At 46.7% G+C, this 122139-nt stretch overlaps 3 protein-coding genes and 1 pseudogene across 11 annotated transcripts; 2 read left to right on the top strand and 2 right to left on the bottom strand.

The window, feature by feature from the left end:
- The first annotated feature begins 21186 nt into the window (after nucleotides 1–21186).
- Nucleotides 21187–50420, top strand: SLC2A1 (solute carrier family 2 member 1). The gene is made up of 10 exons (XM_081225818.1): nucleotides 21187–21454; nucleotides 33123–33218; nucleotides 45033–45193; nucleotides 45348–45588; nucleotides 46252–46414; nucleotides 46501–46688; nucleotides 46916–47020; nucleotides 47452–47553; nucleotides 48754–48957; nucleotides 49324–50420. The coding sequence occupies exons 1-10, from the start codon at nucleotides 21437–21439 to the stop codon at nucleotides 49522–49524; spliced, it is 1479 nt and encodes a 492-aa protein (XP_081081944.1). The 5' UTR covers nucleotides 21187–21436; the 3' UTR covers nucleotides 49525–50420.
- Nucleotides 26138–106485, bottom strand: ZNF691 (zinc finger protein 691). Of its 8 annotated transcripts, none has more exons than XR_014015191.1 (6): nucleotides 106440–106485; nucleotides 100825–101958; nucleotides 100150–100227; nucleotides 71261–71320; nucleotides 54377–55346; nucleotides 26138–28663 (listed from the first exon to the last, which is right to left on the bottom strand). XR_014015191.1 is itself a non-coding variant. In XM_081225819.1 (2 exons), the coding sequence occupies exon 2, from the start codon at nucleotides 101947–101949 to the stop codon at nucleotides 101092–101094; it is 858 nt and encodes a 285-aa protein (XP_081081945.1). In that variant the 5' UTR covers nucleotides 101950–101958; nucleotides 106440–106485; the 3' UTR covers nucleotides 100465–101091. The 8 variants fall into 8 exon arrangements, 1 of the variants encoding a protein (XP_081081945.1); XR_014015192.1 differs by having other exon boundaries at nucleotides 26138–28686; XR_014015193.1 differs by lacking the exon at nucleotides 26138–28663 and adding an exon at nucleotides 41363–41873.
- On the top strand, nucleotides 55339–56562 carry LOC308612967 (protein BEX3-like; annotated as a pseudogene). The gene has a single exon. The product of its transcript is annotated as a protein BEX3-like (transcript).
- Nucleotides 106486–109978: 3493 nt separating the features above from the next.
- ERMAP (erythroblast membrane associated protein (Scianna blood group)) lies at nucleotides 109979–120739 on the bottom strand. Its single transcript, XM_081214819.1, has 8 exons — nucleotides 118699–120739; nucleotides 117841–118035; nucleotides 116945–116977; nucleotides 115874–115930; nucleotides 113253–113273; nucleotides 113134–113160; nucleotides 113000–113026; nucleotides 109979–110768 (listed from the first exon to the last, which is right to left on the bottom strand). Exons 1-8 carry the CDS (start codon nucleotides 118787–118789, stop codon nucleotides 110044–110046), a joined length of 1176 nt encoding a protein of 391 aa, XP_081070945.1. The 5' UTR covers nucleotides 118790–120739; the 3' UTR covers nucleotides 109979–110043.
- Nucleotides 120740–122139: the final 1400 nt, after the last annotated feature.

Genomic DNA, 122139 nt, shown 5'->3' on the forward strand with positions numbered 1-122139 from the left:
CACTGTATTATTTATCTCAGACATTGTAGTTTCCATCTCTAGAAGTTTTATTTGGATCTTTTTTAAAATTAAAAAAAAGTTTTTAATTTAAAATTAGAAGTGCCGCTTTTTTTTTTTTTTTTTTTTTTTTTTTTGCGGTACTGGGCCTCTCACTGCCGTGGCCCCTCCCATTGCAGAGCACAGGCTCCGGACGCGCAGGCTCAGCGGCCATGGCTCACGGGCCCAGCTGCTCCGCGGCATGTGGGATCTTCCTGAACCGGGGCATGAACCCGTGTACTGTACATCGGCAGGCGGACTCTCAACCACTGCGCCACCAGTGAAGCCCTTGTTTTTGTTTTTAAATTGATTATGTCTCTACATAGGCAACCTTTCTTCTGGTTAAACATATGAAATACATCTGTAATAACTATTTTAATGTTATTATCTATTAATTCTACCATCAGTGTTGCTTCTGGGTCAGTATCAATTGATTGATTATCTGTTCATTATGGATGGTGTTTTCCTGCTTCTTTGCATGCCTAGTAATTATCGATTGGATGCCAGAATCTTACCTTTTTGGGTTCTATATAGTTTTGTATTTCTATAAATAATCTTGAGTTTTGTTCTTGGAAGTAATTAAGTTACTTGGAAACAATTTCATCTTTTTGATAGGTGGGACCAGAAATGTGTTTTGTTAGGGTTACTTTTTCCCCAGTACTCAGCCAAGACCCTTCTTAGTACTCTAATTGATGTCCCTTGAATTATGAGACTTTCCACTCTAGTTATCAGGCTATGAGGAACAGGCTCTATTTCTCAGGCTTGTGTGAGCCCTGAGCACTATTCCCTCTTATCCTTTTGGGTGGGTCTCTCTGCAGCCTCAGATAATTTCTAGTTGATTAATACTCCGCTGAAGGGTGGAGGGGTACCTGCTGCAGATCTCCAGGGCCCTCACTCTTGCAGGCTCTCTCCCTACAAATTCTAGCCTCTCTGGCATTCCCCAGGTTCCCAGTTATGTCTCCTTAATTCAGGAGACTGTCAGGCTCTGCCTGAATTCCCCTACCCCTGTGCCATGGCCTGGCAACTTTCTTCAAGCAGTATGATCACTGTTTGTCATTGCCTGATGTGCAATGTCTTGAGTGCCATTTTGTGTGTGTGGGGGGGGCTCTTTTGTTGTTGTTATTTCAGATGGGAAGGTAAATCTAGTCTCTGTTACTCCATCTTAATCAGAAGCAGAAATTCCTGTCATCAGAGTTGGTACCGGAATTGGTCATGGTTGGCTCTGAGCTGCATCTAGGAGGTTTTTCCTCTCTTACACCATGTGGCACAGCTGGCCCCAGGGAAGGGCTGATCCTAGTGTGCTCTCAAGCTCTCAGGCACTGGGTGCCAACCAGAGCAGTAGCCAGGAAGAGGAGGTAACCAGTATGCCCCATGGGAAGTCGAGCTGGGGTATTTCATTATAACTTTGTCAACAAAATGATTCCGCACTGAGGTTCCAATGCCTTCCCCTCCTTCTGCCATCCCAGCTGGAGTCTCTGACAACTCTGACCTCTTCTCTGGTTACTGGCTAGGGCTGGAAGGGGTTGGCACCTGCAGCCTCCCAGCTGGCAACATTAACTACTACTTAGCAACAACAGTAAGAATTTCCTTTTTTAAAGCAACTGCCATTTTCCTGACCGTGGGCTACTTAGTAAGAACCTGAGGCTGGAGGATATAAAGAGACTCCCCTAAGGTCACATAGCTAGAAGGGGCAGAATCGCGGTTTAGCACTTACCTCCAGAGACCTGGTGTCTTGCCTGCCAGGAAAGAGCCTCCAATTTGGCCCGGGCTCCTGTGTCTAGTTCTGACTTGTGTCTGCCTCTGGGCCTGAAGCCCTATCTGGAACCTGCTTAGTTATGGGAGGTGACATGGGGGGAGATGGGTGGGACACACACTGGCTTTGTAATCAAACAGACCCAACTTCAAATCCTACTTTCTAATGGTGTGAACTTGAGGGAGTCACGTACTCTTGCTAAGCCACAGGGATCGCTACTACAAAATCAAATAATGGTATTACTTCACAGTATTGAGGTGAGGATTAAATGAGATATTTCTTAAAAGTACTTACTGGAGTTCCCTGGTAGTCTAGTGGTTAGGATTCAGTGCTTTCACTGCTGTGGCCCGGGTTCAATCCCTGGTCAGGGAACTGAGACCCTGCAAGCCAGGGGGCGTGGCCCCCCCAAAAAGTTTCCAGTCCAGCATGCAAAGAGCTTGGAAGTCATCGCTCCATACTAAAAACAAGTTAAAAAGCTGGATAAACTTTGAAAAATCAACAACTCTTCTTAGACTTGTCAGAGAAGTGAGGTCACAGGGCAAACCACTGCACTGAAAATTGGAGAGACAGACAGGTGAATGCAGGGATTCACAATCTGCCACAGTAGAAACCTATGTGTAGACACTTCCACAAAACTAGCACTGGATGGGAAAAGCTAAGCTGTCATTGAAGAACTGCTGAAGACTCCATGCAGACATGGAGAGTTTAAAAGCCCAGGTGGGGGCCCAAACACAGGGGGACCCCACATGTTTGTGAATTTTACCTCCGGAGCTCTGCCCCTCTGCTTCTGGCAAGGGCAAGGGAAAAGGAACATTCTGCTCTCCTTAACAAGACCTGCCCTCAGGAGAAACTATTTTACCAATGCCTAACCTATTGGAGTTTTATCAGAGCCTAACCTACATGGAAGGGCAATACCCAACTCCAGCCCCCTCCAGCCATCCTATCCTGTCCCACCTAAGGGGGGAAAACTGAGAAGCACTTATGAAGTTCACAGTCCAGGGGTGCAGGTTCTCTAAAAGACAGAGATCTAACCATAGGGCTACAGAATGCCTCTCATCCCCCTTACCTTTACCACCATATCACTAAAGGTCTATTTACTGGAGTGCCCTCTACCCAGTACATCATATCCGGCTTTCAGTAAATAATTACAAGGGATACTAAAAGGCAAACACAGTTTGAAGAGAAAGAGCAAGCATCAAAACCAGACTCAGACATGACAGGGATGTTGGAATTATCAGACTGGGAATTTAAAACAACTATGGTCAATAGATTAAGAGCTCTAATGGAAAAAGTAGACAGCATACAAGAACAGATGGGCAGGGAATTCCCTGGTGGTCCAGTGGTTAGGACTCCACACTCTCACTCTCCAGGGCCCAGGTTCAACCACTGGTTGGGAAACTAAGCTCCCAACAGCATGGCCAAAAAAAACCCAACCAGACGGGCAGTGTACACAGAGTTGGAATTCCTAAGAACAAAAAGCAATGCTAGAAATCAAAAACACTATAACAAAAATGAAGAATGCCTTTGATGGGTTCTTTAGTAGACCAGGCACAGCTGAGGAAAGAATCTCTGAGCTTGAGGATATTTCAATAGAAACTTTCAAAACTGAAAAGCAAAAAGAAAAGACTGGGGAAAAAATGGGACAGAATAGCCAAGAACTATGAGACAACTACAAAAGGTGTAACATACATGTACTGGGAATACCTGAAGGAGAAGAAGAGAAAGAAGCAGAAGCAATATGTGAAGGAATAATGACCGAGAATTTTCCCAAATTAAGGTCAGACACGAAACCACAGATCCAGGAAGCTCAGAGAACACCAAGCAGAATAACACCCCCCATCCACCCAAAAAACAATGACCCTGCACCTATTATGTTCAAACCACAGAAAATCAAAGATAAAGAAAAAACCTTGAAAGAAGCCAGAGGAAAACAACACCTCATCTGTAGGGGAGCAAAGATAAGAGTTACATCCAAATTCTCATCAGAAACCAGGCAGGCAAGAAGAGAATGAAGTGAAACTGAGTGCTGAGAGAGAAAAACCACAAACTAGAATCTGTATCCTGTGAAATTTCCTTCAAAGTGAAGGAGAAATAAAGACTTCCTTAGACAAACAAAAATTGAGAGACTTTGTTACCCATAGACCTGCCTTGCAAGAAATATTAAAAGAGCTTCAGAGAAAAGGAAAATGATGACAGGTCAGAAATTTGGGTCTGCATTAAAAAAGGAAGAGTATCAGAGAAGGAATAAGTAATAGTAAAATAATAATAAATTTAATTTTTTAAAATTGATCTTAACAGATGAAAGTTTCAAAATAATAACAGCAACAATGTGTCTGATGATGATAACATGTGTATATGAAATGAATGACGGCAATGATATAAGGGATGGGAAGGAAGAATTAGAAATATTTGTTATTATAAGGTACTTGCACTACTGTAAAGCAGAATAGTGTTATTTGAAAGTAGACCTGGATTAGTTGTAAATGTACATTGCAAACTCTAGGGCAACCACTAAGAATATTTTTTAAAATTATAATTGATATGCTAAGAAAGTAGAAAAAATGGAATCATATAAAATGTTTAACTGAAACAATAAAAGGAAGAAAAAGAGTGGAAGACAAAAATAGGAACAAAGAACAGGGCAATGAATAAAAAACTAACAAATATGGTAGATATTAATCCAACTATATCAATAGTCACTTTAACATCAATGGTCTAAATATACCAATTAAGAGACAGAGATTGTGAGAGCAGATCAAAAAACAAAACCTAACTATATGTTGCCTTCAAGAAACCCACTTCAAATATAAAGATACGTGTAGATTAAAAGTAAATGGATATGCTTCCCTGGTGGCACAGTGGTTAAGAATTCGCCTGCCAATGCAGGGGACACAGGTTCGAGCCCTGGTCCGGGAAGATCCCACATGCTGCAGAGCAACTAAGCCTATGCGCCACAACTACTAAGCCTGTGCTCTAGAGCCCGCGAGCCACAGCTACTGAAGCCTGTGCGCCTAGAGCCTGTGCTCCGCAACGAGAGGCCACAGCAATGAGAAGCCCACGCACCGCAACGAAGAGTAGCCCCCCGATCGCCACAGCTAGAGAAAGCCCGTGTGCAGCAACGAAGACCCAACGCACCCAAAAATAAAAAATAAATACATTAAAAAAAAAAGTAAATGGATAGAGGAAGATATTCTATGCTCACCCTAATCAAAAGTAAGCTCGAGCAGCTATATTGATTTCAGACAGAGCTAACTTTAGAGCAAGGAAAGTTATCAGGGATAAAGAGGGGCATTACATTGTGATAAAGGAGTCAACTCTCCAAGAAAACATAATAATCTTTAATGTGTACGCACCTAACAAAAGAGCATCAAAATACATGAGGCAAAAACTGATAGCACTGCAAAGAGGAATAGATGAATCCACTATTACAGCTGGAGATTTAATATCCCTCCATCAGAAATGGATGGATCCAGCAGGCAGAGAACCAGTAAGGACACAGTTGAACTCAATAGCACCATCAATCAGCTGGATATAATTGACATCTATCAACTACTTCAACCAACAAGAGAAGAATACACAGAATACACATTCTTCCCAAACTCACATGGAAAATTCACCAAGATAGACCACATCCTACCCCATAAAACATACCTTCACAAATTTAAAACAATAGAAGTCATACAAGATCTGCTCTCAGACCACAATGGGATTACACTAGCAATCAGTAACAGGAAGCTGGGCAGGAAGTCCCAAATTACTTGGGGATTAAACAACACACTTCTAAATAACACATGGGTCAAACAAGAAATCTTAAGAGAAATTTAAAAATATTTTGAAATAAATGAAAATACAACTTATCAATACATGGTAGCCATCACCATTATCCTCATTCTCTGGCTGCAGCCCTGCCCCAATCATAGCTGAGCTCACCATGATTATCACGCACTGGATCACTCAGGTCCCAGCTCTGGGGTCTAGCTAGTTTACTGCATCTTGGTCTTGCCAATTGTCATTGCTCTAAAAACTCGGCACATCTTGAGCTGGAGTCCACCTGTGTTATCACAGGTACAGAAGAAAGTTAATTAGGGACTTCCTTACTGCAAGCATTTCTACAGGCAGCTGATGTCGTAATCTAACAATGGAATGGGCCACCTGGTCAGAGAGTGAGAGCTGTGTTTCAGTAGAGACGTCCTAGCAGTCAGAACAGCTGCCAGCCATGCTGTTATAGAGGAGATGCCTGCACCGAATAAGGTGTGGACTCCAGGACCCTCTATGGTTCCTTCCAACTGCAAGATGTGGCGGATTCTAAAATTCTCCATGAGTCTCAGAATCTACAATCCTTAGGCTAGATTATGCCAAGATTCTTCTTCTAAGATTATTTGATTTTAAAGTTCTCTGAGTCTGGGGTTTCATAAGTGGTACTAAATGTGATGAGGTATACAAAAATTATTACCTAACACATGGCCCAGAAGTCCTTTTGGGAAGAGAAAGAATTACCTTTGTGGAGGAAATGATTTGATAAGGGTAGAGACCCCATAGAGAGCCTGGACTCCTGAGGAATGAACTGGAAGGGAGAGAGGGAGTGGGGTGGGGGGGAGATGTAAGGTGGGGAAAGGGAGCACATGACCCATCATACTCTCTAGATGCCAGCAGGCTGAGCTCCGTAAGATGTGTTCCTTCTCTGGAGCATTCCAAAACCTCTGTAAAGTCTACTCTCAGTATTGCTTGGGAGGAGTGATTTTGTTTTTTATATGAAATCCAAATAAAAGTGTGAGTTTTATCACATTCAAGTCAGTGTGGTTCAGGACAAAGCCAACATGGTTTGCTGGGGGAAGAGAGTACGGGGATTAGTGTGAACCCCCTGACATTTAGCAGGCTTCTCTGGAGAAAGTGGGGCCTCCCTGTGTGGTGGAGCAGGCATCTAGGGGTCAAACGGCATCTAGGGGACTCCATTCCTATCAAAGTCTATGTGGATGGCTCTCTCTAGAGGCATATAGTGCACGACCTGAGCAACTGAATGTGACAGCCCTGGCCTGAGGCATTAGAGGAAATTTCACCTCCATCTGAAGGAACAAGGAGACCCACCCAGCTAATATTCAGGCTCTACGTTTTCTTTAGGTTCTATTCTTAAGATTGTAAGATCCTAGGGTTCTATGACTCCAAGAATCTAAGAGTATAACAGTTTTATAATTCTAAGGCAACAACCACTACCACCACAGCCAATGCTACTGTGTTACCACATGCCAGGCACTGTGCCAGGCACTTTACCTGTATTATCTCAATTAATCCTCAAAATCTATGAGATACACATTATTCTCTCCATTTTGCAGATGTGGAAACTGAGGCACGGAGAGTTAAGTCATCAGTCCCAGATCACAAAGGCAGGACTGAAGCCAGGTATTCTGACCATGGAGGCTCCTTACCTGTGCCCTCTACTGCTGGCATTCCTTCAAGCATCTTTGTCCCTCACAACCCTTTTGCCTATGATCTGAGCGTTTTTCCAGCTTAGGCCCCAGAGATCTGGAAAACAGACCTGAGATCTGAGATGTGTTGAGTTGAGCTGGGTCCTGTTGAGTTGTGTTGTTATGTTACAATAGGTTGTGTTGTGTTTAGTGTGTTTGTCTGCCTCCATTGTACTTTGACAGGGCAAAGACTGGATCTGATTCAGTCCAGGGACTGGCACACTGTGGGTGCTTAGATAAATGCCTATAATACAAGTGACTAATTGGCCAAGCAGGCTCTAGGTAGTGAGCTCTTCCAGCCATACACCCTGAGATCATCACCCTGTGATTGTATCCTGAGGGGGGGCTGGCGAGGTGGGCACACTCCCAAAGGCACCTGAGCAGGTGAAGCCAAGCCAGAATTCATCCTCAAAGAACCTTGGAACTAGGAGTACGCCAGATCCGTGAAGACTTCGGGTCCCTAGGCCAGGAGTAGATGGTAACTGTAATCAAGATGAAGAGTCTGAGGAGAGCCTTATGTGAGGGGGCCAGGCATGGGCAGGAAGACAGCCCCAGGTGCCCCCATAGTCCATCTTCACAGGTAGCCAGAGAAGGGAGGTGGTCCAGGAAATAAAGGTGCTGGAGCATCCTATGCTGCTTTGACTTGTAGCTTCTTCTCCCTTCAGGACCAGGGCACCATCTGACAGCCAGCCTGGCTCATGGGAACTCTTCTCTAGGGCTGGACCTGGCCCTGACTCCTATGTGTGGACTGGGGTCCTGCTGTGGACACTCTTAAGTCTCTAGACACAACCCAGCTGCATCTGCTGACCTTGAGCCTGCTCAAGCCCAAAGCCCAGGAGCTCTTGGAGTTCCTGCCTGCCTCAGCCTCTCTTTGACCTCGAGCCCTGGAAATGCCCAGCTGCCCTGAGTGGGGCCAGCTCTGCAGCCCATCTGCCCCATGCCCACCTCAGTTCTTCCACCCAGAGGTGCTCCCGCCTGCTGAGCCACCTGCCCTTGCCTTGGCTGCTCCTCCCTGGACTATGTCCGGTCCTCTTCACTGGCTGCTCCGCCCGGCCTCTCCTTCTCTGGCCCATTCACCCAAATCAGCTTCCACACCACGTTCTGAGATGCAAATCTGACCGCGTCCCTCCCCCGCTCACAATCTTCCAATGGCTCCCCATTGCCTATGGCAGAAAGTTCTAGTCCCTTAGAGCCCTGCATTCAAGGCCCTTCATGGATGGCCCCTCTGAGCTCTCCAGCCTCCACTTCCTCTGTCCCTTGGCCCTTCCCGGTGCCGGAGTCATTGCAAACATCACTCCTTTACACGTGCCGTTCTCACTGCTTGGCATGCTCTCCTTAAGTTCCTGCTCATTCATCAAGGATCAGTCTTGCCTTCGTTCCTCCCTGGGTTTATAGCAGCCTGCGCACAGCTCCACGATGGCCATAATCACCTTGTATCAGTATTAGAGCTCTTTGTTTGTTTGTTTGTTTTTCTTTTTTGCGGTACGCGGGCCTCTCACTGTTGTGGCCTCTCCCATTGAGAGCTCTTTGACTGTGTTTGTTTCCCTACCCGGTGGGAGTTCCATGTGAGGCCCGATTGTGCCTGCAGCTTCATCCTCACTGTCTGGCACATGGTACCTACGTGCTGAACGAATGAGGGAAGAAATGAACGGATGGCAGTGAGTGACAGTGACAGTGACATCCGCAGCACCCACACTGGTGATGGTGAGGGTGGGGCTGAGGTGGGCAAGGGATGATGATGAAACAGAAGAACAGAACAAAAGCATGAAGCCACAAGGAGACGGCTCCAAGACAGAGGCAAGGAAGTTGCTGCAACACGGTTCTAACTCCATCTCTCTGCATGGGTCCATCCTGTACCGGAGCTGTGTGCTCTGAAATCCTGGGAATCCCTGTCATTTCCTCCTGTTTGTTATTGCTGCTGCCCCTGTGAGGAAATGCTCCGTGAGTTGCTCAGGCCTTACCCAAGGCTGTTGCCTTCTCTGTGGGCGGGGTTGAGGTGAGGGCTGCACAGATCACCCCCTCTCCTGAGCACCAGGACCCTCCTGGCAGGGGGTATCCCAGGGATGGTCTGGGAGTTGGGCAGGCAAGGCCTGAGCCACCTGGGACAGGAGACTGGGCCTGTGAGACGAGGGGAACCAGGAAGCCAAGGGGCCCGGAGGATGGACCACTGCTGCTGCTGTTTGAGCCCCCGGGTGGGTTTCCTGTCCCAGCTCTCTTGTGCTCAGCCACATTCCCAGTGCACTTCAAGCTAGCCAGCTGAGGGAGTCAGGACTGGTGGAAGGTTCTCTAGGGGGGCACAGAGTGTCCACTTCGTTCACCCTGTACCTCCATGATCCAGCACCATGCCTGGCAAATGGCAGGGTGGGGAACTAAAAAACTGTATTGAATGGATGGACAGATGGATGGATGGACAGATGGACAGATGGGCAGAGAGAAAGAAGGTTGTCCTTCCTGGAGCTAGAGGGCTATAGGGCAGTAGCATCTCTAGGGTCCATCCCTGGTGGCAAATGTGACCATCAGAGTGTGGACTTCCTTGGGGAGGGGTGGGAGGCTGGGGGTCAGAGTCAGGGGTCTCTTACACCCCCTTCCCATCTTCTCAAGCTCTCTGCTCAAATCTGGTATTCCAATAGGGCCCCTCCCTGCATAAAGACACCCTGTCCCCATACGTGGGTGGGCATCAGAATCTCCTGGGGCGCTTTAAACAGTATAGAGTCCTGGGTCCCAGCTGAGGCCTGCTACTTAGAATATCGCCAGGTGGGACCATGGATTCTGTGTTTGTTTTTTGTTTCGTTTTGTTTGGCCACGCCACCTGGCTTGCGGGATCTTAGTTCCCCGACCAGGAATAGAACCCCGGGGCCCTCAGCAGTGAAAGCGGGGAGTCCTAACCACTGGACCGCCAGGGAATTCCCGGACTCTGTGCTTTTTAAATGTCTCAGGTGATTCTGCCATGTAGACAGGCATAGGAACTCCCCACCTACTGGAGTGAGTTTAAACCCCCAGGCAAGGCGTTCTGCACCCAGCACCTACACCCTCCCCCAGGCAGCCTCATGCCTTGCCCCTCACCCCAGACACGAAGCCTAATGAAAAGGCTCCACATTCCCAGACATGCTCAGGCTCTCTCACCACCAAGCTTTCACTCAAGTTCATCTCTCTGCCTTTCCCCTCCTCCACCTGAGAACTTCTACACGTCCTTTCTTCGAGGCCCAGAAAATGCCACTTCTCCCAGGAAGCCTTCCACACCTATCGTCCAGCCAGGCAGAACTTTCATCTTCTTCCTGAGTCTCACAGCACCTCCTACCATTTACATCGTAGCACCTGTCACTCTGCCCCATAATTACAGTCGGCCCTCCAATCCACGGGCTCCAGATCCATGGCTCAACCAATAGCGGATCAAAAATATTCTGGGAAAAAAAATGGCAGAAAGTTCCAAAAAGCAAAATTTGAATTTGCCACATGTTAGCAACTATTTACATAGCATTTATATTGTTAGGTATTATAAGTAATCTAGAGATGATTTACAACATGTGGTAAGATGTGTGTAAGTCATATGCAAATACTATGCCAGTTTATATAAGGGACTTGAGCATCCTCCGATTTTGGTATCCACAGGGGTCCGGGAACCAATCCCCTGTGGATACCAAGGGGCGATGTATCTAATAATGCCTCTGCCAGACAGTTTGCATCAGCAGCCTTGTTTAAGCCTCCCAGGAAGCCTTTGAGGTAGATGATGATGATGATGATGATGATGATAGCAAAGACTGATTAGGTGAAAAGCTTGGAAGCCTACAAATGCTGCTAGACCCATAAATCTTCACAATAACTGGGTGAGGTAGGTACCATTATTATCAGGCCCATCTTACACATGAGGAAACTGAGGCCCAGAGAGGTGAATTCACTTGCCCTGGGTCACACTGATAAGTGGTAGAGCCAGGATCTAACTCAGGGAATGTTCCAGTCCTTTTACAGATAAGGACACTGACGCTCAGGGGAATATTTGCTCAAACACACCATTCTTATAAGCAGCACAATTATAATTTGCACCCAGGAGCCTTTGACCCAGAGCTCCATATTCCCACACGGCCCCAGTTTAAAACTTTTGCTAAGCAATCCCCAGACCATGCCCCATTCCTGGACTGTTCCAGGCTCCCTTCCTCTTCCCACAACCTCCCAGAGACCTGCCCTCTCCTCTTCCCAGACTGGCCTGCCCTCTGATCTCACTTCTACCCAGGCTGCCCCACCTTGAGTTCCCTGGAACACCCAGCCCTTGCAGAGGTCACAACTCAGCTGGCAGGCAAAGGTCCAGCCCAGCTGGCAAGCTTTTCCCTGCAACTTCCCCATCCGCATTCCAGACGGAGCAGGCTGAGGCAGTAGGGGGAGCAAGCCCCCTCCTCTCCCTGGGCCTCAGTTTCTCCATCTGTTAGGCAGACAATAGCAGGGTTGAAAGGAGGCTCTGGTGATCTTGGGGTAAAAGGCTTCGTAAACATTGGTGGGCCAGCCCTGACTGCCTCACTCCCGAGTCCTGGTTAGGAGGGTGGCATCCCCTGTCGACCTGGAATCCACCTCCGCCGGCTTGGCGGTTACCTGCCCTCCTAACATCCCCGCGCCCCTGCTAAAGAACAGGATCACAACCAAAGCATATACAGGGTGCTTCACAGAGTAATAGCTCCATAAGTAAATAGCAGCAGTTATTAAATGAAGGACCTTGCCTCCCTCTGTGGAGAGAGCAGACTAAAGCCGAAGTACGGCTGTGCAGTCGGGCACCTTTCTGGAGAACTCGATGGGAAACTTGGCTCTCCAAGGTCGGTCCCCAGCACAGCCATCCCACCCACTAAGCATGACTCTAACCATCCAGAGGGTGACGGCAGGTTGTAACTGCAGCTGTTTTGGACACACGTTGCACAACTCTTTCACATGCCCTTTTCTCCTCCAATCCTTTACAAAGCCTGTAAAAGGAGCTGGCGTGGGCTTTGGTTCCAGGCTGACCTGAGCTCATTTCCAGCTCTGCCACTTATTTGCTGCATGATCTTGGGAAAGTTATTTCTCTTCTCTGAGCCTCACTCTGCCTCATCTGCAAAGTGGGCACAATACTCCCAACCTTTGAGGGTGCTGTGAGAGTTACAAGGATCAGGCACAGAGGAAATACATAATAATCCTTATAGCTCTATTACTCCCATGTTCTAGATGAAGCAGTTGAGGCTCAGAAAAGCTCTATTGTTTGTTCCAAAGCTAGTGAGAAGCAGGGCTGACTCTGAGTCCAGGACACCTGCTTCCACACAGGAAGATGTCCCCCAGTTCATGAATTTGTGAGGCCAGGAGGTATGGCTCTGGATGCTCAAGGCCAAGGGCCGATCTCAGGGTCCTGCTTTATATGCCTCACCTTACAACCATCATTAGTCATAGCTGGCCAGGTTCCAGGCCTCAGCGTCAGGCCCTCTAGAGTGGGTCAGAGTGGAGAGGTTCAGAGTCAAGATGGGACTCTCAGCCACAAGGCCAGGCCTCTGGGAACCAATAAAAAGAACACCCAAGATAGAAGACTAGTGCCCCAGCACCTTCTATAAGCCACTTTCCAATACTGGGTACACAAGCTGGAATGCCAGCTGTTTGAGGGGAGGGCTCTAGAGCCAAGCAGTCAGGGCCCTCCCTCGATGACATGGCCCCCGCCTTCCAGCCTCAGCAGCAAACGTCTGTTGGGCTCCTGCCACATGCAGGGCACTCACTGTGCGAGAGGCATAGGTGCACACGACGTATAAATTTCCATGTGTGACTTTAGGCAAGTCATATCTGCCTCTCTAGGCCTCAGCCTTCTCATCCGTAAATGTGTTGAAAAGCACAATTCTAATGTCTTTCCAGCTCTCACACCTACAAGTCTAAGCTAGGGTCCCAGCCCCAGCATGCCAGGAAGAGGGCATATATAAAAAGCTCTAGCAGGGGCATTGGACTTTCCAAACACCTCCCTATCCACTGTCTCCTGTGAGCCTGCCAACAGCTCTGCAAGGCTGGACTCATTAGGCCAATCTTAGGGATGTGGAAATGGGAGAGGCAGAGAGGTTAAGCAACCTGCCTGAGGGTACACGGCTGTTGAATGGAAGAACTGAAACTTCAATCCAAGTCTGAGCCAACTGCCCACTGGGAGAAGGATCAAATTACCCTTGACATTGGTTATCACAGTTTTGTTGTTGTTGTTATCACAGTTTAAAGACAAGGACAGGGCTTCCCTGGTGGCACAGTGGTTGAGAGTCCGCCTGCCAATGCAGGCGATGCGGGTTCGTGCCCCGGTCCGCGATGATCCCACATGCCGCGGAGCGGCTGGGCCCCCGGCCCATGGCCGCTGAGCCTGCACGTCCAGAGCCTGTGCTCCGCAACAGGAGAGGCCACGACAGTGAGAGCCCCGCATACCGCAAAAAAAATAAATAAATAAAGAAAGAAAGACAAGGACTGTTTAAATGAGGCACCTAGAGTAGTCAAATTCAAAGAGACAGAAAGTCGAATGGTGGCTGCCAGGGGCTTGGGGACAGGGGGAGTGGAGAGTTATTGCTTAATGGGTAAGGACTCTCGGTTTGGAAATATGAAAAAGTTCCAGAAATGGATGGGGGTGATGGTTGCACAACAGTGTGAATATATGTAATGCCGCTGAACTACTATACACTTAAAAATGGTTAAAATGGTAAATTTCATGTTATGTGTATTTTATCACAATTTTTTAAAATGAGGACACTGAGGTCTAGCAGGATAAAGGTCTAACACTTATTATGACAAGGCTTCTCAACCCAAAGCTAGAAAGGTCTTGGAAGTCACCTGTTGCAACCCCCTCATTACGAAACTGAAGAGACTGAGGCTTAGAAAGGGACAGTGACTTGCCTGAAGTCACCCAGCAAACCGGTAACCGCCCAGAGTGGAGTAGAACCACTGCCTTCTGAGTCCGGGGATGTCCGCCTCCAGTGCTTTCCCTTTCTTAAGAGCTAAACTGCTGTGGGTTTGGGGCATTAATTTCAAGCCTCAGTGAGGAAGGGAGGGCTTCTCCAGGCTTTCAGTGTCTCACTTTCCATCTTCTAAAGGGTGAGTCAGCTCCGGTATAATGTGGTGAGTCAGCCGGCTCCTCCGTGATGAATGTACATGTGACTGCCAGGTGGCAACCAGGTGGGGCTGGGAGTGGGGGAAGTGGGCACAGCCAGATGCCGGCTGGGCCATGGCCGCTCACTCAGGAGGTGAGGTCTGTGCTTTCTTTTGGCTCCAAATTGCTGCATGGTGGTATCTGGAGGTTAAGAGGTCCACGTCTCACACCTTCCATTTGCTACCCAATTCCTCCTTTGGTGTGACCTCAAGCAAATGGCTTTAACCTTGGTGTGCCTCGGTCTCCTCACCTGTCCAATGGGCACATGAATAAATCTGATCTTGACCTCCGCACAAGGTGTGGGGAGGACCCAAGGAATGACACTGAGAAGGTGTTTTGCATGGTTAAAAAGTTGAACCAGCATAAACGGCATTGTTATTTCACTTCTCGGGAGAAATAAAGTTCTAAGAACAAAACAGAGCTCAGCCAGGCTATTTATTTGCCTTTCCCATCAGTCCTTGGACTTCTTAGGGTCTGAGAGTCTCTGGTCTCCTTGCTCTTCCCCAGGGCGCCAACCTTAATGGAGGGCGTACTGTGGACTAGGCCCAGGGACAAGCCACTGAACCCTCCCCAGAGCCCCACAAGGTCAAGATTATTCTGAGCCCCATTTTACAGAGAGAAAAGTGAGGCTCACAAAGAAGAAGCAACTCATTAAAGATGGCACCACCGGAAGGGTAGAGCTGGGCCCTAAAGCCAGACTTGCGGACTATTCCAGCACTGGTCCTCTCTGTGGGTTCAAGGAGGAAAGCTCCTGGGGTCTGCATCAGGTCCCCTGCTTCCAACAATACACGGAAATCGAAAGAGGTAGATCCCTGCCACCCTAAAGTAAATCAGGCTTTGAGAATGTGAAACACTGGAAAGAATAACAATAGTTACCATTTTTCAAGAATTTATTATATGCCAGTCACCTGACAGTCATCTTCTCACTTCATATTCTCACCAAATCTTTGAGGTAAGTACTGATATTATTCCCATTTTACAGTTGGGGAAATTGAGACTCAGAAAGGCTGAGCAATAAGCCCAAAGGCACACAGCTAGCAGATCTGCCTCCCCAGCCTGTATTCCACCCACTGTATATCACTGCCGGCCTCCTCACTCGTTCGTTCTTTGCTTCATTCATTTATTAAACATTTAGAGCCTCTTCTCTGTGCTATAAGTAACTAGCTGGACAGAGGGAAGACAGGGATGCCTGAGCCCCTACCCCAAGGAGGTCATTATCGGGAGAAAGATACAGCTCAAATAACTAATCTCAGCGGTAAAGAGCCAGGCCCTGGTGCACTGCTGGTGCTGGTGCTGGGCCAGGTGACTGAGCAGGTGCTACAGGTTAGAGTTTCTGTTTGTTTATTTTTTTTAATCAAGGTGCTAGAACTCATACCTACTACCTCTGTGATCTTAGGCAAATCACTTCACTTCCCTAAATCTCAGTTTTCTCTTTTAGAAAATGGAGAGAAAAAGACTCATCTCACTGAGGTCTTGTGGAGATTAAATTAACTGGAAGAAGCCAGGTACAATTTTGGGTGCTGGGGATGCTGGAAGAAGCAGACAGCAGTCATTCCCTTGGAACCACAGAAAGAATTTTTTTTAAGTAAAAAAATTTTTTTAATTGAAGCATAACATGCACACAGGGAAGTGTAAAAACTGTAATTGTCCAGCCCAATGAGTTTTCACAAACTGAACACACACATGTAACCAGCACTCTGATTACAAAACATCACCAGCAGGGGCAGGACTAGGACATGGCAAGTGAGACACTCACTTCCTGAGTAAAATTTAAGGGGGTACCGAAAAGCTCAGCCATCAAGATAAATAACGTTTTAATGCAATTTTTTTTTTTTTTTTTGCGGTACGCGGGCCTCTCACTGTTGTGGCCTCTCCCGTTGCGGAGCACAGGCTCCGGACGTGCAGGCTCAGCGGCCATGGCTCACGGGCCCAGCCGCTCTGCGGCACGTGGGATCTTCGTGGACCGGGGCACAAACCCGTGTCCCCCGCATCGGCAGGCGGACTCTCAACCACTGTGCCACCAGGGAAGCCCCAATGCAATATTTTTAAAAAATCAAAACTAATGCAAGAAAATCCATGATGACAAAATATTAAACTTTTAGATAAAGACAGGATTAGTAACAATGTTGTGTTGAGTCACATTAAAACTCAGGGCAAAAGGGAAATATCAGTAATATTGATCCTGCCTCACCTGCCTCACCCTAGTCCCAGCCCCGATTACCAGACCTCCTGAGGGTCATTCATCCCTCCAAGGGTAACTAATACCCAGACTTCTAATCCTATAAATAAGTTTTGCCTGTTTTTGAACTTTGCATACATGAAATCACACTCCTTTGCATATGGCTTCTTTCACGCAACATTGTGTCTGTGAGCTGTAGCCACGTTGTTGTGTGCCAGGGAAAGATGCTTAAACAAGGAAATGACCATGTGCTGGCTGGATGTTTGAGAGAGACCATGGAGGTGGCAGGTGGGAGGACGGATGAGCAGAGCTAGCACAGGACCAGTGGAACAGAGAGAAGGGGATGGAGTCCAGTGCTATTTTGGAAGGGCAGAGTCCACAGGATTGGCTGGATATTGGGGATGAGGGAGAGAGAGGAGTCAAGGAAGATGCCAGGACTCTGGCTTGGGCTATTTGGTGGATAGAGGAACCGTCTCTGCAGTGGGGACCAGGAGGGATGGGAGAGGATAATGAGTTTAGACTTAAACATGGTGAAGGCCAGGTACCTGTGGGGCATTCAGAGGGCTGTCCTGGAGGCAGCTGGACAGACAAGCCTGGTGCAGGAGAGAATGGGGGGAAGGAAGTGTTCCCTCAATATCCCCCAGCATCCGGCGAGCAGGTGGTGGCCCTGATGAGAGTGTGTGCAGAGGGACGGGGAGGGGCTTGTGAAAGGATAAAGGAGGGAAGCTGAAAAGTTCTCTGAGAGCAGGTGGTATGAACTGGTGCGCAAATCAGAATAAAAATATTAAACATACAAAACTGTCCTCCCTGGCCCATCAGGACTTCCAGGAGTCCAACACAGTGTGTACCTGCAGCCTGTAAGGATCGGGGTTGCAGAATATCCTGCGGATCAGGGGCTCTCCGGTCCCAGTCCCTGCCAGCCCCACTTGCATCAGCTGCAGCTGACTCAGCAAAGCCTTTTCTCCTGGCTGCCAGAGACACTTGCCTTTAAAGGCAAAAAAAAAAAAAAAAAAAAAGCGCCTTTCCCCGGGCAGCCCTTACTCACTCCAGACTCGGGAGCTGCTGCTACCACCCCCTACCCCCTCACCCCGCCCCGCCCCCAGCGCGCACAGCGAGCCCAGCGCGGCTGGGGACCTGGAGCGTGCGAGCGTGCGCGCAGACACGCACCAGGCCGCCGGCATCCGCCTGGCCACCTGGCACCGCCCCGCCGGTCCCAGGGAGCTCTTTTCCTCCGACTGGCTAGGGCTAGATCTGCTTGGAATCCAAAAGTCCGAGTTCCTTCCTGGGCTAAAGGCAGCCTCCAGCGAACAAAGCTGCCAGTGTGAGAGCAGCTTGGGGAGGTGGGCACTTGGTCCTTCCAAGCGGAGCCCAAGGGCTCCACCCCAGCCTCCTCACCCTCCCCTTTAAAGCCTCGGGGTAGGGAAGGCTTGAGAGTAGTCTGAGACTTCCTCAGGTCGTTCCCCGCTCAAAAACCCTCCATGGCTCCCCACTGCCCACTGAATAAAGCCCTAACTCCTATACCTGGTATTTGACCCCTCCTCAGCTTCTTCTCCAATCAAATTCCCCCTAACTTCATCTCTTCTTGCTCCCAATCCCCTGCACTCCCGCCTCAGGGGCTACTTAGCCTGGCTCTCTGGCTTAAGCTGCACCTCCATGAGCCCGCTCTGGGCATTTGCTTTCTCTTCCCAGGCATCCCAAACTTCCAGGCTCACTTCCTTAGGCTTTCTCTGGTGCTCCCTCTCTGGTTGCAGTTAAATTCGGTTGCCCAGGACTCAGCCATCCAAAAACTAAACTAGCCCACCTGTGAATCTAATATCTGATCAGTGTCAATAGCTTCTGATGAATTTACCTCTATACTGTACCCTCCAGGGATCACAAAGCTTTTACACAAAGAACATCTAGAAATGCAATTTCAAGCAGATAATGGGAGTCTGTTGGGGCAGGTATGATGGGGTAGGGCGAAGGTAAAACTGTTTTTCTAGCCACTCTGCTCTGTCTTCAAGTCCCACCCTGACCATAGGAAGGGGGTTTGATTGGACTTCTGACATCATGAATTAGTACTGTTTATTTGGATAAACTTTTATACACAATCCGTTTTCCTCTGGCCAAGTCAGGAGGGGACCGTTACACCCATTTTACAGATGTGAGTCTTGAGGCTCAGAAAAGAGAAAGGATTTGCTTGGTGATGTTTGACAAGTAAATAGCAGAGCTGGGACTCAGGAGTCCAAATCCAGGGCTCCATCATCAGTCTCTGAGTGTGGTCTAGAGATTCTTTCTCCCCTTCAGCAGTCACTCCCTGCCTGTCTACTGTCTTCACACATGTTCTTCCCCTTGCCAAGGATGGCCTTCCCTCTGACCCACCTGGTGAACTCATATTCAGCCTTCTAAACCCTGCTCAGCCTGCCCTCTCCCTTTCCTGAAGCTCTCTCCACTCCCTCTCCTTCCTCTGTGGTACAAGTTCTCTCCCATACACATTCTTAACCATGCACACCCAACTTGGTACTGTTGCTGTGCATCTCGCTGCTTCATCCTCTCCAGTTTGGGGGCTCCATAAGGCTAGCAACAGGCTTGCCTGCCTCTGTCCCTGGGGAAGTGGCCAGCACAGGGCTGGCCTGCAGAAGGAAAGGGAGCCTGATGGTGAGTGTGCCCCATGAGTTGGGTGGGGTGTACCCAGAGCTGGGAGGAGGCATACACAGTAGACTGGATGTGCTCAGAAACAGGGAGCGATGGAGAGACTTTGAGCAGGGACGTGGCAAAACCCAAAAGGTACTTAAGGGAACACTGGTGTTGGCAGGAAACAGGCAGACTAGCTGCTCATATGTTCATTCATTCCTGCCTTCTTCCTTCACTCCTTCACCCCTGTGTCTCAGCTACAGAAGCCATCCTCAAGATGCTCAGTCTGGAGGGAGACAGAAAAGACAGCAGCACACTAAGAAGCATCGAAGGGTAAAGGAGAGAACAAGCTCTTGGAGGACTCAGGGACACTTCCCGGAAGGTGCCCCATTCTAGGGGTGCTTTGTGTCATCAGAAGCATTTTGGCTTGGTGAGGTGGAGGTGGAGGGAGTCAGGCAGAAGAAACGATCTGAGCAAAGGTACAGATGTGGAAAGTGCTGGTGTGAGGGGTGAGGCTGAGCCTGTAAACTGCTGCCCTGAGGGCCTTGCTAGACAGGCTGGACCTTGCTGCCTCTATGGCAACGTGGGACATACAAACAGGAGAGGGTCAGCACTAGAGGACATGAGGCCAGAGGCACTGGAGGCCCTGCAGACAGAAGGAAGGGAAGGAGGATGAGATGGCACAGAAGGTGAAATCAACAGGACTTAGGGGCCCTTGGCACCAGAGGAGGAGAGAGGTGGCCCTAAGCTTTCCAGGCTGAGCAGCTGGGACACCAGAGAAATAGGAGCCATGGGCAGGGGTGTGCCCAGAAGGAGCAGGCCTTCCCTTCCAGGGCTTCTTGGTCAGCCAGGGTGCCCCCTCCCAAGGCCAGCACTGGACCCACAGCCCAGACAGAGGACTCCAGGGGTCATGGGGTCAGCTCAGGCTCCTCCTTCCCAACAGAAAGTAGCCCCTCCCTGGGCCCCTCCATAGGGAAAGGGACCCTCAAACTAACCTCAGGATTTTGTCCAGACCTTTGGACTGGGGGGTCTTTCCTTTCACTGTGTCTCAAGTAAGACACGGGTCTAGAAGAAGAAACGAGGTGAAATCAGATGAAATAAGGTGAAATAATACCACTACCACTAAAGGGGGACTTACCGCGAGTTAAGCATGTGCTGAGTATTTCATGAGCTTATCTGGACATTGTATCTCTCATGATAGCACATGAAGTTGGTAGTCATGTTCATTCCGTTTAACCCAGAAGAAAGCTGAGCCTCATAGGCCAGCACCTTGCCTAGGATCACTCGAGGGCTGGTCTACAGTGGAGCTGGTTCAAACCCAAGTTCTCCTATGTTCCTACCATTCATATTTTTCACACTTACCTGTCACCATAGAGTCACATGTACTGTCAGGAGTGGAGAAAGGCTTCACAAAGGGGGTGATATTAAAGTGCAAAGAAGAGGTGGGCATAGGTTTCCAGGCAGAGGGCCCAGCCTGTGCTAAAGCAAGGCTTGGCTTACAAACAGGAATGCGGGGATGGAGAGGGGAAGGGAGAAAATCGCGGAGCGAGACCTCCCGTAGTCTAACAAATACTTAAATACCACTTACCACGTAACAGAAGCTGTTCTAAACACTTTACAAATATTAACTCACTTAATCTTCATAACAAACCTATGAGGTGGTTCTATCATTACAGCTAGTTTCCCGAAGTTATCCGGTGGCGGAGTGAGGACTCCAGTCCTTGCTCTTAAGCGCTACCCTATGCCGCTCCTATTTTGTCTCACAGCCGGTACGACCTCCTCCATTTTGCTACAGGCCGCCGAGGCTCAGAGAGGTGCGCACACTTGCTGAGGGTCACACAGCGAGGGAACTCCCGGGACCCAGAGAGCAGGGGAGACCCTCAGCCACAGCGAGGTGCCCGCAGGGCGCCCTCCCGCCCCACTACCCCGGCCCTGGCCCCCTCCCAGCGGAGCCCCGCCCCGGACGTGCCCAAGTCCCCGCCCCCAAGGCTCTGCCCACCCCTCCTCCCCCGCGCACCCCAGCCGCCCCAGCCAATGGCTGGGGTCCTATAAACGCGAACGTCCCAGCGCTCAGAGGTAACCCCAGCGAGCGTTCAGATCGTGGGCCTTAGGTCCCAGGAGCTAGCTCGCTAGGGAGCGGGAGGCCAAGCGACCAGAGTCGGAGTCAGAGTCGTAGTCGGAGTCTCGGGACCGGAGCCGGAGCCTGATCCGCAGAGTGCAGCCCGCCCGCCCGTCGCCGCCCGCGCACCCGGCGCTGCCAGAGCCTCCGGCGCAGCGCGGCCATGGATCCCAGCAGCAAGGTGAGTCGCGCGCCCGCGGGCCCTCCCCGCCTGGAACAAAGGCGGAGACCCCCGGTCACCCCTCCGCCGGCCTAGGCCTCCCAGTGCCTCCCCGGCGGCCCGGACGCTCTGTGCGCCCGGGGCCGGCGGCGCGCCTCTCAGAGCCATGCTCGGCGCGGGCCTTGAGCGCAGCGCCCTGCCGCTGCCGGGGACGCGGGCGGGGATGGGGTCGGGATCTGGCGGGCGCGTGGGCGCCGCGTGCGTTGTTGGCGCCTGCAGTGAGCAGCTAGCTTCCTTCCGGGGGCGCCGCGCCGTCCACGCGGCCCGGGAGGGCCGGGGGACCCAGGGCCCGGGCGCGGCACGTCGCTCACGATCTCCTTCTCAGCGGCCCTGCTCCGACTTCTCCCGGGGCGGGGGAGGGGGCCCGAGCGCGGCGCCCATTGGCTGAGCCGGCCGAGCCCCCGGCCGGGCCCCGGCCCGGGCGCTTGGAGGAGGAGGGACCCGCCCCCGCTCGGCCGGCTCGGAACAGATGCTCCCTTTTCCTGGGCGCCACACTGGGCTCGCGGCCTGGTGTTGGGCGTTTTCCGCGGCCTCGCGCAGTCCCCGCGCCGGTCCTCCGGGGTTCCAAGGCGGAGGGCACTCTCTTAAGGCCCGGGCTCCAACCCCAGGTTGCCTGGCTACAGGGTTGAGGCGAAAAGCCTGACTTCCGAGGCCCTTCTTTCCGCGTAGTGCAGGCCCCAGAGCTTTTGCCAGGACCCGGGGAGATGTGCTCTGAGGTGGCACGTTTCCCTGCTCGGGCGGAGCTGATGGCAGGACGGAGAGAGTACCCCAGGGGCCTCCGCCGCGATCCCGGGGCGGCCGAGGGTCGGGAAGGGGCCCCTGGCTGGAGTGGAGTGGGAGTAGCGCGCTCCAGGGAGCTGAGGGACGCGGGACTGAATAGATGAAGACTCTTCCTTCCCCCGGGAGCAAACAACTGCCTAGATACGATCTCTTTTTTTCATTGTAAACGGGCTTGCCCTACAGGGGATCTTTGTGACTTTCCCAGAACGGTTCCTTTCCGACAAATATTTATTGGTCCCCACCTTGTGTGTTGTAGGGCATTGTTTCTTTCCTCCCTCCCTTCCTCTCCTTTCTATAGAATATTTTCGAGTGACTTTTTTCTTTGAAATTCGGCAGGGGAGGCACGAGGATGTCCGTTTTTCCACCTGGCATGGGGGGTTAGCACTGAACTCTGTACTGCCCTTCCTATGGGCTGTGGAGGTGTCCGGTGGAACTGAGCAAGGTCTTGGCTGGGCGGAGAGGTGCGTGACGGTGACGCCAGGCTGTACCCTCAGCGGGAAAAGGCTCCTTTATGCCTGATGAATTCAAACAACTTGCTTCACCACCCTGCCCTGGCCTGAAGGGAGACCCTGAGCCCAGAACACATTTCCTGACAGTCATAGGTGAGCCATTATGCTGGGATATAACAAAATAAAAATAAAATGAGAAGCTATTTTAGCTAGTGGTAAGAACGTTGCCACTGCAAAGCTTAAATATTTGCTGTGTTACCTCAGGGCTCTGGCAGGTCACTTAACCTCTCTGGGCCTCAGCTTCACTGTCTGTAAGAGAGGGAAAACTTTTTTCGCTCCCTCAAGGGTAAGAAGTGTCTGTTCAGCATGTGATGCAGGACCTGGATGTTCATCTGTTGAGTGGATAAGTGAATATTCTGAGAGAAGACAGAAAAGTGGAGGAGAAAGTCAACAGTCACTTGTAGTTCACTAGGCTCTGGGCTCAAATGCTTTTCAGTGTCACTGACCCTCCATATATAGCTCTGCTGGTTCAGGGGCCTAGAGCTCGGAGAAGGGAAGTAACTTACCTGAAGTCACACAACTAGTAAGTGGCTGAACTGGATTTGAACCCAGGCCAATCAGAAAGGGCTTTCTGTCTACACTATCCCTTTTCACCATAGACTTTCTTGAATTTTGAGCTGAGGGGAGAGGGTTTGCCTAACTTCAAGGGTGCCCATGTGCCAGCCAGTTCTGTAGCAGGTAGGTGTTTTTCATGCAGTACCCTCCAAACTTTTTTTGTTTTGTTTTGTTTTTGTTTGTTTGTTTTGTGGTACGCGGGCCTCTCACTGTTGTGGCTTCTCCCGTTGCGGAGGCTCCGGACGCGCAGGCTCAGCGGCCATGGCTCACGGGCCCAGCCGCTCCGCGGCATGTGGGATCTTCCCGGACCGGGACATGAACCCGTATCCCCCGCATCGGCAGGTGCACTCTCAACCACTGCGCCACCAGGGAAGCCCCCTCCAAACTTTTGATTGCCGGCTCCATCAATAAATAATTTTGGAGCACCTCCTTCCCAGTGGTTTATCTGTATTTATAAATTCATGTATGTGCACTGTTATAATAATAGATTATATGCCTACATAAAGTAGAAATTTCAAAAGACAAATACAGATAACAGTTATAGTAAAACATTTTTTTTTTTTTTTTTTTGCTAAACTTTCTATGGATCATCCTGTATACATTCTAGAAAAAAGCCCTTCCCTTTGGAGCTGCTGATTCGATCAGCAAGCCCAGCCCTTATGTGCAAGAGGTTAAACTGAGGCCTGGAGAAGTTATATCACTTGCCCAAGGCCTTAAAACCAGGTGTGTCTAGTTCTGAAGTTCCTTCGGCTATGTTCCTCCTCATCTCCTCAGTTGACTCAGCTGACATTCCTGCGTTCTGTCGTGCTCCTCTGCGGCTCATCGTGCTGAGTTTAACTGAGTAGGAAGTAGGGAGGAGACAGGTTGAAGACCCTCCTGTCCCAGCCAGCGCTTTGCTCATGCTCCGTCCTGGGCAGCAGATGAGGGTGAGCCCTGCCCCCAGATGTCTCACCCAGCCCTTTGTGAAGAACTCCCAATGAGTCCCTCCTGGCACCCCAGTCGTGCCCCAGGACTCTGCCACTCCGCCCTCCAGACAAAGGAGAAATGAGAAATCCGTGGGGTTCCTCAGCCCCTCAGTGGTACGGAAGAGCATAGGCTTTTGAAGTCCTGCATTTGTGGTTTTGAATTCCAGCTTAGCTCAGTTGCCACGTCTGCAGAATGATGTCATTTTCATCATTAGAGTGTCTGTATAAGAATTCGGAAATAAATGTGTCTGTCTGTCCCCATGGGTGCTCCATAAATATCCCTTGCTTCTCTGGATTCCCGTGATGCACTGCACCTACCTGGGCCCCAGGTGACCTGCTACCTGGGTTGCAGCCTCTGTCCAGGAGTCTGGCATTTGGGCAACATGAGCTTTTGGGGAGTCCCAGGATGCCCGGGCTGTATCGCTTGGTCGGGTAAATCATTAAAGTTCCCGCTGGCTAGTTCTCCAGTAGGGGTTTTGTCAGGAAGCTGGTTTGCAGAGTAGCCCATGGGTGAGAATGCCAGGCCCAGAGATGGGTCAACTGATGTGGCTGCCTTGCCTCCCCTGTGAGGGTGATAACAAGTCATGATGACATCACAGCCCAATGGAAAATGACTTTTCCAAGGTCACATACTAGCCTCCCACCACAAAACACCTGCCAGCCTTTCTAGGATGGCATAAGAGGATAAAAGAAAGTCCCCAGCAGGAAGGGACCTTCCAGTGCATGGCCCAGCCCTCTGTTTGACAAATAGGAAACTGAGGCCAGAGAAGGAAAGAGGCTTAGCCAAGATAAGGCTGTCACAAAAAATTTGAGATGTTCTTCAGTATTTTTTTTAAAAGACATGTTTTTTTCTGCACATCCCTGTCCTATGTGCCACCTTCCACTCACTCCAAATGAGCAGGAGTTCCCAGACTTTCCAGCCTCTTTCTGGGTGCAGTCTAATAGCTGGATTAGATATAATTTGACAACTGAAAGCCTTCTGTGGATGGAAACAAAACACATCCTCATAAAACTATGACTTTGGGGAAGTGGCCATCCTCAGAGCCTCAGTTTTCTTCCGTGTAAAATGGAGGTTCACTCCACATGGTAGTTGTGGCGAGACTGCCCAGTGCCCTCAAGCAGGGTGGTGGCTATTTTCAGTGGAATGACCCTTTGCACGTCCAGTTTGGGTGTACGGACATCGTAAACATCTCCGTGATGATCCTGTCCCATGCTGAGCCATTCCGGGACCAACCCTACCTGGCCTGGAGCTGGGTCAACCCCCAATCCCCTTGTAATCAGCTTGTGACTTCGAGGAGCTCAGCTTTCCCCAGTGCCTCCTGGTCACAGGATGTCAGGGCCTAGAGCTCTGCTCCAGCTGCAAGGGTACAGGCATCCAGTTCTCTCCCCCTGCCACCCTGGCTGGCAGAGCTGGGGAGGCCTGGGACAAAGGGGGACCGTGCAGCGTTGGCTTGGGACCTGCAACCTCCCCCCTCCCCCACCTCACTCCTGGGCAGAGAGGTGACAAAGCCACTCAGTTTGGTAACCTGCATCCCAGAATGGTAGAGGTTGAGAAGGCTCCTGGTTGGACCTATGGGCTCAGAGAGGCTGTGTCTAGGCCTGGTCGCTAAAACAAACCTCCAGTTGTTACCAGCCTCCTCCGTGGGAGGCATGGAGTGGAGCCTAAGGCTCTGCCATCCAGTCTCCAGGCCAGGGAGGGAGTAGCTCAATAGCTAATGCATAAACATTGGGGTTTTGCAGTAACGGAGCAGGGCTCCCAGACCTTGAACTCGTGCAGAATGAGGGCAGTGTTCACCCTTTCTAAGACTTCAGCACCACCACCTTGCTGGCTTTTGCTTCCCCAGGACCTTGGTACCCTGGAAGGGGAGAGAGCTATCGCCAGACCCCAACTTAACGAGCCTTTGGCTACTGAGGCCTCTGCTGGACAGGACATCTGCCCAGAGCGCCTAGCCCAGAGTTCACCCCCACTATTTTGGCACTGGGGAGTGAGGAGGAAAGGGCTCCACCAGAAACAGCTCTACCATTTGACCTCAGACCAGCCACAGCTCCTGTTGGAGCTAATTCCCTCAACTGTAACAGGGATTATACCTACCTCTCTAGGTCAGGTTGCAGGGTTTTTTTTAAAATTACAGAAGTACTGTAATGGAGCCAACTATAGAGAAGCATGCAAAGTAAGAGAGTAAACATCTTCTCCCAGTTGTAATGGTTTGGTGTTTACCCTCACAGACCTCTTTTTGTGCATGTGTATATGTGTGCCTATAAATGGAATTTAGTGTAATTGGATCACGCTTTCTACATAGTTCTGTGCAGTCCAGTGCAGCCCATCCTGTTCACCTACCAATACTTGCAGTGTTTCTCTCTGCAAATATAAGGAAGTGCCATTATACGAGTTCATTGTCTCTTCCTTCCTTACACAAAATGTACATTGTATACATTGTTTAGTACTTTGCTTTTTTACCTGGCACTCTTTTCATATCAAGTACATACAGATGTGTTGCATTCTTTCCAATAGGTGCATAATATTCCATTACAAAATGTCCCACCGTGATTAAGAATTAAGTGATTGTCCTCATCACTTTCTTTCTTCATACCACTCACCACCTGATGTATTTTAGGTATTTATTTTCTACCCTTCCACCCTACCCCCTGCTGCCAGCCCCCAGCTAAAATACCAAATTCCATATGAAGCAGGGGTTCGGTTGAGTTTATTGCTGAATCCCCATTGACTAGAATAGCGTTGGGAACATGCACTCAGGTATTGTCTTTCCTTAGTAATATAATTTCTTATTCTTAGGAAACCTCTCTTATGGAGAACAGGAGGTCTTAGGGGAAGAGGATTTTTCAAGGTCACGCAAGTGGGGTACTTAAACTTGTCTGCTGAGAGTGTTGGGGACCTTTACATATTCCCATGGTCTTATCAAATTAATCTTATCATAGTCAAATTGGTGCCCACCTCTCCACTGAATGGGTACCTCTCTGGGGTGTCAGCTTCTCCAGGTGCCCGGGTGCTGACTCAGGGAGTCATTTGTTTGCATTTAACACCTTTTTGGAAGATGATTTGGTTTTGCCTGGAAGGCTTTGAAAAGTCCTGTGCAGCTCGTGTGTTGGGTATGCACTTGGCAATTCAGAGCACCTGGGGCTTAAAGCAGAGATGGGCAAATTTTTTCTGTAATGGGCTAAACTGTAAGTAAATATCATCAGCTCTGTGGGCCATATGGTCTGCTGTTGTAGCACAAAGGCACCCATAAACAATATAGTCTTCACAAACAAGTATGGCTGTGTTCCAATCAAATGTTATTAATGGTAACAAATTTGAATTTTTTTGCCAAGCCACACGGCTCGTGGGGTCTTAGTTCCCCAACCAGGCATTGAACCTCAGGCCCACGGCAGTGAAAGCACTAAGTCCTAACCACTGGACTGCCAGGGAACTCCCCTGAAATTTGAATTTAATACAGTTTTCATGTATCACAATATATTAGTCTTCTTTTTTTTTTTTTTTCCCAGCCACTTAAAAATGTAAAACCCATTCTTAGCTGGCAGGCTGGATTTGGCCACAGACCACAGTTGACCAACCTGGGCTTAGAGCAAAATCTACCCAAGCAACCAAGAGGTTTCTGAGCCTTGGGCCTGGGCTGTCCTGGCTCAAACTGGGCAAGGCCCAGCGAGTTGCTGGAATGGAATTTGACCTACATAGGAAGGAAGGAGCAGATAGAAACCTTGCTTCCTTTGGGGACGAAGCAGGGGAGGACGTGAGCAGGAAGGGTTTGGCAGCAGAGACCCCTCAGTTTGAAGCTTCCAGCAGCCGAAGGCCTCCTGATCATCCGCCTTTTCCACTCTGAGTCTCACATTTTCTCATCCGTGAAGTGGGAGCCATCTTTCCCCCAGAGCCTGGTGATGGTGGTTAAATCAGGATGTGGATGCAGCCCCTGGCACGTTGCCTAGGGCCTGCCCGGTGCTGCTGGTGCTGATAAAAGCGGCAGCTCCCTCTCCTCTCTGCTTTTAAAGACTGATGAGCACCTTCTGCCTCCAGGGCCTCTGCGGGGTGCAGGGGAGGCTCAGCCATGCAGAAGTCCTGACATCACTGGAGGACTTGAAGAAGATGGCTGAGAGGAGTAAATGCCTGAGGTCACCTGAAGGTCAGCCTTCACATGGTTATTACTCTTCTTCTTGAAAAGACCTGACAGGCTGGAAGAGTTCAGAGGGTAAAACGCCTTGTCCAGGAATCCAAAGAACTCAAGTCCCAGAATTGGCTTTTGTTTGCTGAGTATCCTGGGCCCCTACCCTCTGACCTTAGGCTCCGCATCAATCTCATGAGGGTATTACAGCAATTCTGCAGTTTCTTGGGCTTCTTTTTTCATCTCCTAGAATTTTGTTCAAATGAAATCTTAGAAAATTAAATTTAAAAATAAATTAATTAATAAATAATAAAAAGGGAGCTGTCACGGATACCATAAACCCCTGCTCCACCCTGCTTAGAACTGGGGACCATGCAGTTACAAGGTCCTTGTCCCATGCTCCAGTGCACCCAGGGCTACTCAGGAGCTGTGGGAGGAGGAAAGGATGTGAGTGACATCTGGCTCATCCCTGCTCCAGGACCCTCCTCCCATTGGGAGTAACCTACCTCTGAATGGCGTGGCCACATGCCTTCCCTCAGCCAGTACTGACTGGGAGAGCCAGGAGCTGGAGTGCGTGCCAGGGAAAGGCCCGGCCCACGGACGCAGGTCGAAAGGCCACGCACGGTGCTTGGCAAGTTACATGACCTGGCTAGGCCACCCGGCATCCCCGTGTGTGGGAGGAGAGGTTCTGAAGCCAACACTTCATCAGTGGCTTCCTGGGAGAAGGAGAGCTCTAAGTGGGCCTCAGGACCCCCAGAATTGGGATGGGGTGGTGAGGGGTGAGGGCATGAGAGCCTCCTCGTGCAGGACCCTGAGCCCAAGCACTTGCTGAACTGAGAGGCCTGGGGCACCCCTAGGAGAATCAGGATTTGAACTCGGGTCAGAGGTCTTTCCTCCACAGCCCTGTGGGTTGGGGTGGGGGACTGGAGAGTTACTTTTAGGCTGTTTCCAGCTCTCAGGGCTGATGTTCCAGTACTCATCAGGGGTTTGCTACATGGTTGAGTTCAAATCTGTTAGGATGAACACTGTTCTCAGAGAACAGATACATGCAGAGCCAGCTTTGCCCAAAAAGCTAATTTCAGAAGTGACAGGTTTGCTTTGTATACATATTCAGCGCTGCACCCTACTCTGGGCACCCTAGGTACCATTCTTAAGGAGTTCCCAGTGTGGTGGGTGGACAGCAGATGGGTATTCCCAACTGCCTGGAGCAGAAGCTGGAGACTGTAGAGCACACAGCAAGGGCAAAGGCCTGGAACAGCACGGGATGTTCTAGGAGGTAGCCCCATCCCCAGGGGTGGTGATAGGGGGCCCTGGTCACAGATTCTGGACTCTCCCTTGCTCCTCCACCCCTATAAAAGGCTTCCACAGAAAGCCGTGAGCTGTGGGGCTCGTACCCCTTCTTTAAGGCATCACCAACGGGTCCATCAGCTTGGCACCTAAATATATACATGTTGAATCAATGGACTTCATCACCGCCTTTCAGTTCCAGCCACGGGACTGGTGGGGGCAGATGGTGCCATGGGGACTTCCCATTCCTCCTTGATTCAGCGAACACCTGTCGAGTGAACCCTGCCGGCTCCATGATGCAGAGCTTGACAGCAAGCCTTAAGGGAAGGCACTCTTATCCCCATTTCTTATGTGAAGAAACTGAGACCCAGAGTCAGGGCTACCACTTATCCCAACTCCAAGGTGAGGGAAGCAGCTCGATGCCTTTCAGCCTGGGTCTCCTGATTCCAAGTCCTGTCGTGAGCACGCTGGGTGCGGTGGGGGCGGTGGGGGCGAGAGGTGGTGGGTGCTGCTTGCCTACCCAGGAGCGGGGGCCATGCTCCTCCCCTGGATCTAGCATCCAGCTACACTGAGCACCCCGTTAGATCCGGCCTTGCAGAGCCCCCCCTTCTTCCCCCTGCACGTACTGTTCTGTCTACCTGGAATGCAGTCTTGCCACCGCTTCTCCACTTGGCAGACTCCCTGCATGTCCTTCACGGCCCAACTCCAGTGTCACCTCCCAGGAACCCACCTTTGATTGATTGTCCCAGGCAAAATTACAAGTCTGTCCCTGCAGGGCTCCCGCAGTGCCCCGGTTGAAGCTCAGACCACACTAGCCTCCCCTTCCCAATGGACCTGATGCCTCTTCCTTGATGTCAGGACCGGGGCCCGGGGCACGAGTCACTGAGCCTTTTAGTAGTTCTTGATGCAGCAGCCTGCCTGGGTGGATGTGGATATAACCCAGCCGGTGGGTAGGCAGGTTTTCTAAAGCAGAGTTTGACCTTGACCTGCCAAGTGGCAAAGTCCAGCAGAGGGCTTTGTCCTTGGCTCCCAGCAGCCCCCACTCTCAGAGGCACAGCTGCTCAGCAGGGCCCCAAGACTGACTTCAGAGGCCCAGAGACCCCTGGCACACCAGAGCCAGACTGGAGACAGGGCTGTAGTAATAGTACTGCCTCCCAGCAGAGCCCCTTCTGCGAGGGCATTCATGCAAGGGCACGATTTTTACCAGATCTGCATATCATATGTATCATTTTTCACTTCTATTTTTATTTAAATTGCTGTGTTCTAAATAATATGAAACCACAGGGCTTGTAAAAAATATTTTGAATAGGTGATACATTCATGTGGTTCAAAATTCAAAAGCGTACAAAGGGATATAAAATGGAAATTCTCCCTTCTACCCTGCCTCTGCCACCCAGATCCCCAAGGTACACTGTTACCTTTCTTGTGCATTCTTTTAAGGAAGTAGATGTGTATATTCTCCCCCATCCTAGCTTTTTTTTTTTTTTCCCCCACACAAAAGGTAGCATACAACACACTGTTCTGAAGATTTGCTTTTTACTTAATATAACTTGGGGAGTATGCCAAATCAGTACCTAAAGAGCTTTTTCTTTGTTAAGTACTCCATTATATAGCTATGCCACATTTTTTCAAATCATAGGTTTGCATTGCTAGTTTTATATTTATTTGAGTGTGTACTAGAAAAATATATACCTTGTATACCATTAGTATCAGACAATGGCCAACCTCAAGGCCAACCCTGAGCCGTGACACATGTGACTCACCAGGCAGAAAGTCCCCACATAGGGGTTCAACAGCCGCTGTCATGCCGTCCTTGTGACATCCTCTTACTTAATCCCAGTGGTCACCCAAGGAGTTGGGCTTTGCCGGGGCCCACCAGAGGAGGCCTGTCAGGTGCTCACCACCCACTCGGAACCAACAGCCTTGGGTCTGAAGGCTCCCTAAGGAGTTGAGAGGGAGGCTCTGAGGGGTGCTGGGCAGGGTGGGCCGTGACAGACAGGATTTACAGGGAGTGCAGCCTGCTGGGAGGAAAGCCCCAGCGTCTAGGATGAATGTCCAGAGTTTGGCCAGGAAGGAGCCTGTGGGAAGGAAGGATCCAGCTCTCCCTTGACAAGGAATGGGCTCTGAACTCCTGCTGGCTGAAACCTTCCTCTTAGCCTCTGACGTGAGAACCTTAGCTTTCGCAATCGTTGGCCTGACGGCTTCTAGAGAATGAAAAGACCATACTAGGAATGTGTCTGATTAACAGCTAAGCCCAGCGCTATCTGTGAGGATCTTGAAGTCAGGGCTGCTTCTGGGTTCCGGGGTCGGGGGAGACCAAGGCCATCGCCAAGCTGAGGTTCTCCCCTCCACAGGTAGGTGCGGCTCAGGATCTGTGCCTCCACCCCTCCCCTCCAGTGCCCAGCCCCGTGTGGTGCACCTGGTGAATGCCCGCCCGTCATTTCTTTGGCATCCCTCCCCCCGGGCCCCGTTCTTTTGGTCAGTTAAGGGCCTGCCTTAACTGTCATACATCTTGGCTTCTTCATTTTAAAAGCAAACGAAAGTCCTCTCCCTAGCAGGGCACCTTGCTCTCCCCGGGCCCTCCTGCCTGCTGGCCTCCTCCCTGCCTGCCGCCTCCGGCCCTTGGCTTCCAGGTGACAGAATCCCACTGCCCTTTTTCTCCCCCAGCCCTTTGCCCATTGGAAACACCTTGACCCAGCACTCTTACTCGCCTTGTGTCATGTACTTTTCCAAAGCACATTCCTGGCTGGTATGTCATCTGTGTCCCAACAACCCTGGGAAGCTCGTGGTCTGGGGATGGTTGTCCCGAGCTTCAGCCTGGCTCTCTGCAGACCCCTGAGTAAGCTGGAACTTGTCTCTGCCTCAGTATCTGCCCTGTGAATGGAGGCGAGGGTTTGCAGACAAGCAAACAGACGGTCCGGGAGGAGTGGGGAAGGGGACTCACCTGCTGGAATTCACAGAGCAAGGAGGCAGGTGGGCTGCAATTAGAAGCCAGCATCTTGGGCTCCAAATCCAGGGCACTTCGCCCATCCATGCCACTCCTCCCACGTAATTGGGTCCCCCTTGCCTTGGTTCCTGGGCCTCCCAGCCAGAGAGTCTGGAGCCACCTCAAGCCCAGGCATGGCTTCAACAGGGGAATGAGACCCCGGAGAATGCCAAGCCCTGGCTACAGAGAGGGGGAAGACCCTAATTACCCTCTCTCCCCAGGAACGAGTCTGGCCAGCCCAGTGTCTAGAAGTTGGCAGGGCTGGTTTGGGCACCTGAGGTTGGGAAGTGGCCAGGTTTCTTCAGAGAAGGGCTGGTGTGGTGCCAGGAGTCAGGCAAGCTATCTGAACGAGGGAACCTGCCAGCCCAGGCCCTGCCCTCTAGTAACCTGGGCCTGACGTGCCTCTAACAGTGTGGGGTTTTCTCTCCGCAGAAGCTGACAGGCCGCCTCATGCTGGCTGTGGGAGGGGCAGTGCTCGGCTCCCTGCAATTTGGCTACAACACTGGAGTCATCAATGCCCCCCAGAAGGTGAGTGCTGTGCCATCCTAGGCTTCTCGAGACCAGAGGGCTCTGCTGTGCACCCCTGCCCCCATCACACACACACGCACGCTCACCCTGCCTCTTGGACGTTGGAGTCATTTACATCAACTCACCATCTGCCTTACCAGCCAATATTCTGGCCCTGAACGGGTTAGAGACTCTTAGCTTTGGCCTTGGAATCTTGGGGCCCACAGATCCACGGGATCTTTATAAGTCACCTTGACCAACCTCCCACCCGACACAGACATTTGTAAAAATTGAAGCTGTGTTCGGTGTAGTGGTGCTGCATTCGTGCAGCCCTCTGGGGCTACAGAGGGCTTCCATGGTGCTTTTCTCACCTGCTCACACCGAGCCCTAAGGCAGGCAGGCAGCCGTGCCCACTCCTACCCTGTAGGTGCGGGCAATGGCCAGAACCTGCCCAGCATGACCAGCTAGTCAGGGATGGAGCTGGTATACGACACCAGTCTGCCTTGGCGCCCTCCCTACCAGGTGGTCCCCGAGCCCGTGCTCTCACCCATCCACATGCAGCACACTCCCTTGTAAGGGAGCCCGTTCTAGGCTGAAACTGTCTACCTCCCTGGAGGACCCGGGCCAGGCAAAGCAAAAACGGCGTCTTGCCCTAGGGAACTGGAGGGGTGCAAGTGTGCGCTTATTCCCTTCTCCCCACAGCACAACCCAGATCTGTCCTCACGTGCTCACTGGAGTGTCAGGACTGGGAGGCGCCCCAGTGAGGGCCTCCAGCGTAGCCAGCCCACTGCTCTGGGGAGGAGAGCAGAGGATGGGGGCGGGAAAGGAGACTGTAACGAGTCCCTTCTCTGCGCCAGGCCTGTTGTGTACATTCATTAGGTCGGGCGGTGATTTCCATTTTATACACCGGAAAACCGAGGCCCAGGGCAGGTGAAATGACCAATGGGCTCAAGGTCACATAGCTAGGGGATGGTGGAGTCAGAAGCCAAACTCTGTTGTTTACACAACCTCAGGCTGTCTTCTGGACCAGCCACATGGTCAGCTTAAAAGTCTGTACCTTCCCGGGCAGGACAAAATGAGAGTGGACCATCCTGTCAAGGCCACATTCATGGTCCAGACAGGTGAGGCCAGGAAGTGAGTGTGGCTGCTTCCCGAGGATTGGGGCCTGTTTGGGGGAGCTGGGCCTCCTCCAAATAGGCGGAGGGTGGCCATGGGGGCCACGCCCGATGCTGGGGAGCAGGTCCCCAGAGCGGCCAGGCCTGCTGAGTCATGCTCAGCTGCAGCGGACGTGACGGGGTTTTTCCAAGCTTGCGGGAAATGGCAACCGTGGGCCCATGCTTGAAACAGTTCCCAGCCCTGCTTTTGCTAAGTGCTCTGAGCAGATCTTGCCAAGCTGTGTGCCTCGGAGCTGGCTCCCTTTGGGAATCCTTACAGATGCAAAGTGTGTACAGTCTTAGAGAGAAGTTGAGTTCTCCACTTGATTGCACATCAGTAAGTGTCCCCTGACACTTACAGAATCTGACATCATTGGTCTGGGATGCTGTCTGGGCATCAAATTTTTAAAGCTCCCCAATTGATTCTAATGTGCAGTCAAAAGATGAGAAGCACTGGATTATGTGATCACAGTCAGGGGTGATCACTTGACTGTGATCACATAGTGAGTTATGCACAGTGACAGAACTAGGACTCTAAGAACAGGATAGAGGTGTTTTCCAGAAACAGAACAGGGTTGTGGTAAGCAGGGGCCCACAGGTGGGGATAAAATGCCCAGAGGAAAGAAAGTCTGTGTGTCACTAGGGTAAATGGGAGGAGGGAGAAGGATGGGAGGGCGACAAGGTAAGCCAGAAGCTGCCCACAAAGGGCTCTTGTGGTCGGTAGTTTCATCTGCAGAATCTTCAGCCACTGGCACAGCGAGAATGGGCACGTGGGCACCAATGCGTAGGCCGAGCTGGGGAGTGTGGACTTCAGAAGTCCACTGAAGAGGATAGACAGGATCAGATTTGCATTTTAGGAAAATGATTCAGGCATCTGGTGCAGTGGGATGGGTCTCAGAATGTGAAACTAGAGACAGGGAAATCGTGAGAAGGCTGTTGTTGTAATAGGGGTAGAAAAACCAACACCGAGTAGGAAGAATGGGCAGGAGGAGCTGGTCATCAGTTCAGCCTGAGGATGAGAGAGTGGGGTTTAAAACTGGCTTCTAGGTTTCTGGCTTGGGCGATGTGGGTCTGGGGGCAGAGCAGGGAGGTGCCGTGGGATATGCAGGAACTGAGGTTTGGTGACACAGCGGACAAGCACTTGGACACGGGTGTCTGTTTCTTTGGAGGGTAGTCAGTGGGAGAAGACCGATAGGTTGGTCACCAGTATCCATAGTGATAGAGAAGGATCTCCCAGAGGGACTGCAGAGTAAAAAGAGAAGTAAGGGTCAAGCCCTGGAGAGCACACCCACTGACGGAAGATCCTGGGAAGGAGGAGGAGAGCTGGTACCTCTACGCCAGGAGACGAGACCCTTCTGAGCCAGAGGAAGGATGGAAGCACCTGAGGATGAGCGTCCATGGCCATGTCCTTCGTCCCTAGAGCAGTGCCCGTCCATAGGAACAGGCACTCGGATGTGGACGGAGTGAAGGGATGCTATCCGGTGCTCCGGAGGCTGACCTGGGCAGATCAGCTCCATATTGCCGAAGGCAAAAGACCCTCCAGTGACCCTGCCGTGGCAAAGGCTGTCCAAGTGGAGTCCTGTGGGTAGAGACCTCCCTGCAGTGGGTTGAACAGGGAGAAGGGAGATGGGGGAAGAGCAGAGACAGCCCTTCCAAGGGACTCAGTAGAAAAGGAAGAAAGAAGGGTGGTCGCCAGAGGGGTTGTCTGGCTCAGGTTTTTTTTAATACGAAGACTTCTTTTTTTTTTTTTTTTTTTTTTGCGGTACGCGGGTCTCTCACTGTTGTGGCCTCTCCCGTTGCGGAGCACAGGCTCAGCAGCCATGGCTCACGGGCCCAGCCACTTCATGGCACGTGGGATCTTCCCGGACCGGGGCACGAACCCGTGTCCCCTGCATCGGCAGGCAGACTCTCAACCACTGCGCCACCAGGGAAGCCCAAAGACTTCATTTTTAAATGGCTTGTAAGGAATCAGCAGAGGAGGAGAGGGTGAAGATAAGGAGGGGGGTGGTCCTTCAGGAGGCCGGTGGTGGTGGAGCAGAGGCAAAGGGGTTGCATTTGGCCGGAAGGGACTAAGACACTTCCAAGGGTGCAGACGTGGACAAACCCAGAGTGATGTTCTCGAATTCTTGGGACTTCCCATCTAATCAGAAACAGGCGAAAGGTGAGAATTACAGCGGAAGATGGGCGGGGCAGTGGGCAGGGGGTCCGGGCAGCACAGAGGGCCCAGCGGTAAACATTTATAGGAGCATTTCCGAGCACCTGTCCAAAGGTCACTTGGGCAGCCGGCCTCTGAGGACCTAGGCGAGAGACCTGCGTGGCGTTTCCGGGGTGTGTCCTCAGGCACTCCTCCGCCTGTTTACTCTTGTACTTTACAGACACTTCTCATAAGCCTGGCCGTAGTTTTCCCAACCGGGAGCAAACGTGATAAACTTAACATGTGAAGAGGGGAGAGGACAACACTAGAGGAAGAGATGAAAGCGGGGCTCAGAGCCGACGGCCGTGCCTCGGGAAACACCAAAGCCATTGTCCTGGGACAGCCCAGTGATTGTGCCAACACCGTCACTCAACGTGGACTATGCCAGGCACTGCCCTAGATGGGGGGGAGAGAGAGAGCCGAGAACACAGCAGGCTCACCCTGGCACTCAGGGAGCTGCCTGACACATGGTCAGAGCCGGGCCCTGTCCCTGCCCTCCAAAGATTCAACCATCCAGAGTGCAGGGGCGGGGTGGGGAGGGGAGACCCCTTGGGAAAAGCCGCAGTATTATTATTATTTTTTTACATCTTTATTGGAGTATAATTGCTTTACAATGGTGTGTTAGTTTCTGCTTTATAACAAAGTGAATCAGCTATACATATACATATATCCCCATATCTCTTCCCTCTTGCGTCTCCCTCCCACCCTCCCTATCCTACCCCTCTAGGTGGTCACATAGCACCGAGCTGATCTCCCTGTGTTATGCGGCTGCTTCCCACTAGCTATCTGTTTTACGTTTGGTAGTGTATATATGTCCATGCCACTCTCTCACTTTGTCCCAGCTTACCCTTCCCCCTCCCCATATCCTCAAGTCGATTCTCTAGTAGGTCTGTGTCTTTATTCCCGTCTTACCCCTAGTTTCTTCATGACATTTTTTTTCTTAGATTCCGTATATATGTGTTAGCATACTGTATTTGTCTTTCTCTTTCTGACTTACTTCACTCTGTATGACAGACTTTAGGTCCATCCACCTCACTAAAAATAACTCAATTTCGTTTCCTTTTATGGCTGAGTAATATTCCATTGTATATACGTGCCACATCTTTTTTATCTATTCATCCGATGATGGACACTTAGGTTGTTTCCATCTCCTGGCTATTGTAAATAGAGCTGCAGTGAACATTTTGGTACATGACTAACGGAGGGCTTCTCGGTGCTATGGGAACGAAGAGAAAGGAATGACTAATGCTGGGGGTAGGGCTGATGGGAGAGACAGAAAGGGCTTCGTGAAGGAGTTAGCAGCTGTGCTAGACCTTGAGGGCAAATCGGGCCCCAGAGGGAAGGAGGGGCGGGTATCCCAGGCAATAGGAACGGCTTGTGCAGAGATGCGGTGGCATGAAGTGTTCCACTGATGGGGAATTGCTAACGGCCCGCGCTGAGCAGGCCGACCCCCCCTTGTCTGTCTAGAGGCACTTCCCTTAGGAAACTGCACTGTGCTGGCCAGGTTGGCCTACTTGCTAATGGAGACCTTGCCCCACTAGAGGTGAGGGTGCCAGTACTGCTGTTAATTACCAGAACCTTGGTCTCCTCCATAAAACAGGCCCCAAAGGGCTTCCTCTTGGAAGTGGTTAATTAATCATAACATTATCTTAAATGTTTACAAAGCACTTCCTAATAAGTAACCTCCTCACAGCAGCCCCACAAGGTGGGTGGGGCCGGGGTTATCTTCCCCTCATAAAGGAGGCACCGAGGCTGAGAGAGGTCACCTGGAGAGTGAGAGGCTGAGTTACAGATGGACGCCAGGCCTCATGCCTGATGACGACATCCCTGCCAGGCCTCCGGCCTCTGCAGGGGAGGAGGGGAGCCCAGCCACACAGAGAGCAGATAAATGAGCAAGGGCATCCTGACCATCATACTGAGTGGAGAGAACTACCTCTCCCCTCCCCAAATGGCTGAGCTGCCAACAGAGGTGACTAAAGGCCATTGAGGAACCATGAGTTCCTGGCCAAGGGACAGTGTCAGGCATGTCTGAGGCATCCTCAGAAACCAGACCACTTGGGCTGGAAGGGGCCTGACAGTCCGCAGGCTCAACGTTCCTTGTTTGCCAAAGGAAGAACTTGGTCTAGAGAGCAGGCAAGGTCTGCCCAGGACGACCTGCTTGGTGAGTGAAAGTACTGGAGGCAAGACGGGCTTCCCAGCCCAGGCTCCAGGCAGCCTCTCCTTATCTCTGCCTAGATCCAAAGAGCTCTGGGCCCCCTCTCCCCTTCGCCCATCTCCGCTTATACGGACTCTCACAGCTTACAGCTCACTTGTCACGTGCCAGGCATTGTTCCAAATGCATTAGAAACAATAATTCAATTGTCCCATATAATATAACCCCACTAGGGAGACACTATAATCCCTGTTTTATAAGAAACTAGGGCACAGAGATGTTAAGCAATTAAACCAAGGACACACAGCTAGTAAGTGGCAGAGCTGGGATTTAAATCCAGGGAGTCTGGCTCCAGCCCGTGCCCTTGACCACCACAGAAGAAATGGCAGTTACATTTACAGGCACCGAAACCCCCTTTTACATGCCAACAACTGCTACCCTGCTGCTCTCTCCTGCTCTTAGTTCAAGCTGAGTCACGCACAGACATCCCAGTTTCCCACACACAGTTGCACAGCCTCTTACACCACGACACCCTGCCACAGCTCCGTCATCTCTTAAGCCCCTCCGGTTCATGGCCTGCTTATCAATTAGTGACAATGCTTTCTACCTCCAGCCCTGTGCTGGGACCCAGATGAACCAGACTGTCCCTCTGTTGGAGTTTAGTCTAGAGGGAGCACACAGTGCCTCATAGTTAGCTGTCTGGGGCAGTGATGGAAACACGGACAGGCTGGTGTAAGCAGACAAGGGGGAGGGAGAGGATGCCTGGCCCATAGAGGAGGGTTTTTTTCAACACCATAGACATTTGTGGCCAGATCGTTCTTTGGCATTATGGAGGCTGTCCCATGCATTGTAGGATGTTGAGCAGCATCCCTGGCCTCTACCACTGCCAGTGTAACAACCAAAAATGTCTCCAGACATTGTGGGGGGAGCAAATTGCCCGTTTGGGAACCACTGCAGTAATGAAGAGGAGGTTATGAAGGCTCTCCAGAGGAGGAATGGCGCGTTCTCTGGAAAGTGACCAACAGCTCACCAGGCAGAAGGCGAAGCAGCAGCAAAGCAAAGGTGCAGAGGTGGGGGGTGCCCAGGCAGCGTGGGGGCGTTGCCATGTGGGGTGGGAAGAGACACTTCATCCTGAGGGTGGTGGGGAGACGAGAAAAGCTGTGAGCAGGGGAAATGAAGATCCTTCTGTTTGCAGGGGAGACCCCAGAGGCCAGGGACTAGTGAGGAGGTCAGAGCAAAGGCTTGGAGAGAAGCCCTATCAAGGCTCTTCCAGAAAAGCAGCCAAAGCAGCCAGGGTGGTCCGATCATCTGCTCTGGGGTTGGGGCCCAGCTTCTAGCTCCATCTGGCTGCCTGGGCCTCTTCACCAGGCCCCAGGGAGAGGCCCTGAGGAACCCAGAAGTTATCTGTCCAGCCCCACCTGTAGCATCTGTCTCCGGAACTCCCAGCTGACCCTGGGGCGTGGCTGAGTTGCTATGGAGACATACCACCTGGGCTGAGGGGCGGGGGCAGCCCCAGCTGTGGGGGAGGGGTGTGTAGGGAACAGGAAATAGGGGTCAAAGCCAGGCTGAGGGGCTGAACTGGACAAGCTGGCCCTTTCTTCCTCCCGACTGGATCTCAAAGCTTGGGCGGCTGTTTAACCCCTTCATCCCCACAGTATATCTAAGAGAGAGAAGAAAGGGCTGAGAGAGAGCTGATTCCCTCTCAGGATCTAGAACAGGGGGCCCCAACCCCCGGGCCAGGGACCGGTACCGGGCCGCACAGCAGGAGGTGAGCGGCGGGCGGGTGGGTCAGCCGCTCCCCACCGCACGCGTTACCGCCTGAATCACGCCCACCGCCACCCCCGGTCCGTGGAAAAACCGTCTTCCATGAAACCTGCCCCTGGTGCCAAAAAGGTTGGGGACCGCTGATCAAGGAGACCAGGCCTCTCCAGGGAAGACGTGGAGAGCAGCCAGAAATTCCAAAACATATACCCCTTCTCTTGGCAGTGGTCTGGAATTCTAGAACACGGCTTGGCAGGGGGACCAAATCCAGCTAGCAGCCTGTTTTTGTATGGCCTATGAGCCAAGAATGGGTTTTACGTGTTTAAAAGGTTGGGGGGGGAGGGAGGGAAGGGAAGAAAAATAAGCAACAGAGGCCATATGTCGTCAGCAGACTCTAATATTTTCTATCTAGCCTTTTAAATAAATTGTTTATATCAATCCCTGATCCAAACTTTGACTTGTATGCTCCCTGCTGACAGGGGACTCATTATCTGTAACATGGGTAATCTCATCCTCTGAAGCCTAGAAAGCTCTTCTTTCCCTTGAGCTGAAGTCTGTGCCCTGGGGCTCTGCAGACCTGCTGGGTCCCTCGGCCTGGGGCAGCCAGCAAGGTCTGAAGATCGAGCTTTACTGCCCAAGGCAAGCCTCTAGTTCCTTCAGGTTCTTTCTTGTACTATAAATTCCTAGGTTAATGCTTTGTCTTGCAGTAATTTAAAAATGGAACTCTGTCTTTAATGTTCCTCTCAAGAAGATGGCTTCTCTCCTTGAGAGAACAGTGACACAAGGAACAGCTTACTCCATGTGCCAGGCAGTGGGCTCCGCCTCACACCCACAGCCTCACTACAGACGCTGCCCTGACACAGAGGAAGTCAGAACTTCCGCTCTAGACAGGCAGACGTGTGGTCCTTCAGCCACAGTTACCCAGGCAGGGAAGGGAGGGGGGATGACAGACATGACACAAGCCTCTCCCCACCCTCACCCCCAGGAGAACTGCTGGGATGAGGAATAGCTCTTTACTGGAAACCATTCAGTCCAAGGGATGGCAGCTGCCCAGGGCCATCCTGCTTCTCCATGCTGGCCCCTACAGTGTCGCCAAGTGAGCCTCTGCCCTCTAGGTTCAATGAGGGGATGCTTGGACAAAGAGCTCTAATAGCCCCTCGACTTCCAACAGGCTGATGCCATGGCTGACCAGGGCCTGCCCTTTCTCCCCAGCACGCGTGCACTCACACCGACCCTTGGCAGGGAGAGGGGTTGGGAATGGGCTGGGAAGGGAACAGAGACAAACGGAGGGCTGAGCCTGGTCCACTTAATGTCCAGGGCTCGACTGCCAAGTCAGGGAATAATGGGAATCGGAATCTGGCTTCGGTGGATGGGAGGAGTCAGGAGCAGAATCCAGGTGAGAGCCAGGGCAGGTGCTGCGTGAGTAGAGAGGAGGACCGATTAGGAGGTAGAATTTTATGGACAGGACCTGGTGAGTGACTGCATGTGGGGCAGGGGCAGGATCAAGGGTAGCTCCCAGGCTTGTAACCAGAGTGTGAGGAAAGAGCATTCAGAAGCAGCATGTGTGAGGCCTCGCCTCAGACGTGAGCCGGGGCTGAGGAGGCCGCCGGGAAGCTCGCTGTGGAGACCGGGCCTGTGGGATCCTGTTAAGGGAGGAGAGCAGTAGGGAGGCTCTTCTTCCATGACGGGCACCCAGCCACTGCTGGATGATGCTTAAGGCAGCGGCTGGGTGCAAGAGGTGACCCCAGAACTTCTCCCCACGCAGGGTTCTCCTGTTCTCCAGGGACCCACCGCCTTTCCTGGGCCAAGGGCCAGCTTCACCCCCCACACAGGGCATGGACCCGAGGGGAGAGGACAGAGAGCCCACACACTGCCCGCAGGAAAGGAAAACCACACTTAGCTTCTGCCCACAAATCTCAAGCACCAGATCAAGAGGCAGGAACCCAGTGGGCAACCTCGGCTTGGCCAAGAAGTGCTGCTGGGGGGTGAAGAGGATGAGCCTGGGGCCAAGGTGGACACTGCTGGCTGCTCACCGTCCCTCAACCCCATAAAGTGGTCTAAGCAGCAAGGGGCTCAGGAGCCATCAAGGAGCTAGCCGTGGCCAGGGTTTGGCCCCTCTGACTTGTTACCACATGCAGGAGACTTAACTGGGGAGGCTCTGGTAACACCTCACTTACACAGGGTTCCTCAACATCTCCAGCCAGATCCCAAGGAGAGGGTTAAAGACCTCAGCTTCACACCCTTAAACCCATTTAGGTAGTAAGCACTTACTGCCTAAATACTACACGTATTGGCTCTGCATACAATTCAGACAAGTTCCATTAGCCGACTTGGCAAATTTTAAAACGAGATGTGGAGAGTTCTGTGAGACAAGCATCTGAAACACAGGGGTCAGGGGGTGAGCCTGAGAACTACAGCACGCAAAAATTAAGTGTCATCTGGGGCAAACACCTCTCCTTGCCCCTGTAGAGAGCCCCAAGGACATCAGTGCCCCGGAGCCTGCTTGTAGGTCTGGTTGCTCAGGGCGGCAGAGTGTGAGGGACAGGAGGGAGAAAGATTTCCAGCCAGATGATGGGCCCTCCAAGGGGTGAGGGCCATCTATCTGGGCAGGTCCCTTATCCAGGACAGCTTGCTCTCTGCAGAGCCTGATAAGTGGAGCATCACTGTTCCCAACCAGTCCTCCTCTGGGGTTGGTTTTGTCCCTTGAAGAACACAAGCACTTTGTGTTTGTTTTGTTGAAACCTGCCTTCTCTGCCCCTGGCAGAAGCAAGGGCTGCTAGGAGGGAAGCCTAAGGCCCTTTCATTGCTCCTCCATCCACTTGCTAGGCACCCCTGCACCAGCTCTGGGACAGGCCCTGGGGTGAATCCACTGGGGTCCCTGCCCTCAGGGAGGACAGACTCTTGGGACCCTCTGAGCCGGATCTCAGAAGGTTTCTGCGTGGGAAGGCAGGTGGGCCCTCCAGGAGGAGTAACCGTGGAAGTGGGGGAAAGGGTGCATAGGGCAAAGGTAGAGATGCTGGGAGGTGGGGAGGTGGGGAGGTGGGACTGATGTCTGGCAGGAGCCTTGACTTTGAATTATGGCACGCAGGCTCTGTTAGCCTTTGTCAGTGACCTGCACTGCCCTTGGGTCAGTACCGGAACGTGGTGGGGTCCCTCAGCTCAGTGGTGGTACCAAGCACCGTGTGAGCACTGCCAAGGGTGTTTCATTAACTCCCCGCAACACTATGAAGTGGATCTTGCTAATGTCATTCGAGATGAAATCATTTGCCCTCGGTCACACTGGAGATGAGTGGTAGAGCTGGGTCTGAACTTGGTTGCATCCAGGTTCCTCACCCCTGAGCTGTCCAGCTTCCCTGGGACAGACAAGTAGATAACTCAGTGGGCATTCCTGGGACTGCGGGCCTTGGCTCCCCCTTTGGCAGTTGTGGCTACCCACAGCCTCCTCTTCTGCCAGACCCCTGGAGCTTGGGAGGGTTACGGAGGGCCAAGAGCTGTGCCAGTGGAGATCGTACTGTATGAGAGGCTGCATATTGCCTGGTGCACACAAACTTGCAGTGGGGAGGGGTGCCAGATGGGTTGGGCTCGCATGGAGTTGAGTTTGAGCTGCAAGTGGGGAGGGGAAGAGGGGCATGCAGGTTCGTGACTGGCTGAAGTCGGGACTATTCAGATTACGTGAGCGCGAGTGTGTGATGGCATGTGTACACAGGAGGCTGTTTCTGGGTACGGTGGGCCTGTGGCTGCGCATGTGGCTGGGTGGGTCTGGCTTGTCCCGAGGCACTGGGCATGTATCTGTGTCGCCTGAGAGGAGGGGTGAGTGTGAGCAAGCAGAACCAGTGCTGCCCGCCTGCCACATTCCTGGGCCTGGGCCAGCCAGGCCCTCCCTTTGGTGGGGGCAGGGCTAGCGGGAGGCCTGTTCTAGGACAGGTGTCTCCAGTTCCTGGAACTGCTTCCTAGTCTGTAGCTTTCCCTGTACCGCCCAACTGGGCACCTGGGAGAGGGGACGAGGCCATGGGTCCTTCAGAGGGGAACTCCCAGGCCAGCCAGGAGGGGCTGGGCCTGGGGGATAGAAAGTGGCAGCGTGGGTCTCACAAGCATTTGTGTGCAAGTTGCTCACACCAGGCCTGCGTGCAAAGTGAGCCTGCCCTTCCCTTCCTCGAAGGGCCTCTGTCCAGCTGTATTTCCTCCCCAGCAAGGGGGATTGGGGAGGGGCATGCGGGAAGAAGCACTCTGTCTCTGAGCCTCTCTCTGCTATGCCTGAACTTCCACCACTGTTCACTTGCCATCATCCCCAGAAAGTCCTGTTGAGCGCGTGAAACTACAGGGCACTGGAAACCACCCCTGGGGGAGGTATGAGAGCCGGCACCACTCTCCCTCGGTGGTGTGGGTGGCTGAGGCCCACAAGAGGGGCGGCACCCGGCGTAAGAAAGCAGCGAGTTTGGGGCTGGGCCTGGTGCTGGGCCCCTGGGCCCCCTCTAGCATCCCGTGACAAAATGGTCCTCTTTGAGGCGGGGAGTGCAAGGGAGAAGGATGACTGGGTCCTGGCCTCGCCCACCAGGCTGCTTCTGCTCCTGCAGGTGATTGAGGAGTTCTACAACCAGACGTGGATCCACCGCTATGGGGAGCGCATCTCGGCCGCCACACTGACCACGCTCTGGTCCCTCTCTGTGGCCATCTTCTCCGTGGGGGGCATGATTGGCTCTTTCTCTGTGGGCCTTTTCGTTAACCGTTTTGGCCGGTGAGCAGAAGGGGTCCTGGCCCTGCCCAGGGAGTGGGAGGTGGGGGGCCTTCCCTGGCTGTCCTAGGGTCTACCTATGACCCAGCCCCTGGGGCCTCCAGGGGTGTCCAGGGACCTGCCTGACCTGTGACCTCCTCCCCGTCCTGCCCCCCAGGCGGAATTCAATGCTGATGGTGAACCTGCTGACCTTCGTGTCTGCTGTGCTCATGGGCTTCTCAAAACTGGGCAAGTCCTTTGAGATGCTGATCCTGGGTCGCTTCGTCATTGGTGTATACTGCGGCCTGACCACTGGCTTTGTGCCCATGTACGTGGGGGAGGTGTCCCCCACAGACCTTCGTGGGGCCCTGGGTACCCTGCACCAGCTGGGCATCGTCGTCGGCATCCTCATCGCCCAGGTAAGCCCCCACCCATGGCTCCAGTGCCTCAGGTGTGTGTCCAGATTCAACTCCTCACCTGGCCTTCCACAGCCCTGTAAAGGGCAGCCTCGTAGACACATCCTAGGCACAGGCCCCGAGCACAACACTGCTCACCATTCTCCCGGGGGCCCCCGGTGGGAGAGCAGGTCCAGATGCCTTGACCCTTCTCATCCCAGCCCACTCAGCCTTGCGTCCTTTCTTCTCACCGTGGGGATCCAACCACAGGGCAGCCCACTGGTTCCTCAACACGCCGGCTCCCTCACACCTACCTCCACGCCTTGACGCCTGTATATATATATATATGCACTCCCCTCTCTCAAGGCTCTCCCTGCCCCATCCCTAAATCGTCCTGTGGCAAAGTAGCAGCCCCCATCCCCCTGCCACACGTCTGTGGCCCTGCCATCTTATCCCCCACTAACGCCGTGAGGTAGGTCCTACTTCCCCCTTGTCACAGATGAGGAAACTGAGGTTCAGAGAAGTTGAGCCTCACGTTAGTGGCAGAACGAGACTGAGAACTGCAGCCCTCTCTCTAAAGCAGCAGCTGCCACAAAGCAGGCGAAGAAGGCCCCCGGGTGGATTGGGGCCGCGAGTGGGCCCAGGGCAAGGTGCTCACAGCCGCTGCTCGGGCCCTGCCTCCCCCAGGTGTTTGGCCTGGACTCCATCATGGGCAATCAGGAGCTGTGGCCACTGCTGCTGAGCGTCATCTTCATCCCAGCCCTGCTGCAGTGCATCCTGCTGCCCTTCTGCCCTGAGAGCCCCCGCTTCCTGCTCATCAACCGCAACGAGGAGAACCGGGCCAAGAGCGGTACGGCGGGCCCTGCCCCTCCCCGCCCCCGGCCCCGGCCTCCTCCCTGCTCTGAGCCACCCCCGCCTTCCCTCCGGCCCCCCCAGTGCTGAAGAAGCTGCGCGGGACCTCGGATGTGACCCGCGACCTGCAGGAGATGAAGGAGGAGAGCCGGCAGATGATGCGGGAGAAGAAGGTCACCATCCTGGAGCTGTTCCGCTCGGCCGCCTACCGTCAGCCCATCCTCATTGCCGTGGTGCTGCAGCTGTCCCAGCAGCTGTCTGGCATCAATGCTGTGAGTGCCCTCACCCACGCTTTCCTGTGGCCCCAGCCAAACCCTGTGGTCAAGTGTGTGCTGTGGACAGGTCCCACACTTAAAACAACAGACGAGCCCCTGCCAGAGGAGCAGCTGTCCTTTAGAACCAGAACCCATGAGGGCACTGGTGCAGTGTCCCCTTCATTCTTTACTGACCGTGTGCCCTGCCCCCACTGGCTGAGCCCCGCCACTTCTGTGTCCCGTAGGTTTTCTATTACTCCACAAGCATCTTTGAGAAGGCGGGGGTGCAGCAGCCTGTGTATGCCACCATCGGCTCCGGCATCGTCAACACAGCCTTCACTGTCGTGTCGGTGAGTCTTTTAAATCGTTGCCCACAGCCAGTCGGCAGCTGGGGTCCAGCCTGGGGCCTCAGGGCCTCATGACCAGACAGCAGCCTTTACTGCGAGCCAGGCACGCATCACGGGCTCCCTAAGTGCTCTCTCATTTCATCTTTGACAACTTGTCAAGTTCATTACTCTATCAAACAGCTGATGACACTGACGCTCAGAGAAGTGCAATGGCTGGCCCAAGGCCACAGCCAGAATGCTCAGCTGTCTGGCTCTCGGGGGCCAGCTCTCATTCCCTCAGATCCTATGTAGTCCCCGAGCTGAGCCCCAGGGAGGAGGCATCCATCTCTGCAGTGCCACGTGGCTTTCCCAGCACTGGGGGCCACCCTCCTGGAGGAAGGGGTATGTTCAGAGGGGCACCAGGCAGGCTGCACTGACATCCTCTCTGCCCACAGCTGTTCGTGGTGGAACGAGCTGGCCGGCGGACCCTGCACCTCATAGGCCTGGCCGGTATGGCAGGCTGTGCGGTGCTCATGACCATCGCGCTGGCGCTGCTGGTGAGTTGCCTCGCTCTGGGGGCAAGGCGGCAGGTCGGGGGAGCTCACGTGGGCATCAGACCCTGAAGTGCCTGTCTCAGGCCCAGGCTGGCGAGCAGCACTGGAGGCCAGGTTGGGGGGGTGCTGCCCTCGCCCTGGTTCTGCACCCCTCACAGTCCCAGGCTTGGGCCTGACCTTCTGCCTCTTTAGGCTGGCTCCTTCCATCCCCCTCCCATCCTGTCTTCAACCGGCTCCTCGCTGCTTGGTGCTTTCTCACCACCGCACCTCCAGCCCCAGACTTCAAGTTCCCTCTCTCCAGGAGCTACTTTGCCCGATACTAAATTTTTCAAAGTCTTCGTCTGCATCTTCAATTCATCTTCAGAACAGCCCTAGAAAGTAATGCCCTCCTCACCACAGAGGCATGGAAACATGCCTCATCTCACTCAGTCCTCACGACGTACAGGTGTGGTTCAGTCAATATTCCCATTTCTCAGGTGAGGAAACCTCCCCCAGTGAGGTTAGTAATGTAGCAGATAAAGGACGAAGCCAGGAATCAACCTCAGGTCAGCTGGCCCCAAGCCTGTGACTGTAATCTCTGTGATAATCCTGTCCCAGGCACTTCACACACAACACTTGATTGTCCAACAACTGGGCAAGGAAAGCACCAGTACACTCATTTTACAGCCGAACCAAGGCTTACGGAGTGCGGTGATGGCCGAGAGGCCTGGCAATACCGTAGGCAATGAGCAGCGGATCTGGGATCTGGAACAAAGCCCATGTAACTCTTCTACTGCAGCGTCCTCGAGAATGATGATACGTAAAACCACATGCCTGCTCTGTGCCAGTCCTGAGTAGGGCACCTTACAAGCCTTCTAACACCCAGCCCCAGGAGTGTTCCTCCACATCCTCCTACTGTAAGCAGACTGCTCCACAGCCAGAGCTGTGGGTCGTCAGGGACCTCTTCTTAGGACCTTCCACATGCAACTACATGACCATTCTGGGAGGGCAGACCATGCAGGACTTATACTGTTTTGTTCAGATGAGGAATCCGAGACCCGGCACAGGGTACCTAAGTCACACGGCAAATCCAGGATCAACCCTGGCCTCCTGCCTTCCAGCCTAGAGCTCTTAGGCCTGCCCTGGGCTGCCTTTGCAGTTTGTTTCTTCTGAGGATCCAGCACAGCCCAATCTAACTTTTCTCCCCTCTCTCATCCTCAACAGGAGCAGCTGCCCTGGATGTCCTACCTGAGCATCGTGGCCATCTTTGGCTTCGTGGCCTTCTTCGAAGTGGGCCCCGGCCCCATCCCATGGTTCATTGTGGCTGAACTCTTCAGCCAGGGCCCTCGCCCAGCTGCCATTGCTGTCGCTGGCTTCTCCAACTGGACCTCAAATTTCATTGTGGGCATGTGCTTCCAGTATGTGGAGGTGAGAACTCCCAGAGTCCCCACACTCAGCATTTCTCTCCTGCATGCAGGACCCCATAGTACTGTGCAAAATGCTGTCCCTGCCGTTTTTACGGGAATCATGCTGGGGAGGAAACAGGCTCAGAAGCCCAAGTCACACAGGGTTCTTTCCTTACCTTTGAATTTTCTGTTCTGCTCTGCTGTGGGAACCTGCTCCTATCACATGCCAGGTGCCGCAGAGTCTAATATTAACATCCCAGTGCTCCTGGGTTGTAGGTGGGTGTTCCCTTTTCCAGATCAAAGGCCCAGAGGTAAAGTGACTTATCCAAGGTCCTACGGCCCGATGTAGGGTCAGGTCTCCAACCGAGTGTTTCTGTGTATCTTTCAGCAACTGTGTGGTCCCTATGTCTTCATCATCTTCACCGTGCTCCTGGTTCTGTTCTTCATCTTCACCTACTTCAAAGTTCCCGAGACGAAAGGCAGGACCTTCGATGAGATTGCGTCCGGCTTCCGGCAGGGGGGTGCGAGCCAAAGTGACAAGACACCCGAGGAGCTGTTCCACCCCCTGGGAGCTGATTCACAAGTGTGAGGTGCCCCACACCACCAGCCCGGTCTGCTCCCAGCAGCCCAAGGATCTCTCGGAGCACAGGCAGCTGGATGAGACTTTCAAACTGACAAGATCTCAGCAGAGCTGGGCCTGGGGCTCCTTCCTTCAGCCAGTAGTGATGTCCAGAAGAATATTCAGGACTTTTAATGGCTCCAGGATTTTAACAAAAGACTGTTGCTCAGATCTATTCAGACAAGCAACAGGTTTTATAATTTTTTTATTACTGATTTTGTTATTATTTTTTTATCAGCCAGAGTCTCCTTTATCCACATCCCTGGCTTCAACCTGAATGGCTCAATGCCTAAGGGTGGGGACCAAGCCCTGCCTAGACACTTGCCTTCTTTGCCAAGCTAATCTGTAGGGCCGGACCTATGACCCAAGGACACACTAATTGAACTATGAACCATGAGTCTTCTACCCCAAGAGGTGGCTCTGGCCACTCCTGTGGGCCTAGGTCTCCCCACCTAGGGATCAGGCTCCAGGATCAGGCTCCATTAGGATTCGCCCATTCCTGTCTCTTCCTACCCAACCACTCAAATTAATCTTCCCTTGCCTGAGACCAGTTGGGAGCACTGGAGTACAGGGAGGAGAGGGGAAGGGCCAGATTGGGCTGCCAGGTGCTAGTCTCCTTTGCACTGAGGGCCAGACGATCACCAAGAGAGGAGGGCCATGGGAAACTGAGAACTCACTATTCAAGAAGACGTGAACACTCCTGCCCTGCTGTGTATAGTTGGAAGATATTTATATATATTTTTTGGTTGTCAATATTAAATACAGACACTAAGTTATAGTATATCTGGACAAACCAACTTGTAAATACACCACCTTACTCCCTCTGTATCTTACCTAAGCAGATATAAATGGCTGGTTTTTAGAAACATGGTTCTGAAATGCACATGGGTTGAGGGTAGGCAGATTTGGATGGGAATGGGAAAGAAGCAACTATTAGAGCGGCTTCAGACTTTTTGACTCCAAGATTCAGTCACTTCCAAGCACCTTTGATCAACACCCTCTACTGCTTAAAAATCTGTTTGATCTCTATTACCTAGAGAAAATCTAAAAATCTTGGCATTCGAGGCATTCCCATTTTCCTTCACGTATGATAGCTGGTATTCAAAAAAATGATAGCTATGTGCTGACCTTGATGCTCAGGCCTTGATATGCATTATCTTGAATGTGAGGTAGGTACTATCTCTGTACATTTGACCGGCTCAAAGAGGTTAATGTGCCTGAAGTCTCACAGCAAATATGCTAAAACCCCTGCTTTTAACAATTATACCGCAGGAATTCCCTGGCGGTCCAGTGGTTAGGACTCGGTGCTTTCACTGTGGTGGCCCAGGTTCAGTCCCTGGTCAGGGAACTAAGATCCCGCAAGCCACGTGGCCAAAAAAAAAAAAAAAATTATACTGCACCCCCCCCACCCTATACCCCACTCCTCCCCCCAAGCCCCCAGCCCCTCCAAAGCAAAATGAACCACGTTCACTGCATGGGCAGAGCGAGCTGTCAAGCTGCCTTCTCCCATCTGTTTAATTCAGAATGCCCCCTCTGATCCAGCTTATAGGCTACTGCACACCCTCTAAAGACTTCTAACCCCCTTCTCCCAATCCCTGAATTTCAAGAGCACTTCATTTGTTCCTTTCCTGTGGCACTGTATCTTTATCACATGTCTTTTATCACCACCTTTATCACAAGTTCCTATTTCCCCCACTAGTCTCAATTTCATGGAAAGAAGTCAGTTTGGGTCATCTGGGTCTTCAGTACTAAATACAGTGCTTGGCACAGAGCAGGCACTCAGAAAACAGTTGAAATAAAAGCACCAAGGATATTTGTCCCTAGAGGCTCAGCTGACAAAATCGGGGGTGGGGTGGGGTGGATATGCCTGTCGAAGCCTTCATAACTGCACACAGGTTAAACTATGAAATCTGCTTGCCATGAAGCGGAATTATACGGAGAGGGTGAGAAGGGAAAACGGGTACATCGTAATTGGCAGCGCCTGTGTATTATCATTAGGTACAGAGAATCTGAGGAGTTAGCCATCCCCATCTCACATATCAGGAGTGAGGCTCGGAGAAGGGTAGTGCCTTGCCTGAGCCTGGGGGCAGGGTGGTTAACCGATGAAGGGCTGGGACCAGGTGCGATGGAGGAGGCCTTATCACATGGCCCCAGCAGGCTTCTGTTGAAAGGAGTTAGCTCTTTAAGCTTCGCAGGGGCTCCGAGAGGGGTAATGCAAAGAGGAGTCAGGGGCCCAGGGTGCCAGGTGCGCACTCAGGGCTCTTAAAATCCTGTGGTGGCACTCTGGCTGCTGCTCCCACCGGATGGAAGGAAACGGACTAGGGGTGGGGTTGGGGCGGAAGGGGCACGCTAGAGGCCAGAGCTTAAGGATGCAAAGCAGATGGCGCCTGAGGCCCCAAAGCGGGGCGGAGCCCGGAAGTATCCCGGCCCCACCCCAGCCCAGGGCTCCACACCCTGGTCTGAAAATGCCCGAGAACCCACTCCCGGGTTCCCGCCCCTCACAGGGCTTGCACCAACGTGCCGGGGGCCACCATTTCCCAAACTGCTAGGTGCACGCAGGCGCCGGAAGACCCGGCCCACCCCAGCCTGGGCCCACAATGCTCCGGGAGGCACAGCTTCCGGTCCCTTGACGCCTTTTCTCTAGGGACTGCAGTCCATCGCGGGTGTAGAAGATTTGGGGCCGGGGCGATCTTCCAGCTCCCCCAGACCGTAACAGCGGTGCTCCAGGGCCCCCTCAGCAGTCGCGCACCCACCTGGTTAGCCTCCTTTGCTGACTGGCGGGAGAGGCGGGGCTACGCGGTTTCTCCACCATCAGAACCGCAGTGTTGGGCTGGTGAGGGGCGGGCCCCAGGCTCCCACCAATCACAGCCTGTCTGCCCTGGGCGGCGGTCCAGGAGCCTCTGAGGGACACTAAGCATGTCTGTCTTGTGGGAAGTGCGTTTGCTCCAGGAGCTGGCGACCGTGGCTGGGTTAGCGCTTTCATCCTAGGGAATGTAGCTCACCTGGGACACCTTATCGCGCATAAGGTGACGTCTACGGTTTGTGACGAAAAGGGGTAAACAGGTAACGGGGCTGCTCCCAGACTCCCTTCTTTTCCAGTGCTTAGCTCACTGACAGTTTTGTGAGATCCTTTGCATATCTTGGGCTCAAAAGTCTCCTCTCCCTGGAAACCTGCATCAGGTTCCCCCGCTGGACCCCACACTGTCCTGTATTTCCTCCATCAAAGCCCTCTCCACACTGTACAGTTGACTGTTATTCCACCAGTGGGGAGGCAACTGCTAACTCATTCCTTTGTCGCCAGTTCCCACCACAGACTGATCAGGATTGTTGAGTGAATTTAGACCTAAAGAAGTTCCACGATCTGAGCTCTTCCACTGCAGTTTTAGGGAGAAAATCCAACAATTCAGGAAGTGTTCTTAATAATGGGGAGAGAATATTCATTCTCTTCTGTGAAAACTACATTTTAATGCCCTCTTTCTCATTCTATGATTTTTACTTCTTAAGTCGCCTACAAATCTGACCCCTTCTGTCCACTGCAATTGCTGACCCTAGTTCAGACCACTCATCATCTCTCTGGGGATCACTGCAGCACCTCCTCACTGTTCTCTCTGCTTCCTGTCTCTTTCCCCTCATTCTCCACACTGCAATCTTGGTAATCTTTCTAAAAGGCAAGTCTAGTCATGTTTCTCTTCTACTTAAACATGGGTTTCCTGGGTCCCCATTTCCCTCAGGATAATGTCCAGCGTTCTTAGCCTGGAAATTCAAGGCCATTTGCAATCAGTTTCTAGCTCTCAGATGCAGCCTCCCCTCTCACCCCTGCCCCCCACCCCACCGCAACCATCCTCCAGGCATTGATCACCCTGTCCTCTGACCTCCACATACTCCTTCCCCTGTGGGTCTTTGGGGTTCCCTCCGCACAGGCTGTTCTCCCAACTACTCTTGTGTTCCACCAGGTGACCATACCCCATCACAGCCCAAGGAGTTGGCTGAGGAAGCTCCTACTTGGGGGCTGGCTCACCTGTTTCTTGGGACATTGCTGCCAACTAGTGGCTGTTGTGTGAATGTTTAGGTCAGGGCTGGTTTTAACCTCAACCTTTCATGGGTTCAGAGAGAATTGACTGCTTTGGCGATAACCCTTCACTGGGACTATTACAATAAATCCATTTGGTAATCCCATCCCCAGCACCCCAGAATGACTTCCTAAAGCAGTGTCTGAGCACATTACTCTACAGCTTAATGCTCCCCACCGTCTCATGGTAAAGTCCAAATTCCATAACCAAGCAGTCAAGATCTTTCACATTTGGGTCCTTGGAAACCTTATCTCCCAAATGCTCCTTTAACACCCTAAGATCCAGCTAAGCTGATGTACTCAGTGTTCCTTGGACAGCTCCTCACCTAACTAACTATCTAATCTTAAAACTTTTTGTTCAATCTCCTTCTTTCTCCAGGTCTGCCTTTGGTCTCTTCATAAGGCTGTTTGATCTCAAAAAAGACCAAATTAACAGTCACTTTCTCTGTGAAGCATTTGTTCATTCCTTCAACTGTTACTTAACTGAACACACACTCTTTGCCAAACTTTCTCCTCAGCTGTGTGGTGTCTTGAAAAGAACATGGTTTCTAGAGTCAGACAGAGTTGACTTCAGATCGAGGTTCTGCTACTTAGCTGAATAACCATGGGTAAGTCACTTCACCTTTCTGATCTTCAATTTCCTCATCTGTTGTGATATTAAGATGAAATAAGATAATGTGTGTGTGATGCAGGTGTCAGTTAGAGTTACTCTATATTCCCCCTTTCACCCCCTTCATAAAGTCTGGTACTCACCCCCCAGGTTTCTGTGAATTCCCAGGGATCTCTTCCCTTCTGAAGGTCATCTCTGGCTCTGATGGTCGGCATCTCCTAAACCACCTGGTGCAGGGTTCCCAGTGCAAGCTCTTTCCTGTCATGGAACCCATATCTTTTCATTCGTTTCACTTCATTCATTTATTGAGCACCTGCTGGGCGCCAGGCATTGTTCTAGGGCTGGGGATACAGCAGCAAACAAAACAAAGATTTGCCTTCATGGAGCTTACACTCTGGTGGGGAAAACCCAGTAATCAACAATCAACAAATGTATAATAAAGTATCAGATGGTGATTTGTGTTATGGGGAAGAAAAGGCAAACCAAAGAATAGAAGATGATGGATGTGAGGGTGGGGTGGGTGGCTTGATTTTAGATGAGATAATTTGAAGGTTTCCCTGAGGGAGTGATATTTGAACAAATGTGAATGAAGTAAGGGAGCAAATCATACACATAATCTGGGGGAAAGGCTTTTCTAAGCCAAGAGAACAGCAAGTCCAAAGGTACAAAGGCAGGACCATGTCTAGTGTGTTGAAGGACAAGCAAGGAGGCAAGGATGGCTGGACCAGGGCGACAGGGAGATAAGGGCAGAGAGGTGGCAGGATGCTAGATCATGTAGGGCCTCATATATCACATGAGGACTTTGGGTGTTGTTTTGGGTTTTTTTTTTTTAATGTAAGAAGAAACTTCCCAGTTTTGATACTTTGTTTGTGTTCATTATAATATGCAGTTATGCTCAGCAGGTTAGTTTTCATAGTTAGTGAGCAAATCCACCCTCCTATGACATTTACAACTTGGAGGGGACCTATATTGCAACACATATAGTTTTCTATAATGAAAATATAGTTGTAAGGTGAAAACAACCCATGGAAGATAATTATGAAAACAAACCTCTGACTCTTAAAGAAATTTCATTGCCTTTCCCAGTAACAAGTCTTGGAAATTTCGACTGCTCTGCAAGATAGAAATAAGTATAAAAAATAAGTACTAAGTTTCACGGCGGCGCGCTTGTGGCGGGAATCGGGAGGAGCAGGAGACAGCAAGGACAGGCCCGGGGAAACGAAGAAATGGAGCAGCCTGTGCAAAAAGGAAAGGAAAACCGCCCTTTGGGAGGGGGCGAAGGCCACCAGCTGGCAGGAAATAATAGATGGGGACAGGCTCGCCAACTTGCCCCTAATTTCTGATGGGCCATACCCAATAGGCAGGTCACAGTTGGGATGGGTGGAGATGGAGATCATATGGAAATGTTCATGAAGAGATGAGCGAAATCAGGAGAAAACTTAGGGAGATGCAGTTGAGGAATTGTCTACATATCCTTATGGGGGAACTCGCTAATCACCATGACCATCATGATGAATTTTGCCTTATGCATTGACTCCTGCCATCTTCCATGAGATTAATACTGTGATTCCCACTGTTCTCTTTCTTCTTGCATTTTCCTGATACGCCTTTTCTGATCCATTTGCTGTGAACCTTACGTAATTTCCATGTCAGGTGGGTTCTGTGTTACCAGCTTCTAATTGGAAATTGCCTTGGCACCCAATCTAAGTTTCTGTCAACAGTAGAGTTTCACCCATTTGCATGGAAAATGTGAAGTTAATAAAGCAATTAAAAAGCAAAAAAAAAAAAAAAACCCAAAAATAAGTATAAATTTAACCTAAACTTTATAAAAATTGGGAAGTAGATATTCTCTCTCCTCCCTCCTTTCTTTCTAAGCAGAGGGTACAAGATCTATTGGTGTTTTGAACTTTCAAAAGCACTTGTGTCAACAGGCTTCACTCAGAGTTTCTCAGAAAGTACCATTGATACTCGTGGCCTAGGGTTTAAAATCTAATTTTAAACGAGGAAACTCAAAGTACTCGGGGCCTATAATTTATTTCCTTAAACCCTACTGCAGACTGTGGTTGTAACTATGGCGTGTCTTATTTCCCCCACCTCCACCCCAGCCTGTTGACCCCACACCTTGACGTCTGGTTCCCAGGGGTAAACCCTCAAAGAAGCTGAGGGTAGAGGTTAGAAGTGTGGGCTCTGGGGTCATATTGCCCAGGCAAGAATCCCCATCACTTTTTGTTTGTTTGTTTTAGAATGAATTTATTAAAGAATAGTCTTAGGAAGGCAACAGTGTTTGATTTGTCATTAAAAAGAAAGTTCTGGGGGCTTCCCTGGTGGTGCACAGGTTGAGAAACTGCCTCCCAATGCAGGGGACACGGGTTCGAGCCCTGGTCTGGGAAGTTCCCACATGCCGCGGAGCAGCTAGGCCCGTGAGCCACAATTACTGAGCCTGCGCGTCTGGAGCCTGTGCTCCGCAACAAGAGAGGCCGCGATAGCGAGAGGCCCGCGCACCGCGATGAAGAGTGGCCCCCGCTTGCCACAACTAGAGAAAGCCCTCGCACAGAAACGAAGACCCAACACAGCCATAAATAAATAAATAAAATTTTTAAAAAAAGTTCTGTTTCTTCATGATGTATAATAAATGTAAGAGGGTACAGAGTTATAAGCTTCTTTCTACTGGAATTCTCTGATAGTACAGCATAGTGTAGTCATTTCTGCAATGCTAGAATAAATTTTTTAAAAAGTCTCCTATGCTTCTCTTCGAAAAGAGGTGAACAATAACAGGATGGCATTAAAAAGCCAATTTTTTTTCTATTCATTCTGTAGTATTGGAGCCAGTGTTTTTACCATCACAGGCTACACTTTTTAAAATTATTTATTTATTTATTTATTTATTTGGCTGCACCGGGTCTTAGTTGCAGCACATGGGGTCTTCACTGCCGCATGCAGGATCTTCGTTGCGGCATGCAGGATCCTTAGTTGCAGCCTGCGGGATCTATTTTGGTTGCTGCGTGCGGAAACTTCAGTTGCGGCATGTGCAACTCTTAGTTGTGGCATGTGGGATCTAGTTCCCTGACCAGGGATCGAACCTGGACCCCCTGCATTGGGAGCACAGAGTCTTAGCCACTTGTCCACCAGAGAGGTCCCACTCACAGGCTACAATTTTCACCTTATCAAGTTCTGTCACCTCTCTGAATTCAACATCATTCAATACAAAAGTCCATACATTATCACAGAATCTGTACGTATTTAGAGAGCCCTTCAATCCTGCAGATAACGTTTCAGACGTTTGAAATCTCAGTAACTCTTTAGGGAAGGTAGCCAAACATACATAGGCCTGGAATTGACTCCGTTCCTGACCTTCTGTACCAACACTGAATATATAGCCTTATCAAACTGAAGTAAAACTTGAAGGGCAAGTTGGGGGGTAATCTGTTGAGATTGTATGAGCTCATTGAGGCTCTCCTGAAGACTGTTTCCCAAAGTGGTATTTCTGTGCAACTGATGTGCCATGGCTTAGGAGGGAGAAATTCTTTTTCTTATTCAGGCTTACACTGATGTCCTGTGGAAGAGGCGCTTCCTGCCTCAGAGAGAGCCAAGAGAAGCTGCACGGCCAGGAGTGCAGCAGGACCACCCACCCCTACCTCTCCCATCACCTTCTATTGTCTTTTTACAGAGGTGGGAGTGGAGGCTGACAGAGGACACAGTTAATAACACCTACCCCACAGAACTGTGAGGATTAGGCAAGACCAAGTTGGTATACTCTTAATGTGGTGCTTGATTGTAGAAATGGTAAAAATTAGGAGCTATTTTTATTTTCTGATAACGTTATTTCTCCATCCCTGTCATATTCTTTGAGCTCTGCTTACTACTGGCCAAGATTATAGCTAGCTAATCTTCCTAACTAAATGCCTACTGAGAAAAAGCCAGGGTGAGTGAGGCTTCTCCCCTGTCTCTGCTTGGAGGTTACATATATTTATGGCCACAGTGATCCCTGGTAGCCAAGTTTCTATCTTTAATACCAGTAATGGCTAGTATTTAGAGAGCGAGTGCTGTTTGTCAAGCACTGTCCTAAATCTGTGACACGTATGAATACATTGGATCCTTACAAACATCATAGGAGGTGGACACTATTATTATTATACCCATTGTATAGATGAGGCAACTGCACTTGGGCCACCAACATAAACCACACTCTGTAAGTGGCCTCTTATTTCCATTCACACCTATGGGTGGACATGGCCTCTTTTGCAATCAAACCAAGAGAGAAAAACAGTCTTATCTCCCGTTACTCTGCCTGATAAAAAGGCAGTTATTATTTCCACTTATTGCTGAACAAATCAAGACACAAAGAAGTCAAGCAGTTCTTTTCTTGTCACATCATCATCCCCAGGGGCAATGCTATATGCCGTCTGCCAAGCACAACTGCTTAAGCACATGAAGTGCAATGGGTAAAGACACTGATTTTGAAATAGAAAGCACAGCATTTTAATCTAAGTAATGCTGCATATTGACTCTGACCTCTCTTAGACTCAGTTTCTTTATCTATGAAATGATGATAATAAGTGAATCTACATCACAGGTTTGTGAGTATTGAATGAGGAAAGACTTATAGTACCTGGCTCACAGCAAGTGCTCATTCAATGGTTACTATAATCATTTTGTTTGTTTATTTGTTTTTAATTCTTTTTTAACTGAAGTATAGTTGATTTACAATGTTGTGTTTTATTATTATTGTATTATTATACAGCCAACCTATGCTGGCTCTCTTAAAAACCAATTAGAACAAAAGCAACTTGGTCAAAATCTGTACATTTGTTTGTTCTTTTATTTTGGGGCAATAGGTGCTGGAGCTTGGGCAAGCTTTAGCCTTTCATTTCATACTTTCAAAAATCATGTCTAACTCTTTGAGACATATTTTCAGAGGCAGGCCCTATTAGGGGTATTTTATATCAGGACATTTATGGAAAAAGGTATATTGTTCTCTGAGTAAACTGAAATAACTCCTCAACCAAGTTGACTTCCTCCACACTCTTCTCATTTCATCCTTCACACTCAGGTCTGGGATTATGGCTCCTCCCTGCTGGATGGCCTTGATGACTGCACACTGCACTAAGAATACCTAGCCTGCCATTTAAAACTCTGTACTCTTTGGCCTGCTTTTTCTTACACCCTTACCTCTGCTAATACCCCTAGGAATCTGTAACCTTTTTTGATATAAAGTCTATTTTGTCTTTTTGCTCTCTTTTGCTTACTATTTCCATGGAATATCTTTTTCCATCCTTTCACTTTCAATCTACTGTATTTGTGTCTTTGGATCTAAAGTGAGTCTTTTCAGAGGAATGGATAAAGAAGATGTGGTACATATGTATAACAGAATATTACTCAGCCATTAAAAATAATGAAATAATGCCATTTGCAACAACATGGATGGACCTAGAGATTGTCATACTGAGTGAAGTAAGTCAAACAGAGAAAGAGAAGTATTGTATGACATCCCTTATATGCAGAATCTAAAAAGAAATGATACAAATGAACTTACTTACAAAATAGAAACAAACTCACAGACATAGAAAACAAACTTATGGTTACCGAAGGGGAAAGTGGGGGGAGGGATAGTTAGAGAGTCTGGGATCAACATGTACACACTGCTATATTTAAAATGGATAACCAACAAGGACCTTACTGTATAGCACAGGGAACTCTGCTCAATGTTATGTGGCAGCCTGGATGGGAGGGGAGTTTGGGGGAGAATGGATACATGTATATGTATACTCCAATATAAAATTAAAAGTTTAAATAAATAAATAAATAAAATAAAGTGAGTCTTTTATAGACAGCATAGAGTTGGATTATGTGTTTTCTATCCATTCTGCCAGTCTCTGTCTTTTGATTAGAGAACTTAATCCATTTACATTTAAAGTAATTCCTGATAAGGAAGGACTTACTTCTGTCATTTTGCTACTTGTTTTCTATATGCCCCATAGCTTTTTGTCCCTCATTTTCTGTATTACTGTCTTCTTTTATGTTTAGTTGATTTATTTGTAGCAAAACATTTGCATTCCTTTCTCATTTTCTTTTGTTTATATTCTATAGTTCTTTTCTTTGTGATTATCATGGGAACTACATTTAACACCCTTAACTTATAACATTCTAATTTTAATTTATAACAACTTAACTTCAACAAGATGCAAAAACTCTGCTCCTTTCCATCTCCATCCCCACCCCTTTTGGTTGTTGATGCCACAGAATTACATCTTTATACACTGTGTGCCCCAAAACATAAACTAATAATTCTTTTAAATTCATTAGTCTCTTAAATTACATCAAAAATGAAATTTGGAGTTTCAAACCAGTTACAAGAATACTAGCTTTTAGACTAATTGGATTTTTTTCTTTAAATGTATTAGTCTCTTAAATCATGTTGAAAGCGAAATATGCAGTTACAAACCATTGTTACAATAATACTAGCTTTTGTAATTGCCCATGTATTTACTTCTTTTGAGATTTCTATTTCTCTGTATGGCTCCAAGTTACTGTTTAATGTCCTTGCATTTCACATTGCAGGACTCCCTTGAGCATTTCTTGCAGATTAAGTATAGAGCTTGATTTCTTCAGCTTTTGTTTATTGGGGAATGTCTTAATTTCTCCCTCACTTTTGAAGGCCAGTTTAGCCAGATATAGGATTCTGGTTCACAGTTTTTTCCCTTGAACACTTCAAATATGTTGGCCCACTGCCTTCTGGCCTCCAAAGTTTGTCATGAGAAATCTGCCAGAAATCTTATTGAGGCTCACTTTTGTGTGATGATTTGCTTCTGTCCCGCTGCTTTTATATCTCAGTATGAGTCTCTGAGTTCATCTTACCTGGAGTTCATTGAGCTTGTTAGATGTTTATATTCATATTTTTCATCAAATTTGGGAAGTTTTCAAACATTGTTTCTTCAAATATTCTCTCTGTCCCTTTCTCTCTCTCATCATGCTGGGTCTCCTGCAATGCATATAATCAATCTGCTTGATGTTGTCCCACAGTTCCCTTAAGCTCTGTTCACTTTTCTTTTCTTTTTTTGCGGTACGCGGGCCTCTCACTGTTGTGGCCTCTCCCGTTGCAGAGCACAGGCTCTGGACGCGCGGGCTCAGCGGCCATGGCTCACGGGCCCAGCCACTCCGCGGCATGTGGGATCTTCCCGGACTGGGGCACGAACCCGTGTCCCCTGCATCGGCAGGTGGACTCTCAACCACTGCACCACCAGGGAAGCCCTCTGTTCACTTTTCTTTAATCTTTTTTCTTTCTGTTCCTCAGACTCAACAATTTCTATTGTCCTATATCTTCAAGTTCACTGATTCTTTCTTCTGCCTGCTCAAATGTGCCTTTGAATCTCTCTAGTGAATTTTTCATTTCAGCTATTATAACTTCTGGCTCCAGAATTTCTTTTTGGCTTCTTATTAGGTTTTCTATCTCTTTATTGATATTTCCATTTTGCTCATAGATTACTTTCTTGACTTTTTCTACATCTCCCTTTAGTTCTTTAAGCATCTTTAAGACAAGTGTTTTAAGTCTTTTCTAGTAGATTCGTCATCAGGCTTTTTTCAGAGACAGTTTTTGTTGGTTTTTTAAATTTTTTTATTTTTTGAATGGGCCATGATTTCTTGTTTCTTTGTATGCCTTGTGATTTTTTATTGTTGTTGAAAACTGGACATTTGAATCTAATAATGTGGTAACTTTGGAAATCATATTCTCTCCCATCCCCAGGACTTGATGGATTTGTTTGTTTTTGTTTTATTGTTGTAGGCTGTCTCTATGCCACGGATCAGCCTGAGATGTAAACTTAAGGTCTCCTCAGGTCTTTCCTGGACCTGCATCTTTCCCTGGGTATGTACAGTCACATTCTAATTTTCCCCAATATGCAGTTGTTTTTGAATCTCCTAGTCTTTAATGTCTGGGCTCCAAGAGGAGAAAAAGAAAAATGAAGGGCAGGAAAAGGGTACTGATCCTTTAAATTACCTGGAAGTCACTTGAACCAGAGGGGGAGTGGCTTGTGACAGTGGGGGAAGATACAACAACAATAGCTGCCCTGCTCTTCGTTTGCACCTCTGTGATCAGAAGCAGCAATCAAATGCCATTTACAGCAACATGGATGGACCTAGAGGCTGTCATACTGAGTGAAGTCAGACAGAGAAAGACAAATATCTTATGATATTGCTTATATGTGGAATCTAAAAATATGGTACAAATAAACTTATTTACAAAACAGAAATAGAGTCACAGACATAGAAAATAAATGTATGGTTACCAGGGGGGAAAGGGGAGAATGGATAAACTGGGAGATTGGGATTGACATATACACAGTATTTTTTAAAAGATTTTTTAAATATTTATTTTATTTATTATTATTTATTTTTGGCTGCGTTGGGTCTTCGTTGCTGTGCACAGGCTTTCTCTAGTTGCAGCAAGCGGAGGCTACTCTGTGTCGTGGTGCACAGCCTTCTCATTGCAGTGGTTCTCTTATTGCAGAGCACAGGCTCTAGGTGTGTGGCTTCACTAGTTGTGGCACGTGGGCTCAGGAGTTGTGGCTCGCAGGCTCTAGAGCACAGGCTCAGTAGCTGCTCTGTGGCATGTGGGATCTTCCTGGACCAGGGCTCGAACCTGTGTCCCCTGCATTGGCAGGCGAATTCTTAACCACTGTGCCAGCAGGGAAGCCCCTATATACATTATTATATATAAAATAGATAACTAATAAGGACCTACTGTATAGCACAGGGAACTCTACTCAATGCTCTGTAATGACCTATATGGGAAAAGAATCTAAAAAAGAGTGGATATATGTATATGTATAACTGATTCACTTTGCTGTTCACCTGAAACTAATATAACATTATAAATCAACTATACTCCAATAAAAATTATTTTAAAAAAAGAAAGAAGCAGCAGCAATCAGAGCACAGATCCCCAATATTTGGAGGACAGTGTTCTCTTTATTCACCATGGCTCCCACTAGCTCTGTGTAGGTTACTCCAAGAAATGTGTGTGTTGCCTGCCATGGGGCTGGAGTGGAGGATGAGTACCTGCTACTGTGCTAAGAGCTGAAATTGACCAAAATTAACTGCTATTTATCATCCAAGCCTTCCCCTGGAAGTTGCAGGCTTTCAGTAGACTCCAGCCAGATCTCCAAAATAGTTACATCAGACAGATTCTGCCAGTTAATTGTTGTCTTGGTGGGGAAACAGATTCCAGGTGCTTCCTACTCTGCCATCTTCCCAGAATCCTCCCTCTGTAATTCTTTTTATATTGAATACATCGTTGGATTCCATTCACTAATGTTTTGTTGAGAATTTTTGCATCTATGTTCATGAGAGATATTTTTCTGTAGTTTTCTGTATTTGTAAGGTCTTTGTCTAGTTTTGGTATTCGCATAATGCTGATATCATAGAATGAGTTAGGAAGTAGTCCTTCTTGATTCTGTCTTCTGGAGGAATTGTAGAAAATAGATATAATTTCTTCCTTAAATATTTGGTAGAATTCACCAATGAAGCCATCTGGGCCTGGTGCTTTCTGTTTGGGGAAGTTATTAAATATTGATCAATTTCTTTAATAAATATAAGCCTCCTCAGATTGCCTGTTTCTTATGTGAGGTGTTTTTTTTTTTTTTTTTTTTTTTGCGGTACACGGGCCTCTCACTGTTGTGGCCTCTCCTGTTGCGGAGCACAGGCTCCGAACGTGCAGGCTCAGCGGCCATGGCCCATGGCTCACAGGCCCAGCCGCTCTGCGGCATGTGGGATCTTCCCGGACCGGGGCACGAACCTGCGTCCCCTGCATCGGCAGGCGGACTCTCAACCACTGCGCCACCAGGGAAGCCCCTTATGTGAGTTTTGATAGTTTATATCTTTCAGGGAATTGGCCCATTTCATCTAGATTATTAAATTTGTGGGCATATAGTTGCTCATGTTCCTTTATTATCCTTTTAATGTCCATGGGATCAGATGCCCCCTTTCTCACTTCTGATATTAGAAATTTGTGTCCTCTTTTTTCTCAGTTAGCCTAGCTAGAGGCTTATCAACTTTATTCATCTTTTCAAAGAACCAGCTTTCGGTTTTGATCATTTTCTCTATTGATATCCTGTTTTCAATTTCATTGATTTCTGCTCTAATTTTTATTATTTCTTTTCTTCTGCTTACTTTTGATTTAGTTTTCTCTTCTTTTTCTAAACTTCCAAAGGTAGAGCTTAGATTATTGAGTTTAGAGTTTAGCTCTTTTCTAATATATGCTATTCAGTGCCATCAAAGCACTTCTTTTGCTACATCCCACAAATTTTGATAAGTTGTGTTTTTCATTTAGTTCAAACATTTTAAAATTTCTCTTGATATTTCTTCTTTGGCCCGTGTGTTGTTTAGAAGTTTTGTGTTATTTAAAGTTTATTTAATACTTTAAATTCCATGTATTTTGGGATTATCTAGCCATCTTTCTGTTGTTGATTTCTAGTTGAATTCCACTGTGGTCTGAGAGCACTCACTCTATGATTTCTATTCTACTCCTGAGTGCTCCAAGCCGTGCCAGCTTGGGAGAAGGGCTATTGTGAGTGAAATGAAATGGTTCCTCTTATCTGTTTCAATGTAGCTGTTCTTGGCTTTTAGTTTGCCTGGGTACTGTGAGTTTCTTAACTGGTTTCTGGAATTCTCATAAAGGCTTTTGGGACTGTATATTATTGTTATGTCAATGTCTCTGTTGGGGAAGGGAATCTGAGCTTCTTATTTTACCATCTTGCTGTCATCACTCCTCTTAGTCAGATTAATTTTTGGAAAGAGTACACCTGGAAGCTGAGGATCTTTACATTGATTCCCTTTAAGCTAAATATGCTCACATACCTCTTGGAAAGTTTTTGTGAACCCCCAGGGGTATGCATACCCAGTTTGAAGACAACTTTTCTGGAGGGTCCAGATTAGTATGCCTCTGGCTTCCTTTGGGGTTGTGTTTTCTAACTCTGCCCCTGTTGTGCTGACAGGGTGCCAGCTCCCTATTCAGGTTCTCTTCCATCCCCTACCTGTGGCATCTGGGTCAAGGGAACTCTCTGGCAGGCCTTGAGTGATGAATGATGGGCAGCCGTCCTAGGCCCATATGTAACAGCAGCAGGGTTACCATTTGACCAGGAGGGCAGGCTATTCCCTCTTCACCCTCAAGAAGTTCTCCATGTTTATCTCAGACCCACATACACTGAGAAACGAGTATCATGGTGGGCTGCCTTCTATCACTAGCCTCTCCCTCCAGGAAGACAGGAGGGAAAAGGAATGAGCTGTTCTCTCATAGAGCCTGAATGACTCCTTCTCCAGTTCTACTCCTGTTTTCCCACACTTCCTATGCAAACCTTGGCTTCTGAATGACCACAGTCAGGTTTTCAGAATGGGTGCAGTTTGATAAAGATGTCCTTCCTCTGAACAGCCGAAGTAAAAAGTGTGATCAACTCTATTTCACAAAGTCTCAAGCTCAGGCACCCTGCACACCCTCCCTCTGGAACTAAGTAGTACCTTTTCCATGTCTGTAGACAGGCTGTCTCTGGGACAATGCTCCATTCCTTTGGGTGTCTGGAAGCATGGTCTCTGCTTTGTCCCAATTTGCCCCATATGTCTGTGGTTTTGTGGGTATCTGGGGCTATTTGTGACTAGGTTCTTCACACTCTGAAGTGGTGGTTTTAACCCTGAGCCAGGACCTGGGCATACTCTGGGAGCCTTTTGACCTGCCTACTCCCCAAGCCCCAGGCCTTGGGTATAAGTAACTTGATGGGGGTGCTCAATAAATGGAAACTAAAAACCTTAAACCCAATCAACATTACACTTGATAACCCCAACCCTCTCCAGGACTCAACCCATTACCAAGGCCTATATGGTGGCCCATTCTAACATGGATCTGGGCCGAAACCAAATCACAGTAACCAACACCTTCCATCTGTCTCTTCCTCTAGGCTGGTTGCTCCTTGAAGGGCACTGGAACACTGTCCCCAACAGGAATCAGCCTAACACAAAGAAGTTATCAATAAGTGTCTGGTGAATTTGACTTACCTTCCTTATACTACATAGCTACCAACCACAATACCATAAAAACACTTTCCCATCTTCCTTATTTCTCTTCTGAGGTAACAAACCCAGGCTCCTGTAATCTGGGTTTCATTCATTTAGATAAATGCCTGAACAGCTTTTATTTTGGTCACTGATGAAAGGAAAGACAGATATCCCTGCTCTCAAAATGCAATAACGGGAAAAATAAAGGATACACAGTTAAGTTATAGTGTTGTATCGTGATTCCTGGCCAAAAGGAAGAGACTATGTCAGCAGTACATGTGAATGATATAGTGAGGTACTTAAGTAAGAGAGAAGTTTGCCCACTGTAATGGACATCTGTTTTTGCTGCCTGTCATCCAATCACCCTTCTGTAGGACTGCTCCCTCCCTACTCTCAGCCCACGTGTTTGTGGTGGATTTGACTCCACCTCCAACTCTAGGGGTCAACCTGAGACCCCAGGCATGGCCATTTAAAACATCATATTTTCTCGGTCACAGTAATTAGTTCCAGAATAGACCCATGAGCTAATGAGAGTCAGTGAGATGCAATGATTCCTTTGTGGGAACACTGGGAGAGAGGCAGCCACATTTTCTAGCTGTCCTTGAGCCCAAAGGGATAGCACCAGTCATCTTGCACCACAGGAAAGCCTGTGTCTGAATGGAGTCAACACAGACAGATGGACAGAGAGAAGCAGAGTTTGAGTCTGTAGCAACCCTGCCTGAAGCCAGAATTTTCTGTCATATGAGCCAGTAAAGTCTTTCCTTGAGCTGAAATTGACCACTTAGCTGTGAAGTCAACCTATAATGCATATGAGCAGACATTGATTAAGTCACTTCAAAATAGTTTACTTTATTATTCCAAAGTCATTTGACTTTTCAGGAGGTTGATCCATCAGGGAAACTACATGCACACTGGTTAAGAGCACAGGCTTTAAAGCCACACACGCATGGAGTTGATTCCTGTTTCCTTAACCTTTCTGAGCTTCCATTTCTTCATCAGTTAAATGCAGATAATAATAGTGTCGATGTGATTTTTTTTCATGTCTGAGGGCAGATTTTGTGAGCACAAAAGACTACAGCATTTTAAGTTCTAAATTAATATTAAATTTTTCATCTACAAACTCAAAACCTTGGCTTTATTTAAAACTTAAAAGTTCAACTTACAAATATATTATTCTATTTATAAATTGATTATATTTATATAAAAATAATGATTAGGCTTAAGGGGATCTTTTATTATTGTTTGGGTAACTCAGGCAGAACAATTAAACTCTGTTAAACGATCCCATTTTTAAATTTATAAAATGTAATTTCATTAAACATTGTAAACTGAATATAAACTTCATGTACTCTCTTTTCATTTTACACCCATCATATGCCTGCTCAATCAAGTTTCATCTCTAGTAAGCAAATTCTTCCCAAGTACTTAACGAAAATTTGTTACATATATATAAATAACATATAGATCAGGATTTCTCTGGTGGCGCAGTGGTTAAGAATCCTCCTGCCAATGCAGGAAACACAGGTTCAAGCCCTGGTCCGGGAAGATCCCACATGCTACAGAGCAACTAAGCCCATGTGCCACAACTACTGAGCCTGCGCTCTAGAGCTCGTGAGCCACAACTACTAAGCCCATGTGCTGCAACTACTGAAGCCCGTGCACCTAGAGCCCATGCTCCACAACAAGAGAAGCCACTGCAATAAGAAGCCCGCACATCGCAACGAAGAGTAACCCCCACTCGCTGCAGCTAGAGAAAGCCTGCACGCAGGAACGAAGACCCAAAGCAGCCACAGTAAATAAATAAATAAATAAATTTAAAAATAAATAAATAACATATACATCTAGTAGATCTAGTATTCTAATATTATTTACATGGGAACTCCCTGGCGGTCCAATGGTTAGGACTCTGCGATCTCATCACCAAGGGCCTGGGTTCAATCCCTGGTCGGGGAGCTAAGATCCCACAAGCTGCACGTCATGGCCAAAAAAAATTTTTTTTTAAATAATATTATTATTTACAAACAATTATATTTCCTTACATTTCATAGGTCTAATCTACCAAACTAGGCTAATCTCTTAGATTCTTCAATATGCCATATTATTTCAAAATTACATTTTAAGTACCAAACACATACACACAATTATTTTAAACACAAAAGTATTTATGTGATAGGTTTGATTTATTTATCATTTCTGTATTTATTTATTTATTTATTTGGCTGCGCTGGGTCTTACTTGTGGCATGTGGGATCTTTAGTTGCGGCATGCGAACTCTTACTTGCAGTATGTGGGATCTAGTTCCCTGACCAGGGATTAAACCTGGGCCCCCTGCATTGGGAGCACAGAGTCTTAGCCATTGGACCACCAGGGAAGTCCCCATTTCTATATTTAATTCTAAGCCTTTTCAGACTTGAAAATCCACTTATGCACTGAGAAAGAAGTTCTACCATCTCCAGGGATTTCAGATTACTAGGTCAACAATTCACAGTCATGATAGAGTTACCATCTAGGGAGGGGCCACATTGAGGTAACCAGCTTAACAGTTCCTGGCTGTGATATAGTTACCTCCTTAGGAAGGCTGAGATTGACACCTTAAACAAGTCGAGGCTATTGGGTTGACAATTTATTAGCACAATAAGTCATTATCAGTCAGAGATTTGACACCTGAGCTTTGCAGGCTTCAGGATGACTCTATCTGAGCCACATGTGGATACACTGAGACCTTTTTACAGTCTCCACCACAATGTGGGACTTCTAGTCCCTATCCTTCTCCTGGGTTCAAATAACACCCTTCTGTAATTCATCTGCTCAGAGTGTGCAACCTCACCCACCTTGCAAGAAAGGAAACTTACACCACAATTTGAATGGATTCTTGAGTTCTCTTAAGACATTTTAATGCAATTGTTCTTTAAAAACTACTGAGGCCTTTCCACCCTTCTTCCAAGATTCAGATGTAATTGGTCTGGGTGCAGGCTGGGCATCAGGATTTTTCAAAGCTTTCCAAGTGATTCCAGTATGCAGCCAATATTGAGAACCACTGTTACGCCTTCTCCTCTAGCTCTAAAGACATACTAATTTTATTGCATTGGCTCTTGACTACCTCTCATGCCTCTCTTTGTCGCAAGTTGTGTTGATGACAGTAAAGTTATAGAAGAGTGATTAAAACTTAAGGGCCTAGAATTAGACTGCTTTGGTTGATCTTGAGCAAGTTTCTTACCTTCTCTGTGCCTTAGTGTCACTATCTGTAAGATGGGGATAATAGTTATACCTATCTCCTAGGGTTGTTTTAAAGTAGAATTAAGTGGCATTAATACATGTAATGCTTACTGAACAGCTCCTGCATATATTAAGTACTCAATGCACATTAGCTATTCTTATTATGATTATTTTTATGCAAATGATCATATAATCTGCAAATAAATCTCTTCCTTTCCAATCCTTAGAGTTACTCTTTCATTTTCTGGTCTTATTGTATTGGTCAGGACCTCCAATATCACACTGAACATTAGTGGTGATAGAAGTACCCTGCATCCTATTGGCCTACTTCATTACCACTATTAAAGGAAATACTTCTAAGGTTCATAAGCATACTTGTACTTTAATGTATGAGGTTTGATGGAGGTTTTGCTACAGATGCTCCTTTTCATATTAAGGAAATTCTTTTCTCACTTTTTAAGAGGCACTGAATTTTATTGTGTGCTTTCCTTGCACTGAGGACAACAATCATATAGTTTTCCTCCTTTAAGCTATTAAGGTGAATTTCACTTGTTGAAAGGACAGCATTGATCAATGGGGGGGAATTGAGAAGGGGAGTTTATTATATAGCAGGTGGGAAAAGCATCAAGGTTAACTACCAAGAAATAAATTCACTAAGTAAATTCAGGAGAAGCTATTCAGATGAGTCAGACCTTATGAAGAGAGAGGAGAAAAACAAAAAGTATGGAATGTTTCCATTTTTGTGACCACAAAAGTGAGGGTTTCAAGAACACAGTGGGTGATTAGCCAAGTAAGATTAAAGTTTCTGTAATTTTGCACTGCATATCCTTTCTCCCTTGCTGCCCTTGCCTTTTGCCAACTGTAGTAGGTGCATTTTTTTTTAGTTTTTTCTTTTTGCTTTTTCCCCCAACTTATTATTTTGAAAAATAATCCCCAGAAAAGGTGAACTTATGGTATAATGAATTAATAGTTTATCCATTACCTAGATTCACCAGTTGTTAACGTTTGGCCACATTTTATTTACCTGGGTATCCATCTATGTACTTTTTTCTCTTTTTGCTGAACCATTTGAAAGTTCCAGACATGATGACACTTTATGCCTGAACACCTCAGCATGTAACTCTTTAACAAGAACATCCTCCTAAATATCTGCAATACCATTATTACATCCAAGGAATTTAACATTAATATATTTAATATACAATAACATAGTAAAATTTCATCAATTATTACCAATTTCCTTTATAACTTTTTTCTTATTTGATCTACGATCCAATTAAGGATCCCTCAGTGCATTTGGTTGTCAAGCCTTTCTCGTATCCTTTCATCTTTATCTTTATTCTAGAACAGTACACATACACGTGCATGTATGCAATGCACACACACATAGGTGGTCTTTCATGACTCTACTGTTTTTGAAGAGTCCAGGGAAGTTGTCTTTTAGAATGTCCCACAGTCTGGATTTGGTCACCTTCCCCCCAACAATTAGATTTAGGTTAATCATTTTTGGCAAAAATACTATATATGTGATGATGTGTACTTCCCATCACATCACATCAAGAGGCACATAATGTCAGTTTGCCTTGTTATTGGTGATGGTAAATTTGATCATTTGTTTCAGGTGGTATCCATCAGAATTCTACTTTAAAGTTACCTCTTCCTCTTTATAGTTAATCAATTAACCTATGGAATGATACTTTGAAACCATGTAAATTTCCTGTTCTGCAACAATCTTTCACCCAATAGTTTTAGTATACATTGATGATCCTTACCTGAATCTATTCATTACATGATGGTTGTAAAATTGTGATCTTCTAAGGCAAAAACACCACCTGCAAATGAAATAAGTGGAAGTTAGAGATGTTAACTCTACCTTGGGGGAAGATCTGGGGAGGCACCTACAAGGGATTTATGCAGAAGACAAAGACATGATGTCCTGAAAGAAAAACATTATCTTGAGCCTTTACACCCAGGAGAGCTTCTGGGTTCTGGATCCATAAGACAGGTGTTTTTCCTGTCAGCTTCAACCTAGTTAAAGTTAATAAATCATGCAGTTGCACATCTGTTTTATCTGTATGTTGAAATCATTAGCCTTGCTATATGAATGAACCCCAGACATTCATTCCCTGGTCCTCCATATAATTTGGCCTGGATCACAGTAACTGTAGTGGCTTACTGCTTGGATTGTTCTCCTTGCCTGTGCTATTTATTGCCTACAAAGAAGTAGTGGGGCTAGGTTAGGAAGCCAAAAGCACCGATAGTTTTTAATTTTCAAAAATCCTTACATTCCTAGAATAAGCTGTACTCTGGTTGTATGTAATACATTATTTTTAAATTTACTACTGGGTTTAAATTTTAATATTGTATTCAGAATTTTCGCTCCATGTTCACAAATGAGGTTGTCCATTCTACTGCCCTTAAGTGGTCTTGGTATCAGTATTATATTAACCTCTGAAAAATGAGTTGGATAATTTCTCCCCTTTGGAATAACATGTATAAGATAAGAATTATCTGTTCCTTTGAAAGTTTAGTAAAGATTCACCAGTAAAACAGTCTGGCTTTAGTGCTTTTAATGAAAAGAATAGGTAAATAAGTTGTGGCATTCCCCCAGTACAACAGTATTCATACAATAGAGTGGTGAAAATCAAATGCAGCTTCATGCAATAACATAGATAAATCTCAAAATGATGAAGCCATCATTTTTGTTATTTTTTTTTGTTTGTATGTTTTGCTATTATAGGCAATGCAGCTATAAACATTCTTCTACATGTCTCTTGCTGCCCAAGTGCAAGAGTTTCTCTAGGAAATATACCTCATAGTAGAATTCCTAGCTTGTAGAGTGTATGCATTGTTCAACTTATTAAGGTAACGACATACTATTTTCCTAGGGAACTTTTCCAGTTTACACCAATATCAGCAACACGTGAAAGTTCCCTTTAGTCCATATTCTAGCTAACATTCACTATTATCTAACTTTTGCATTTGGTGGCTGTGTAATTGGGTTTTATTATGATTTCAACTTTCATTTCCCTGATTTCAGATGAACTAGAAAATTTTTTCAAATGTTTATGGATTATTTATGCTTTCTCCTAAGTGAAAATACCACTCATTTCTTTGTCCAGTTTGCTAACTGAATTGTCTTTTCTTATGGATGTATAGAAGTAACTTATATAGCCTACATATTAAATCTTACTCAGTTTTATGTGTTGCAATTATTCTCTCAGTTTGTAGCTTATCTTTTCACTCTCTTTATGTGAATCAAAATGCTTAATATAAATGTAGTCAAGTTTATTGATTTTCTTCCTTTTGGTGTGTTCTTTTTTGAACATTAAGAAATATTTTCCTATCTTGCAGTCACAAAGACAATTTCCATACTGTCTTCTCTAATAATTTTCTATTCATGTTAAAGTCTTTAATACTCTAGGGATTGACTTTTATGTATATTGTAAGATAGGGATCCAGTTTTATTTTCTCCCTAATATATAATCAGTTGTCCAAACACCATTTATTTTAGAAAGTCTGGGGGTTGTTTATTTTCTTTTTAATTTTTTTTTGAAATAATTTTAGATTCACGGCTAGTTGCAAAGATGGTACAGAGGCCCTGTATACCCTTCACCCAATTTCCCTCAGTGGTTATTGAGTTAGAAAAACCCAGTCTTCCTCCTGTGTTTCTCCTTTACTTTCACACCACTACCACACTCACAACACTTCTGACACCAGATGTGTGCATGTGGCGGGGGGGATAGGTTCTTCACAAGCAGTTCTCTGCAACACCAGCTGGTTGTCCTACAGCTTAACTCCATTATGACACAATCAACATGGAGACGCACGCATCAAATCCCACAGGTTAAGGGCTCATTCCCATGAGTCTTCCCCACACACACACATGCTTTAGAGGCCAATGGCAAATAGTAGGACCCCAGATTAGCCACAACTCTGTCCAACTTAGCTACAAATTGGAGGTTCCCATGACTTCCTCCCCCTTGGATTCAGTTATTTGCTAGAACAGCTCACAGAATTCAGGGAAACACTGACTTAATGTTTACCAGTTTATTAAAAGATATGATAAAGGACACAAATGAATAGCCAGATGAACAGACAGATAACATAGGGCGAGGTCTGGGAGGGTCCCAAGCACAGGAGCTTCTGACCCTGTGGAGTTGGGTTGCATCACCCTCCCAGAATGTGGATGTGTTCACCAACCTGGAAGCTCCACGAACCCCTTCTGTTGAGATTTTTATGGAGGCTTCCTCATGCAGGCATGATCAATTATTAACTCCATTTTCAGCCCCTGTGGCAGGGGAGGGGGGGTGCAGGGGTGGGGGGGCCGGATCCCAAGCTTCTAATCATGGCTTGGTCTTTCTGGTGACCAGCCCCCATCTAAGAGCCATCCGGGAGTCCACCCAGAATCATTTCATTAGAACAAAAGACCCTCCTATCATGCAGGAAATTCCAAGGGATTTAGCACCCTATATCAGGGATGGGGTCAAAGACCAAATACTGGAACAAAAGATGTTCCTAGTGCTCTTATCACTTAGGAAATCACAAGGGTTTTAGGAGCTCTGGGCCAGGAACCAGGGGCAGAGACCAATATGTATATTTCTTATTATCTCACAGTTATATCTTACATAATTATGATATACTATCAAAACCAGGAATATTAACATTGATACTATGTATGTTTTATTTATCACATGTACATATTTGTGTAACCACCACCACAATCAAGATACAAACCTACCACAAAGATCTCCCTTGTTCTACTGTCTATAGTTACACACACAACCTGTCCTCAATGGTGTTTTTATTCTCTTAACAGTGTCTTCCAAAGGTCAGAAGTTTTGAGTTGAAAAAGAAAACAAACAACCCAATTAAAAATGGGCAAATATTCAAACAGACACTTCACCAAAGATGATATATGGGTGATGGACAAATAAGCTCATAAAAAGGTTTTCAATGTTATTAGTCATTGTGGAAATGAAAATTAAAACCACCATTGTACACTTCTGTAAAACAGTTTGGCAGTTTCTTTAAAAGGTAAATACACACCTACTATCTGATCCAGCCATTCCTAGGTATTTACCCAAGAGAAATGAAAGCATATGTACACACAAAGACTTCTACAGGAATGTTCTACAGGAATATTCATAGTAGCTTTATTTGTAATAGCCAAAAACTGGAAACAATCAAAATGTCCATCACTGGGTGAATGGATAAATACATAAATGTACAGCTATATGACAGAATACAACTCAATAAGTATGGATGAACTATTTATGAACCCTACAGCATGCATGAATCTCAAAATAATTGTGCTGATTGAAAGACAAACAAGAGTACATACTGTATGATTCCATGTATATAAAATTACAGAAAATGCAAGTGATCTACAATGACCACAGCAGATCCAGTGGTCACGTGGAACCAAGCAGAGGGTGAAGATGAGAGGGAGGATCACAAAGGACATGAAGAAATTTGGGGGATATTGGATGCGTTTATTATCTTGATTGTGGTGATGGCCTTACAGGTGCATATGTGTGCCAAAACTTAACAAACTGAAGACTTTAAATATGTGTAGTTCATTGCGTGCTGATTTTACCTCAATAAAGCTGTCAAAAACAAGCAGCCCATTAAAGATTTATTTCTTACTCATGCTCCATGTGCATCATGATTGCTAGTAGTATTTTCATTATCCTCACTCTAGGACCCAGGCTGATGGAGAAGGTACCATCTGGACAGTCCTGATTGCCATGGTGGAGGAAAACAAGGGCATGCAGCAAAGTACATACTAATTCTTAGAGCTTCCACCCAGAAGTAACAAGGCCACACCTAACTTTTGAGGCTTTACTAGGTTCTCATAGCATCAGGATCATTATATGTTTCTGGTGAATTATAATTCATCATTATGTGGTCCTTTTTAACCCTAATAATACTTTTTCCCTTATAGTCTGTGATTTCTCATATTAATGTAGCTACACACTGGCTTACTTTTGGTAAGTAATTGCCTGGGATATCTTTTTAAATTCCTTTACTTTCAATCTTTCTGTATCCATACATCTTATTTATTTATTTTTTATTGTGGTAAGACCATTTAACATGAGATTTACCCTCTTAAATTTTAAGCTTACAAATGGTATTGTTACCATAGGCACTGTGTTGTACAGGTACTATGTTGTACTGCTGTTACTAAGGTAAGGCACTATATTTGTCTTTAGAACTTGTTCATCTTGCATGATTGAAACTTTATACCCATTGAACAACACCTCCCATTTCCTTTGCACCTAGTAACCACCATTCTACTCTCTGTTTCTATGAGCCTGACTTTTAGATAAATGGAATCATGCAGTATTTGTCCTACTGTGACTGGCTTATTTCACCAAGCATAATGTCCTCAAGGTTCATCCATATTATTGCACATGGCAGAATTTTCTTCTTTTTTAAGGCTGATCAATATTTCACTGTATTATATACTGCATTTTCTTTATCTAGGCTACATTAATGGACATTTAAGTGGTTTCTGCATCTTGGCTATTGTGAAAAATGCTGTAGTGAACATAGGAGTGTAGATATCTCTTTGAGATCTTTCTATTATTTTAGATATATGCCCAGAAATGGGAGTGCTAGATCATATGATAGTTCAATTTTTAATTTTTTGAGGAATCTTTGTACTATTTTCCATAGTGGCTGCACCATTTTTATATTCCAACAGTGTACAGGGGTTCCAATTTCTCCACATTCTCACTTTTTTAAAAATAAATTATTTTATTTATTTATTTTTGACTGCATTGAGTCATATCATATATATTTTTTCAGATTTTTCCCATTATAGGTTACTACAAGATATTGTACATAGTTCCCTGTGCTATACAGTAGGCCCTTGTTGTTTATCTATTTTATACATAGTAGTATATAACTGTTAATCTCAAACTCCCAATTCATCCCTCCCTCCTCCGCTCTGCCCCCTTTGGTAACCATAAATTTGTTTGCTATGTCTGTGAGTCTATTTCTGTTTTGTAAATAAGTTCATTTGTATCATTCTTTTAGATTCCAGATATAAGTGATATCACATGATATTTGTCTTTGTCTGACGTACTTCACTTGGTATGATAATCTCTAGGTCCACCTATATTGCTGCAATGGCCTTATTTCATTCTTTTTATGGCTGAGTAATATTCCAATGTATATATACCACATCTTCTCTATCCATTCATCTGTTGATGGCCATTTAGGTTGCTCCCATGTCTTGGCTATTATAAATAGTACTGCTATGAGCACTGGGGTGCATGTATCTTTTCGAACTGGAGTTTTTGTCTTTTCCAGATATATGCCCAGGAGTGGGATTGCCAGATCATATGATATCTTTACTTTTAGTTTTTTGAGGAAACTCCATACTATTTTCCATAGTGGCTGCACCAATTTACATTCCCACCAACAGTGTAGAAGGGTTCCCTTTTCTCCACACCCTCTCCAGCAGTTATTATTTGTAGCCTTTTTGATGATGGCCATTCTGACTTGTGTGAGGTGATACCTCATTGTAGCTTTGATTTGCATTTCTCTAATAATTAGCAACGTTGAGCATCTTTTCATGTGCCCATTGGCCATCTGTATGTCTTCTTTGGAGAAACATCTATTTAGGTCTTCTGCCCATTTATTTATTTATTTATTTATTTTTGCGGTATGCGGGCCTCTCACTGTCGTGGCCTCTCCCGTCGCGGAGCACAGGCTCTGGACGCGCAAGCTCAGCGGCCATGGCTCATGGGCCCAGCCACTCCGCGGCATGTGGGATCTTCCCGGACTGGGGCACGAACCCGTGTCCCCTGCGTCGGCAGGCGGACTCTCAACCACTGCGCCACCAGGGAAGCCCCCAATTTATTTTTTAAATTTTTATTTATGTATTTAGTTTTGGCTGTGTTGGGTCTTCGTTGCTGCACGCAGGCTTTCTCTAGTTGCACTGCACGGGGGCTACTCTTCGTTGCAGTGTGCAGGCTTCTCATTGTGGTGGCTTCTCTTGTTGCGGAGCACAGGCTCTAGGCACGTAGGCTTCAGTAGTTGTGGCACGCAGGCTCAGCAGTTGTGGCTCGTGGGCTCTAGAGCGCAGGCTCAGTAGTTGTGGTGCACAGGCTTAGTTGCTTCACGGCATGTGGGATCTTCCCGGACCTGGGCTCGAACCCACATCCCCTGCACTGGCAGGCAGATTCTTAACCACTGTGGCATGTGGATTCTTAACCACTGCACCACCAGGGAAGTCCCTTCTGCCCACTTTTTGATTGAATTGTTTGGTTTTTTGATATTGAGCTATATAAGCTGTCTATATATTTTAGAAATTAATTCCTTGTCGACTGCATCATTTGCAAATACCTTCTCCCATTCTGAGGGTTGTCTTTTTGTTTTGTTTATAGTTTCCTTTGCTATGCAAAACCTATTCAGTTTAATAAGGTCCCATTTGTTTATTTTTGCTTTTATTTCCATTACTCTAGGAGACAGATTCAAAAAAGTACTGCTGTGGTTTACGTCAAAGAGTGTTCTGCTTATGTTTTCCTCTAGGAGTTTTATAGTATCCAGTCATATTTATGTCTTTCATCCATTTTTAGTTTATTTTTGTATATAGTGTTAGAGCATGTTCTAATTTCATTCTTTTAATGTAGCTGTCCAGTTTTCCCAGCACCACTTACTGAAGAGACTGTCTTTTCTCAAATGGATATTCTTGCTTCCTTTGTCATAGGTTAATTGACCATAAGTGTGTGGGTTTATTTCTGGGCTTTCTATCCTGTTCTGTTGATCTATATGTCTGTTTTTGTGCCAGTACCATACTGTTTTGATTACTGTAGTTTTGTAATAGGGGAGAAGTCAGGGAGAGTGATTCCTCCAGCTCTGTTCTTCTTTCTCAAGATTGTTTTGGCTATTTGGAGTCTCTCATGTTTCCATACAAATTTTAAATTATTTGTTCTAGTTATGTGAAAATGCCATTGGTAATTTGATAGGATTGCATTGAACCTTAGATTGCCCTGGGTAGTATGGTCATTTTAACAATATTGTTTCTTCCAATCCAAGAACCCAGTATATCTTTCCATCTGTTTGTGTTGTCTTCAATTTCTTTCATCAGTGTCTTATAGTTTTTGGAGTACAGGTCTTTTGCCCACTTAGGTAGGTTTATTCCTGGGTATTTCTTTCTGATACAGTGGTAACTGGATTTGTTTCCTTAATTTCTCTTTCTGATATTTCATTGTTAGTGTATAGAAATGCAACAGATTTCTGTATGTTAATTTTGTATCTGACAACTTTACCGAATTCACTGATGAGTTCTAGCAGTTTTCTGATGGCATCTTTAGGATTTTCTTTTCTTTCCTTTTTTTTAATTGAAGTACAGTTGAGTTACAATGTTGTGCAAATCTCAGCAAAGTGACTCAGTTATACACATAGAGATGTGCTTTTTATATATTCTTTCCCATTATGGTTTATCACAGGATATTGAATATAGTTCCCTGTGCTATATATACATTAGGACCTTGTTGTTTATCCATTCTAAATGTAATAGTTTGCATGTACCAACCCTAAACTCCCAGTCCATCCCTCTCCCTCCCTCCCTCCCCCTTGGAAACCACAAGTCTGTTCTCTATGTCTATTTCTGTTTTGCAAGTAGGTTCATTTGTGCCATATTTTAGATTCCACATGTAAGTGGTATCGTATGGTATTTGACTTTCTCTTTCTGACTTACTTCACTTAGTATGATAATCTCTAGTTGCATTTAGGATTTTCTATGTATAGTATCATGTCATCTGCAAAGAGCGATAGTTTTACTTCTTTTCCAACTTGGATTCCTTTTATTTTCACCTCTAATTGCTGTGGCTAAGACTTCCAAAACTGTCAAATAAAATTGGTGAGAGTGGGCATCCTTGTCTTGTTTCTGATCTTAGAGGGAATGCTTTTGGCTTCTCACCATTGAGTATGATGTTGGCTGTGGGTATTATTGGCTCTCTTGTCAAAGATCAGGTGACTGTATGTGTGTGGGGTTATTTCTAGGCTCTTTATTATGTTCCATTGTTCCATGTGTCTGTCTTTATACCAACGCCTTACTATTTGATTAGTGTAGCTTTATAATATATTTTGAAATCAGAAAGTGTGATGCTTCCAGCTCTGTTTTTCTTTCTCAAGATTGCTTTGGCTTTTGGGGATCTTTTGTGGTTCCATGTGAATTTTAGGATTTTTTTTTCATTTCTATTTAAAATATCAGGATTTTGATGGGGAAAGCACTGAATCTGTGTATAACTTTGGGTAGTATTGACATCTTTAAAATATTGTCCTCCCCAATATGAACATGGGATATCTTTCATTTATCAATATTTGCATCTAATTTCTTTCAGTGATGTTTTGTTTTTTTCAGTGTATAAGTCTTTTGCCTCCTTGGTCAAACTTATTCCTAAGTATTTCATTCTTTTTGATGCTATTGTAAATGGGATTGTTTTCTTAATTTTCTTTTCAGTTCATTATTCTAGAAATGCAACTGGTTTTAATATGCTGATTTTTAAATTCTGCAGCTGTACTGAATTTATTACTTCTAACAGTTTTTTCATGGTCTTCAGGGTTTTCTACATATAAGATCAGTTCAGGGCTTCCCTGGTGGCACAGTGGTTGAGAATCTGCCTGCCAATGCAGGGGACACGGGTTCGAGCCCTGGTCTGGGAAGATCCCACATGCCGCGGGGCAACTGGGCCCGTGAGCCACCATTACTGAGCCTGCGCGTCTGGAGCCTGTGCTCCCCAACAAGAAAGGGCGCGATAGTGGGAGGCCCGCGCACCGCGATGAAGAGTGGCCCCCGCTTGCCACAACTAGAGAAAGCCCTCGCACAGAAACAAAGACCCAACACAGCCATAAATAAATAAATAAATAAATTTAAAAAAAAAAAAAAAAAGATCAGTTCGTTTGTAAACAGAGGTAAATTTACTTCTTCCTTTCCCATGGATGCCTTTTATCTATATCTATCTGTCTATCTATCTATTGATATATCTATCTATCCAGTTTCTCTGGCTAGGACTTCAAGTATATGTTGAATAAAAGTGTTCAGAGTGGGCATCCTTGCCTTGTTCCTAATCTTAGAGGAAAAGCTTTAGTTTTTCATCACTGAGTGTGATGTTCCCTGTGGGCTTTTCATATATGGCCTTTAATATGTTGAGGTACATTCCTTCTATACCTGGTTTTTTGAGTGTTTTTATCATGATAGGATGTAGAATTTTGTCACATGCTTTTTCTGCATCGAGATGCTCATGTGATTCTTGTCCTTTGTCTATTAGTGGTATATACATTTATTGATTTTCATATATTCAACCATCATGTATCCTGGGGATAAATCCCACTTGGTCATGATGTATAATACTTTTGATATGATGTTGAATTCAGTTTCCTAGTATTTTGTTGAGTATTTTTGCATCAAATTCATGAGGGATATTGGTCTATAGTTTTCTTGTAGTGCCTGTCTGGCTTTGGTATCAGGGTAATGCTGGCCTCATAAAATGAGTTTGGATGTGTCCCTCCCTCTTCAAGTTTTTGAAGAATTTGAGAAAGACTGGTGTTAATTTTTCTTTAAATATTTGGTAGAATTCTTCTTTGAAGCCATCTGGTCTTGGACCTTTTATTGTTGGGAGCATTTTGATTACAGATTTAATCTCCTTAGTAGTATTGGTCTGTTCAGATTTTCTGTTTCTTCATGATTCATTCTTGGTACATTTTATGTTTCCAAGAATTTATCCATTTCTTTTAGGTTATCCAATTTGTTGACATATAATTGTTCACAGAGTCTCATATGAGTCTTCTTATTTCTGTGGCAGAAGTTGCAGTGTCTCCTCTTTCGTTTCTGATTTTTATTATCTGTGTCCTCTCTTTTTTTCTTACTTAGTCTAGCTAAGGTTTTGTAAATTTTGTTGGTCTTTTCAAAAATCAACTCTTAGGGACTTCCCCTGAGTGGCACAGTGGTTGAGACTCCACGCTCCCAACACAGGGGACCAGAGTTCGATCCCTGGTCAGGGAACTAGATCCCACATGCATGCCGCAACTAAGAGTTCGCATGCCACAACTAAGAGGCCTGCGTGCTGCAACTAAGGAGCCAGCAAGCTGCAACTAAGTAGCACGTGAGCTGCAACTAAGAAGCCAGTGAGCCACAACTAAGGAGCCCACGTGCTGCAACTAAGGAGCCCACCTGCCACAACTAAGACCCAGCACAACTAAATAAATAAATATTATAAAAAACTCTTAGTTTTGTTGATTTTTTTCTATTGTCTTCTAATCTCTATTTCATTTATTTCTGCTCTAATCTTTATTAGTTCCTTCCTTCTGATAAGTTTGGGTTTAATTTTTTTTTTTTCAGTTCCTTAGAGTATAAATTTAGGTTGCTGATTTGAGCTCTTTCTTCTTGTTTAGTATACACATGTCCTGCTATAAACTTCCCTCTTAGTACTGCTCTTCTTCATCCCATGAATTTTGGTATGTTGTGTTTTCATTTTGTCTCAAGATATTTTCTGGTTTCCCTTATGATTTCTTCCTTGACCCATTTGTTGCTCAAGAGTGGTTTGTTTAATTTCCACATATTTGTGAATTTTCCAATTTTCCTTCTGTTCCTGATTTCTAGTTTTATTTTATTGTAATCAGAAAAGATACTTGGTATGATTGTTTTGTGGCCTAACATGATCTATGCTGGAGAATGTTCCATGTGTACTTGAGAAGAATGTGTATTCTGCTGATGTTGAATAGATAGAACATGATAGAATATTCTGTTTATACCTGTTAGGTCTGTTTGGTTTATTGTGTTGATCAGGTCTTCTATTTTCTTATTGATCTTCTGATTGTTCTATCCATTATCAAAAGTGGGGTACTGAAATATCCTACTATTATTGTGTTACTATTTTTCTCCTCAGATCTGCCAATGTTTAGTTCATATATTTCAGGGCTCTAATGTTAACTGTGTGTATATTTATAATTGTTATATCTTCCTGGTGAATGGACCCTTTTATCATTATATAATGTCCTTCTTTGTCTCTTGTGACAGTTTTTAACTAAAGTCTATTCTGTCTGATATAATATGGCCACTTCTACTCTCATTGGGTTTCTATTTGCATGGAATGTTTTCCCTTCTTTTCACTTTCAGCCTATGTATATCTTTACACATAAGATGAATCTCTTGTAGACAGCATACAATGAGTACAGGGGTTTTTTTTTTTTTAATCCATCCAGCCACTCCATGTCTTTTGATTAGGGAGTTGATCCATTTACATTTATTTATTTACTTGGCTGCGTTGGGTCTTCGTTGCTGCGCGTGGGCTTTCTCTAGTTGCGATGAGCAGGGGTCTACTCTTTGTTGCAGTGCATGGGCTTTTCATTGAGGTGGCTTCTCTTGCTGTGGAGCATGGGCTTTAGGTGCGCGGGCTTCAGTAGTCGCAGCACGTGGGCTCAGTAGTTGCAGCGCAGGGCTCAGTAGTTGTGGCTCATGGGCTCTAGAGCACAGGCTCAGTAGTTGTGGCACATGGGCTGAGTTGCTCCACAGCATATGGGATCTTCCCAGACCAGGGATTGAACCTGTGTCCCCTGCATTGGCAGGTGGATTCTTAACCACTGCACAACCAGAGAAGTCCCTGCATTTACATTTAAAGTAATTACTAAAAGGAAAGGACTTACTATTGTTCATTGTTTTCTGCCTGTCTTGTGACTATTTTGTCCTCTTTTACTCTCTTTCTGCCTTTCTTGTGTGTTGTTGACTTTTTGCATTGACATTCTTTGATTCCTTTCTTATTTTCTTTTGTGTATCTTCCATAGGTATTTTGTGTGTGTGTGGTTACCATTGGGCTTACACAAAACATCTTATAATAATCTGTTAATAATAATCTGTTTTAAGCTGATAACAATTTAACTTTAATAGTATATATAAACTCTTTTGAGATTGGATCAAGATGGTGGAGTAGAAGGACGTGTGCTCACTCCCTCTTGTGAGAGCACCGGAAGCACAACTAACTGCTGAACAATTATCAACAGGAAGACACTGGAACTCACCAAAAAAGATACCCCACATCCAAAGACAAAGGAGAAGCCGCAATGGGATGGTAGGAGGGGCGCAATCACAATAAAATCAAATCCCATAACCGCTGGGTGGGTGACTCACAAACTGGAAAACAATTATACCACGGAAGTCCACCCACTGGAGTGAAGGTTCTGAGCCCCATATCAGGCTTCCCAACCCAGGAGTCTGGCAACGAGAGGAGGAATTACCAGAGGATCAGACTTTGAAGGCTAACAGATTTGACTGCAGGACTTCGACAGGACTGGGAGAAACAGAGACTCCACTCTTAGAGGGCACATGCAAGGTAGTGTGCACATCAAGACCCAGGGGTAAGGAGCAGTGACCCCATAGGAGACTGAACCAGACCTACCTGCTAGTGTTGGAGGGTCTCCTGCAAAGGCAGGGTGTGGCTGTGGCTCACCGAGGGGACAAGGACACTGGCAGCGGAAGTTCTGGGAAGTACTCCTTGGCAGGAACCCTCCCAGAGTCTGCCATTAGCCCTACCAAAGAGCCTGTAGCCTCCAGTGCTGGGTCGCCTCAGGCCAAACAACCAACAGGGAGGGAACTCAGCCCCACCCATCAGCAGACAATCGGATTAAAGTTTTACTGAGCTCTGCCCACCAGAGCAACACCCAGCTCTACCCACCACCAGTCCCTCCCATCAGGAAGCTTGCACAAGCCGCTTAGATAACTTCATCCACCAGAGGGCAGACAGCAGAAGCAAGAAGAACTACAGTCCTGCAGCCTGTGGAACTAAAACCACATTCACAGAAATACAGACAAAATGAAAAGGCAGAGGACTTTGTATCAGATGAAGGAACAAGATAAAACCGCAGAAAAACAACTAAATGAAGTGGAGTTAGGCAACCTTCCACAAAAAGGATTCCGAATAATGATACTGGAGATGATCCAGGACCTCAGAAAAAGAATGGAGGCAAAGATCGAGAAGATGCAAGAAATGTTTAACAAAGACCTAGAAGAATTAAAGAACAAACAAACAGAGATGAACAATACAATAACTGAAATGAAAAATACACTAGAAGGGATCAACAGGAGAATAACTGAGGCAGAAGAATGGATAAGTGACCTGGAAGACAGATGGTGGAAATCACTGCCATGGAACAGAATAAAGAAAAAAGAATGAAAAGAAATGAAGACAGCCTAAGAGACCTCTGGGACAACATTAAATGCACCAACATTCGCATTATAGGGGTCTCAGAAGGAGAAGAGAGAGAGAAAGGACCCAAGAAAATATTTGAAGAGATTATAGTCGAAAACTTCGCTAACATGGTAAAGGAAATAGCCACCCAAGTCCAGGAAGCACAGAGTCCCAGGCAGGATAAACACGAGGAGAAACATGCCAAGACACATAGTAATCAAATTGACAAAAATTAAAGACAAAGAAAAATTATTAAAAGACACAAGGGAAAAATGACAAATAACATACAAGGGAACTCCCATAAGGTTAACAGCTGATTTCTCAGCAGAAGCTCTAAAAGCCAGAAGGGAGTGGCACAGTATATTTAAAGTGATGAAAGGGAAGAACCTACAACCAAGATTACTCTACCCAGGGCTTCCCTGGTGGCGCAGTGGTTGGGAGTCCGCCTGCTGGTGCAGGGGACGCGGGTTCGTGCCCCGGTTCGGGAGGATCCCACGTGCCGCGGAGCGGATGGACCCGTGAGCCATGGCCTCTGAGCCTGCGCGTCCGGAGCCTGTGCTCCGCAACGGGAGAGGCCCGCGTACCGCAAAAAAAAAAAAAAAAAAAAAAAAGATTACTCTACCCAGCAAGGATCTCATTCAGATTCAACAGAGAAATCAAAAGCTTTACAGACAAGCAAAAGCTAAAGGATTCACCACCACCAAACCAGCCCTACAACAAATGCTAAAGGAACTTCTCTAAGTGGGAAACACAAGAGAAGAAAAGGACCTACAAAAACAAACCCAAAACAATTAAGAAAATAGTAATAGGAACATACATATCGATAATTACCTTAAATGTGAATGGATTAAATGCTCCAACCAGAAGACCCAATCTCCCTGAATGGATACAAAGGCAAGACCCATCTATATGCTGTCTGCAAGAGACCCACTTCAGACCTAGGGACACATACAGACTGAAAGTGAGGGGATGGAAAAAGATATTCCATGCAAATGGAAATCAAAAGAAAGCTGGAGTAGCAATGCTCATATCAGATAAAATACACTTTAAAATAAAGAACGTTACAAGAGACAAGGAAGGATACTACATAGTGATCAAGGGATCAATCCAAGAAGAAGATATAACAATTATAAATATATATACACCCAACATAGGAGCACCTCTATACATAAGGCAAATGCCAACAGCTATAAAAGAGGAAATTGACAGTAACACAATAATAGTGGGGGACTTTAACACCTCACTTACATCTATGGAAAGATCATCTAGACAAAATTAATAAGGAAACACAAGCTTTAAATGACACAACAGACCAGAGAGATTTAATTGATACTTATAGGATATTCCATCCAAAAACAGCGGATTACACTTTCTTCTCAAGTGCACATGGAGCATTCTCCAGGATAGATCACATCTTGGGTCACAAATCAAGCCTCAATAAATTTAAGAAAATTGAAATCATGTCAAGAATCTTTTCCGACCACAACTCTATGAGACTAGAAATCAATTACAGGGAAAGAAAATGTAAAAAACACAAACACATGGAGGCTAAATGATACGTTACTAAATAACCAAGAGATCACTGAAGAAATCAAAGAGGAAATAAAAAATACCCAGAGACTAATGACGACGAAACAAAAACATGACGATCCAAAACCGATGGGATGCAGCAAAAGCAGTTCTAAGAGGGAAGTTTATTGCAATACAATCCTACCTCAAGAAACAAGAAAAATCTCAAACAATCTAACCTTGCACCTAAAGGAATGAGAGAAAGAAGAACAAACAAAACCCAAAGTTAGTAGAGGAAAGAAATCATAAAGATCAGAGCAGAAATAAATGAAACAGAAACAAAGAAAACAGTAGCAAAGATCAATAAAACTAAAAGCTGGTTCTTTGAGAAGACAAACAAAATTGATAAAACTTTAGCCAGACTCATCAAGAAACAGAGGGAGAGGGCTCAAATCAATAAAATTAGAAATGAAAAAGAAGAAGTTGCAATGGACCATAGTAATACAAAGCATCATAAGAGACTACTACAAGCAACTCTATGCCATTAAAATGGACAACCTGGAAGAAATTGACAAATTCTTAGAAAGATATAACTTTCCAAGTCTGAACCAGGAAAATACAGAAAATATGAACAGACCAATTACAAGTAATGAAACTGAAACTGTGATTAAAAATCTTCCAACAAACAGACATCCAGGACCAGATGGCTTCACAGGTGAGTTCTATCAACATTTAGAGAAGAGCTAACACCCATTCTTTTCAAACTCTTCAAAAAATTGCAGAGGACGGAACACTCCCAAACTCATTCTACAAGGCCACCATCACCCTGATACTAAAACCAGACAAAGATACTACAAAAAAAGAAAATTACAGACTAGTATCACTGATTAATACGCATGCAAAAATACTCAACAGAATAGTAGCAAACAGAATCCAACAACATATTAAAAGGATCATACACCATGATCAAGTGGGATTTATCCCAGGGATGCAAGGATTCTTCAATATATGCAAATCAATCAATGTGATACACCATATTAACAAATTGAAGAATAAAAACCATATGATCATCTCAATAGATGCACAAAAGCTTTTGAGAAAATTCAACCCCCATTTATGATAAAAACTCTCCAGAAAGTGGGCATAGAGGGAACCTACCTCAACATAATAAGGGCCATATACAACAAACCCACAGCAAACATAATTCTCAATGGTGAAAAACTGAAAGCATTTCCTCTAAGATCAGGAACAAGACAAGGATATCCACTCTCACCACTATTATTCAACATATTTTTGGAAGTCCTAGCCATGGCAATCAGAGAAGGAAAAGAAATAAAAGGAATACAAATAGGAAAAGAAGAAGTAAAACTGTCACTGTTTGCAGATGACATACTATACGTAGACAATCCTAGAGATGCCACCAGAAAACAACTAGAGCTAATCAATAAAGTTAATTGTAAAGTTGCAGGATACAAAATTAATGCACAGAAATCTCTTGTGTTCCTATACACTAACAACAAAAGATCAGAAAGAGAAATTAAGGAAACAATCCCATTCACCACTGCAACTAAAACAATAAAATACCTAGGAATAAGCCTTCCTAAGGAGGTAAAAGACCTGTACTCAGAAAACTATAAGACACTGATGAAAGAAATCAAAGATGACACAAACAGGTGGAGAGATATACCATGTTCTTGGATTGGAAGAATCAATATTGTGAAAATGACTCTACTACCCAAAGCAATCTACAGATTCAGTGCAATCCCTATCAAATTACGAATGGCATTTTTTACAGAACTAGAACAAAAGAGCTTAAATTTGTATGGAGACACAAAAGACCCTGAATAGCTAAAGCAATCTTGAGGGGAATAAAACGGAGCTGGAGGAATCAGACTCCCTAACTTCAGACTATACTACAAAGCTACAGTAATCAAGGCAATATGGTACTGGCACAAAAACAAAAATATAGATCAATGGAACAGGATAGAAAGCCCAGAGATAAACCCACGGACCTATCAACTAATCTATGACAAAGGAGGCAAGCATATACAGTGGAGAAAAGACAGTCTCTTCAGTAAGTGGTGCTAGGAAAACTGGACAGCTACATGTAAAAGAATGAAATTAGAACACTCCCTAACACCATACACAAAAATAAACTCAAAATGGATTAAAGACCTAAATGTAAGACCAGACACAATAAAACTCTCAGAGGAAAACACAGGAAGAACACTCTTTGACATAAATCACAGCAAGATCTTTTTTGACCCACCTACTAGAGTAATGGAAATAAAAACAAATATAAAGAAATGAGACCTAATGAAACTTAAAATCTTTTGCACAGCAAAGGAAACTATAAACAAGACGAAAAGACAACCCTCAGAATGAGAGGAGATATTTGCAAACGAATCAACAAAGGATTAATCTCCAAAATTTATAAATAGCTCATGCAGCTCAATATTAAAAAAAACAAACAATCCAATAAAAAAATGGGCAGAAGACCTAAATAGACATTTCTCCAAAGAAGACATACAGATGAAAAGCTGCTCAACATCACTAATTTTTAGAGAAACGCAAATCAAAACTACAATGTGGGGCTTCCCTGGTGGCACAGTGGTTGAGAATCTGCCTGCTAATGCAAGGGGACACGGGTTCGAGCCCTAGTCTGGGAGGATCCCACATGCCGCGGAGCAACTAGGCCCGTGAGCCACAACTACTGAGCCTGCACGTCTGGAGCCTGTGCTCCACAACAAGAGAGGCCACAATAGTGAGAGGCCCATGCACCGCGATGAAGAGTGGCCCCCGCTTGCCACAGAAAGAGAAAGCCCTCACACAGAAACGAAGACCCAACACAGCAAAAATAAATAATAAGTTAATTAATAAACTCCTACCCCCAACATCTTCAAAAAAAAAACCAACTACAATGTGGTATCACCTCACACCAGTTAGAATGGGCATCATCAGAAAATCTACAAACATCAAATGCTGGAGAGGGTGTGGAGGAAAGGGAACCCTCTTGCACTGTTGGTGGGAATGTAAATTCCAGCCACTATGGAGAACAGTATGGAGGTTCCTTAAAAAACTAAAAATAGAATTACCATATGACCCAGCAATCCCACTACTGGGCATATACATCCAGAGAAAACCATAATTCAAAAAGACACGTGCACCCCAATGTTCATTGCAGCACTATTTACAATAGCCAGGTCATGGAAGCAACCTAAATGCCCATTGACAGACAAATGGATAAAGAAGATGTGGTACATATATACAATGGAATATTACTCAGCCATAAAAAGGAACGAAATTGGGTCATTTGTAGAGACGTGGATGGACCTAGAGACTGTCATATGGAGTGTAGTAAGTCAGAAAGAGAAAAACAAATATGGAATATTAACGCATATTATGTGGAATCTAGAAAAATGGTACAGATGAACCAGTTTGCAAGGCAGGAATAGAGACACAGATGTAGAGAACACGCATATGGACACCAGAGGGGAAAGTGGGGGGGCGGTGGTGGTGGGATGAATTGGGAGATTGGGATTGATATATATACAGTAATATGTATAGAATAGATAACTAAAAAGAACCTGCTGTATAAAAGATAAAAATTCAAAAAAAAAACTCCTCTGCATCTCCCCACCCCTACTTTATACTGATGTCAAATTATATCTGTATATAAATTGTATCCATTAACATAGTTTTATAGTTATTTTTATGCTTTTGTCTTTTAAATTCTATACTGAATTAAAAGTGCTTTTCATAACACCACTACAGTATTATAGTATTTTCTATTTGTCTATATTTTTATCTTTACCAACAAGCTGTATATTTTTATATGCTTTTTTGTTTCAACTTGCAGATTCCCTTTAGCTTTTCTTATAAGGCAGGCCTAGTGGTGATGAATTTCCACAGCTTTTGTTTATCTAAGAAAGTCTTTGTCTTTCATTCTGAAAGACAGTTTTTCCAGATACAGTATTATTGGTTGGCAGGTTTCTTTTTTTCTTTCAGCACCTTGAATGTATTATTCCACTCACTTCTGGTTTGTACAGTTTCTCCTAGAAATACATCAGTAATCTTATGGGAGCTACCTTGTATGTAACAAGTTGCTTTTCTATTGCTGCTTTCAAGATTCTCTCTCTTTGACTTTTGACAGTTTGATTATAATGTGTCTTGGTGTGAGCCCCTTTGGAGTCATCATACTTGGAGTCCTTTGAGCATATTCGATATCTAATTCCTTCCTCGGTTTGGGGAGATTTTTGACCATTATTTCTTCAAATATGCTTTCTGTCCTGTTCTCTCTCTTTTCTCTTTCTGGAACTCCCATAATGCATATATTGGTATACTCTTATGGTGTCCCATAAGTCCCTTAGGCTTTCTTCACTTTTCTTCATTCTTTTTTATTTTTGTTCCTATGACTCTAAATAATTTCAAGTGACCTTCTTTGGGTTTGCTGATTCTTTCTTCTGTTTGATCAAGTATGCTGCTGAACCCCTCGAATAAGTTTTCAATTCACTTATTGTATTCTGCAGCTCCAGAATTTGTTTGGTCCTTTTTTATAGTTTCTGTCTCTTTGTTGATATCCTCATTTGGATGGGCTTCTGTGAGGGGAAGACCTTTAATAATTAACCTGACTAGAGATTCTGGGGAATCTCTGAAAACTTTTTTGGTGGAGACGACTTCTCTGAGCTTGTGCAGCTAATTTTCCAATTAGAGAGGCCTGCTGGTTTCTTTTTCAGGTTTCTTTTTCATAATCTCTTGCTCCCTCTGGTGTCTGTCTGTGGTACTGAACGTTCTCTGGTGCTACAGCGTCAAACCACCTCACTCAGCAGCATCCCACACTATGTTGTGCTTAGGGGCATCCGAAGTATTTTGGCTCCCCATCAGTACTGCAAATCAAGAGAGACAGAATCCAGTCCCTCGGGCAACCCTCTGAAAAGCCAGAACGTTGAATGCATATTCCACTCTTCTTCCCACCCTCACACCAACCCCTTGAAAAACAACCCAAGTTGAGCTGTGCCTGCTTGTGGGTTTCTGGAGTTCTCAAAAAGATATTTTGGTCCACACATTGTTGTTAAGCTGGTGTCTCTGTTGAGGACTGACATTTGGGACTTCCTATTCCACTATCTTGCTGAAATCACTGCCTTATCTCTTTCTTGTAATATGGTATTTTATTTTATCTAAAACAGCATCTAATTTTGGAGATGTTAAAATGTGGAGGAAAAATGACCAATGGCAAGAGTAAGACATCATACATAGTAAGACGAGCCACAGTCTTGTTATGGCAGAAATTCATCTCTAAGTATTAGGATGAAAGATTAGGGTGCTGTAATAAAGAGACCAAACAACACAGTGGCTTGGAGTACAAAAAAAGTGTGTTTCTCTCTCACTAACAGTTTTTAAATGTGTATCCAAGTGAATGGGGTAGCATTGCTACATGCTAAATTCAAAAACCCACTTCTTTTTATCCTGTTGCTCTGCCATCCACTAAGATGCAATATCTGGGACATACTTATACTAAACATGATTCATTGTTTATCTGAAATTCAGATTTAACCGGGTGCCTTGTGTTTTATCTGGCAAGTCTACACTAGGACATTGTATAGTCTGCAACCATCAAAGCTGGGCTCCTGCAAGTTACAGCTGGTAAAAAGGGGAAAGAAAATGATGTGAAGGCATGCCTGCCTTCTTGAGGGTCTAGGCCCAGGAATGTCATATACCATTTCTGCTCATTTTCCATTGGCAAGAACTTAAATTATCGGATTATACCTAACTACAAAGGAGACTAGGAAATGTTGGTTAGTTAAGTGCCCCCAATAAAAAAGGTGAACAGATTTTGGAGGACAACCAGCAGTCTTCATCATAAGAAGCTGATCTTCTGTGTCCTTTATTTCTTCTTTCCCTATCTATTTTGCCTTATATTTTAGGGGCTTTTCTTGATGTTATCTCCCAAGTGGTTTCTTGAATATCTTATTTTAGCTATCATATACTTAATATCCAAAAGTTATTTCTAATTTTCCAATTGGTCTCTTTCCACTAGCAACCTTTCTTGTTCTATGGAGGTAGTTTCTTCCCAGATCTTCCTGAGGATATCATTAGAGTTTTTAAAGACTCTACTGTGCCAGAGAGCCCAGGAATAAACCCACACCTTTATGGTCAATTAATCTACAACGAAGGAGATGAGAATATACAATGGCGAAAAGACAGTCTCTTCAATAGGTGGTACTGGAGAACTGGACAGCTACATGCAAAAGAATGAGATTAGAACATTCTCTCACACCATATACAAAAATAAACTCAAAATGGATTAAAGACCTATATGTAAGGCTAGAAACCATAAAACTACTAGAAGAAAACATAAGTAGAACACTCTTTGATATAAATCATAGCAATATTTTTTTGGAGCTCCTAAGGCAAAGGAAACAAAAGCAAAAATAAACAAATGGGACCTAATTAAACTTAAAAGCTTTTGCACAGCAAAGGGAACCTCAACAAAATTAAAAGACAACCTACTGAATGGGAGAAGACATTTGCAAATGATATGACCAATAAGGGGTTAACATACAAAATATATAAACAGCTCATACAACTCAATATCAAAAAAACAACCCAATTTCAAAATGGCCAGAAGACCTAAACAGACATTTTTCCAAAGAAGATATACAGATGGCCAACAGGCACATGAAAAGATGTTCAACATCATTACTCACCAAAGAAATTAAAACACAATGAGATATCACCTCACACCTGTCAAAAAGACTACAAATAACAAATGTTGGCAAGGATATGGAGAACAGGGAACCCTGTACACTGTTGGTGGGAATGTAAATTCGTGCAGCCACTGTGGAAAACAATATGGAGGTTTCTCAAAAAAACTAAAAATAGAACTACCATATGACTCAGCAATTCCACTCCTGGATATATAGCTGAAAAAACAAAAAAACCAAAACAAAATCCCACTAATTCAAAAAGATACATGTACCTCAATGTTTGTAGCAGCATTATTTACAATGGCCAAGGTGTGGAAACAAGTTAAGTGTCCATCAACAGATGAATGGATAGAGAAGATGTGGTATATATATACAATGGAGTATTAGCCATAAAGAATGAAATTTTGCCATTTGCAGCAACATGGATGGACTCAAAGGGTATTATACTTACTGAAATAAATCAAATACTGTATGTTATCCCTTATATGTGAAATCTAAAAAAATAACACAAATGAATGAATATAACAAAACAGAAGCAGACTCACAGATACAGAAAACAAACTAGCGGTTACCAGTGGGGAGAGGGAAGAGGGAGGGGCAAGATAGGGATAAGGGATTAAGTTACTAACTACTACGTATAAAGTAAATAAGCTACAAGGATATATTGTACAGCACAGAGAATATAACTAATGTTTTATAATAAGTTAAATGAAGTATAATCTATAAAAATTCTGAATCACTATGTTGTACACCAGAAACTCATATAATATTATAATCAACTATACCTCAATTTTAAAAAAAAGATTCTACTGTGCCATTACAACTTTCTGTTGTCCAGAGTCACTTATTCTGTTTATCTTGTCTCTCTCTTATGCTTTTGTTGTCTTTATAATTCTGGTCCTCCTGGTTGCATGTTTATGAAATAACAGACCAACAATCTTAGTAACTGAGCTGGTGTCTTCTGTTGCTGTATATTTCCTCTGTTTCCCTGAGACAGAACATGAAGGACTTTTGGCAGTAGGGTTTTCTGGCAGGCATTACTGTAGGGTGAGTGTGTGGGTGATTGTTGGGGGAAAGGGTGAGGGGAGGGTTTATAAATGTCACAATAACAAAAGTTTTATTCTGGGCTGTCAACACATTAAATACCCTAGATTTCTCCTGGGGACTTACTGTATTTCTATAGAATGAGCCTTCTTGGTTTTGCTGTGTGTGTGTGTGTGTGTGTGTGTTTTGCTTGTCTGGAAGTAAGTGCCAATCACTCTCCATTTTGAAGGTAAAGGGGTTAGGGGGTGACTGGTACAAGCTTCTGCATAGACAGACCTTCTACAAATGCCCTTGTTTTTAGGTCCACTTTTCATGTCTGTCTCAGCACTTGCTGGTTATGAGTTCAGAGCCTCTCTGGAATCTTGCCAGGAAGACTGACTCTCACTCCCATTGCCTACCTTCTGGGCTATGGCTTCCTCCACTCTGTTGAGCAACCAGTGTACTGTCATTTACTTCTAGAAATTTGTTGAGGTCTCTACACTTGCCACCCCTCTTCCCTGCCATTCTCTTTGCTGTTATGTGTTTATATTCCTATTCTGTCATTTTAATGAAGGTCTCAAAAGGAAGGGGAAACAATCACTTGTGCTCACACTACTGTCTTGAACTTTAATATGTTTACATGCTTTGCAAATCTTCAAGGGTATTTATTTGTTTGGGTTTTCTACAGCTGCTTTTTTTGGGGTGGGTGTACCACCGTTAAGTGGTGAGACCTTGTTCTGCTGAGCCCCTTGATGTGTTTTTGTATACAAATTAGTATCAGAGGCTGAGGAAAGCTAAACAGCTTTTTATAATAGAGTAAAACAACCTGGAATTTCCATGGCAATCTGGAGGAGAAGGGGTAAGGACAGCAATGGGAAGAAAGAAGAGCAGGGACTTCCCTTGTGGTCCAGTGGGTAAGACTCTGGACTCCCAATGCATGGGACCCGGGTTCAATCCCTGGTCAGGGAACTAGATCCTGCATGCTGCAACTACGAGTCTGCATGTCGCAACTATGAGTTCTCATGCCTGCGCATGCCGCAACGAAGACCCCGCGTGCCGCAACTAAGACCCAGCACAGCCAAAATAAATAAATAAATATTTTTTAAATAAAAAAAGAAGAGCAAGTTAGTCACACACCATGATGTGACCTCTCCCCAAGATTCCCAATCTCTTCAAGGGATTCTAAATGCACAAAATGCTTGGTATGACAGAACTTCTCAGGGAACCCATGAAGGTGCTTAGTTCTGTGATAAGGCAAATGGGGACAAAACAGATGATAAAATAAAATTCATATTTTATGGTAAGACAAGAAAAATTAAAATAACATTTTTCTTTTTTCCTCCTCCCTCCCCTTTAGTGTGTGTTGTGCACCTGCACTAACCAGACCTCATTAGGAGGTAACATTCCTTCTTAATCTCATCAAGGGTCATAACTCCTTGGGAGATAACCTTCCTTCTTAATCTTGTAAGGGCCCATGAAGACCCATGACCCACTACTTGCTTTGTACACGTAGATCTGGATTGTGTAAACTGTCAACAATACGTCACTTAATACACAGTCCTCTGTCCCAGAAACTTATATATAACTGAGCTTTGACCTCTAACGGGTGGAACAGTTCCCAGAGCTTTCTGAGAGGCTGCTCCCGGGTCATAATACCCAGTTTGGCTCTAATAAAATTTTCCATTTCTTTCTTAGATCGACTGATTAACTTTTTGTCAACACAGAGAAGGACTGCACAGACCACAGGAACCTCAGGCAAGAGACCGTGAGAGCATAAGGGCCAGGAATCTGCAGAAATTGTGGCGGGTTTAGACTCTCCCGTGCTGTGGCTTTGGCAAGGCTCTGAGGCAATCAGAGAGCTCTCTGTGGGTTGGGAGGCCCCAGCTGGCACCTGGCTTCTATATACACGTTCCCGACTTACTTGCCCCCTTTAGTTCATACTCCACACTAGCCTGGTGTTCTTCCTAGAGGGTGAATGCGATCATGCCATCCCTCGGCTTTAAAATTCTCTACTGTCCACAATCTGAAATTCTTTATCCTGGCATCCAACACCCTTCATGACCTGGCCTCCAACTACCTAACAAGCCTCATCTCCTCACACGGGACAATCTTCACTACCTCAAATGTTTCACCGTTCCCTAAAACACTAAGGCTTCCCTTCCATCGGAAATAGCCTTCCTCTTCTTTTTACCTAGTAAACACTTACTCATTCTCCAAGACCAAATTCAATCCCTCTCTCAGCCTTCTCCTCCCCTGCAGAGTTAGCCATCCCACCTGTGTTCCCCCAACACCTTGTTCAGAAGGGAGTTTCTCTTCCTCTGAGTTCCTTGCAGGAAGGACTGTGTCTTACTCACTTTTGGGGCCCAATGACTAGTACAGGCCAGGTTAGGGCCCTCCCCGGGGCTCCCACAGCCCCCAGGGCACAACTGTAATGACACCTATCATCCTGCCTTGGAACTCTGGGTTTCAGTGTCAATCTCCTGCACCCAAAGGGAGAAACTTGGGAAAACAGAGTAGAAATTACTTTTTTGAGAGGGAAATTTATACTTATAAAGGAAATCTCCATTTGTTAAGGGTGTCTACCTCGCTGCACTTGAAGGAGATGACTAAATCATGAGAATGTTACCAATGGAGAAGCCAGAGACTTAATCTGCATAACAAACCTTTACCTTTGTTTACCCTGCTTTTCCTGGTAACTTCCCATAACTGGCTTCCTCTCCCGCCCTCACCTTTCTTTATTACATATTTGGCTAAAGATGGTTTAGGCCACCTGGGCAAGTTAACTCATTTTCCCTGGGTGTCTCCCAGGTATACGTGAGGTATACACATGAATAACCTTGTTTTTCTCTTGTTAATCTGTCTCTTGTTACAGGGGTCTCAGCCAAGAACTCTGAAGGGTAAAGGGACAGTTATTTTTCACCCCCTACAAGGGGGACAGCTACCTGGGACCGAGAGGCTCCCCCCTCTCCCACCTGTCACTAGCCCGCTACTGCAGGTGAAGGAGCTCTGTGGGCTGTACCCTGATCTGGCGTCTCAACCCAGGACTTGAGAGCATTATTGGTGGAAATTAAACCCAGGGTGGGAGCCTCAGGCCAGTAGGCTGAGGCCCTGGACAGTGTCCCAGAGCAGGGGGAAGAGAACGTCCTGCAGCTTCTCAGAGTCAGGTGAGGAGAAAGAAGAGCAAGCCCCCGCTTGTCCTCGGGTCCCGAAACACCCTGGGGACAAGAGCAGGACACTGCCCTGCCCTGGAGATGCCCTATGGAGAGGGAGAACAAGAAGGCGCCTCACGGGGCTCCAGCTGACCCCTCTGTCCTTGTCCAGACTTCTCCCCAGCAGACCTTACGCTCAGCAGCTTTGCCTTGGCTCTGTACAGCCCACCGTTCCCAGGAGCATCAAGTCCTAGGCCCAGCCAAACAACCATGAGAGAGGTGACAGAAGTACCTCCTCCTGGGGTGGGACCAAGGCGTAGCAGGAACTGACAGGGGGCGGGGCTCCGACCATACGGCCATTAAGAAGGCATCAGTATGAGGCCTGGGTTGGTTACAATCCCAGGTGAGCCACCTAGTAGTGTGGCCTTAAATGAGCGAGTCACTTGATCTAACTGAACCTCAATTTCATCATCTGCAAAATAGAAACAATAATTACCTTGCAGAATTGTGAAGAGTTAGAAATTAGGCCCAATAGTAAATGCTGTTATAATCACTATTTTCCAACACCCAGACGTGTGTAGGCTTGGCTCCAGGCCTCTCTTCCAGGCTCTGACAAAAGCAATCCTGTCATTTGCCTGCACTACTGTATTGTGATAGTGAATGGGAAAGAAGTTATGTTACCCAAACAGTAATGGGTTAATGTCTCCCTGTTGACTAGAGACGCTGGGGAAATGCCTTGATTCCAAGGAGTGAGTAGTGGATGGTAGGCGGCAAGGCCTGTGGGTAAAGGTGCACGTGGGTCTCTCCTTTCATCTGGGATCTCATAGCAGAAGGAACCCAGAACTTTCCGAGCAGAAAGAGACCAGGCATGACTGCCTGTTCCAACAGAAGTTGGGGTCCAGGGGCTCTGCCTTTGGCTGTACTCATGTCCCTTGTACCTTTCCTATCACGGGGGAGAGAGTTCAGGGGTCAAGTTCCTCCAGTGCCGAGGAAAGAAAGAGGGGCTGAACATAGGCTAAGTGTGCACAGCTTTTCCCTTCTCCCTGCCTACCCCCAACCTCCCTTCCCTGTTCTGGACCCTGTCGGGCATCCAGTTAAAACTCCCTTAGTTGAGGCAGGGAGAACCCCCTGCTTCCTGACACATAATAGCCGCTTGATAAATGTTGGTGGATGGAACTGAATTGCATGAAGGCCATAAGGTTGATGGGAGGGAAAGGGCTTCATGTGAATTCAGGCCAGGGGCAGGGAGCCTGCGGGTGGTCACCACACCAGGATCAAGTGCTGGGAGTTGATGAGGGCCCCACCCTTCTAGGTTTGCCTGCTGTTGAAACCTGACAGCCACCCCACATCAGAGAACACAGGAGCCACATCTTCACTGTCAGTATTCCTAGTAAGTAGGAGGAAGACAGAGAGGAAGCAAGTGGGGAAGGAAGAAAGAAGGGGAGAGGAAAGGGAGGAGAAAGGGAAGAGGAAAAGGGAATGAAGGAGAAAATAAAGGAAGCTAGCAAAAAAGGAAGTCAGAGAGTGAATAAATGGACTAGTCAGGACTCAATAGCCTGGACCAACACAGAAAACCTAGCCTATGAACTTGGTCAAAAAAGGGCAAATGAGATCGGCCAGCAAGTTATGTCCCAAGATCAAAGCAGGTCCTGGGCCTCACTGGCAGCAGACTCCGAAAGAATCACAGCAGTTGTCACTAAGGCTCTGGGTCTGGAAGGATTACCAAGCTCCCCAGACTGAGAGGAGAACAGCAGACCTAGCTTGGTAATGAGCAAAATGAAGAGCTGCCCTTGGAATCAGACACACCTGATTGGAATCCCAGCTCAGCCATTACGTCAGGCCATTTAACCCCTCAGAATTTCCTCATCTTGACAATGGGGATACCACTACTTTGCAGACAAGTCATGGAGATCAGAAATAATGGTGTATAATAACTGGCATTCAGTAGGTGTTAGATGGCAACTTCTTTTTAAAGTTTTATTTATTTATTTATTTTGGCAACATGGCATGCGGGATCTTAGTTCTTCAACCAGGGATCGAACCTGTGCCCCCTGCAGTGGAAGCATGGAGTCTTAACCACTGGACCTCCAGGGAAGTCCCTGGCAACTTCTATTATAAGGGAGCAATTCCTACATGCAAGTTGGGTGGCTATATGTTTAAAATATTTTGTATGGAGATTTTCAAGGAGCAGGAAAATGTATATGAAATAAACTGAATCAGCTTCGTAAACTGAAAAGGATCCTACAAAATGTCAGGAAATTGTTTGGGAAGTCGTCTTTTATGGTTAGAAAAAATACAGGCTTTGGGTTTGGGTGGAAGTAGGTTAGGTTCCTGACCCTGCCACCGACTTGCCATGTAAGCCTGTTTCTGCATCTGTCAAATGTGGGTAATTCTTACTTCACAGGGTTGTTGTGAGAATAGGATGATGACTGGCATATCCCTTCCTGGGTAGGTGGCAAGATCCCATGAGACAGGTCAGGTCATCAGCAGTGCCAGAGTCACATTCTGCCAACTGGCTACAAATGAGGAGGGCCCCTCACTCTGGAAGAGTAGGGCTCCAGATTGGCAAGAGAGATAGAGAGGGGTCTTTTGTATTTGTTGGAGGCAATTTGGATGAACACTAAAGCTCCATGCAGAAAACACTGAAAACTGCCATGTGGAGCCTTCAGAAGGGCAGAAAGCCAGGCGTGATCCCTAACAAGCTATATCCCTAACAAGTAGTTCAGTTAGGAATTGAACTACTGCTACTAAGGGCAGACCTTAGGTTCATCTTGTCCCACCCTTCACCCCCTATTCCCTGTCACTGTCATTTTTCCTAGGCACCGAGTAAGTGTCAATCATAATCAATCTAAAGTTGAAAAGGTTCTCATGTTTGGCACTGACATCCCACAGGGCAAAGGGTCCAGGGCTGTATCAAGAGGCCACGCTAACTCCCACTTACAGGGAATCACTCGGTCCCAGGCCAGCCCCCTAAGTGGCTCCTCCTTCAGAAGCCAGCAAGGTGAATGCAGTGAAAGAGCATCAGCTCAGAATCAAGGGAGGCCCAGGTCTGAACTCTGGCTCCGCCACATACCTGCTGTGCGACTTCACAGCGAGTGACTTCACCTTTTCTCACTTGTCTCATCTTACTCCCTTGCGGTTGCTGCGACAACTGAATGAGATAAAGAATGTGAAAGTGACCTGCAGAATCCAGGGCATCGAGTGGATGCTCAGTTAATATTACTTCCTTCCCTTTCCCCTTCCTCCTCACAGACCTCAGAGTCAGCTGCTTCCTTTTGCCTTTCAGAGCAGCCACCCATTCTTTCTTGGAATTCAACTCCCTTCCAGAGTGGCTGTGGTGCAACCACCTCCCCACTTCTTCGATGCCCCCAAATAAGTACACGGGTCCTTTTCATTAAAGGGTTTTACTGCTAACCCTGGGGAAACAGATGCACGTTGGGGCGGGGGTGACAAGTCACAAACAGGAGGGAGTGTGAGGGTCCCTGGATCATGGCTCCTTGAGGGCTTCCCTTTCATTCCGAAAGTAGGACCTCAGACCTCTTCTCTGGGCCGCGGGGGCCCCTTTCTCCCCTGCTCCTCCCAGCCCACCTGAGGCACAGCAGGTGGGAACGAGTGGACCACTGCAGTGTGCCCTAAGCGGTCCACATACTATACAAAGGACCTCCAGACAGTGATGTCCACCTCACAGGTACTTCCTCAAAGGCCAGGGGACGGTTGCCCAAATGATATGAGCATGTCCTAAGCCTACCTTATTTCTCTTTCACCCCAAGGAGGTGAGGCCAAGACGGGGTCCTCTGACTTTCTACCACAAGAAATCGGCCTGGAAAAGAAGTGAAGATTTTTACTCAGAGTCCCTTCTCAGGACTTCCTGGAGATCCTGGCTTCAGAGGCAACAGAAAACCATTCTCCAAAGTGGGAGGAAGGGCTTGAGGTCAAGGGGGCAGCAGGAGATCCTAAAGATCTTTCTGCACTAGGTTGGGGTCCCACGCTCTGCTCTCTCTCTTCCTCGCCCTCTTCAGCTGGAATCTTTCCCAGCCTGCTCTCCCCGGTGAGTTTTCTGGTGGCGGATGAGATTGGAGCTGCGGGAGAAGTGCTTCCCGCACAGCGTGCACCGGTAGGGCTTCTCGCCCCTGTGGGTCCTCTGGTGCGCCCCAAAGTTGGAGATGTCGCTGAAGGTCCGCCCGCACTCGGCGCACTCATAGGGCCGCTCACCCGTGTGGGTGCGGTGGTGCACGCCGAAGCTGGAGCTGTTGCTGAAGCTCTTCCCGCACTCGCAGCAGATGTAGGGCGCCGGCTCCAGGTGGGTCCGGTAGTGCACGGCCAGCGCCGAGCTCTGGCTGAAGCTCTTGCCGCAGATGTCGCAGCGGAAGGGCTGCCTGCCCAGGTGGTCCTGCTGGTGCGTGGTGAGGTCCGAGTGCCGGCGGAAGCTCTCCTCGCAGTTGGGGCACTTAAAGTGCTTCTCCTCCAGGTGGATGCGCTCGTGCCGGATGCGGTTGGAGCTTCTCGAGAAGCTCTTGCCACACTCAGAACACTTGTAGGGTTTCTCGCCTGTGTGGATCCGCTGGTGTGTTCTCAGGTTGGAGGTGTTATTGAAGGTTTTGCCACACTGGGCACAGATAAAGGGCTTCTCATCAGCCTCGGGCCTCGGATGAGCAGAGAGGTCCTCTGGCTCTCCAGCGGGGACAGGGACGTCCTGCGGTGGCTTCTCTGGATAGAGCCCTTGTGGCCCCTCCGACAGGCTTGCTTGCCCACGCTCTTTCTCCCCACCTGGGATCCAAAGACCCTCCGAGTCGTCCACTCTCCGTGGCTTATGACCCCGTTCCCCGTCCTCGGGCAGGTGCTGTTCTGGGCTCTGCTCCTTCTCACTGCCCATCTCTGGACCCTGAGAAGGAACACAAATGGCCAACACCTTTATTCCTTGGGTCAGGCCAGACCCCAGGGGATCTTTCGTCCTGGTGGAAGGGGTGGGTATACACCATCCCTATGGAACCATCCGTGAGAAATAACCTCAATTAACTGGAATCCTTGGATAGAATGCCTTTACTTACTTTCAAGTGACAAACTTCCACAGATATTTAAAGCTACCCACCAGAGCAAAAAGAAGGCCCCAGCTTTGTCCACCCCCAAAAGATATCTGTATGATTTGCATAAGGTCACTTTTCTTAATACCACTAAACAATGACAGTCCAGACTCTAATTCACCTACAAGTAAAGGAGCTTCCATTTGGGGATGAGTTCAATTTTTCTGCCTAACTGTTAAGTTAAATCTTTTTTGAAAAGCCTTCCTTAAAAGTATCCACCTATTTGCCTGCTTTCAAAATGAAGATAACAGAATCTCTAATTCTTGAGGCTCTCCTACTCGTTTACAAGGCCCAGCTCTGAATCCTCTTAAGTGTGCACTCCTTCCCTTCCCCAGACCTCACCATAGTCTAGCAAATAAAGGCTCAACACCTGGGTCCTCCAAGACCCACTGAGGGCCTGGGCTGTGTCTGTTCTGATTGGTCAGTACCCACTTCCACTCAAACACCACACACAGCACTGCATACACAGACAGTCTCACACATAGACTCACACCACACACAGCCATACTCACATACCAAACACACTCAGCCACTCTCACAACACACATACATATCACGCAGTCACACATACACAGTCACACACGTACATACCACACACACCCCTCCCACACAGAGCCACATTGGAGGCCATACAATTACACACCATACACACATCCAGCTATACTCATACACCACACACAGTCTCCCAGACACACATTCCCTGCCCCCCTCCCACACACAGTGCCCAACACAGGGCCTACTTATGCAAACATCAGCAAATGCTTGCTAGGCTGCACAGACTCCTTTGAGTTCTGAACAGCCAAGGACAGGGAATGAGGGGAAGAAAGTACTGATAAGAGGAGAGTGGTATTTCCTCTGAACCTTGAAGAAATAACAGCATTTCAAAAGGCAGAGTGGGCTGGTGGAGATATTGTACAGAGTGACATGAACAAAGGGATGAGGGAGGGAAGCACAGACTCTGATGGGGCATTGATGATAGAAAATGAAAGCTTCATAATTGCTCCAGGTGGGGTCCGGTAATGGAAGGGACACTGACTAAGGTTAGGGTTGGATCCCTATAGTGACACATACTGTCTTTACAACTCCGCAAATTACTCAACCACTCTGAGCCTCAACTTCCACATCACTAAAATTGTGATACCAACAGACACAGCAGGACTTTGTTAGAGAAAGTGCCTATAATATGCTCAGTGTAAAGTGTGGCAGTACTAGTCATTCAGTACATGACAGCTGCTACTACAATTGTTGAAGATGCTACATGCTAGCCCTGTGAAGAAGGCAAGAATGAAAAAGATCCCTTACATGATCTTGTTAGGAAAGAAAAAAATTCAATTAAAAAATGGTACAGTCGGGGCTTCCCTGGTGGCGCAGTGGTTGACAGTCCGCCTGCTGATGCAGGGGACGTGGGTTCGTGCCCCGGTCCGGGAGGATCCCACATGCTACGGAGCGGCTGGGCCTGTGAGCCATGGCCGCTGAGCCTGCGCGTCCGGAGCCTGTGCTCCCCAACGGGAGAGGCCACAACAGTGAGAAGCTCGCATACCACAAAAAAAAAAAAAAAAAAAAAAAAAAGGTACAGTACATATCATCTAAAATGTGAAATACGGACAGTACCTTAAATCTTTAAGGAGTGGGAGGGTCAGCAAACTTTCTGTAAAGGACCAGAGAGTATATGTTTAGTAAATTTGGGGGGCCATAGGATCTCTGTTGCAGCTACTCAACTCTGCCATTGTATCATAAAAGCAGCCATAGAAAATCTGTAAGTGATTGGGTGTGTCTGTTTTCATAAAACTTTATTTAAAAGCAGGGCAGGGATAAAGATGTAGACATAGAGAATGGACTTGAGGACACGGGATGGGAGGGCGAAGCTGGGGCGAAGTGAGAGTAGCATCGACACATATCCACGACCGAATGTAAAATAGTTAACTAGTGGGAAGCAGCAGCATAGCACAGGGAGATCAGATTGGTGCTTTGTGACCGCCTAGAGGGTTGGGATAGGGAGGATGGGAGGGAGGGGCAAGAGGAAGGGGATATGAGGACATATGTACGCATATGGCTGATTCACTTTGGTGTACAACAGAAACACAGCATTGTGAAGCAATTATACTCCAATAAAGATCTATTAAAAAAAACAAAAGGAGGTGAAGTATAATTTACCAATCTCTATTAGAGAGTGCTTTTTCAAGAATCTAGATAAGTGATGTGAAAAATAATAGGCTTGCTTCACTTTCAAAAATGCAAAAAAAAAATCAGAAACAATTTATTCCGATACTTATTCACTGTCTCCTGACCATCCTTTTAAAAATTACAACCCCTCCAAAAAAATAAATTTAAAAATTACGACCCCTTCCCCTTCACTCAGTCCCCCCCTGCCCCACAGCACTTCTCAACTCCAATCTGTTTTTTATGTCTATTATTTAGTATCGGCCTCCCCCTGCAAAACATAAGTCCCATGACGGCCAGGTTCTTTGCTTTATTCATTAATATAACCCCAATTGCTACAGCAGTGGCAGTCATACCTAGTAGATCCTTAATAAATATTTGCTGAATGAACTGAATGAAGGCCGGGCCTGTCTCCAGAACCCATTTCATGCCTACTTGTGTCTATTCTCACCCACTATTCCTTAGCAATCTCCTAATTCCTGCCCACTTCCTCCTTTATGCACCCACAGAATCTTGTACTTGCTTTTACAGTGATTTGCAATTATCTGTTTACATGTCTATTTCCACTACTAGTTTATAAGCAACTTGAGGGCAGGGACTGGGTCATTCTGGTAATCTCTCCAGCACAAGGCCTGGTGCTCAAAACTTTTTTTAAGTACAAGTGAATGGATATGATCTAATTTACTTCCTACCATTGCCCATCCCACCTAGGGCTCCAACATCTGTCTTTATGCAATGAGCTACGTGGCCTCCACTCACTACCAATCCTGCTATCCTGAGAACCCACAATATACCAAGCTGTGTCTCTACCCAGGGCTGAATGCTGGGTCAAAAAAGAGCAAAAAGATTTACGATTATAGTCACCACCCTAAAAGAGTTTATGGTACAGTGCAGTGAAATAGGCCATGAACTCCAGAAACTCATACAGTGTAGAAGGTTAAGTTCCAGTGGAAGCAGGGAAATTGTAATTTGCCCAAGGGCACACAGCAAGTTACTGGCAGAACTGGGAGCCATGCCCATCACTCCAAAGCCAGTGCTTTTAAGCACTACACCAGTATCGGAGGAAGAGGAGAGAAAGAGGGAAGGAAGAAAGGAAAGAAGGAACAGTGCCACGGTAGTTCTGATGACACAGGCGTATCTCCCTGAAGAGATCAGAGATGAGCAGCTTGACGGAAAAGGCGGTCTTTGAGCTAGGACTTGCAGGATGGGTGAGCAACACTGGGACTTACCGAGATGGGGAGCCCACCATCTACTGAGAAGACAGTGGCAGGTAAAGTAAAGAGGCTCTTATATTTCAGAGATTTCAGAGGAGAAAGGGGCCCATGGGGCTTGTCTTCCCAGGAGGCTCAGAGGTACAGGAGGACCAAAGGTGGAAGGGACTGAGGCAGTGGAAAAGGAGCCAGGTCTCAGAAGTTAGCGCCAAGAAGGTGAGGTTGTTGATTACTGATGCTGAAGGCCAAAGGCCTGGGTTAGAGGGACGAGGCCAAGCTGGAAAGCGGTCTGAAGGGCCGAAGTTCGGGGTCTTTAGGATCAAGTCGAGAGCTGGCGGGGGAGGAAGGGGAGAGAGGAGCCTGGAAAGATCAGGGAAACTGTGTTAAAGAACTGGGAATTGTACAGGGGAGGTGGATAAGAGGTGAGAGATAGAGAAGGACCAAAAGAGTCAGAGGGTCCGAGGAGACTGATCAGGGGATCCGGCCCAAGAGGCTGGGTCGTGTGCAGCGGGGCGGAGTCTGAGTCTGAGTCTGAGTCTGAGGGCACGAGCGTTCTAGAGCACAGGAGCTGGGTTCAGACTTGCCGGCGGGCTTGGGGCCGGAGCGGTGGGAGAAAAGGAGAAGCTGACCCCAAAGGTATGGTCAGTGGAAGCGGGGCTGGACTACTCAAAGGCCAACAGAAGGGCGGGAAGGTAGGGGTTTGGGGCCAGCACCTCGGTCGTGCAGGCCGGGGAAAGGGGTCAGGAGTTAGGGCGGAGGGACCACAGGGGCCCGTTTGCTCCCCACTGGGTCCGGGGAGCAAAGCCACAGCCCCAACTGCCCGATGAGAGGGAAGGGGCCACGTTTAGAGTTCCCCGCGACGCCATGCGCGCCCACCCGCAACCGCTACCCCGGGCCCGACGCCGACCAACCTAGCTCCAGCCGTACGGTCAGGGACAGCACCGCCTCGGGGGGCCGGGGGAAGGAGTCGGAACCGGAACCCTGAAAGGATCCGCCCTGCCTCTCCAGGACTGGTTCCTGAGGTTTGCCCTTCCTTGCTATTGGCTATGCTGGCTGCCACAAGGCAAGAAGCTCGGGCAGGGCCGCCAGTAACCTTTGGCCTCGGGCGTGGCCTGCTGGGAGTTGTAGTCCTGTGGAAGATAGTAGCCGCAGAGAAGAAATTTGAGTTTAGAATTTAGTGGTGGAGACTGGATTCCCTCTAAGGTCGTTGGATTTCCTTCTGCGCTCTGGCGTTAAAAGCCCAGCGTTCAGGGTCACCGGTCTGGGAAGTTGTAGAATATGTAGAGCTAACTAACCTACATGACCTCCAAGGGGTTATGAATTCAGAGCTGCTTCTTTACTCTGAGTTGGCGACCCTTGATGGTCCTGTAGACCTCCCGCAAAGCCAGAGTCCCGCGCCTCACTGGAGGTAATTTAAAGCCAAAGGATTGTGGAACTGGGAGTCTATTTATTTATACTGATGTATAGTTGATTTACAATATTGTGTTAGTTTCAGGTGTACAGCATAGTGATCTGGGGTAGTTGTTTGCAGATTATATTCCATTATATAGGTTATTACAAGATATTGTGTATAATTCCCCGTATGATACAGTAAATCCCTGTTGCTTATCTATTTTTTGGATACTAGTTTGTATCTGTTAATCCCATACTCCTAATTTGTCCCTCCCCCTGGAAGGGAGTTCAAAGATCAACTAATCCAATACATTTGACAGAGAAGCTAAACGTTCTCTGTCCAAGGAACCACCTCCGGTTTCCCAAAGCCCCTGCGCAGGGTGTTTTCTGAGTGCTGTTTAATTAAACCTGACTGTTGTTCATCAGTTCAGACACAACAAGACCACTAAGGCATATCCAGGATTAGGATTTTTTTTTCAGGTTTAACTTTAAAAAAAAAAGTCTAATCAAATACGTATGCCAAAATTCTACACGCCTCTCATATCTTCAAGGTATTTCAGTGCAAAGAGAAAACGGTATTGTCTTCAGAGCTCGATACGCTAGATTTATACTCCCAGTTCTACTACCTAGCCATTTAGAGCATTATTTCCTTATTGTAAGGATTAAATGAGTGAGGACTTCCCTGCTGGTCCAGTGGTTAAGACTCCATGCTTCAACAGCAGGAGGCATGGGTTCGATCCCTGGTCTGGCCTGTATGGAGTGAACTGTAGCCCCCCCAAAAAAAGAAGAAGAAGAAGAAAAAAGAGTTAACATATGTAATGCTTCTGCCTCCATAAATGTCTCTTTCCTGCCGGTAAGTTTCCTTGGGTGCAACCAATGTGAATAATGTGAATTAGTTTTAAGACTGGGATATTCACAAAAGTATGTTTGAAATTTAATATGGATGAGTGAAATGTAAATACCCCATACACACTATTACTTTATAAACTGATATAAATGAACTACTGAGAAGGCAGATGCAGAAGTAAAACCATGGCTTTATTTTTAACTGTGGTTAAAGCTTGCATGGGTGGAATCAGGCTGTTCAAAACCAATCCCATAATGTGCTCTTCTCTTACCAGCCCAAAGCCTTTCCCCACAACTTCTCATTCACAATGAAAATAAGAGCATGCCAAACAATGGATAACAAACTTTTATTTAAGGACTGTACAAAAGCAAACAAAAAATTCCACTCAGGAGCTGTGATAGTTAATTTTACTGGGCCATAGTGTGCCCAGATATTTGGTCAAACATTATTCTGAGTATTTCTTTAGGGGTTTTTAGATGAGATTAGCATTTAAATCGGTAGATTGAATAAAGCAAATTGCTCTCCCTAATGTGGGTGGGCCTGATCCAATCAGTTGAAGGACTAATGGAACCAAATAGCTGACCACCCCCCAAGTAAGAAAGAATTCTTCCTGCCTGACAGCCTTCAGACTGAGTCATCAACCTTTTTCCTACTTTAGACTCAAACTGAAATATTGGTTTTTCCTGGGTCTTAAGCCTGTCAGCCTTTAAACTGGAATTTCACCATGGGATCTCCTGGGTCTTGGGCCTTCAGACTTGGATGGGAACTAAACCATTGGCTCAGCTGGGCCTCCAACTTGCTGACTAACCCTGCAGATCTTGGGACTTGCCAGCCTCCATAATGGTGTGAGCAAATTCCTTATAATAAATAAATCTATATATTCTTCCTGCTGTGTGTGTGTGTGTGTGTGTGTGTGTGTGTGTCTGTATACACACACATAAAATATATATTCTCTTTCTCTGGAGAACCTTAATACAGGCACTAAGAGAATTTCTGACAGACACATAGAGCCACTTTCTGTTGGGCAGAACTGTGTACCCATCTGCAAACTGATAGCCAACATCACCACAAAGAGGTCAGATCACATATGTGGTATGGCTTGAGAGTGATTAGGGTCCTTTCTGAAACCCACACCAAAAAAGCAAGTTCATTATTTTATCCTCACACCTGGTCTACCAACTTCCTATGTGAGATCTATACTCTCTGATCTAAGAGGCTGTTTGCTTCACAAATAGTCAAGTTTTCCAATATTATGGTCTTATAGAACAAAAGCTTCTACACTGGTGGTTAAAACTGCCACTTTTTCTAGCTGGGCCTCTCTGAATCCCCGAGGGGATTCAAAAAGGCCAGTGCAACAGATGGCCTAACCCACTGCTGCCTTTTCAAGGCCACACACAGCTGATCTGCTCTGTTTGAAGCCATACCTCCCAGCTTCCTGATTGCGCTCCTGAGGTTTTTCAGGATTACGGCTACCACATTTAAAGTCCCCATACCTGGTTATCACCAAGTTAGCTTTGAAAACATGTACGTTAGCACTGAATGTCACCAAACTATGCTGTAAACAGCATCAAGGAAATAGAAAAGGGTGGCTTTTTTTTTTTAATTCCTCCGGCCTTCTGCCCTATATTCCAGAAGAAAGAAGGAAGATTGTGTGATCCAAAACATATTTACTTTTAAAAAGCTGGCTATGGGGGCTAGAGGCCTGAACAGAGAAAAGGAGAAAAGCAGTTCTTGACGGGATAAGTAAGAAGTCAGTACTGGTCATCATAACTTCATGACTACAAGCCTGAGTGCAGGATGAGGCAGGATGAAGTGCTTTTAAACAGCCCCTCAAGTAAAGAGCCCCTGTATCTCAGTGACACACATTCAACACCACCACCTAAACCTAATCTTGATTGTTCATTTGGTTTTCCTCCCGTTTTTTTTTTTTTTTTTTTTTTTTGCTCGCACCACACAGCTTGTGGGATCTTAGTTCCCCAACCAGGGATTGAACCTGGGCCCTCAGCAGTGAAAGCACGGAGTCCTCACCACTGGACCGCCAGGGAATTCCCATCATTTGGTTTTCAAGCATTCTTCCAGGGCAATGCAAACTTCAAGTCCCCAGAAGGAAGACATGGTTTAGAACTGAGCCCTGGGAAAAAGTTGGTACAAGAGAAACCACAAAGGGGCCTGGGGGAAAGGAGGAGAGACGGTCCAGAATCAGGTGGTTAGGCCAAGAGACTGAAATCCAGGGCACTGGGCTGGAGGGTCCGGGGAGCAGGTGATGAGGCTCATCCCTAAAAAGAAGGAACCTTGAGCCCCTGCAGGGCTGGGCCAATGTCAGTGGGCCAGGACAGGATCATATCTGTGAGTGGGAGGAGCTCTGGTGCCTGAGCGGGGAGCAGAAGAGGGTCCACCTGCAGGGCCACGTCTCCATTAGGAAGGCCTTTTTCTTCTGGCTTGGGGACAGTTGATTCTTCCGGTTTTTGGAGTTTAGAACAGATGATTAGAGGTGCCACGTTCTTCCCTCCATCATGAAGGCAAGGTTCAAAGAAAGGGCGAAGGGGGCCAAAGAAACTGTGGGTGAAAGTAAAGATGTGGGACTGGTTGGTCACGTTGTAGAAGGAAATGATTCCTGCTTCATAGTCCAGAAAAATCCCCACACACCGCGGGGGCTCTTTCAGGCGGAAGGAGGTCTGCGGGGATGTTAGGGCCTCGTACTCATTCCCGCGATTCTGTCGCAGGAGCCAGTGCCCATTGGCGGGCGAGGCGGTGACCTTCCCCTTCCTGCTCACTGACTCACTACATACCCCCAGGGCCCATTTGGTCTTGTCTGCCACAGACACCTCCCAGTAGTGACAGCCAGCTGTGAAGTACTCAGAGCCCAGGACACTGACTACGAAGTCAAATCGCTGAGGGTTGTTGGGCACAGGCTGCCTTGTGTCTCCAAGCTTCACACACTTGCGGTCCTCAGACAGGATGAGTTTGGGATGTGCTGTGTCTGGGTCCAGGGTCACCATCACTGCAGAGAGTCACAGAGAGGTGACGTTTGAGACGGCTAGGTCTCAAGCGATCTTTGAATAGCTCTGGAGGGAATAATCATCCTTAGGTCTGCAACCACTGTCATCGGCCCATTTTAGTTTATGGTGCCCTCACCTTCACATGTCCTGGAACTAAAGAAAACTGTCTTCCAGTCTCCTAGATCTGCTGGTGGTCTACTAAGTAAAAGAGGAAACATTTCTCACCCATCTGTGAAGCTGCCTTAATCCTTAGGAAATACTGCCTTTGTCTTTGCTGGTCCAAAGGAATCTAATGCATGATAATAAACAGGCTTTGATGTTAGACTCTGTAGCTAGATAGCATGTTTTGAGTCCCAGCTCTGCCACAAGCTAGTTATGTGACCCTGGGCTTGTTATGCAGCTCCAAACCTTAGTTTCTTCATCTGTAAAGTGGGAATAATAGCAGCACTGAATAATATGCTGGAGAGCTGTTGTGCAGATTTGATGAGCTAATGCATGAGATAGTGCCTTGTTCACACAGTGAGTGTGTGACGCTCATTTTCTTAGCTAAAATTATTGCTTATAATTATCATTTTAACATGGTAATATAGAGAGACTTCCCTAGTGGCACAATGGTTAAGAATCCGCCTGCCAATGCAGGGGGCATGGTTCAATCCCTGGTCCAGGAAGATCCCACATGCCACGGAGCAGCTAAGCCCGTGTGCCACAACTACTGAGCCTGCGCTCTAGAACCCACAAGCCACAATTACTGAGCCTGTGTGCTACAACTACTGAGGCTGCATGCCACAACTACTGAAGCCTGTGTGCCCTAGAGCCCGTGCTCCACAGCAAGAGAAGCCACCACAATGAGAAGCCCACACACCGCAATGAAGAGTAACCCCTGCTCGCTGCAACTAGAGAAAGACTGCATGCAGCAACAAAGACCCAACGCAGCCAAAAATAAATAAAATTAAAAATGTTAAAATAGAGAGATGGATTCTTCCTTAAAATTGTGGATTATGAGGGTCACAATGAGTCTCCCTCCTTCCCCAAGTATGGAAAACAGGCTCTTCTTGGAGAGTTAAATACATGAAATGTGTACTCAGTCAAAGTAGTGGGAATGAGTCAGACTGTGAGAGTGAAAAGTATTTATGTTCCCAGAATTCCAACCAAGGTGACCCGGTGTTTTCTCAAGTGGCCAACTCATGGATTATATTTTTCCTGCCTGAAGGAAGACCCTGTGAACAGAAGGGGGATGAGCAGCTTGCAAAATGGAGAAGGACTGCAAAGCAGTGAAAATAACAGGTCTCGTTCAAACAGCAGCAAAACATGCAAACTAGGAAACAATTGAAAAGAGATGTGCAAGTCTTTTTGAATAAAACTATGAAAACTTTTCTTAGTCTACATTGTTGAGGCATCTGCCCAACTCACTCTCTTCTCTGAGAATCACCACCCACCAAGGAAACTGATCTTCAGAGAAAGAAGGATGTGGCAGATGCATAGAAAGAAGAGATAGGAGCACTGGCTATCTATCTATCTATCCAACAGCGGGAAAGGAAGGACTTCCCAACCCGAAAGCACAGAAAAGACTACACAGGAAAAGATGCATAGATTGGACTACAGAAAAATAAAACACTCATGCATCCAAAAAAAAAAAATACAATGAGGAAATTAACATGCAAATGAAAAACTCAGAAAAATATTTTGTGAAAAATAGGACCAAGAGTTAATATAGAAAAAGTCCCCACAAATCGAAAAGTAGCCAGAATAGGACAGGTGCAGACAAGCCAAAAAGATAAAATACAAGCAACCAATGAACTTAAGAAAAATCTCAAAAATCATAGAAAACCCATAAGAAGAGTAAACCAAATATTTATCAGTGTTCTAAAAGAAGGGAGACTTTCTGAATCAAAGATTTTTAAAATTTGATAAGCAGATAAACAGATTTGACTTAATTTTTTTTTTTTTTTTTTGCGGTATGCGGTCCTCTCACCGTTGTGGTTCCTCCCGCTGCGGAGCACAGGCTCCGGACGCGCAGGCTCAGCGGCCATGGTTTACGGGCCCAGCCGCTCCACGGCATGTGGGATCTTCCCGGACCGGGGCACGAACCCGTGTCCCCTGCATCGGCAGGCGGACTCTCAACCACTGCGCCACCAGGGAAGCCCCTAAATTTTTTTTTTAATTACAGTCTGCCTTCCAAAGGAACAGAGCAATGGACTCTGAAATGTGGATCCATTAAACTGGTGCAACTTACCAAAGTGTAGCCGGGCCCGTCTCCAGCCTGAAAGACAGAAAAAGGGATTGTTAAAGTGATGGAGAAATGGAGACCTCCTGGTGCAGGTGGAGTGGGGGCAGGTAGAGTGGGGGGACAGGGAGAGTGCACCTCACCTGAGTCTGCTGCAGCTCTCTTTAACTCTACAAAAGAAGAAACAAGGGGAGTGAGCTTTCACTGGAAACATAGAATCAACATAAGTTGGTATAGAAGTTATAAGAACAGGGGAACTTACTCAGTTCACGCCGGAGTTTCTCTAAAGAATAACAATTTGACAAATCAGAATGAGGGCTTGTACAGGCCTGTGATGCTCCAGTCCCATCCCAACCACATTCCCAGAGCAGATTCCCACTAGCAATACCCTGAACTTTCCCCATGACAGTGTTTCCAACAGCAATGGCTCCCAGCCATGGTCCTGGGGTCCCCAGAGATACTGCAGAGGGTCAGCGAGTCCCTATGGGAGCCAAGCCTGGCTTGCAGATTGAATCAACAACACATCTCACACATGTCAGTGATGGCAACATAAACGTATGTAGACGTTGCGGGAGAAGAATAAAATATAAGTTCATTTAAAACTATTACTAATTTCCATTAGATTTTCTTATGCATGTTTTCTCAATGTAAAATCAAATAGACATATCATGTCTGAGGATTTGGGGTTCTTGTTGTTATGAAGAGGTTCTCATACATGAACAGGTGGAGAAGCCCTGTTCCACATATTCAGTTGAATGAGGATCCATCTACCTTGGATCCCACTGAAGGGAACGTCATGCCTGAGTGATACAAGTGTCTCCCAGATGTCTTCACCTATGAAAGGTATCTCTCTTCTTGCTAAAACATTTCCCATTTAGTGGCTACATAACAATCGTGCAGGAAAGAGGAGCACAGAATATTTGAGGAATAAGAGGCCTTAGGGAGCCAGGAAATTCCCAACCCTCATGCTTGAAGTATCCTTGCCCCCTCTCTTCTGCCCCAGGAGGTGAATCTGAGACTCTCATCATAAAGCAAAGATGTCAGCAGAAGGAGATTTGTGGCACGGATGAGGAGCAGAACTTACTGAGGGCTTTATAGAGACGTCCTAAAAAAACAGAGAAAGAGGCATGACTGAGCAGATCCTGCCACTTTATCCCCAGGGCCCAGGAAGTCTCATCACTCCACCTCCATGCCCCCCAGCCCCCAAACCCCACCCCCCCACAGAAAGAAAGATGACAATCCTATCAGCCCCCAATACAGTCACATCCCCCTAAGGGCAGACTGGGGAATTCACCGGTGCTGGTGCTACTTTCCAGATGACCTGGACTACCCTGACTTTGGTTCCTCTTCCCTTCCTTTTGTCTGTCTGGTTTCATTTCCGCTGTTCATATGAGTGTTTCCAATATGTTTGTAACTGAGTGTCCATGAGGGTATGCCTTGCCGCCCTTTTATAACTGTTTATAATATCTATGGTGTAAAACTAGCTGAAGGCCTACCACTGGCTTACTGATGTGGGCTGTTATTCTCTACACTAACCTCCCCCCACCCCGCTGAAGTACTGTGGAGAAACACAAATTTGGAGACCCCAGAAGGTCTGGGACATGTGCATATGCTTCTGTGCTTTGGGGGAGTACTTGCAGCCTCTCTGGAAGGGTCATCTGCCCACATTTCCCCTTAGCATTGGCCCTGCCACAGAGTTGAAATTATACATTTGAGTTCACTGCCAGGCCCTGTGCTAAGGGCTGGGCATATGTTAGGTGTTGGGCATTGGGGCAGTGAAGCTGAATATGATATGGCCCCTAACAAGATAACAGTTTATTTTTACCATTCCCACTACCAATAGCCTCCATTTAGTGCATCCTGTTTTTATGACGTAGGCCCTGAATCCACTCAACAATATGAGGTGCATATAATTATTATTCCCATTTTACAGACTGGTGGTCTGAGGCTCAGAGGGGACATGGAAATTTATCCAGATTATCCAGCTGGTAAGTGGCCAAGGAGGCAGGATTCAAACCCAAGTCTGCCTGATTCCTAGTTGGAGGCCTTCCCCACTACACCACACTGTTCCTTCCCTTCTAGGACATGACGGTCATTGTGTCCCTGAGGTGTGCACCTGCATGCTTTAACTAGCCTGGAGCAGATGTGAGGGGGGAAGGTAGGAGATGCCGAAATCACTGCAGGTGGAGCCATTTCTGAGCCAGTGACTTGTCTTCCCAGCTAGACTTTCAAAGGGCAGAGCCCCACCTGCTTTTTGGTACCTGGGGTGTCTGTCTTTTACCCTCAGTGGCCCAGAGCAAACATTCAATCAATGAAGACAAAATGGCAATAAGGGAAAGGTTTCAGGCACTGTAGTAGGAGTTTTGTGGGGTTTTTTTTAAGTTGTCTCTTTTAATCCTGAAAATAATCGGGTGAAGAGATCTATTATCCCCAATTTACAGATGAGGAAACCAAAGCTCAGAGCAGTAAAGCAACTTAACCCAGCCAGTAAGTGGCAGATCTGAGCCAGGTGCTGCTGACTCCAGAGCCTATGCCCCTTCCACTGTATCACACTACCTCTCTCAATGCAAAGATTGTATGGATCCTCCTATAATACCATTTTAATATATGTTAAAATAGTATATGAATCTTCTTTTTAGGTTATTGGTGGGAAAGCCAATGAAGGAACCTATGAATTTTGACCCCAGGCATCCCTTCAGCCACTGCTAACAACCCTATAACCCCTTGATATTAGAAAATAAATTCCAATGGTATTAACAGAGAATATATGTGTGGTGTGTGTGTGTATGTGTGTGTGTGTGTATACACATACACCACATATATATTGTATGTATAACAACCATCAGCATTTATGTAGGAGAAAAAATGTTATTTGTTCCCTACCCCTTATTCTATATATATAATTACCTTTTTCTTTTGCATGGTCTGAGAGAAGATTTTCTAGAGGAAGGAAAGTAAAAGAAAATGAGATTCTGTGACATTACCTTGAGGGTCCCTGCTTCCTATTGAGTTTATGGACTCTTGAACCTGTCCGCCTCTATCTCCACCTCCACCTCCCTGATCCAGGCCCTCATCTCTCTCATTTGGATGCCAGAAATAGTGGCCCAAATTGCCCTCAAATTCTGTTTTGCTCCCTCTGGTCTCCTCTCAACAGAGCAGCCAGAGAGAGCTTTCTGGAACCACAATTCTGGTCAGGATAGCCCATTCGCAGCTTCTCCACAGCTCTGAGGAGAAAGACGAAAACCCTTCATGGGATCTGCAAGGCCTCACATGCTGGTCCCCGCCTAACTCTGCAGCAGCACCTTCTGCCACCTTTCCCCTCACTTTTGCACCATATTTCTTTCTCAAGCTGTTCTGCTGTGGGTGGTGTCCTATTCCCTCTTCCCCCATGCCTGTCTGTCTTCCAGATCAAACATCACTGGGAACCTCATCTGGAAACTCCTTTGCCATCCCTGAAGTTTGGTTGCTTCCACCCAGTCACCGTCTTCCCAGCCTTCAGAACTTCCTTTTGTGGTTTCTGTACACATTTATGTGTGTAATTATTTAATGCACGTATACCTCCCTGACTAGACAGAAGGTTGCAAGAAGGCAAAGACCGTGTCCGCTTTCACTCACTGTTGTGTCCCCAGCATCTGGTATAGTCTGCACCACTTAGCAGAGAATTATCAATTATTTGTTGAATGACTAAACGGGTCCCCTACCTTAGACCTACATGACTCCCCCAGGATAAGATCAAGCCATAAGCTCAGAGACAAAATCACCAAACATACTGGAAGGCAAGCTATTACAAGGAAGAGTCAGCAGAAACTGGGAACAACAGGTTTTGACACCACCACCACCATCACCACCCAGCAGATGCTGGGATCTTCAGGTCTGGAATTTAGATTAGTGGGCCCTGGGGACACAAAAATGAACAAAACAGAGAAACATACCTGCCCAACCCAGGACACTCACCTACCTCCATTGCGTGTTCATAGAGAAGCCTCTCTGGAAGGGAGAGAGAGAGAGAGAGATGTCAGCTCGGCTTAAGGAAGGGCCTTTTCTAACAGGCAGAGCTGTCCAAGGGACCACAAGCTGCCTGAGCAGGACTTTGCTCCTTGTCGCTGTGGGTGTGTGACCATTAGAAAGGATTAGAGGGTCTTCAAACCATCAGACAGGGAAAGGAGTGTTCAGTTATGTGACTTTCAAGGTCCTTGGCAACCCTGCGAGCCATGAAATGCAACCATATTAATGAGGGTTTTATCCAATGGATATGATTGGATTTCTTTCTTTTTTTTTTCTTTAAGATGTTGGGGGTAGGAGTTTATTAATTAATAATTATTATTATTATTATTATTTTGCTGTGTTGGGTCTTCGTTTCTGTGCAAGGGCTTTCTCTAGTTGTGGCAAGCGGGGGCCACTCTTCATCGCGGTGCGCAGGCCTCTCACTATTGTGGCCTCTCTTGTTGTGGAGCACAGGCTCCAGACGCACAGGCTCAGTAGTTGTGGCTCACGGGCCTAGTTTCTCCGCAGCATGTGGGATCTTCCCAGACCAGGGCTCGAACCCATGTCCCCTGCATTAGCAGGCAGATTCTCAACCACTGCACCACCAGGGAAGCCCTGGATTTCTTAATTAATTAGAAGACTGACATCATGCCAGTCTTCTAATTAATTCACAGCTCTGCCCGGGAGCTTTCTGCACTTTCTTTGATCCTCTCTTCAATGTGGGTCCCCAGAACACAGCTCTACCAGTTTTCTCCCGGACAACCTATGGATAACTGTTAGGTCTCTGTCTGCTTCCTCCCAGCCTTCTCCTAGAGAGGCTTCAGTACCAATTCCTGCCAGCCTGGGCTCCCTTACCACTGAGTTACCTTTTGACCTTCTTTGCTTCCAGATGATGTAAATGCCCACCATGATGAAAATCCCCAGGACAGGCACGATCACAGCAAGAGCCACAGCTGATGAGGAGAACCTCCCTGGAGATGGGGCTGAAACAGAAACCACCTGTGACCACCCTCGGAGAGCTTCTCCATGGCAAGGGCCCCACCTCGAATGGCAGGTGACTCAGGCACATCCCAACTGCCTCCATCACCTTGAGAGAGACCTCCAGCCAAATTGGTGAGGCTCTCTGCTTCTCTCAGCGACTCAAACCCCAGATGACCCAGGAATGACTTTAAAGTGAGATGTTTATCTCTCAGGATTGGTTTCAATGGTCCTGCCTGAAGACAATGAGTCAAACTCAGCATCTCAACCACAATCTCAATGGTCAGAGACTGCCTGAGACTTTGGAGAACTGGAGGTGCTTCCTCAGGAACCGCTATAGTTTTCTCATGAGCACCCATCTGCTCCCCCTTCAAATCTTCACTCTGAGATAGAACAGCAGTCAGCGAACTCTTTGCCTGAGCCTTACCAGCAGGGGCAAAACAATTTCTTTGGCGTTACAGCAGCAAGCCGAACGTCTAGACAGGGGAGAAAGAAGGACGGAAAGAAGAACTAACGAAGAAAATAACAGCAGGAGAGGCTCTAGGACAAGTGGCAAAGAGCCTAAACTGGATGTGAGTTCTCGCTCAGCACTGCGTGACCCCCGGAGAGAGACTGAGGCTCGCCAAGCCCGGCCCGCCCTCTGGAGCATGCACCCAAGAAGAAATAAGGCCTTGGGCCTGCCTGGCCTCCTTATTCTTGGAACTCCTTTTGTCAGATGTCCCAGGCAGGGAAAGAGGTACAGAAACTCTCACCTGACACATGCAAAGGCAGCTGGAGGAAGACAAGTGTGATGAAGCATCTGGAGAGCCAGGAGCCTGAGGAACTTGCCATCTTCATCCAGACTAGGAAGACAGACACAGGGAGACATCAGAAAGAGTTGGCGAGCTTGATGGGAGAAAGGGTACCACCCAGGAGGTAGGGCAGAGATGGGGGCTGCATTGGGTACACTCTGGAGTCACAGGCCAGGTATTGAATCCTAGCTCTGCTGCTTACCTCCATGTGGCCTGAGTCTCTGGGACTCAGTTTCTCCATCTTTGAAATGGGTGTAATAACTGTGCCTCCTGGCAGAATCATTGTGAGGATTGAAGGAGGTAAGTGCTCAACACAGAGGCTGGCATCATGGTTAAGTCTATAAATGCCATGAGTGAGCACTGCAGGGTGACACTCTGAGTGTGATTTAGAAGGCACAGGGAGGAGGAGTCTAGAAGAATGAGAACCTATACCCAGAACTAGCCAGGTAAACACGGGAGGACTGGCTTCTTTTTGCATTTAGTGTCCCAGGTCAGGTTTGGGAAGTGCCTATTGCAAGACAATCGTGGACCCACAATGTAGCCTGGAGCTCTTCCCTGACAGCTTTTCAAGTTTGACTCTTGAGAAACAAGAAACCAAGGCAGTGAAGTTCCTCCATTTCATTATGAAGGCACTAATCCTACAAGTTCAGGGTCTGGAGTTAGAAAGACCTGGGTTCAAGTCTTAGCTCCACCCGTGTACTAGTTCTGTGTCCCTGGGAAAGTTAACATCTGTGGGTCTTCAGTTCTTAATGTATAAATGGGGAACCTTCTTCACAGGCAAATGTGAGGGTTCAAGGACATGATGCATGTACAGCACTTGCCACATATGCCTATTGTTATTATTACTAAACTAAAGGAAGACGATCGTCCCTGGGAGGTGTGGGTCACTGTGTGCACTAAGCACAGGGACACCCTAACGGATCCCCTCCTGTACGACTCTTTCCCCTCCTACTTGCTACTGTCTGAAATTCCTTGAGCAGGAAACAAATCTTTCATGCCACCCCTGGGGTTGAAGTTCAAATGCAAATACTCGAGGAAGAGAGAAACTGTCTCTTACATTCTCTCCAAGACTTCAAATCCTTTCCAAAGAAGAGGGTTTGGGGAATTCCCTGGCAGTCCAGTGGTTAGGACTTAGCACTTTCACTGCAGAGGGGCTGGGTTCAATCCCTGGTCAGGGAACTATGATCCCATGAGCCGCGTGGCACTGACAAAAAAAAAAAAAGAGGAGAGTTTTATGGACGTCATAAGGCCAGATCTCTGCAGGTCTTGGAAGATGGCGAAGTGGGGCTTGGAGGAGGTGGGGCAGTCAAAGCAAGATGGGGAAACTGAAGATGGACTCCATCTTTGAACACATTTCCAGTTCTGTTTTTCTCACAGCAAACAGCACACTGCTTTAGGGTTGTTTTCTTTGTTTGCTGTTTTAAAATCATGATGCATGCATATAACAACCCCCCTAATCCCCTGATGTTGCAAATGACAACATAACACTAGGACATTGTAAGGTTAGGAATACGGTTAGGATGGTTTTGTTGCTGTTTTTGTTTGTTTGTTTGTTTTGCCTCGATCCCACCCACTTTTCCTGCAGGTTAACAGCTACTCAGAAAGTGAACAAGACAAGTTAGGTAAATGAGAAAGGCTCTCTACCTTATCAATTAAGGTTGAAGGTGGCAGTAGGCAGGGCCCTGGATGCCCTGGAATTACCCCAATCCTCAAACCCTCAATGAGAAGGTATTTTTGAAACACAACCTGGGTAGCCACGCCCAGAATGATGTGGAGCTGCAAGGTGAACCAGGGCTGCCTGAAATTTAATAAGAGGAGACCCCCAGGGCCCCATCTTCCTAGATTCAGATAGTTCATTAAGTGATTAGGAGGATGGACTCTGGAGTCAGCCTGGGTTCAAGCCCTGGTTCTGCCATCACCTCCCTGGTGTGACCTTGGACAGGCTAGTTTACTCCAAGTCTCCTCTCATTCACACATGAAGTGGAGTTAATAATAGTACCCACCTCGTAGATAGGGCTATAGTGAGCATTCATAGAAAACATGCGGAGTAATGGTCTGCACCAGATACTAAGAATAAAAAAGCAGGGCTTCCCTAGTGGCGCAGTGGTTAAGAATCCACCTGCCAATGCAGGGGACATGTGTTCGAGCCGTGGGAAGATCCCACATGCCTCGGAGCAACTAAGCCCGTGCACCACAACTACTGAGCCTGCACTCTAGAGCCTGCGAGCCACAACTACTGAGCCCACACACCACAACTACTGAAACCCGCGCACCTAGAGCCTGTACTCTGAGACAAGAGAAGCCACCGCAATGAGAAGCCCGTGCGCCCCAGGAAGAGTAGCCCTCCCCAGCCCTACTCGCCACCACTAGAGAAAGCCCATGCACAGCAACAAAGACCCAACACAGCCAAAAATTAAAAAAAAAAAGTTGGAAATAAATGAGGAATAATTAAAAACTGACAATGTGGGTTGTTAAAATACAAATAAATGTAATATATATTTCTATTTTTTAAAAAAACAAATGAAGTCCTTCCATCCAGTTGTCACTCTGAGTAATGAGGGCAGTTGAGGTAGCTTCGGGAGGAGAGCTAGAAAGGATGACACCAGATACAGGATTTTCACTCTCCAGTCATTAGAGAAATGCAAATCAAGACCACAGTTAGATATGCTTTGTCTTCCTTCAAATTATCAAATATCAGGGGGAAAATACGCAGAGTCAGCACACATGTGGGCAAACTGACTCCCTTGTCCATTGCTAAACAACTTTCACAAGGAAAATTTAGCAATAAGTATCAAAAGGTTTACATGTAGGCAAGAGTTTTTTAGCCGCTCCGCGGCATGTGGGATCTTCCCAGACCGGAGCACGAACCCCTGTCCCCTGCATTGGCAGGCGGACTCTCAACCACTGCGCCACCAGGGAAACTCTCAACCACTGTGCCACCAGGGAAGCCCTAGGCAAAAGTTTTAATCCAGTAATTTCACCTCCAGAAAAGAATACTACAGAAATAAATAAGGATGTGCGTAAGGATTTGATGGTGCGGATGCTCATCACAAAGTTATTTATGAAAAGAAAAAATTGAAGACAACCTAAAAGTCCACGAAAATGGGAATGATTATTTATGGTACATTCTTGCAATGAAATACTATGCAGTATTTCATAATCACATGATAGAACAATCTTTAATAGCACTGGGAAATTTTCACTATATCCCAAACAATAAATTTTTAAAACGATGCATAGGATGATACAAGTTAGGCAGAATATGCTTGGAAAAAAGGCAAAAATGTAGATATTAAGCAGTGGTTATTTCTGAGGGTGGGAAAGGGGAATGAAGGTGATCTTTATGGTTTTCCCTGTGTATTTTCTAAATTTTCTACCTTGAACATGTATAACTGT

This window comes from Mesoplodon bidens, assembly GCF_964165515.1.
Source record: "Mesoplodon bidens genome assembly, chromosome: 2".
Classification (NCBI taxonomy): domain Eukaryota; kingdom Metazoa; phylum Chordata; class Mammalia; order Artiodactyla; family Ziphiidae; genus Mesoplodon; species Mesoplodon bidens.

Coding starts and splice junctions, on each gene's coding strand:
- ERMAP (XM_081214819.1), bottom strand. CDS start 118,789: ATGAAGATGGCAAGTTCCTCAGGCTCCTGGCTCTCCAGATGCTTCATC. Junction 115,931..116,944: donor TGAACACGCAATGGAGGTAG/GTGAGTGTCCTG, acceptor TCCTTCCTCTAG/AAAATCTTCTCTCAGACCAT. Junction 110,769..112,999: donor ACGGGCCCGGCTACACTTTG/GTAAGTTGCACC, acceptor GACTCTCTGCAG/TGATGGTGACCCTGGACCCA.
- SLC2A1 (XM_081225818.1), top strand. Junction 45,589..46,251: donor TCGGCATCCTCATCGCCCAG/GTAAGCCCCCAC, acceptor TGCCTCCCCCAG/GTGTTTGGCCTGGACTCCAT. Junction 47,554..48,753: donor CCATCGCGCTGGCGCTGCTG/GTGAGTTGCCTC, acceptor CATCCTCAACAG/GAGCAGCTGCCCTGGATGTC.
- ZNF691 (XM_081225819.1), bottom strand. CDS start 101,949: ATGGGCAGTGAGAAGGAGCAGAGCCCAGAACAGCACCTGCCCGAGGAC.